The sequence below is a fragment of the Hordeum vulgare genome, chromosome 1H (assembly GCF_904849725.1).
Source record: "Hordeum vulgare subsp. vulgare chromosome 1H, MorexV3_pseudomolecules_assembly, whole genome shotgun sequence".
Taxonomy (NCBI): Eukaryota; Viridiplantae; Streptophyta; class Magnoliopsida; order Poales; family Poaceae; genus Hordeum; species Hordeum vulgare.
Genome location: NC_058518.1, coordinates 12,323,359 through 12,467,537, shown reverse-complemented (window position 1 = coordinate 12,467,537; position 144,179 = coordinate 12,323,359). Strand labels below are relative to the sequence as shown.

General features: G+C 42.1%; 11 protein-coding genes across 11 annotated transcripts in view; 4 read left to right on the top strand and 7 right to left on the bottom strand.

Annotated features, from left to right (window-relative positions):
• The window catches only part of LOC123395422 (protein FAR1-RELATED SEQUENCE 4-like), a 1,420-nt gene extending 842 nt beyond the window's left edge, over positions 1-578 (bottom strand). Inside the window, exon 1 of the mRNA XM_045090423.1 lies at positions 1-578. This exon is cut by the window's left edge and continues 304 nt beyond it. Within this exon, the coding sequence (XP_044946358.1) occupies positions 1-578 (578 nt within the window).
• Positions 579-2,629: 2,051 nt separating this feature from the next.
• LOC123395416 (protein FAR1-RELATED SEQUENCE 4-like) lies at positions 2,630-5,362 on the bottom strand. Its single transcript, XM_045090410.1, has 4 exons — positions 4,571-5,362; positions 3,479-3,838; positions 3,048-3,140; positions 2,630-2,848 (listed from the first exon to the last, which is right to left on the bottom strand). The coding sequence occupies exons 1-4, from the start codon at positions 5,360-5,362 to the stop codon at positions 2,630-2,632; spliced, it is 1,464 nt and encodes a 487-aa protein (XP_044946345.1).
• Positions 5,363-27,970: 22,608 nt separating this feature from the next.
• LOC123404697 lies at positions 27,971-28,417 on the top strand. Its single transcript, XM_045098648.1, has one exon. The coding sequence runs from the start codon at positions 27,984-27,986 to the stop codon at positions 28,287-28,289; it is 306 nt and encodes a 101-aa protein (XP_044954583.1). The 5' UTR covers positions 27,971-27,983; the 3' UTR covers positions 28,290-28,417.
• Positions 28,418-31,912: 3,495 nt separating this feature from the next.
• On the bottom strand, positions 31,913-34,645 carry LOC123395408 (protein FAR1-RELATED SEQUENCE 4-like). The gene is made up of 4 exons (XM_045090399.1): positions 33,854-34,645; positions 32,762-33,121; positions 32,331-32,423; positions 31,913-32,131 (listed from the first exon to the last, which is right to left on the bottom strand). The coding sequence occupies exons 1-4, from the start codon at positions 34,643-34,645 to the stop codon at positions 31,913-31,915; spliced, it is 1,464 nt and encodes a 487-aa protein (XP_044946334.1).
• Positions 34,646-57,278: 22,633 nt separating this feature from the next.
• LOC123404694 lies at positions 57,279-57,725 on the top strand. Its single transcript, XM_045098637.1, has one exon. The coding sequence runs from the start codon at positions 57,292-57,294 to the stop codon at positions 57,595-57,597; it is 306 nt and encodes a 101-aa protein (XP_044954572.1). The 5' UTR covers positions 57,279-57,291; the 3' UTR covers positions 57,598-57,725.
• A 3,495-nt stretch (positions 57,726-61,220) lies between these two features.
• Positions 61,221-63,953, bottom strand: LOC123395397 (protein FAR1-RELATED SEQUENCE 4-like). The gene is made up of 4 exons (XM_045090389.1): positions 63,162-63,953; positions 62,070-62,429; positions 61,639-61,731; positions 61,221-61,439 (listed from the first exon to the last, which is right to left on the bottom strand). The coding sequence occupies exons 1-4, from the start codon at positions 63,951-63,953 to the stop codon at positions 61,221-61,223; spliced, it is 1,464 nt and encodes a 487-aa protein (XP_044946324.1).
• Positions 63,954-86,547: 22,594 nt separating this feature from the next.
• Positions 86,548-86,878, top strand: LOC123404684. Its single transcript, XM_045098624.1, has one exon. It carries the CDS (start codon positions 86,561-86,563, stop codon positions 86,864-86,866), a length of 306 nt encoding a protein of 101 aa, XP_044954559.1. The 5' UTR covers positions 86,548-86,560; the 3' UTR covers positions 86,867-86,878.
• Positions 86,879-87,023: 145 nt separating this feature from the next.
• On the bottom strand, positions 87,024-88,443 carry LOC123395387 (protein FAR1-RELATED SEQUENCE 4-like). Its single transcript, XM_045090381.1, has 2 exons — positions 87,562-88,443; positions 87,024-87,341 (listed from the first exon to the last, which is right to left on the bottom strand). The coding sequence occupies exons 1-2, from the start codon at positions 88,441-88,443 to the stop codon at positions 87,024-87,026; spliced, it is 1,200 nt and encodes a 399-aa protein (XP_044946316.1).
• A 2,051-nt stretch (positions 88,444-90,494) lies between these two features.
• LOC123395376 (protein FAR1-RELATED SEQUENCE 4-like) lies at positions 90,495-93,227 on the bottom strand. The gene is made up of 4 exons (XM_045090371.1): positions 92,436-93,227; positions 91,344-91,703; positions 90,913-91,005; positions 90,495-90,713 (listed from the first exon to the last, which is right to left on the bottom strand). Exons 1-4 carry the CDS (start codon positions 93,225-93,227, stop codon positions 90,495-90,497), a joined length of 1,464 nt encoding a protein of 487 aa, XP_044946306.1.
• A 22,616-nt stretch (positions 93,228-115,843) lies between these two features.
• Positions 115,844-116,290, top strand: LOC123404674. Its single transcript, XM_045098614.1, has one exon. It carries the CDS (start codon positions 115,857-115,859, stop codon positions 116,160-116,162), a length of 306 nt encoding a protein of 101 aa, XP_044954549.1. The 5' UTR covers positions 115,844-115,856; the 3' UTR covers positions 116,163-116,290.
• A 3,495-nt stretch (positions 116,291-119,785) lies between these two features.
• Positions 119,786-122,518, bottom strand: LOC123395368 (protein FAR1-RELATED SEQUENCE 4-like). Its single transcript, XM_045090361.1, has 4 exons — positions 121,727-122,518; positions 120,635-120,994; positions 120,204-120,296; positions 119,786-120,004 (listed from the first exon to the last, which is right to left on the bottom strand). The coding sequence occupies exons 1-4, from the start codon at positions 122,516-122,518 to the stop codon at positions 119,786-119,788; spliced, it is 1,464 nt and encodes a 487-aa protein (XP_044946296.1).
• Positions 122,519-144,179: the final 21,661 nt, after the last annotated feature.

The following is a 144,179-nucleotide window of genomic DNA, read 5'->3' as shown; positions in this document are numbered from 1 at the left end:
TCATCAACATCCATGACACTAAAAAAGTTTGGATTGTCGGATTGCATTTTGATAAAATAGTCACGAACCGCTTCAGCATCACCACTACCAAATTTTAACCTTCTTGTTTTCTCTAGAAAATTGCGACAAGTTTTCTCACCAAAAGTTAGGTTCTCATGACCATCTGCTGCCACAACAAAAGAATTGAAATTCTTGTTTACTCTTATTCCGGCGCGGTCATTCAGCTCAAGCCTGCGCTTGACATGGAAATTTAACTTCTTATTGCATCTAAATAACCGAGATTTATGTGGACTCAATGCATGATTGTGATCCAAAATCGCCTTTGAAAGATGAAGCTTCCCATCAGGACCACGTGTAACATAAATTTTAGCTTCACATCCTATCCCGGCTGTTGGGTTTGGCTTCAACATATTTCTTGAGTTCGATTGAGTCTTACCATACCGAGAGCAACAAAGTGTAAGGTACTTTACTTGTCCATTATCATCACTATGTGAGCTTCTTCTCGTCACACCAAAGCCTTTTGCTTTAGCATATTTGATATAGTACTCTCGCACCTCATTCTCAGTATCGAAGGTCATCCCCAATTCAGGGTCTCCAAGTAACGAATCTGGTTGATCTTCAATATGGTCATGTTCAATTTCCATGTTGCTTTGATTTTGTTGCTTAATGCCGTCGTCATCACTTGAAATAGACATGTCACTTGATTCTTGAACACCAACTATTCCATCATCCATTCCTATGATCATGAAAAAAAGTCACTCTTCTACGAAATCAAAACTAAATTTGTAACAGAGTGACCTAAATGTTGGCATGTTAACCATGAACTTGTGACCTTCATGCTGAACATAACAAGACGATTAAATCGATAACAGTACACATATTTGACGAAAGCAGTGTATCGTATTCGGATCAAGCGACCTCGCAGGGATTTTTAACTCCTGCACGAACTGCCCACCGACGTGCAACCGGAGTACTAGATTACCACCACGACCGTAGCATTACCAGCATCTGCATACACGAATGGTCAAACTAATCACAAAATTAGCAGATCTCCTCATCAATCCTGGGAGGAATCTCCATTAAAGATTGGATTCGAGAAGCAGAACCACCCATCACCAGCTCAGCAAGCATCAGGAATTCAGGATACGTACACATGAGCAGCTATGAAAATCAGCAAGGGTACTAGATTACCATCACGACCTTAGCATTACTAGTAGTGTCTATCTAACACCAATGGTCAAACAATAACAACACATATATTTAACCATGAACAATACTCCTGACTTAAACGCAGAATACAGAATATAGCGAACAACAGCAGTAGCAGCAGACTGAACCTTGTATCCTCCCCGTCGTCAGCTAGGCCAGGCACACCACGCAGGCCACCAACGATGCAAGCACTGTGATCGGCAACGCGTGGAAATTTCGTTCAACAGTACAGATGATCAAAAGTTGAAGGCGGCGATCTTAAAATGTGGAAACACGGATCTGTCTGTGCCTTTCTGTTTTCCCCTTGCGTAATTAGCGGCAGGTTACTCGCCGCGTCGCGCGACCGTCGGACCGATCTGTGCGTGACATCTATCGCCTGGGGGTTGCGTTTGTTTTTTCACCACAAATAATTTTTATGCCCGCAATTATTTCTGTTTCTCGCTCCAGACGGTATGCGCGGCCAGGTCAGCGTCGATCCTAATCAGCACGTAAACTCACGTAGCTCTACGTGAGTGTAGCATTATTGCGTTTGGAGCGAGAAACAGAAATAATTGCGGGCATAAAAATTACTTGCTGTGAAAAAACAAACGCAACCCCCAGACGATAGATGCCAGGCATAGATCGGCCCGACGGCCGCGCGACGCGGCGAGTTTCCCATCGATCGGCAGCGCAACGCGGCGAGTTCCTCTGTTACTGCCGGACGCGAAGATATCTTCCGCGGCGCGACAACGGGCTACTCTGAGGCGGAGAGGCAGTCTCGTACTAGTTGGATGCGCCATGCATGGCTCCTCCGATGTGGGGAGGTGATCTCCTAATCGTTGACAGCGTCACGGCCGGCTCTTGGCGACGAGGCGGCCTCCTCGTATGGACGCTGGCGGCGCCTTGGTGAAGTCCCATGTAGCCAAATTCGATGTACTGACTCGTCGTGTGGTGGCCGACGACGCTGGTCAACTTGCTGTCGAGCGTCCAGTCGGTCAACCTCTTCGGTCTCAGGCCATGGCTGGGCCAGATCGACGAGCTACATAAGTTTGTTGCTTAGAAATTGTACCGTGCTGCTTTGGTCTGAATTTTGTTCTGCTTTGCATCCTGTTGGTAGCTTGGCTGGGCCACATCAAAGCTCTGGACTTTGTTCAGCTTTACACAGAGATGATTAGAGACACAAAGTGCAGTTTCAGAGATCAAAATATTCAGAGATATGAAAAGAAGGGCTGACGTGAATCTCCAGTGTGCTTATACTTGATAAACTACCAGCAATGTGCGCACACAAATATCCATGAAAATTTACAATCCTATAAATAATTTTGTAGTACATTAGGGAAAACAAGATGACAAAACATATACTCCATCAAATATTACATTAAAGTTGCCAAGTGCATAGAAAAATACTGCATCAAACATCTTCAAATTACATAAATCATGTCTAAATCTGATCCGTCGTATTGTTGAGCCCTCCAATTCCATTGAAGCGTAATTCTGCAGGACTGGACAGTACAGTCGATGCTTGCTGAACCTGAAACATCATACTTGTATATTCTCCTAGAATTGGAGGCATAACCATTGATGATGAACCTTCATATGGTATTGCAGCTGCTGGGGTTGGATTTATGTTGCCAGTCGCTATGCCAAAGTCAAATGATCCCTGTGCCAAATAAAGTCATTATATTAATGGATTACCAAGTTTTTACTGCAAATCAAAATTTGACAAAATAAAATACCTGAACTGTGCTACTACAAGCTATGTCATCCAAATAAATTGCTTCCTGACTCTGTTTCAGATTGCAGATCTATTAGCTATAAAAAATAGTATTATTGTAGAACGGAGAACAAGAATCAAATACCGCATGTTCCATAAGATCTTGTTCTAGAATATTAGCGTCTGATTGTTTCCTTTTATTATTGGACCTTTTCTTGTTTAAATTCATGGAGTGAGCCTGAAATAAGTGCAACATTAGTGAGTTTTTACAAGAAGAAAAAAGTAGTTTGTGATCACACGTAATATAGGCTACAATACCTTTTGTTCAGCTTTCTTCTTCTCCTGTTCTTCTTTTTTCATTTTCTTTTGTTCAGCTTTCTTCTTCTCTTGTTCAGCTTTTTTCTTGTCTCTTTGTTCAGCTTTCTTCTTCTTTTCGTTTGCTTGACGAATAAGCTTATCAACCTTTGATTCTTTCCTCAATGAAGGAGGACGTCCAGCACATCTAACAGCTATTGGACTTAGTATAGTTTTACTTGTTGCCTTCGCACTAGAAGGTGCATCTTCCTGTGTACCAACCTGTTCCTTATCATTTTCAGAATTTGAGCTGCTAGAGTACTCAACTTTGAGGGTGTGAAGTTTTTCAATCAAAGAATTGCATGAATTATCTGACATGCTGCCTAGCTCAGCAACTGGGTAGAAAGAATTGCACAATCTATCAAAACGTTTTGCAACAGGCGTGTCTTCCATGCCACCATATGTGCATCTGATAAAATTATGCTTTCTTTTCACATTCTTTTTCCACCGATCAACAATGTATTGTGGAGGAACCTCCTTGATTTTCATGTGAGTGAGCACACATAATACATGCCTACAGAGTATACCCCTGAACTCGAAGCGACGACATGAACACTTAACTTCGAACTCTTCCTCGTTGAAATAAACATGGTACACAATATCTTTTCTCCATCCTTTTTCCTCATCAATTAACACATCCTCAGTTATTTCATATGTTTCTATTGCCCCTTCCTTTTCTATGAACTTCCGATCACAATACATAATGTCTGTTAGCTCTTCTTGAAATTCTTTGAACTTTGCATTTGTATAGGCTGATTGAAATTGCTTCTCGATGGCAAAGCGTGTGATGCAAGGTATGGTTGAATTGATGGAATTAAAATCAGCAATATTCTCCTTCTCAACTTTATCACGGAGACCATTCTCATATTGGCTAACAAAATGCTTCAATGTAGTTTTTGCGTTAACATATCCATCAAAGAAGGCATTCATACTCTCACTACGTTGTGTAGTAGACATACCTGCCCAGAAGGCATCTTTCACAAAAGCTGGAACCCAACGGTTCCGATGCTCATAAAGCCCTTTAAGCCATTCATTATCATCAAGACTATACTTCTCAACCATATGCATCCAAGCAACTTCAAACTCTGTAATTGTTAATGAATTGTAAACCGCCCTGCCAACAACAACCTTGATGTGATCATATTCATCATATCCACCTAACTTCTCGGGTATCTTTTTCATTATGTGCCACAAGCACCATCTATATTGAGATTCAGGGAAAACTTCTTCCACACCATTCTGAATTGCTTTTGCTTGATCAGTTATAATAGCTTTTGGATGGCGATTTGACATACAAGTAAGCCATGCTTCAAATAACCAGACAAATGTTGGAGTATCTTCATTTGATAATAAAGCACACCCTAGCAACACTGATTGGCCATGATGATTCACTCCGACAAAACAAGCAAAAGGCATATCATATTTGTTCACCAAGTATGTTGTGTCAAAAGTAATGACATCATGAAAAGATTCATACACTGCTCTGCTTCTTGCATCAGCCCAAAAAGCATTCCGAAGTCGGGATTCATCATCAACATCCATGACACTAAAAAAGTTTGGATTGTCGGATTGCATTTTGATAAAATAGTCACGAACCGCTTCAGCATCACCACTACCAAGTTTTAACCTTCTTGTTATCTCTAGAAAATTGCGACAAGTTTTCTCATCAAAAGTTAGGTTCTCATGACCATCTGCTGCCACAACAAAAGAATTGAAATTCTTGTTTACTCTTATTCCGGCGCGGTCATTCAGCTCAAGCCTGCGCTTGACATGGAAATTTAACTTCTTATTGCATCTAAATAACCGAGATTTATGTGGACTCAATGCATGATTGTGATCCAAAATCGCCTTTGAAAGATGAAGCTTCCCATCAGGACCACGTGTAACATAAATTTTAGCTTCACATCCTATCCCGGCTGTTGGGTTTGGCTTCAACATATTTCTTGAGTTCGATTGAGTCTTACCATACCGAGAGCAACAAAGTGTAAGGTACTTTACTTGTCCATTATCATCACTATGTGAGATTCTTCTCGTCACACCAAAGCCTTTTGCTTTAGCATATTTGATATAGTACTCTCGCACCTCATTCTCAGTATCGAAGGTCATCCCCAATTCAGGGTCTCCAAGTAACGAATCTGGTTGATCTTCAATATGGTCATGTTCAATTTCCATGTTGCTTTGATTTTGTTGCTTAATGCCGTCGTCATCACTTGAAATATACATGTCACTTGATTCTTGAACACCAACTATTCCATCATCCATTGCTATGATCATGAAAAAAAGTCACTCTTCTACGAAATCAAAACTAAATTTGTAACAGAGTGACCTAAATGTTGGCATGTTAACCATGAACTTGTGACCTTCATGCTGAACATAACAAGACGATTAAATCGATAACAGTACACATATTTGACGAAAGCAGTGTATCGTATTCGGATCAAGCGACCTCGCAGGGATTTTTAACTCCTGCACGAACTGCCCACCAGCGTGCAACCGGAATACTAGATTACCACCACGACCGTAGCATTACCAGCATCTGCATACACGAATGGTCAAACTAATCACAAAATTAGCAGATCTCGTCATCAATCCTGGGAGGAATCTCCATTAAAGATTGGATTCGAGAAGTAGAAGCACCCATCACCAGCTCAACAAGCATCAGGAATTCAGGATACGTACACATGAGCAGCTATGAAAATCAGCAAGGGTACTAGATTACCACCACGACCTTAGCATTACTAGTAGTGTCTATCTAACACCAATGGTCAAACAATAACAACACATATATTTAACCATGAACAATACTCCTGACTTAAACGCAGAATACAGAATACAGCGAACAACAGCAGTAGCAGCAGACTGAACCTTGTATCCTCCCCGTCGTCAGCTAGGCCAGGCACACCACGCAGGCCACCAACGATGCAAGCACTGTGATCGGCAACGCGTGGAAATTTCGTTTAGCAGTACCGATGATCAAAAGTTGAAGGCGGCGATCTTAAAATCTGGAAAAACGGATCTGTCTGTGCCTTTCTGTTTTCCCCTTGCGTAATTAGCGGCAGGTTACTCGCCGCGTCGCGCGGCCGTCGGGCCGATCTGTGCTTGACATCTATCGCCTGGGGGTCGCGTTTGTTTTTTCACCACAAATAATTTTTATGCCCGCAATTATTTCTGTTTCTCGCTCCAGACGGTATGCGCGGCCAGGTCAGCGTCGATCCTAATCAGCACATAAACTCACGTAGCTCTACGTGGGTGTAGCATTATTGTATATATAGGGCTGAATTAACTAATGATGAAAGCATTACAAAGCTGCGCACATGATGTGCGTACACAAGACAACCCTCTCAAAACCAAATAGCACGGATCTAAAATAAGTTACGACTCTACATCATAAAAACTCCACATCATTAAGCTATCCAAAACATCCATGAAGAAACTAGGTTGTATATAGCGCCAATTAGCTAATGAGTAATGAGAGAACCGGCGTCGATCACAATCAGCTCGACTTTCCCTCCTGCTCCGCCGTTTCACGGGCAGCGGCTGCCACGACGTCCATTATGCACTTCACCAGCGCCTCCCGCGCGCTGGCGCGGGCCTCGTCGGCGTCGGCGTCCGGTGGTGGTTCTTGCCCCACGCACGCGGCAGCCAACGCCTCGATCTTGTCTCGGCATGCGCCTTGGTTCAAACACTTGATAGCCATGTCGACGACGGCATAGGGTTGCGCCGACGGGTGAGGATCCGCTGACGAGGACGACGGGGATTCGCTCTCCATGAGGACGGTGACGATGATAGGCGGTCTAACTACGAGAAGATGTAGCTAGGGCGAAAAAACCGTGGACTCAGATGGTTTTCGTAGCTAGGTGTGTGCTCCTTTCTCTTGTATTTATGGATGGATGAACGCACGTACGTACTTTGATATCCAGATGATGATGAGTTCGACTCGAACTAGTATTCTTGTCCGTCACCAGTTTCGTTCTGAAGTCGTCCGTCGCTCGGAAGCCGAACGAACCAGGTTAATTTGGGCCATCGCCATATACTAAGCAAAGGAAAATAACTTGTCCCTCGGCTGTGCATTAGCCTGGAGCAAGCAGGAGCAACTAGTTGACCAGTGTTTGTTAGGAAGACCCCCAACTATCACTCGATCACTCCCTGAAACGGAAATAACGTTTTTTTCGTGTTTTTTTTTTTACAAGAGGTGTAATTTTGCTTTCCTGAGAGGCGCGGATTTGCTCTTGTGAGAGCCTCGGCCTGCCATTCAGAAAAGAAAAAAACTTCCTTTTTATGAGATGTACGGTTTTGTTTCGTGGATTTGTTTGTACGAGAGGCACGATCATGCTTCTCAGAAACGAAAAAAAATGTGTTTTCTATTTTTTTTTCTTTCCTGAAAGGTATAAGTTAGCTTTCACGAGAGGCACGGCGGATGATGTGTACACACTAGTAGTAAACATAGATTTGTTCTTTGTCAGATCAGAGCAACAGTCCTGATCGACTTACGAACCGGGACTAATGCGTGCATCAGTCCTGATCGACTTCGAACGACCAGGACGCCGGTCCGGACTCGGTGGGCACCAATCCTGGTTCGTGTGGGACCTTTAGTCTGGGTTCCATCCACCAACCGGGACTAAAGGGTCCGACGATTCGTGTCTGGAACCGGGACTAAAGGTCAGTCCTCAGTACCGGTTTTAGACATCAACCTGGACTAAAAAATACTTATATATATATATATATATATATATATATATGCTTGTACCTACCCATTCACTCTGATTTTTAGCAAATCATACTCATAGAGCATAATGGCAAAAAAAAAACGCCAGCAGACCCACATGTCACATCTACAAACTAGACAAGTCAACAACCATCTAGGGTTTTGATATCAAGTAATGCTTCTTTTTGATGTGTTTGATCCCATCGTAGCACTATGTCTCCAGTTACTACTACCCACTCGCGTCACCCCTTCTAACACCAACTTCTATATCTTCAACAATGCAACACGCTTACACCGATTGACTCAACAGCTAAACATCAGAAATTCAAACTCAAAGATAGAGAGTAGAAGATGTCAAACTATGGCCTGTCCTCGAGGATGCGGAGCTCTGGCAAGTGCCTTCTTGCGGCCACCTCGGCACAATGCATGCCACCAACCGATGGGTGGCCGCGCTGCGCGGTGGGTTGACCTCATGCACATGGGCCTCCACCGGCGCCGCTTCCATCGGTGGGTTGACCTCGTGCACATGGGCCTCCACCGGCGCTGCTTCCATCGGTGGGTTGACCTCGTGCACATGGGCCTCCACCGGCGCTGCTTCCACCGGTTGATTCCAGGGCGGCAATGTCGTCTCCTATATGGCTTGGCTTCTCTCCTCTTCTATTGGCTTGTTTGGTCACCTAGAGTCTCCGGTTTTCGGGGACAACGATAGACGATGATTTTGTTGTGCTAGACCATCAGGGTGGTGGTGCGGCCCTGTTAGGTGGTAGGCAAACTTTGGCAATATGATACGGGAGCGTCTAAGTCGGCAATTTTCTCGGAGCTTGCGACGGGAACAAATTTACTATATTTTGAGAATGTTCCGTTTTGAATTTTCCTTTTTCTGTATTTTTATTTTCTGGATTTTTGCTTCTACTTCTTTATAGATATGTTTGGTAATTTAAACTTTTGTTTTCAATTTTGAAAAAAATTATAAAATTACAAAGAATTTTGGAATTTTTACAGCATTTTTGTCACTGAAATAATACCATATTTTCAGATGTGCCAAATAGCTTGAAATTTCAATGACGAAGGCCAAATGCCAAATTACACTAGCATGTGCATTTTTCTCTAAAAGTCAAAAGATATTAGGACGTGGCTACCGAGCTCAGCGACGCCCGCTCGCGGTAGCGGACGCAATTGCGAACAACAACAAAAAAACCACGTGCATTTATTAGCATTTAAAAAAAAATAAAAGTCATAACTTTTGATTCGAATCGGAATTGAGATCCGTTTTCACGGCTGACTTTCTTGCGACGAGTTCTTTAAAGATAGATCCCATATGGATAGTTTTTGACAAACTTTTTTGGGCAACTTTTGATGATACTGATGCAACTTTAGTGTTATAAAAAAGCAACTCATTTTTTAGCCTAGTTGGACTACCTATTTGGTTGATTTTTGTAAAAATGGGAAAATCACACAAAACATAAGACGCATTTAGTGCGACGTACAAGTAATTGAATGCGGTTGATGCTTAATTTCCTACAAATACTATGAAATTGCTAAACATTGATGCCTAGTTTCCTATGAATGTTGATTAGTTGTGTATGGTTGATGCTTAGTTGCCTACAAATACCGTGAAATTGCTGAATTTTGATACTCAGTTGCCTACAACTGATGATCAATTGCCTACGGTTGATGTTCAGTTGCCTGCTAATTGTAAATAGTTGTCATAACTGCACTCGAGTATCACAAAAAAAGTTAGCAAGTTTTAGTGCGTTTTTGTGCAACTCCAGTACATTTAAAAAGCAACTCATGTGTATTTTTCATCATTATATTTAGCGATTTTGATGATTTTTGCGAGCAAATCGTGTAAAATTTGAACAACTTGTGTAAGCTTGTGGGCAACTATTTGAACCGCCCCCCATAAATTTTTTCATTACCCCTATGCATCTTGTGATATGTCCTTATTTTCGTAACTAGTTAACACCCGTGACCTGATTAGTCAAAACATGCGTGCTCGGTAGCATAGGCGGCAAACTATCCTAGAAAAAAAGGTTGTCGTACGATCCATCCCCACATAGTTTTAAAATTTGGAATCATGATAGATATTTGATTAAAAGTTTTCGACATTGTATGTAACTTATGTCCCTTAATGGACAACCACAACACGAGAGCTGCTTTCATATAGCACTAAAGTTGCCTCAAATATCATCCAAGGTTGCCGATCAAAATCTATACATATGGGATCTAGTTTTAGGGAGCTCGGCGTAAGAAACACAACCATGAAAAGTATCACCGTTTTGACGCTCGGTTCAAAAGTTATAGTATTTTAAGAAAAATGAAACGGAATAAAGTGAAATGACATTATCGCATTCATGTAGTAAATCCTTGCTGCACACTCCTGCGTTCGTTTCAGTCAAATAGTGCAGCTGGATTTTTTAGTATTTAGGAACATATTAATACCGTAAAACAAGCACATATTTGAAATCATGGGGGCCTGGCTCCTGTCAGCCCTCTATCTCCACAATTGGGTGCTAAAAGGCCCAGGGCGTGGAGGAGGTTTCCTGCTGTCTTGAGAAGAAGAAAACAATAGAGCATTGCATTCACCTCGTTTCGCCGCAGTCGTCAAATACCGGGCGAGCTCGAGTGAGGGCAGCGGCAGTGCAGTTCCCTAGGGAACCTTGCTCCTTTCTCTCGTCCGGACAAGCGCATAGCGATAGATCGGCTGCACCCATTGGGTCCGCATGGGTCGGCGGAGATCTTCTGCAGGTGTCTCTGCGCAGGTGCTGGTGATGCATTTGGGTGTTGGTGACATGACAACGGCGATGCATGGCGTCGCTATCTTCTTGGTGTCGTCGTCCATGAGTTTGGCTGCTTATCGGTCATGGTCGACGATGCTCTAAATAGTGTGTGTGTTTTTGCCTTGTGTTTCATTTTTTGTCTCGTTTTTGAGGATTTCCTATCCTTGTTAAGACGAGACAAGGGTCTGCTTGAAAAGGGTGGTTAGCCGGCGCGCCATACTAAAAACCTGCTTACTGGGGGCGCCGCATGAGATATTGCAGGCCAAAAGCGTTTACAAAGTGTATGTAACTTACAAGAAAAGTGCATACATAAAAATACGGTTTTGGGATTTATCGGGTACCTAATTTTTTCAGGCATCAGTCACCTCTTCCTTTGTTCCAACATCACCGTAGAAGAAGAAAGTCAGTGCCACATTACCTATTTTAGTGGTGGAGGCATAGAGGAACATCGAAGGAAGGGAGGAAGAAGATAAACAGTGCATTGTCTACAGCCGTTGGATGAAAATCCGATAGTGCCTAAAGAAAGTGACTGGTAAAAAAAAGAAAAAATCGACGCCTGCCTGACATATAGTCGGTCACTAAAAGATAACTCTCTCACACATAAAAGAAACAAATAACCTGACCCATGGTACATGAGGTTAGCAAAATCAAAAATTCATAAAGAATCAAATATCCTTCCAAGTGAAGACATAAAAAACGTGCTAAATGTAAACACACTAGTACTTAATAATTAATCGACCTAAGACATGCATAATAGAGCTTTTCTTTGTCGAATCTAAGAAGGCTCGGTAGATCACTTTTGCTGCTAATTAAGATGTAAATATAGGGGCTATGCTTGGCTCGATGTCTTTTTGTCGGCGTCGCGGATGTAGGACTCGTACGCGGCGGCGCTAGCAAGCATGCACTTTCGCAGCGCCTCCCCCGCCTCGAAGCACGCCGCTTGCTTCTCCGTAGATCCGTCGACCTCCTGGAACGCGTCCAGCACGGCTTCGAACTGATCCCTGCATCCGGGGAGGCACATGAAAGCCTTGACTGCCCCGTCGATCATCTGCTCAGGAGAAGAAGACGACGACCACGACGATTCGCTGCCCATGATGAGTTGGCGACGACGATCGATCGATGTCTGTCGCTGTGGCCGGGACTCGATGGTTTTCGTGCCTAAGCGCGTGCTCTTAGTATATTCCCTTGTGTATATAAATAGGCGTACTACGTACGTTAGTACAATATATATAGTAAGTACTCCTAGCTAGTACATACAGGAATTTGAATCCAACTGATATTGTTCTGCTTTCGGAATCTATTCTGACAGAAAACTGATATTGTTTTTTCAGTCTTGGATTCGCCCTTCTTTTTGCCCATCCCTAGCGCTCCAAGGAGGGGGCGAAATCTGGTGATTGAAAAACGTTCGTCGATTTGAAAAGAAGTTCACGAATTCGACAAAAATGTTCACAAAAGTGAAAAGGTTCAATAATTTGAATAAAAGTTCATGAATTTAACAAACAAACGTTCATGAATTAAATACTTCTTTCACGGGAGGCCTCCCGACTGGCCAGTCCATTGTCGCGTGCAGAAATACAAAAATAAAATGAAATAACAGTTTTATGTACATGCTTAAATTATGATTTATATAGTCTTTTTATTCAAACTTTGCATGGATGCCGATCAGGGGCATGCCCACCATGCTAGCAAAAGTTGAGATCATTTCATGAATCTCCAAAAAACACCATATTAAACGGAGGGTGTTCGGGCAGGTTCCGCCGGGAGCTCGTTTTTTTTTGACATCCCTAAAATGGCCCCAATTTCTCATACATGCTTTTGTACGGCCAATTCAAGGCACCATGCCAAATTGTTTTGGTTTTCGATAAATTTTGCATTCCGGAATCTTCTCGGTAAAAAAAAGATCGATAAATAGTCGAGCGTGTCGCACTTTTCATATGATTTCGGAAATCATTCAAACCTGGCATGGGTACCTACCATGGGCATTTTCACCTGCTTGAAAAAGTTGGTGTCATTTTCAAGAATGTCCAAAGCTAAACCATGTTCAATGGAGGATGGCTGGATAGACCAGAAGGCTTCGTCTGAGAGCACATTCTTACTCGACATACTTGAAATGAACGTAATTCTTTGTCATGGCCTTGATTGACCAATTCAAGGCAACATGCCAAGTTGTTTTATTTTTCTAGATGTTCCATGAAGTTTATGATGTGAAAGAGAGAGAGGGCATCATGGAAAATGTGAGGCTGACGTCATGTGGTTTTAAAGGAGAGGGCTCCAGCAAGAAATGTTCGGCTATCACATCAAGTAAAGGCCAATACATAACATAAGTAGTTTCTTGCAATTTTATCGTGTTGGAAACATAAAGAGATGGAGATGTAGTTCCTCTCTCATAATAATTGCAAGTAGGAGCAGCAGGCACATGCATATTATATCCATCAAAATCATCATGTGCAATGGTAAAACGCAACCCGTCAATATAATCCTTAATAAGAGCAAACTTCTCCGAAATAGTGTTGTTGGAAGAATTCAAAAATATAATAGGACTATCATGTGTGTGTACAATAGAACAACATCATTTTTAACATAAGGAACTATAGCAAGTTCATCTTCACAATCATAATTCATATTGGCATCTTGGCCACAAGCATAGCAAGCATCAATTTCATCAAAAAGGGATATTTCAAAAGAATCAACGGAATCATAGCAGTTATCATAGCATTCATCCTTTGGTAAGCATGAAGGGAAATTAAACAATGTATGACTTAAAGAGTTACTCTCATTAGAAGGTGGGCACGGGTGGCTAATCCGCTCTTCCTCCTTTTGTTCTTCACTCTCCTCGTCATCTTTTTCATCCAATGAGCTCACCATTTCATAAATTTCTTCTTTGACGGACTCCTACAAAATATTAATCTCTTCTTGGACAGAAAAGGATTCCTCAATATATAGTGTAACATAAGCATTAGAAGCATAATTTTCATAGCAATATTTAAGTATGGAAAAAAAATCAGATTTGTAAAGTGTAGCATCATACTTTTCAATCAAAGAAGCAATTCCACAAGCACCCTTAAAAGCAAAAAATTCTTTAATTTGTTCAACATCATAATAACTATAAACACCTTTAGCATAAGAACATAAGATTCCATTATCAGTAAACTCACAAAAGTAGGGAAGGTGTTTCTTAGGGTCTTCAGAACAACAAGTAAAATCATATATTTCACATAAATTCCAAGCATAGCAATGCAAAGTATTAATATGATGCCATGAAAGTTTTCCTTTTTGAGATAAGCGGTGTCGCACATAATAAGCATGCTCATCTAATGGCTTGCCCTCAACTAAACTAGTTGGGGTTTCAGCATGAGCACATAGGGATCGAAGATGATCCAAGAAAAATGCTTCAGTAGTATGTTAGATTTTGGGTGGTTCTTCAAACATTGTTTCGGTAGGTACAACTTTTTTTGGTATTTTGTGTTTTTTACCCGTAACTAAAGAAAGAAAACACGAACAAAATAAAAACTACTTAGTGATAAAGCAAACAAGCACACACGGAAATATTCACCCCACGCTATTGCTTCCCGGCAACGGCGCCAGAAAAAGATCTAGGTAACTCACAAGTATAGGGGATCGTTTGTAGCCCTTTTCGATAAATAAGAGTGGCAAAACCAACGAGGAGCTAAAGGTGGAACAAATATTCCCTCAAGTTCTATCGAGCACCGATACAACTCTACGCACACTTAACATTTGCTTTACCTAAAACAAGAATAAAACTAGAAGTAATTTGCGAGAATAAAACTAGAAATAAATTGCAAGATAATAAATATAGTAGTGTAGTAGCAAGCTTTTTGTAACACGAGAGAAGGATTTGTCCCTAGGAAATTGACTACATTACTAGACCGATAGCAAGTTTTAATGTAGGAGAGAACACTTCTAGCATGTCATCCCTTACATGAAATTCTATGCACTTTTGATTGGAACAATTAGCAATCATACGCAACTACTAATGTTCATTAAGGCAAAACCCAACCATAGCATTAAGATATATATTGGTCCCCCTTTAATCATCTATGCATCAATTTCTATGTTAGGAAGAAATATTTTGTCACTCTTGCCCTCCAATGCATAGTCCTATCAACATACAACTAACCCCATGATGTGATCCACACGCACGCTCATATGATGGGCACCAAAGAACAACAACATATCCACAAGCAAATTAAACCAATCATAGCAATTTTACCAATTAGTCCATAGGACAAAATGGATCTACTCAAACATTATAGAATAGCCATATCATTGGGAAATAGTATATAGTGTTGAGAACCATGTTTAAGTAGAGAGTTATAGCGGGAAAAGAGGTGTTACACCGCTGCATAGAGGGGGAGAGAGTTGGTGTTGCCGGTGGCAAGATTGTTGATGTAGATCGATGTCATGCTCCTTGCCCCGGCGGCACTCCGGCGCTGCCGGGAGAGAGGGAGAGAGAACTCCCTCCTTCTTATTCCTTGGTCTCCCCCCCCCCAAGATGGGAGGAGAGTTCACCCTCTGGTCCATGGCCTCCATAGCGGCGAAGGGGCAGGAGCCCCTCCGAGATTGAATCTCCCTCTCCTGTTCTCTTCTCTTTCGCGTTCTCTTTTCTGGCCCTTCACCGTTTCTTAAATTTTTGGAAATCCATAACTCCGATCGGTCTGAAATTTTTACAGGAATGTTTTCTAGAAATTATCTTTCTTGTGTCGTAAGTAGAGCTGCAACCAACTTACATGATGTCCACTAACCACCACCCTGCGCCAGGGGTATGGGCCGCGTCCTGGTATCTAGTGGAGGTTGTGGTCCTCTGTTTACGTTGATTCCAACTCCCAAAAATCACATATATTACAAAATAATTCTCCGTAAATTTTTATCGCGTTTGGACATTGTTTGATATGGATATTCTGCTAAACAAAAACATGCAACAAACAGGAACTCGCACTAGGCACTAGATAAGTAAGTTAGTCCCAATATTAATATAAAATGTTGCCAAAAGTATATGAAAGTTGTAGAACATTGGCATAAAACAATAAAAAAAATATAGATACGACGGAGACATATCACATCTAATGATGGATCTGCTTGCTCATGCCGCCTTTTGCTGGCTAATTGTGTCGAGTTGCTCCTGCTGCCGTCTTACTATGCGGTATAACTCCTTGTTATTTATTTCTACCTGGTGCATACGGTCTGCATCCTGCTTCTTTTTCCTCTGATGGTTTCTATAAGTGTCATTCCACTCCGGTTACCCCATGAACCCACGAAACAATGCCTTTGCCTCATGTTCGTCCTCCGTGCTCAGGATTCCCCAGGGTGCGTGTAAGCTCATCGTTCTTTCTCTCGGGATGGAACACCTCATTTCGAGCATCTTTTACTGGCTTAAATTAGTGTCTGAGGTTGTTTTAAGATTTTCCTTTGTAATAATATGCCATGTTGATGGGTCCAAATTTCCCCCATGTGCATAAAACCAATTCTTGGACCTGTCGGGCCAATTTTTTGTGTAGCTGGAGTGACCCCTTCTGCAACCATCTTGGCCTCAGGTGATTTCCACTTAGGCAGGGCTCTCTTGTAGCCATCTGTCCCCAAAACATGGTGATACTCCTTTTTCTCATCAATTTCCTTTTTTTTTTCTTCACCTTTCAGAGCTTCATCCGATTCCTTATACTCCACAAACTCGTGTGAGTGATCTTTTATCTTCTCTAGTGCTCGAGTGAATTGTGGAGTCTTCTTTTTATCCCTGATGCAGTTGTTGTATAATCTTTTCTTCCATGCCTGAAATTGTGTGGCCATCTTCTTAAGATCTCATTTCTTGACTTTCAACCATTGGCTATCTGTGAGACCCTGTGGTAGGTTGAAATGTGACATGACGGTATCCCAAAGCAAATCTTTCGATCTTTGGTCAATGTAACTAACTCCTCGATCTACCTTTTGCCGATTCCATTCTCGAATGATAATTGGTATTTGGTCCCTAACAATAACTATGCATTGATTTATAAATTTACGGGCATTCTCATAAGGATCAATCGGCTCGCCATCTTCGGCGACTTCATTGATGTTTAACTTTATGTCATCGCCCAACTTTCTGGCCCGGCCTCGTATCCTTCTAGAAGATTGGCTCGATTCGGAGGGCTAAAAGAAGAAAGATTTGTCGATATATATGCACAAATCAATTAATACAACTAATGATCACCAGGCTTAATATATATATACCTTGCCACACATTGTTAATTATCTAACATTTTCTTCGCCATCATTTTATACGTCTATTGGTTCTTGCTCAAGTCCATCAACGGATTCGTTTAGAAGTTCTGAGATGTCATGTCGTCATTCTCTTGGTATAGGGAGGAGCGTATGATGTCGAACAAGTCATCTCCATGGTATATACCGCTATCGTCCATGGCTTAACTAATCCAAAAGAAAGATAGAACGATTTAGCATTTTAAATTACAATGCACTAAATAATCAAAAACTGAATCATAGTATAGTTTGCCGCAGGCGAGGTTCACTCTGAGAGGCTAGGGACGATGGTGCGGAGGATTAAAATTTACTTATGCATCTCGAATAATTCATTTAATGCAACAATATACAGTATCACTAATATATCTCGAATAATCCAGTTAATGCAACAATAATATCACATAATATCACTAGTACATATCGCCCAATCAAACTGATCACCAAACAAAGAGTTGTTGTAGTACTATGCGGCAGTGAACACCTAAAGAGAAGGTACCATCACAGGATCATAGCTCGAGTGAGATTCCTGAAGAAACTGCGGGGTATTTGAGAACGTGACGTCCAACAAAACCATGTAGCAACGGACCTGCTCGTCCTCCTCCCTGACACGGCGACGTACCAGCTCCTCGGGGGACCGGCTCCCTCTGCACCGATAGTGGCCCACTCGACCGCCATCATAGAAGCTCTGGGTCAACGATGAGACCCCGGTTCCTCACCAAGTTGCATGCCCCGAAAGGTAGCACCTCCCAACGCCAGCCCGACGGAGCCCAGTCATGGACATGGCGCCTCTCAAACGGGTCGACGACCCCGAGTCCACGACGAGGATGCGGGCTGGCCATCGTCGTCGAGAACAAATTCCTATGAAAACAAATTCATATGCGATAATTTTCATTTTATTATGCTACTCATATTTAATAACCCATGCGAGAACAAATTCCTATGAAAACAAATTCCTAGGTCAGGCATCATCCCGGACATGGCGCTTTGCGGTGGTTGTCTGGGACTCCTCACTAGCGATCGTCGGGGAGTCCTCACCGGTGATCATCCGGGACTCCTTGTCGGCGATTGTCGGGGAATCCTCACCGGTGATCATCGGGGACTCCTTGCCGACGATTGTCGGGGACTCCTCCCCAGCGATCATCGGGGACTCCTCACCGGCGATCGTCGGGGACTCCTCACCGGCGATCGTCGGAGACTCCTCTGACGATCGTCGGAGACTCGATCCTCACCGGTGATTGTCGGGGATTCGATCCTCATCGGCGATCGTCGGGGACTCATCACCAGCGATCGTCGGGTACTCCTCACCGGCGATCGTCGGGGACACCATATTGCAAATTTATTTATCATCATACATATGCTTATCATACATATTGCAAATTAATTTATGGTCATGCATATTGCTAATTAATTTATCATCATACATATAAACAACATATTGCAAATTAATTAATTATTAGTATAAACAACATATTATCATACAACTTTTAACAACATCATAGAACATGCATATCATCATATATTCATCATACATATAAACATATTGCAAATTGAATCATCATATATTGCGAGAAAAAAGAAAAAATGCTCGAAGGGGCTGGCCAGTGGGTTCTCACCGGCAGGGCCTGGGCGGAGCGTAGTCTGGGCGGTGGGGCGAGGCAGCCGACGGATGGGCTCGGGTGGCGGAGGCGAGGCGGCCGATGAAGAGGCTCGGGTGGCGGAGGCGAGGCGACCGATGAAGAGGCTCGGTCGACGGAGGTGATCGGGCAGCGGAGGGTCTGGAGGCGGCGTGGGGGTAGACGCGGGCGAGGTGGTGCAGGCGCGGCGACAGTGCAGCAACAAGCAGGGAGCTGAGAGACGGCAATCACCGATGGCTACGAGTGGATCGGCGACGGCGTCGGAGAGGATTTCAGCAGCCTGGTGGCGTTGAAGTGCCATGTTCTCCCGGGTGGTAACGGGCACCGCAAGAACACGCGCTTATATAGGGGGAGACCTTTAGTCCCAGTTGGTGATACCAACCGGGACTAAATACTCTTTAGTCCCTGCTGGTATCACCACTCGGGACTAAAGGTCCTCCTTATCGACGATCCAAATTCCGTGTGGGGAGGTGGACCTTTGGTTTTATTTCTTTCTTTATTTGTTTTCTTCTTTTTTTAAACATAACAATTTTTGTTTTTAGATTTTGAATAACATTTAGAATGTTTAGTGTTTTTGAGTGAATCTTTTTGCCTTAGGTCATAAAAATTATAAACTTTCTGTTAGTGCCATTGGTTTTCAAATTTGAATAGTTTAAATTTGAATTGTTTGAAATTTGTGTGAATCACTCGTTTGTGAATAACTTTAGTTTGAAAATAGATTTTTGAATGATTATTTTTCTTATTGTTTAATACTAGTGTGTTCTATTAGTTTGTTCAATTTGAGAATTTCTAGGATATTTTAAATAGTTCTTTATCAGTATGTTACAAAATATTGTACAAATCCCTCCAAAACCATTTCTGTTCATTTGAAGTATTTAAAATATTTCTATAAGAAATATTCTTAAATAATTCCAAGAAAATTCTAGTAAGTCACACATGATATATATGATGACCTTGCCAAGTTTCGTCTCAATCCAAATTAATATGATTCACAAACATACTCCAAAACCATCTGTGTCCAGGTCGAAACTTGGACAAGTTTACATTGCCAAGTTTCTCCAATTATTCTCAAACATTGTGGACATGTTCTAATCACCTAATAATGTGTCCACACCAAGTGGTGCATCATGGAGAATGGATCCACTTGTCCAAATCCCCCCAAACCCATTTATGTTGATTTCTAGCTAGAATTAAGAAATTTTGCATTGTCAAGTTTCCTCAATTGGTTGCAAACATTTTGGACACACTCTATTCCTGAAGTAATGCCACCACACCAAATGGTGCATTAGGGGAATAGATTTGCATAACCAGATCTAGGAAAATCTATTCCTGCCCATTTCTAGGGTTTAGAAAGTTTACATTGGCAACTTTCATCATATAATCCCAAAATGGGCGATCAACCTCATTTCCATCTACCCTTTGATCCTGTTAAATCTCAAGACAAGAAGAACCCTTTTACTTTCCCAAAACAGCATCAAACACCTTCTCGTGATTTGGTAAAAACCCTCTTTTAATGCCTTTTACAATTCCCCTTGATATCAAAATTTTACTAGAGCTCATACTAGTTACCTTGCATCTCTAGTAAACTTGGCTTGGCCATAGATCAATTATTGCTGGGTGAAGCCCCACCCTTACCATCCCTTGAAACCAAGAACAGCTTTGTCCCACTCCTCAGTGGCCATTACTCCATTGTAAAATGAATAACCAATTGGAAAATAAACGAAATGCATAACAATATAGTATAATTTTGATAGGAAGTTGCATAATTAATTTTGCACTTTTTAATTAATTGTTTCAAAAGACAAAATGCCCTAGCTCTTACAAAGATTCTGGCGTCAGAAAGGGGCAGCAAAGTGAAACTTTTTGCTTGATTGTGTGAAGGTAACCCCTAGGAACACCCAAAACACATGTATACCCTAATTCTTAAAAATATTTCCTCCGATTTGTCCGAAACGAGACTTTCCAGCTATAACGTTATGACGGTGGAGTCGGTCACATCCTAGAGTAGGATCTTAGGGTATAAGGTTGTTTCTTAGCGGATGTCCCTTGCTTATGATTGCACCGTAACCATGGAGAATATTTCATCATTTAATAGGACTAGTAATCATGCACGTGCAACGCACGTCTTAAATAAAATGAGTTCGCATGGCATCATAGTAAAATATTTTTATCAAAAAATTCAGATGGCTACAAAATATTTTTTAAAAGTGTGACATATTTGGGATCCAACACACGTATCATAATCTATAGTAAAAACATCTATTTTGAATCTGATTTTTATTTAATGAGTTTTTTCACCGAGCCATTTAAACGTGTGTGATTCCCAACTAAATGAGAACGTGTGTAACACGCGGTCCATAAACATGTCTCCGCATAAAATTCATGTTCACACACAAATTGTATTATAATGGTCACAAAAGTATATTTTAAAAATCAGAAATAAGCATGTCTTGAAGGTCCATCTTTTGAAGCAATGAAGGTCCATCTATAGATGCGATCTATGATGCTTCGTTCAATGGATGGGATATTGTTTTTAGCTTCATTCTCTTCATACTTTAAAATATGCACCAAAAATTGCTTCCTCAGTCCAAAACCATCCTACACATGCATTATACAACATTGTTATAACAAGTTTGTATGTGCAATAATATGTATACAAATAAGCATTGTGTAGACACTCACATGGCCCACCAAAATAAGGAGTTCTCAGTTATCACAACGCTATATGGAATGAATATAATCAAATCGGTATCTCGCGACCTGCCCACGCCCACACTACAAGCTCGTACTTGCCTACGGGAAAGTTCAAGAGGCGGAGAGGAAAAAGTACCTAGTTATGTAATTTAGAGATGGTAGTTTCTGATACAGGGTGCCTCATTTTAACTCCCTTTTAGGTAGAACTTTATTTGTATTCTAAACACACTCCATTTTATTGATTAAAAAAGTTCATAGGGATACAATGTAGATCTGAAGGATTAAGGAGCCACACATGGCGTCCTGAAAAAAGGCATAGACTATGCGTAGCAAGGCTATGTGACTCCAGATTAGTTTCTCCTCTTTCAAAGATGATGGAACAGCGAGAGAACTGCTAAGACGTAAGATTAATCTCCTTAATAATGCTAGAGTGTAGCCCACCTGTATTTTCATGGATATCTTTGGTCACACCTTGACAGTCTGAAGCTATCTGTATATCTGCAAGTGATAAGTTAAGGACAAGTGAGAGCGCTTCTTGACAAGCCAAAGCCTCCGATAATATTGGGTCAGCCACACCATGGTTAAACATAGCATAAAAATAGCGGTTTCTCATGCCACCTTACAAATGGTGGGTTGCAGTGCGGGTGACAAGAATCTAAAGCACATGGTACTACATGGCCTAGTAAAAGAAGAATCTATAAGACCCGATCCCACAGCTGTTGAAATATGATTTCATATACGGGCGAGAGAATATCATGTGACTGTGGGATACATTGGATGGCTAGGTGGGCCTACTCAATTTGAAACCAGGCGTGATGGGAGGCCATGATTTGAATTGTGCATGGATACAGTTAAGGCCTTGTTTGTTTACAGAGACTAGAATAAAAAAATTTTCTTTTAGTTCCTATGTAATCAAACAGGAGGGACTTTTATTTAAGGAACTAAAAAAAGACTTTACTGAAGGAACTTTTTTCTTTAGTCCCTGGGACTAAAAAAAAAGTCTAGTCCCTTGAAACGAAACACCCCGTAAACAAAATCCATGTTGGAGAAGCACACTCGTTTAGCGGGAACTTGGGATGCCATGCAAGGAAGTCCGCTTCAAGTTTGTTGGACGTCTTAATCTGTAGAATACTCTCGATGTCTGGCTGATAAAAGTGCAGCTGGAGTAGGGCGTGCCATCGGGGGTTGAGAACATCAGCGACCCACTTGTTGGCACCGTCGCTTTGCAGTTATCGGCGTCATGAGTGGTCACGAAGGATCCAAGGATCATGCCATATTCGAACTTGGGAACCGTTTCCGATCCTTCAAATGATCTTACTTTAGCAGCTCAAGCCCATATACAATAGTTTGCCATGTCGAGGACGCATTGCCAACATCTATCAAGAATCTATTAAGGGTAGACTTGGCCATGAGAAACCTGGCCCGGCCATACCAACCCAAACTCAGTCCGAAATTTCCGGGCCAGGCCGGGCTTGCCCACAAAGTAAACGGTTTCATATCTTGGAGTCCAATTTTCCATATGATTTGGGCCTAAGCATGATGTCCCATGACACCAAGTGAGTTCGTCGTTTCCTGTGAATCACTCCTCTCCAGTACTTATGTATCATTTTTGTTAGGCACTCAAGCGTGAGAGGACTAATCTCACAACTCCCAGCCCCGCGCCCCCCTCCCACGGGCAACTCGGGCGGCGGCGGGGATCTCCTTCCCCTAGCCTCCTCACCACATTCCGCCAACCTCGTCGTCGGTCGGGGCGGCCGATGCAAGCCCCTTACGGTAGTCGGAGGCAGGATCCCGTTCTTTCCGCCTTGAAGGGCTGGTGCGGGGCGGTCTCGACAGGAGGCGGAGTCAAGCGGGCGCGGGGATCGACAGCTCAGCGGTGGCAGATCACGGTGGCGGCGGCCTCATCGGGACTATGCGGTGGAGTCGGCCCGTTGTACATTGGTTGCGTACCCGCAGCGGCGGTGGGTTAGATCAAATCTGATCCCGGTGGCGGGGGTGTGGTGGGCCTGGTCTCCTGTCAGATCCGATCCGACTGGTACGACCTTCATGCGTGGCGACGATGATTGGTAGCGGTTCCATGCACACGATGTTGGATGGAGGGTCCTCAAGAGGATCCGGGTGAAAACCCTACTCTTGGGACGTTGCCAAGGTCGGCGATGGCGGCGTCTTTCTACGTCATCCCCTTCTTGAAGGCATCATTGGAGACAAGCTTTAGACCCTCTATTCGCTACTCATGTGTCGTACCCCTCTTAAGGGTGTCATTCTTGGAGGTGTACATAGGCTCGAGGGACCAGTGGACGGCATCTACGATGCAGCGATGTTCCCTGTGACACATCAACGTCGTAGAGTCTCGGCGGCGAGGCGCATCAAAGTCTCAATGACGGATGGATGATGATGAATGCGCGTACGGTGGAGGCATTGTCTAGCGCCGCGAGGGCATCGATGGCAGGCTTGGCAAGGTCAATGTGTCAGTACGTGCTCTGAAGATGGATGATGAAAGACGACGACCACGACCTATGAGAGTGCATCAAACCGATTTGTGCCCTAGACCCGGTATGTGGCTTGATCGGGGCATCCAGCTTTAGATGTGAGACTTTGGTGTGATGTCTATTTAGTATTCAGTTCGGACATTCGGCACCCCTTCATCATTGGATAGGAGTAGCGATAGATGTTGCCAAGATGACGGCTTCAGATATATTGATGTATTGTTTTGTAAGGTCTTTATGAATAGTTAATAAAATAACTGCATGCATCTTCCAGATGCACAAGTCGGGGCTCATCCTCCTTTTCTAAAAAACACCTAAGCTCCTCTAGCTATTTTTAGTCTAAACACACTTCACTTTATTGATTAAAAAAGTTTATAGGGATACAACGCAGATCTGGAGGATTAAGGAGCCACACATGGCATCTAAAAAAAGGCATAGATTATGTCTAGCGAGGCTATGTGACTCAACGTTAGTTTCTCCTCCTTTGAAGATGATGGAATAGCGAGAGAACTGCTAAGATGTAAGATGAATCTCCTTGATAATGCTAGAGTGTAGCCCACCGGTATTTTCATGGATATCTTTGATCACACCTTGACAGTCTCAAGCAATATGTATAGCTGCAAGTGATAAGTCAAGGGAAAGTGAGAGCGCTTCTTGACAAGCCAAGGCCTGCCATAATATTGGGCCAGCCACACCTCTAAATTTTATCGCCTAAGCTCCTCTCATTTGTCGGTGGCATGGAACCCCTATAGTAATCTAAACGCTCTTATATTAGTTTACAGAGGGAGTATTTTTGTAAGTAAATCTTTGATTCTCACAAAAAAAGTAAATCTTTGATTATTTTGCTAGTTTTAAACAAATTATTTAACATATATCAAAAAAAATTAATCGTGTATTTCAAAAAAATTGGAACTGTTCGAGACACATACGAAAATGTATAATGTGTACGGAAAAAGTAGTCATCAAAGACAAACTATTTGAGAAAAAATTAATCATCTATTTAAATAATGATACACATGTAAAAAATATTCTGGTGTATATAAATAATGTAGAACATGGATTGAAAAATGGAACATCAAAACATAAAAAAAATGATGATCGCGTAACAAACGATCTTAATCATACACTTAAGAAATGTTCAAGCTGTAAAAATAATGTTCCTAACATATACAGAAAATATACAATGTGTATAAAAAAAGTCATTAAACATGCATTTTTTAAACATAAATCATGTATTGAAAATGGTTAAACATATAATTTTTTGCCAATGTATACAAAAAAAAGAGAAAGAAGCAAAATAAACGAAAGAAAATTGAAGAAAAATAAAAACAATAATAAAAACAAAGGAACATAGAAATTTAAAGGAAACACATTAAATTGAGATAGAAATGAAGAAAATCAAAAGAGGCGACTGGTATATATCCTTATGTATGACCTTTCAAATAGCCCACAACGACACTAAGGCAGAGTTCTTTTCAACTTTTGATTCTCCAGGATCAGCTTTTGGGAAACTTTACCACAATCATCTTCCTTCAAAATCAGCCTGAATCAGCCATCGAGTTCTTGTCGGAGATTGTGGTCTGATATTATGGGCAAGTTGTATGTTGAAATATCATTAACGCCTCTGAACAAAAATTGGATGCTGGATTGCTAACACTTAGATGTTTCAAACAATTTATCATAAAATATGAGCATGAATACGATTTATGAATATCTTAGATAGATAAATATTACAGTAACGAAGGTTTTCGCGTTTTCTTTGCTACAAAAGAAGTTCCAGTACAAATAGATTGACTAATCTCCTGGTACAAGACTGGTAGCAATAGCCTCACGTGTTGCGGCCATGGTACCATCATCTTCGGGTGGTAGAGCGTTGGTGCCTGTAAATGGCAATGGGGTTGCACATACGCATCATTATCAAAGTTATCAAAATGCTCATCATGCAGCTAGCTATCATGAATGAAGTTGTCGAGACACATGTATGAAGTGACAATCATCTTTTGGGCATCTGGTTTGTACCGTGGTATGCCTCCGAGAATTAGTCATTTCATCTTGAGAACACCAAACGGGGCGGAGCAGCGGCTCCCGGCCTGGAGGCGAGCGTGCGGAGCGGAGGAGTGGGGCGGAGGGTCGGCGTTGGGCTGGCGGAGGAGCTGCTAGGGCGGGCACTCGGGTGGCGGCGCCCCTGGAACCCCACCACGAGGATGAGCGGGGAGTGGGGGATGCAGGGCAAGAGGAAGGAGTCGCACGACTCGTTTTCGTTCGTGCGGCTAGCCTCTAGTGGCATTTCCCTTGTAATTTGCGTTTGAAATAGGTGTATTGTCTCAAACTGGATCGTTTTATTTTATGGAAGTGCCTAGAATCGCCAGAATCAAGGTTTGCACGCGATTTTCGATTGCACTACCGATTCTAGCGATTGTGTGATGATTTTAGACAATCAAATCGAGTTCTTTTAAGCTTTTGATTTTCCAAACCTAGAATCACCAGAATCGAGCGAAAAGTACTAGGCCTAAGGTCCTTGTGAATTCATCCTCAGCAAGTGATTCATGCATCAAGAACATGTTCCTTTCCTCTGCGCTTGAATATGAAGGAACTTCTATGTTCTCTAACTAGTTTTCTTCCCGGATTTTCGTTTTAACTAGCAAATTATAAACCGAGCTCATCGAAATTTTTCGTTTTGCCAGCACTTCTCCAATGTTAGCTTTTTTGTAACTTTTTCATACTCAACAACTTGAGTTTTAAACCCAAAAACTTGTTTCTTCATAAGTCTAAAAACTTGTTAACAGACTCAAGATTTCTTTATAATATTTGAAACCTGTTTTCAGATTCATAAAATATTAGAGGATTCTATTTTTCTCCATAATTTATAAAATGTACATGAATTTGATAAATATGGAAGAATTAATAAAATGTTCAGGAATTCACATTAAGTTCATAAATTTTAAATTTTTCAAGCATTCAAAAAACTACCACAATTCCAAATAGTTCATGTATTTAAAAAATGTTTAAACATTTATACAGTTTTCCAAATTAGTAAAACTGTTTAAAAATTTGAAAATATATTTATAAATTTGAATACAGTTCATTAAATTAAAAGATTCATAAATTAAATAGTGTTAACAAATATTTTTTTAAATTTGTAAAAAAAATCATGAATTCATGTAATTTTTGTGTTTTCATAAATTTTCAAAAAAATTGAAAATGTTGACGAAATCAAGTAATTTTCGAAATATAAGAAAAAAATCATAAGACAAGAAAAAACAGAAAAATTAATCAGGGGAAGAACATCCCGGAAGTTGCCAAAAATCGGATGAGAAGCTCCTATAATGTTCAGGAATTTCCAATTCAAAAATGAGAGAGGATGATATGACTTCATCAAATAATAATATTGGTGGAGTAATTGAGTATTCTCTCATTTCGATTTTGAATATTGACAACAATTCTCATTCAAAAAATAAAATATTATGAGAGAAGGAAATATGACTCCTTCAATATATTTTGTTTGCAGATTCTTTAACTGTTATTTGGTTTTATCTCTGAAGTTTTAACATGTTTTGTGGAACATTTACAAAGCCCCAAAATATAATTTACAGAAGTTTTGTGTGTATTTTATTTAGTTTTGGTCTCTAAAAATTGTTCATTATTTTTATGTAGCTATAGTGTTTTCCTGTGTGTTTATAGTATTTTAGGAATTTAACTGATATTTTATTTTAGCCAAGAGACTTTCCTATGCACGATTTAGTTTTCGTAGTGTTTACTCTTCACCTTGGGCTATAGAAGCACAGCAGACGAAGCCCATTTCTATACCTCGCACACGCGAATTATTGAAATAGCAGACCGGCCCATTTAGCCCAGCGAGCACCCACCCCTCCACTTCCTTTTTTTCTGTTTTTCTTTCTCAGCTCTCCGCCACTGACTATGGGTCCCACCCTGTCATCCTCTACCTTGCAGCGTGTTCATCTGGGACACCGGAGCCGATCCAGAATCGATTGATTCAAGAAAAAGCATCAAAATAAACTGGTTGATTATCACCACATGTAAACCACCCTCTGCGTTTGACACGTGCCTCTGCGACCATCCACCGCTTCCCCTCCATGACCTTATCTATTCCCGAACGTCTTGTTCCACACATTTTTCCCCTCCTCCACCCCTGTTCGTCACTCCCGAGAGAGGAGTCCCATGGCAACGCCGCCACCTCCGCGTCGACGGGCTGCCGACGCTACATTGGAGCACCGCGCATCGCTGCCGCGGCTGCAGTGGAGCTCCGCCGCGCTGGTGTTGCGGCTTCACCGGGGGATGCAATGGTGTCCGCCGGTGCTGCAAACGACGAAGCACGCGCATCGCCGTCGCATGTTCATCCGCCCGTCCCTGCCATGTGCTTCACCACAGCAACCCCATCGGCGTCTCACTGCGTTGGAGCACCGCCGTGCGCGGTGGCAGCACTGCATTGACGCTTCGTCGGACGCCATCGTGGTGCTGCCATGAAGCTCGTGGCACCGGCGTGGCGCAGTGAAGCTCCACCGGTGGCGCACATCGAGATGCTGCCATGAAGCCCGCCACGCCGGCGTGGCGCAGTGAAGCTCCGTCGGTGGCACACGTCGAGGTGTTGCCATGGAGCTCGCTGTGTTGGCATGGCACAGCTTCACTGGTGGCGCACGTCGAGGTGTTGCCATGGAGCTCGCGGCGCAGAGTTGCGTTGAAGGGCCGCCGGAGCTGCAGTGAACCGCCAACGGTCGTTCGAGCTCCGACAAGGTTGGAATGAAGCTCCGACGAGGTTGCAGTGAAGCGCCGGGTCGGTAGCTGAAGCTCCGGCGAGGTTGCAGTGGAGCGCCGCGGCGGTCGTCGGAAGCTCCGGCGAGGTTGCAATGATGGACCCATGCTGCCATGGGAGACTGCTATGTGGTGCTGCTATGGAAGCTGTGTGGTGGCCTCCCGATCCTGCGGCCTCCCGATGCTGCTGCTGAGAGTATTTGAATCAGAAATCATCCACCAGATCTGTAGTCCTTGATTCGATGCGTTTCTTCTCTAACTCCGGCAGCACCCCTGTTTCGTCTCCGGTGAGCAACATTTCATGCATCCGATTTCATAGCAACGGCCGAACCGGTACGCTCTAAGACTCGGCCATCCATGATGAAACTAGCACAAGCACCATCTATATCGAGATTCAGGGAAAACTTCTTCCACACCATTCTGAATTGCTTTTGCTTGATCAGTTATAATAGCTTTTGGATGCCGATTTGACATACAAGTAAGCCATGCTTCAAATAACCAGACAAATGTTGGAGTATCTTCATTTGATAATAAAGCACACCCTAGCAGCACTGATTGGCCATGATGATTCACTCCGACAAAACAAGCAAAAGGCATATCATATTTGTTCACCAAGTATGTTGTGTCAAAAGTAATGACATCATGAAAAGATTCATACACTGCTCTGCTTCTTGCATCATCCCAAAAAACATTCTGAAGTCGGGATTCATCATCAACATCCATGACACTAAAAAAGTTTGGATTGTCGGATTGCATTTTGATAAAATAGTCACGAACCGCTTCAGCATCACCACTACCAAATTTTAACCTTCTTGTTTTCTCTAGAAAATTGCGACAAGTTTTCTCACCAAAAGTTAGGTTCTCATGACCATCTGCTGCCACAACAAAAGAATTGAAATTCTTGTTTACTCTTATTCCGGCGCGGTCATTCAGCTCAAGCCTGCGCTTGACATGGAAATTTAACTTCTTATTGCATCTAAATAACCGAGATTTATGTGGACTCAATGCATGATTGTGATCCAAAATCGCCTTTGAAAGATGAAGCTTCCCATCAGGACCACGTGTAACATAAATTTTAGCTTCACATCCTATCCCGGCTGTTGGGTTTGGCTTCAACATATTTCTTGAGTTCGATTAAGTCTTACCATACCGAGAGCAACAAAGTGTAAGGTACTTTACTTGTCCATTATCATCACTATGTGAGCTTCTTCTCGTCACACCAAAGCCTTTTGCTTTAGCATATTTGATATAGTACTCTCGCACCTCATTCTCAGTATCGAAGGTCATCCCCAATTCAGGGTCTCCAAGTAACGAATCTGGTTGATCTTCAATATGGTCATGTTCAATTTCCATGTTGCTTTGATTTTGTTGCTTAATGCCGTCGTCATCACTTGAAATAGACATGTCACTTGATTCTTGAACACCAACTATTTCATCATCCATTGCTATGATCATGAAAAAAAGTCACTCTTCTACGAAATCAAAACTAAATTTGTAACAGAGTGACCTAAATGTTGGCATGTTAACCATGAACTTGTGACCTTCATGCTGAACATAACAAGACGATTAAATCGATAACAGTACACATATTTGACGAAAGCAGTGTATCGTATTCGGATCAAGCGACCTCGCAGGGATTTTTAACTCCTGCACGAACTGCCCACCGGCGTGCAACCGGAGTACTAGATTACCACCACGACCGTAGCATTACCAGCATCTGCATACACGAATGGTCAAACTAATCACAAAATTAGCAGATCTCCTCATCAATCCTGGGAGGAATCTCCATTAAAGATTGGATTCGAGAAGCAGAACCACCCATCACCAGCTCAGCAAGCATCAGGAATTCAGGATACGTACACATGAGCAGCTATGAAAATCAGCAAGGGTACTAGATTACCATCACGACCTTAGCATTACTAGTAGTGTCTATCTAACACCAATGGTCAAACAATAACAACACATATATTTAACCATGAACAATACTCCTGACTTAAACGCAGAATACAGAATATAGCGAACAACAGCAGTAGCAGCAGACTGAACCTTGTATCCTCCCCGTCGTCAGCTAGGCCAGGCACACCACGCAGGCCACCAACGATGCAAGCACTGTGATCGGCAACGCGTGGAAATTTCGTTCAACAGTACAGATGATCAAAAGTTGAAGGCGGCGATCTTAAAATGTGGAAACACGGATCTGTCTGTGCCTTTCTGTTTTCCCCTTGCGTAATTAGCGGCAGGTTACTCGCCGCGTCGCGCGACCGTCGGACCGATCTGTGCGTGACATCTATCGCCTGGGGGTTGCGTTTGTTTTTTCACCACAAATAATTTTTATGCCCGCAATTATTTCTGTTTCTCGCTCCAGACGGTATGCGCGGCCAGGTCAGCGTCGATCCTAATCAGCACGTAAACTCACGTAGCTCTACGTGAGTGTAGCATTATTGCGTTTGGAGCGAGAAACAGAAATAATTGCGGGCATAAAAATTACTTGCTGTGAAAAAACAAACGCAACCCCCAGACGATAGATGCCAGGCATAGATCGGCCCGACGGCCGCGCGACGCGGCGAGTTTCCCATCGATCGGCAGCGCAACGCGGCGAGTTCCTCTGTTACTGCCGGACGCGAAGATATCTTCCGCGGCGCGACAACGGGCTACTCTGAGGCGGAGAGGCAGTCTCGTACTAGTTGGATGCGCCATGCATGGCTCCTCCGATGTGGGGAGGTGATCTCCTAATCGTTGACAGCGTCACGGCCGGCTCTTGGCGACGAGGCGGCCTCCTCGTATGGACGCTGGCGGCGCCTTGGTGAAGTCCCATGTAGCCAAATTCGATGTACTGACTCGTCGTGTGGTGGCCGACGACGCTGGTCAACTTGCTGTCGAGCGTCCAGTCGGTCAACCTCTTCGGTCTCAGGCCATGGCTGGGCCAGATCGACGAGCTACATAAGTTTGTTGCTTAGAAATTGTACCGTGCTGCTTTGGTCTGAATTTTGTTCTGCTTTGCATCCTGTTGGTAGCTTGGCTGGGCCACATCAAAGCTCTGGACTTTGTTCAGCTTTACACAGAGATGATTAGAGACACAAAGTGCAGTTTCAGAGATCAAAATATTCAGAGATATGAAAAGAAGGGCTGACGTGAATCTCCAGTGTGCTTATACTTGATAAACTACCAGCAATGTGCGCACACAAATATCCATGAAAATTTACAATCCTATAAATAATTTTGTAGTACATTAGGGAAAACAAGATGACAAAACATATACTCCATCAAATATTACATTAAAGTTGCCAAGTGCATAGAAAAATACTGCATCAAACATCTTCAAATTACATAAATCATGTCTAAATCTGATCCGTCGTATTGTTGAGCCCTCCAATTCCATTGAAGCGTAATTCTGCAGGACTGGACAGTACAGTCGATGCTTGCTGAACCTGAAACATCATACTTGTATATTCTCCTAGAATTGGAGGCATAACCATTGATGATGAACCTTCATATGGTATTGCAGCTGCTGGGGTTGGATTTATGTTGCCAGTCGCTATGCCAAAGTCAAATGATCCCTGTGCCAAATAAAGTCATTATATTAATGGATTACCAAGTTTTTACTGCAAATCAAAATTTGACAAAATAAAATACCTGAACTGTGCTACTACAAGCTATGTCATCCAAATAAATTGCTTCCTGACTCTGTTTCAGATTGCAGATCTATTAGCTATAAAAAATAGTATTATTGTAGAACGGAGAACAAGAATCAAATACCGCATGTTCCATAAGATCTTGTTCTAGAATATTAGCGTCTGATTGTTTCCTTTTATTATTGGACCTTTTCTTGTTTAAATTCATGGAGTGAGCCTGAAATAAGTGCAACATTAGTGAGTTTTTACAAGAAGAAAAAAGTAGTTTGTGATCACACGTAATATAGGCTACAATACCTTTTGTTCAGCTTTCTTCTTCTCCTGTTCTTCTTTTTTCATTTTCTTTTGTTCAGCTTTCTTCTTCTCTTGTTCAGCTTTTTTCTTGTCTCTTTGTTCAGCTTTCTTCTTCTTTTCGTTTGCTTGACGAATAAGCTTATCAACCTTTGATTCTTTCCTCAATGAAGGAGGACGTCCAGCACATCTAACAGCTATTGGACTTAGTATAGTTTTACTTGTTGCCTTCGCACTAGAAGGTGCATCTTCCTGTGTACCAACCTGTTCCTTATCATTTTCAGAATTTGAGCTGCTAGAGTACTCAACTTTGAGGGTGTGAAGTTTTTCAATCAAAGAATTGCATGAATTATCTGACATGCCGCCTAGCTCAGCAACTGGGTAGAAAGAATTGCACAATCTATCAAAACGTTTTGCAACAGGCGTGTCTTCCATGCCACCATATGTGCATCTGATAAAATTATGCTTTCTTTTCACATTCTTTTTCCACCGATCAACAATGTATTGTGGAGGAACCTCCTTGATTTTCATGTGAGTGAGCACACATAATACATGCCTACAGAGTATACCCCTGAACTCGAAGCGACGACATGAACACTTAACTTCGAACTCTTCCTCGTTGAAATAAACATGGTACACAATATCTTTTCTCCATCCTTTTTCCTCATCAATTAACACATCCTCAGTTATTTCATATGTTTCTATTGCCCCTTCCTTTTCTATGAACTTCCGATCACAATACATAATGTCTGTTAGCTCTTCTTGAAATTCTTTGAACTTTGCATTTGTATAGGCTGATTGAAATTGCTTCTCGATGGCAAAGCGTGTGATGCAAGGTATGGTTGAATTGATGGAATTAAAATCAGCAATATTCTCCTTCTCAACTTTATCACGGAGACCATTCTCATATTGGCTAACAAAATGCTTCAATGTAGTTTTTGCGTTAACATATCCATCAAAGAAGGCATTCATACTCTCACTACGTTGTGTAGTAGACATACCTGCCCAGAAGGCATCTTTCACAAAAGCTGGAACCCAACGGTTCCGATGCTCATAAAGCCCTTTAAGCCATTCATTATCATCAAGACTATACTTCTCAACCATATGCATCCAAGCAACTTCAAACTCTGTAATTGTTAATGAATTGTAAACCGCCCTGCCAACAACAACCTTGATGTGATCATATTCATCATATCCACCTAACTTCTCGGGTATCTTTTTCATTATGTGCCACAAGCACCATCTATATTGAGATTCAGGGAAAACTTCTTCCACACCATTCTGAATTGCTTTTGCTTGATCAGTTATAATAGCTTTTGGATGGCGATTTGACATACAAGTAAGCCATGCTTCAAATAACCAGACAAATGTTGGAGTATCTTCATTTGATAATAAAGCACACCCTAGCAACACTGATTGGCCATGATGATTCACTCCGACAAAACAAGCAAAAGGCATATCATATTTGTTCACCAAGTATGTTGTGTCAAAAGTAATGACATCATGAAAAGATTCATACACTGCTCTGCTTCTTGCATCAGCCCAAAAAGCATTCCGAAGTCGGGATTCATCATCAACATCCATGACACTAAAAAAGTTTGGATTGTCGGATTGCATTTTGATAAAATAGTCACGAACCGCTTCAGCATCACCACTACCAAGTTTTAACCTTCTTGTTATCTCTAGAAAATTGCGACAAGTTTTCTCACCAAAAGTTAGGTTCTCATGACCATCTGCTGCCACAACAAAAGAATTGAAATTCTTGTTTACTCTTATTCCGGCGCGGTCATTCAGCTCAAGCCTGCGCTTGACATGGAAATTTAACTTCTTATTGCATCTAGATAACCGAGATTTATGTGGACTCAATGCATGATTGTGATCCAAAATCGCCTTTGAAAGATGAAGCTTCCCATCAGGACCACGTGTAACATAAATTTTAGCTTCACATCCTATCCCGGCTGTTGGGTTTGGCTTCAACATATTTCTTGAGTTCGATTGAGTCTTACCATACCGAGAGCAACAAAGTGTAAGGTACTTTACTTGTCCATTATCATCACTATGTGAGATTCTTCTCGTCACACCAAAGCCTTTTGCTTTAGCATATTTGATATAGTACTCTCGCACCTCATTCTCAGTATCGAAGGTCATCCCCAATTCAGGGTCTCCAAGTAACGAATCTGGTTGATCTTCAATATGGTCATGTTCAATTTCCATGTTGCTTTGATTTTGTTGCTTAATGCCGTCGTCATCACTTGAAATATACATGTCACTTGATTCTTGAACACCAACTATTCCATCATCCATTGCTATGATCATGAAAAAAAGTCACTCTTCTACGAAATCAAAACTAAATTTGTAACAGAGTGACCTAAATGTTGGCATGTTAACCATGAACTTGTGACCTTCATGCTGAACATAACAAGACGATTAAATCGATAACAGTACACATATTTGACGAAAGCAGTGTATCGTATTCGGATCAAGCGACCTCGCAGGGATTTTTAACTCCTGCACGAACTGCCCACCAGCGTGCAACCGGAATACTAGATTACCACCACGACCGTAGCATTACCAGCATCTGCATACACGAATGGTCAAACTAATCACAAAATTAGCAGATCTCGTCATCAATCCTGGGAGGAATCTCCATTAAAGATTGGATTCGAGAAGTAGAAGCACCCATCACCAGCTCAACAAGCATCAGGAATTCAGGATACGTACACATGAGCAGCTATGAAAATCAGCAAGGGTACTAGATTACCACCACGACCTTAGCATTACTAGTAGTGTCTATCTAACACCAATGGTCAAACAATAACAACACATATATTTAACCATGAACAATACTCCTGACTTAAACGCAGAATACAGAATACAGCGAACAACAGCAGTAGCAGCAGACTGAACCTTGTATCCTCCCCGTCGTCAGCTAGGCCAGGCACACCACGCAGGCCACCAACGATGCAAGCACTGTGATCGGCAACGCGTGGAAATTTCGTTTAGCAGTACCGATGATCAAAAGTTGAAGGCGGCGATCTTAAAATCTGGAAAAACGGATCTGTCTGTGCCTTTCTGTTTTCCCCTTGCGTAATTAGCGGCAGGTTACTCGCCGCGTCGCGCGGCCGTCGGGCCGATCTGTGCTTGACATCTATCGCCTGGGGGTCGCGTTTGTTTTTTCACCACAAATAATTTTTATGCCCGCAATTATTTCTGTTTCTCGCTCCAGACGGTATGCGCGGCCAGGTCAGCGTCGATCCTAATCAGCACATAAACTCACGTAGCTCTACGTGGGTGTAGCATTATTGTATATATAGGGCTGAATTAACTAATGATGAAAGCATTACAAAGCTGCGCACATGATGTGCGTACACAAGACAACCCTCTCAAAACCAAATAGCACGGATCTAAAATAAGTTACGACTCTACATCATAAAAACTCCACATCATTAAGCTATCCAAAACATCCATGAAGAAACTAGGTTGTATATAGCGCCAATTAGCTAATGAGTAATGAGAGAACCGGCGTCGATCACAATCAGCTCGACTTTCCCTCCTGCTCCGCCGTTTCACGGGCAGCGGCTGCCACGACGTCCATTATGCACTTCACCAGCGCCTCCCGCGCGCTGGCGCGGGCCTCGTCGGCGTCGGCGTCCGGTGGTGGTTCTTGCCCCACGCACGCGGCAGCCAACGCCTCGATCTTGTCTCGGCATGCGCCTTGGTTCAAACACTTGATAGCCATGTCGACGACGGCATAGGGTTGCGCCGACGGGTGAGGATCCGCTGACGAGGACGACGGGGATTCGCTCTCCATGAGGACGGTGACGATGATAGGCGGTCTAACTACGAGAAGATGTAGCTAGGGCGAAAAAACCGTGGACTCAGATGGTTTTCGTAGCTAGGTGTGTGCTCCTTTCTCTTGTATTTATGGATGGATGAACGCACGTACGTACTTTGATATCCAGATGATGATGAGTTCGACTCGAACTAGTATTCTTGTCCGTCACCAGTTTCGTTCTGAAGTCGTCCGTCGCTCGGAAGCCGAACGAACCAGGTTAATTTGGGCCATCGCCATATACTAAGCAAAGGAAAATAACTTGTCCCTCGGCTGTGCATTAGCCTGGAGCAAGCAGGAGCAACTAGTTGACCAGTGTTTGTTAGGAAGACCCCCAACTATCACTCGATCACTCCCTGAAACGGAAATAACGTTTTTTTCGTGTTTTTTTTTTACAAGAGGTGTAATTTTGCTTTCCTGAGAGGCGCGGATTTGCTCTTGTGAGAGCCTCGGCCTGCCATTCAGAAAAGAAAAAAACTTCCTTTTTATGAGATGTACGGTTTTGTTTCGTGGATTTGTTTGTACGAGAGGCACGATCATGCTTCTCAGAAACGAAAAAAAATGTGTTTTCTATTTTTTTTTCTTTCCTGAAAGGTATAAGTTAGCTTTCACGAGAGGCACGGCGGATGATGTGTACACACTAGTAGTAAACATAGATTTGTTCTTTGTCAGATCAGAGCAACAGTCCTGATCGACTTACGAACCGGGACTAATGCGTGCATCAGTCCTGATCGACTTCGAACGACCAGGACGCCGGTCCGGACTCGGTGGGCACCAATCCTGGTTCGTGTGGGACCTTTAGTCTGGGTTCCATCCACCAACCGGGACTAAAGGGTCCGACGATTCGTGTCTGGAACCGGGACTAAAGGTCAGTCCTCAGTACCGGTTTTAGACATCAACCTGGACTAAAAAATACTTATATATATATATATATATATATATATATATATATATATATATATATATATATATATATATATATATATATATATATATATATGCTTGTACCTACCCATTCACTCTGATTTTTAGCAAATCATACTCATAGAGCATAATGGCAAAAAAAAAACGCCAGCAGACCCACATGTCACATCTACAAACTAGACAAGTCAACAACCATCTAGGGTTTTGATATCAAGTAATGCTTCTTTTTGATGTGTTTGATCCCATCGTAGCACTATGTCTCCAGTTACTACTACCCACTCGCGTCACCCCTTCTAACACCAACTTCTATATCTTCAACAATGCAACACGCTTACACCGATTGACTCAACAGCTAAACATCAGAAATTCAAACTCAAAGATAGAGAGTAGAAGATGTCAAACTATGGCCTGTCCTCGAGGATGCGGAGCTCTGGCAAGTGCCTTCTTGCGGCCACCTCGGCACAATGCATGCCACCAACCGATGGGTGGCCGCGCTGCGCGGTGGGTTGACCTCATGCACATGGGCCTCCACCGGCGCCGCTTCCATCGGTGGGTTGACCTCGTGCACATGGGCCTCCACCGGCGCTGCTTCCATCGGTGGGTTGACCTCGTGCACATGGGCCTCCACCGGCGCTGCTTCCACCGGTTGATTCCAGGGCGGCAATGTCGTCTCCTATATGGCTTGGCTTCTCTCCTCTTCTATTGGCTTGTTTGGTCACCTAGAGTCTCCGGTTTTCGGGGACAACGATAGACGATGATTTTGTTGTGCTAGACCATCAGGGTGGTGGTGCGGCCCTGTTAGGTGGTAGGCAAACTTTGGCAATATGATACGGGAGCGTCTAAGTCGGCAATTTTCTCGGAGCTTGCGACGGGAACAAATTTACTATATTTTGAGAATGTTCCGTTTTGAATTTTCCTTTTTCTGTATTTTTATTTTCTGGATTTTTGCTTCTACTTCTTTATAGATATGTTTGGTAATTTAAACTTTTGTTTTCAATTTTGAAAAAAATTATAAAATTACAAAGAATTTTGGAATTTTTACAGCATTTTTGTCACTGAAATAATACCATATTTTCAGATGTGCCAAATAGCTTGAAATTTCAATGACGAAGGCCAAATGCCAAATTACACTAGCATGTGCATTTTTCTCTAAAAGTCAAAAGATATTAGGACGTGGCTACCGAGCTCAGCGACGCCCGCTCGCGGTAGCGGACGCAATTGCGAACAACAACAAAAAAACCACGTGCATTTATTAGCATTTAAAAAAAAATAAAAGTCATAACTTTTGATTCGAATCGGAATTGAGATCCGTTTTCACGGCTGACTTTCTTGCGACGAGTTCTTTAAAGATAGATCCCATATGGATAGTTTTTGACAAACTTTTTTGGGCAACTTTTGATGATATTGATGCAACTTTAGTGTTATAAAAAAGCAACTCATTTTTTAGCCTAGTTGGACTACCTATTTGGTTGATTTTTGTAAAAATGGGAAAATCACACAAAACATAAGACGCATTTAGTGCGACGTACAAGTAATTGAATGCGGTTGATGCTTAATTTCCTACAAATACTATGAAATTGCTAAACATTGATGCCTAGTTTCCTATGAATGTTGATTAGTTGTGTATGGTTGATGCTTAGTTGCCTACAAATACCGTGAAATTGCTGAATTTTGATACTCAGTTGCCTACAACTGATGATCAATTGCCTACGGTTGATGTTCAGTTGCCTGCTAATTGTAAATAGTTGTCATAACTGCACTCGAGTATCACAAAAAAAGTTAGCAAGTTTTAGTGCGTTTTTGTGCAACTTCAGTACATTTAAAAAGCAACTCATGTGTATTTTTCATCATTATATTTAGCGATTTTGATGATTTTTGCGAGCAAATCGTGTAAAATTTGAACAACTTGTGTAAGCTTGTGGGCAACTATTTGAACCGCCCCCCATAAATTTTTTCATTACCCCTATGCATCTTGTGATATGTCCTTATTTTCGTAACTAGTTAACACCCGTGACCTGATTAGTCAAAACATGCGTGCTCGGTAGCATAGGCGGCAAACTATCCTAGAAAAAAAGGTTGTCGTACGATCCATCCCCACATAGTTTTAAAATTTGGAATCATGATAGATATTTGATTAAAAGTTTTCGACATTGTATGTAACTTATGTCCCTTAATGGACAACCACAACACGAGAGCTGCTTTCATATAGCACTAAAGTTGCCTCAAATATCATCCAAGGTTGCCGATCAAAATCTATACATATGGGATCTAGTTTTAGGGAGCTCGGCGTAAGAAACACAACCATGAAAAGTATCACCGTTTTGACGCTCGGTTCAAAAGTTATAGTATTTTAAGAAAAATGAAACGGAATAAAGTGAAATGACATTATCGCATTCATGTAGTAAATCCTTGCTGCACACTCCTGCGTTCGTTTCAGTCAAATAGTGCAGCTGGATTTTTTAGTATTTAGGAACATATTAATACCGTAAAACAAGCACATATTTGAAATCATGGGGGCCTGGCTCCTGTCAGCCCTCTATCTCCACAATTGGGTGCTAAAAGGCCCAGGGCGTGGAGGAGGTTTCCTGCTGTCTTGAGAAGAAGAAAACAATAGAGCATTGCATTCACCTCGTTTCGCCGCAGTCGTCAAATACCGGGCGAGCTCGAGTGAGGGCAGCGGCAGTGCAGTTCCCTAGGGAACCTTGCTCCTTTCTCTCGTCCGGACAAGCGCATAGCGATAGATCGGCTGCACCCATTGGGTCCGCATGGGTCGGCGGAGATCTTCTGCAGGTGTCTCTGCGCAGGTGCTGGTGATGCATTTGGGTGTTGGTGACATGACAACGGCGATGCATGGCGTCGCTATCTTCTTGGTGTCGTCGTCCATGAGTTTGGCTGCTTATCGGTCATGGTCGACGATGCTCTAAATAGTGTGTGTGTTTTTGCCTTGTGTTTCATTTTTTGTCTCGTTTTTGAGGATTTCCTATCCTTGTTAAGACGAGACAAGGGTCTGCTTGAAAAGGGTGGTTAGCCGGCGCGCCATACTAAAAACCTGCTTACTGGGGGCGCCGCATGAGATATTGCAGGCCAAAAGCGTTTACAAAGTGTATGTAACTTACAAGAAAAGTGCATACATAAAAATACGGTTTTGGGATTTATCGGGTACCTAATTTTTTCAGGCATCAGTCACCTCTTCCTTTGTTCCAACATCACCGTAGAAGAAGAAAGTCAGTGCCACATTACCTATTTTAGTGGTGGAGGCATAGAGGAACATCGAAGGAAGGGAGGAAGAAGATAAACAGTGCATTGTCTACAGCCGTTGGATGAAAATCCGATAGTGCCTAAAGAAAGTGACTGGTAAAAAAAAGAAAAAATCGACGCCTGCCTGACATATAGTCGGTCACTAAAAGATAACTCTCTCACACATAAAAGAAACAAATAACCTGACCCATGGTACATGAGGTTAGCAAAATCAAAAATTCATAAAGAATCAAATATCCTTCCAAGTGAAGACATAAAAAACGTGCTAAATGTAAACACACTAGTACTTAATAATTAATCGACGTAAGACATGCATAATAGAGCTTTTCTTTGTCGAATCTAAGAAGGCTCGGTAGATCACTTTTGCTGCTAATTAAGATGTAAATATAGGGGCTATGCTTGGCTCGATGTCTTTTTGTCGGCGTCGCGGATGTAGGACTCGTACGCGGCGGCGCTAGCAAGCATGCACTTTCGCAGCGCCTCCCCCGCCTCGAAGCACGCCGCTTGCTTCTCCGTAGATCCGTCGACCTCCTGGAACGCGTCCAGCACGGCTTCGAACTGATCCCTGCATCCGGGGAGGCACATGAAAGCCTTGACTGCCCCGTCGATCATCTGCTCAGGAGAAGAAGACGACGACCACGACGATTCGCTGCCCATGATGAGTTGGCGACGACGATCGATCGATGTCTGTCGCTGTGGCCGGGACTCGATGGTTTTCGTGCCTAAGCGCGTGCTCTTAGTATATTCCCTTGTGTATATAAATAGGCGTACTACGTACGTTAGTACAATATATATAGTAAGTACTCCTAGCTAGTACATACAGGAATTTGAATCCAACTGATATTGTTCTGCTTTCGGAATCTATTCTGACAGAAAACTGATATTGTTTTTTCAGTCTTGGATTCGCCCTTCTTTTTGCCCATCCCTAGCGCTCCAAGGAGGGGGCGAAATCTGGTGATTGAAAAACGTTCGTCGATTTGAAAAGAAGTTCACGAATTCGACAAAAATGTTCACAAAAGTGAAAAGGTTCAATAATTTGAATAAAAGTTCATGAATTTAACAAACAAACGTTCATGAATTAAATACTTCTTTCACGGGAGGCCTCCCGACTGGCCAGTCCATTGTCGCGTGCAGAAATACAAAAATAAAATGAAATAACAGTTTTATGTACATGCTTAAATTATGATTTATATAGTCTTTTTATTCAAACTTTGCATGGATGCCGATCAGGGGCATGCCCACCATGCTAGCAAAAGTTGAGATCATTTCATGAATCTCCAAAAAACACCATATTAAACGGAGGGTGTTCGGGCAGGTTCCGCCGGGAGCTCGTTTTTTTTTGACATCCCTAAAATGGCCCCAATTTCTCATACATGCTTTTGTACGGCCAATTCAAGGCACCATGCCAAATTGTTTTGGTTTTCGATAAATTTTGCATTCCGGAATCTTCTCGGTAAAAAAAAGATCGATAAATAGTCGAGCGTGTCGCACTTTTCATATGATTTCGGAAATCATTCAAACCTGGCATGGGTACCTACCATGGGCATTTTCACCTGCTTGAAAAAGTTGGTGTCATTTTCAAGAATGTCCAAAGCTAAACCATGTTCAATGGAGGATGGCTGGATAGACCAGAAGGCTTCGTCTGAGAGCACATTCTTACTCGACATACTTGAAATGAACGTAATTCTTTGTCATGGCCTTGATTGACCAATTCAAGGCAACATGCCAAGTTGTTTTATTTTTCTAGATGTTCCATGAAGTTTATGATGTGAAAGAGAGAGAGGGCATCATGGAAAATGTGAGGCTGACGTCATGTGGTTTTAAAGGAGAGGGCTCCAGCAAGAAATGTTCGGCTATCACATCAAGTAAAGGCCAATACATAACATAAGTAGTTTCTTGCAATTTTATCGTGTTGGAAACATAAAGAGATGGAGATGTAGTTCCTCTCTCATAATAATTGCAAGTAGGAGCAGCAGGCACATGCATATTATATCCATCAAAATCATCATGTGCAATGGTAAAACGCAACCCGTCAATATAATCCTTAATAAGAGCAAACTTCTCCGAAATAGTGTTGTTGGAAGAATTCAAAAATATAATAGGACTATCATGTGTGTGTACAATAGAACAACATCATTTTTAACATAAGGAACTATAGCAAGTTCATCTTCACAATCATAATTCATATTGGCATCTTGGCCACAAGCATAGCAAGCATCAATTTCATCAAAAAGGGATATTTCAAAAGAATCAACGGAATCATAGCAGTTATCATAGCATTCATCCTTTGGTAAGCATGAAGGGAAATTAAACAATGTATGACTTAAAGAGTTACTCTCATTAGAAGGTGGGCACGGGTGGCTAATCCGCTCTTCCTCCTTTTGTTCTTCACTCTCCTCGTCATCTTTTTCATCCAATGAGCTCACCATTTCATAAATTTCTTCTTTGACGGACTCCTACAAAATATTAATCTCTTCTTGGACAGAAAAGGATTCCTCAATATATAGTGTAACATAAGCATTAGAAGCATAATTTTCATAGCAATATTTAAGTATGGAAAAAAAATCAGATTTGTAAAGTGTAGCATCATACTTTTCAATCAAAGAAGCAATTCCACAAGCACCCTTAAAAGCAAAAAATTCTTTAATTTGTTCAACATCATAATAACTATAAACACCTTTAGCATAAGAACATAAGATTCCATTATCAGTAAACTCACAAAAGTAGGGAAGGTGTTTCTTAGGGTCTTCAGAACAACAAGTAAAATCATATATTTCACATAAATTCCAAGCATAGCAATGCAAAGTATTAATATGATGCCATGAAAGTTTTCCTTTTTGAGATAAGCGGTGTCGCACATAATAAGCATGCTCATCTAATGGCTTGCCCTCAACTAAACTAGTTGGGGTTTCAGCATGAGCACATAGGGATCGAAGATGATCCAAGAAAAATGCTTCAGTAGTATGTTAGATTTTGGGTGGTTCTTCAAACATTGTTTCGGTAGGTACAACTTTTTTTGGTATTTTGTGTTTTTTACCCGTAACTAAAGAAAGAAAACACGAACAAAATAAAAACTACTTAGTGATAAAGCAAACAAGCACACACGGAAATATTCACCCCACGCTATTGCTTCCCGGCAACGGCGCCAGAAAAAGATCTAGATAACTCACAAGTATAGGGGATCGTTTGTAGCCCTTTTCGATAAATAAGAGTGGCAAAACCAACGAGGAGCTAAAGGTGGAACAAATATTCCCTCAAGTTCTATCGAGCACCGATACAACTCTACGCACACTTAACATTTGCTTTACCTAAAACAAGAATAAAACTAGAAGTAATTTGCGAGAATAAAACTAGAAATAAATTGCAAGATAATAAATATAGTAGTGTAGTAGCAAGCTTTTTGTAACACGAGAGAAGGATTTGTCCCTAGGAAATTGACTACATTACTAGACCGATAGCAAGTTTTAATGTAGGAGAGAACACTTCTAGCATGTCATCCCTTACATGAAATTCTATGCACTTTTGATTGGAACAATTAGCAATCATACGCAACTACTAATGTTCATTAAGGCAAAACCCAACCATAGCATTAAGATATATATTGGTCCCCCTTTAATCATCTATGCATCAATTTCTATGTTAGGAAGAAATATTTTGTCACTCTTGCCCTCCAATGCATAGTCCTATCAACATACAACTAACCCCATGATGTGATCCACACGCACGCTCATATGATGGGCACCAAAGAACAACAACATATCCACAAGCAAATTAAACCAATCATAGCAATTTTACCAATTAGTCCATAGGACAAAATGGATCTACTCAAACATTATAGAATAGCCATATCATTGGGAAATAGTATATAGTGTTGAGAACCATGTTTAAGTAGAGAGTTATAGCGGGAAAAGAGGTGTTACACCGCTGCATAGAGGGGGAGAGAGTTGGTGTTGCCGGTGGCAAGATTGTTGATGTAGATCGATGTCATGCTCCTTGCCCCGGCGGCACTCCGGCGCTGCCGGGAGAGAGGGAGAGAGAACTCCCTCCTTCTTATTCCTTGGTCTCCCCCCCCCAAGATGGGAGGAGAGTTCACCCTCTGGTCCATGGCCTCCATAGCGGCGAAGGGGCAGGAGCCCCTCCGAGATTGAATCTCCCTCTCCTGTTCTCTTCTCTTTCGCGTTCTCTTTTCTGGCCCTTCACCGTTTCTTAAATTTTTGGAAATCCATAACTCCGATCGGTCTGAAATTTTTACAGGAATGTTTTCTAGAAATTATCTTTCTTGTGTCGTAAGTAGAGCTGCAACCAACTTACATGATGTCCACTAACCACCACCCTGCGCCAGGGGTATGGGCCGCGTCCTGGTATCTAGTGGAGGTTGTGGTCCTCTGTTTACGTTGATTCCAACTCCCAAAAATCACATATATTACAAAATAATTCTCCGTAAATTTTTATCGCGTTTGGACATTGTTTGATATGGATATTCTGCTAAACAAAAACATGCAACAAACAGGAACTCGCACTAGGCACTAGATAAGTAAGTTAGTCCCAATATTAATATAAAATGTTGCCAAAAGTATATGAAAGTTGTAGAACATTGGCATAAAACAATAAAAAAAATATAGATACGACGGAGACATATCACATCTAATGATGGATCTGCTTGCTCATGCCGCCTTTTGCTGGCTAATTGTGTCGAGTTGCTCCTGCTGCCGTCTTACTATGCGGTATAACTCCTTGTTATTTATTTCTACCTGGTGCATACGGTCTGCATCCTGCTTCTTTTTCCTCTGATGGTTTCTATAAGTGTCATTCCACTCCGGTTACCCCATGAACCCACGAAACAATGCCTTTGCCTCATGTTCGTCCTCCGTGCTCAGGATTCCCCAGGGTGCGTGTAAGCTCATCGTTCTTTCTCTCGGGATGGAACACCTCATTTCGAGCATCTTTTACTGGCTTAAATTAGTGTCTGAGGTTGTTTTAAGATTTTCCTTTGTAATAATATGCCATGTTGATGGGTCCAAATTTCCCCCATGTGCATAAAACCAATTCTTGGACCTGTCGGGCCAATTTTTTGTGTAGCTGGAGTGACCCCTTCTGCAACCATCTTGGCCTCAGGTGATTTCCACTTAGGCAGGGCTCTCTTGTAGCCATCTGTCCCCAAAACATGGTGATACTCCTTTTTCTCATCAATTTCCTTTTTTTTTTCTTCACCTTTCAGAGCTTCATCCGATTCCTTATACTCCACAAACTCGTGTGAGTGATCTTTTATCTTCTCTAGTGCTCGAGTGAATTGTGGAGTCTTCTTTTTATCCCTGATGCAGTTGTTGTATAATCTTTTCTTCCATGCCTGAAATTGTGTGGCCATCTTCTTAAGATCTCATTTCTTGACTTTCAACCATTGGCTATCTGTGAGACCCTGTGGTAGGTTGAAATGTGACATGACGGTATCCCAAAGCAAATCTTTCGATCTTTGGTCAATGTAACTAACTCCTCGATCTACCTTTTGCCGATTCCATTCTCGAATGATAATTGGTATTTGGTCCCTAACAATAACTATGCATTGATTTATAAATTTACGGGCATTCTCATAAGGATCAATCGGCTCGCCATCTTCGGCGACTTCATTGATGTTTAACTTTATGTCATCGCCCAACTTTCTGGCCCGGCCTCGTATCCTTCTAGAAGATTGGCTCGATTCGGAGGGCTAAAAGAAGAAAGATTTGTCGATATATATGCACAAATCAATTAATACAACTAATGATCACCAGGCTTAATATATATATACCTTGCCACACATTGTTAATTATCTAACATTTTCTTCGCCATCATTTTATACGTCTATTGGTTCTTGCTCAAGTCCATCAACGGATTCGTTTAGAAGTTCTGAGATGTCATGTCGTCATTCTCTTGGTATAGGGAGGAGCGTATGATGTCGAACAAGTCATCTCCATGGTATATACCGCTATCGTCCATGGCTTAACTAATCCAAAAGAAAGATAGAACGATTTAGCATTTTAAATTACAATGCACTAAATAATCAAAAACTGAATCATAGTATAGTTTGCCGCAGGCGAGGTTCACTCTGAGAGGCTAGGGACGATGGTGCGGAGGATTAAAATTTACTTATGCATCTCGAATAATTCATTTAATGCAACAATATACAGTATCACTAATATATCTCGAATAATCCAGTTAATGCAACAATAATATCACATAATATCACTAGTACATATCGCCCAATCAAACTGATCACCAAACAAAGAGTTGTTGTAGTACTATGCGGCAGTGAACACCTAAAGAGAAGGTACCATCACAGGATCATAGCTCGAGTGAGATTCCTGAAGAAACTGCGGGGTATTTGAGAACGTGACGTCCAACAAAACCATGTAGCAACGGACCTGCTCGTCCTCCTCCCTGACACGGCGACGTACCAGCTCCTCGGGGGACCGGCTCCCTCTGCACCGATAGTGGCCCACTCGACCGCCATCATAGAAGCTCTGGGTCAACGATGAGACCCCGGTTCCTCACCAAGTTGCATGCCCCGAAAGGTAGCACCTCCCAATGCCAGCCCGACGGAGCCCAGTCATGGACATGGCGCCTCTCAAACGGGTCGACGACCCCGAGTCCACGACGAGGATGCGGGCTGGCCATCGTCGTCGAGAACAAATTCCTATGAAAACAAATTCATATGCGATAATTTTCATTTTATTATGCTACTCATATTTAATAACCCATGCGAGAACAAATTCCTATGAAAACAAATTCCTAGGTCAGGCATCATCCCGGACATGGCGCTTTGCGGTGGTTGTCTGGGACTCCTCACTAGCGATCGTCGGGGAGTCCTCACCGGTGATCATCCGGGACTCCTTGTCGGCGATTGTCGGGGAATCCTCACCGGTGATCATCGGGGACTCCTTGCCGACGATTGTCGGGGACTCCTCCCCAGCGATCATCGGGGACTCCTCACCGGCGATCGTCGGAGACTCCTCTGACGATCGTCGGAGACTCGATCCTCACCGGTGATTGTCGGGGATTCGATCCTCATCGGCGATCGTCGGGGACTCATCACCAGCGATCGTCGGGTACTCCTCACCGGCGATCGTCGGGGACACCATATTGCAAATTTATTTATCATCATACATATGCTTATCATACATATTGCAAATTAATTTATGGTCATGCATATTGCTAATTAATTTATCATCATACATATAAACAACATATTGCAAATTAATTAATTATTAGTATAAACAACATATTATCATACAACTTTTAACAACATCATAGAACATGCATATCATCATATATTCATCATACATATAAACATATTGCAAATTGAATCATCATATATTGCGAGAAAAAAGAAAAAATGCTCGAAGGGGCTGGCCAGTGGGTTCTCACCGGCAGGGCCTGGGCGGAGCGTAGTCTGGGCGGTGGGGCGAGGCAGCCGACGGATGGGCTCGGGTGGCGGATGCGAGGCGGCCGATGAAGAGGCTCGGGTGGCGGAGGCGAGGCGACCGATGAAGAGGCTCGGTCGACGGAGGTGATCGGGCAGCGGAGGGTCTGGAGGCGGCGTGGGGGTAGACGCGGGCGAGGTGGTGCAGGCGCGGCGACAGTGCAGCAACAAGCAGGGAGCTGAGAGACGGCAATCACCGATGGCTACGAGTGGATCGGCGACGGCGTCGGAGAGGATTTCAGCAGCCTGGTGGCGTTGAAGTGCCATGTTCTCCCGGGTGGTAACGGGCACCGCAAGAACACGCGCTTATATAGGGGGAGACCTTTAGTCCCAGTTGGTGATACCAACCGGGACTAAATACTCTTTAGTCCCTGCTGGTATCACCACTCGGGACTAAAGGTCCTCCTTATCGACGATCCAAATTCCGTGTGGGGAGGTGGACCTTTGGTTTTATTTCTTTCTTTATTTGTTTTCTTCTTTTTTTAAACATAACAATTTTTGTTTTTAGATTTTGAATAACATTTAGAATGTTTAGTGTTTTTGAGTGAATCTTTTTGCCTTAGGTCATAAAAATTATAAACTTTCTGTTAGTGCCATTGGTTTTCAAATTTGAATAGTTTAAATTTGAATTGTTTGAAATTTGTGTGAATCACTCGTTTGTGAATAACTTTAGTTTGAAAATAGATTTTTGAATGATTATTTTTCTTATTGTTTAATACTAGTGTGTTCTATTAGTTTGTTCAATTTGAGAATTTCTAGGATATTTTAAATAGTTCTTTATCAGTATGTTACAAAATATTGTACAAATCCCTCCAAAACCATTTCTGTTCATTTGAAGTATTTAAAATATTTCTATAAGAAATATTCTTAAATAATTCCAAGAAAATTCTAGTAAGTCACACATGATATATATGATGACCTTGCCAAGTTTCGTCTCAATCCAAATTAATATGATTCACAAACATACTCCAAAACCATCTGTGTCCAGGTCGAAACTTGGACAAGTTTACATTGCCAAGTTTCTCCAATTATTCTCAAACATTGTGGACATGTTCTAATCACCTAATAATGTGTCCACACCAAGTGGTGCATCATGGAGAATGGATCCACTTGTCCAAATCCCCCCAAACCCATTTATGTTGATTTCTAGCTAGAATTAAGAAATTTTGCATTGTCAAGTTTCCTCAATTGGTTGCAAACATTTTGGACACACTCTATTCCTGAAGTAATGCCACCACACCAAATGGTGCATTAGGGGAATAGATTTGCATAACCAGATCTAGGAAAATCTATTCCTGCCCATTTCTAGGGTTTAGAAAGTTTACATTGGCAACTTTCATCATATAATCCCAAAATGGGCGATCAACCTCATTTCCATCTACCCTTTGATCCTGTTAAATCTCAAGACAAGAAGAACCCTTTTACTTTCCCAAAACAGCATCAAACACCTTCTCGTGATTTGGTAAAAACCCTCTTTTAATGCCTTTTACAATTCCCCTTGATATCAAAATTTTACTAGAGCTCATACTAGTTACCTTGCATCTCTAGTAAACTTGGCTTGGCCATAGATCAATTATTGCTGGGTGAAGCCCCACCCTTACCATCCCTTGAAACCAAGAACAGCTTTGTCCCGCTCCTCAGTGGCCATTACTCCATTGTAAAATGAATAACCAATTGGAAAATAAACGAAATGCATAACAATATAGTATAATTTTGATAGGAAGTTGCATAATTAATTTTGCACTTTTTAATTAATTGTTTCAAAAGACAAAATGCCCTAGCTCTTACAAAGATTCTGGCGTCAGAAAGGGGCAGCAAAGTGAAACTTTTTGCTTGATTGTGTGAAGGTAACCCCTAGGAACACCCAAAACACATGTATACCCTAATTCTTAAAAATATTTCCTCCGATTTGTCCGAAACGAGACTTTCCAGCTATAACGTTATGACGGTGGAGTCGGTCACATCCTAGAGTAGGATCTTAGGGTATAAGGTTGTTTCTTAGCGGATGTCCCTTGCTTATGATTGCACCGTAACCATGGAGAATATTTCATCATTTAATAGGACTAGTAATCATGCACGTGCAACGCACGTCTTAAATAAAATGAGTTCGCATGGCATCATAGTAAAATATTTTTATCAAAAAATTCAGATGGCTACAAAATATTTTTTTAAAGTGTGACATATTTGGGATCCAACACACGTATCATAATCTATAGTAAAAACATCTATTTTGAATCTGATTTTTATTTAATGAGTTTTTTCACCGAGCCATTTAAACGTGTGTGATTCCCAACTAAATGAGAACGTGTGTAACACGCGGTCCATAAACATGTCTCCGCATAAAATTCATGTTCACACACAAATTGTATTATAATGGTCACAAAAGTATATTTTAAAAATCAGAAATAAGCATGTCTTGAAGGTCCATCTTTTGAAGCAATGAAGGTCCATCTATACATGCGATCTATGATGCTTCGTTCAATGGATGGGATATTGTTTTTAGCTTCATTCTCTTCATACTTTAAAATATGCACCAAAAATTGCTTCCTCAGTCCAAAACCATCCTACACATGCATTATACAACATTGTTATAACAAGTTTGTATGTGCAATAATATGTATACAAATAAGCATTGTGTAGACACTCACATGGCCCACCAAAATAAGGAGTTCTCAGTTATCACAACGCTATATGGAATGAATATAATCAAATCGGTATCTCGCGACCTGCCCACGCCCACACTACAAGCTCGTACTTGCCTACGGGAAAGTTCAAGAGGCGGAGAGGAAAAAGTACCTAGTTATGTAATTTAGAGATGGTAGTTTCTGATACAGGGTGCCTCATTTTAACTCCCTTTTAGGTAGAACTTTATTTGTATTCTAAACACACTCCATTTTATTGATTAAAAAAGTTCATAGGGATACAATGTAGATCTGAAGGATTAAGGAGCCACACATGGCGTCCTGAAAAAAGGCATAGACTATGCGTAGCAAGGCTATGTGACTCCAGATTAGTTTCTCCTCTTTCAAAGATGATGGAACAGCGAGAGAACTGCTAAGACGTAAGATTAATCTCCTTAATAATGCTAGAGTGTAGCCCACCTGTATTTTCATGGATATCTTTGGTCACACCTTGACAGTCTGAAGCTATCTGTATATCTGCAAGTGATAAGTTAAGGACAAGTGAGAGCGCTTCTTGACAAGCCAAAGCCTCCGATAATATTGGGTCAGCCACACCATGGTTAAACATAGCATAAAAATAGCGGTTTCTCATGCCACCTTACAAATGGTGGGTTGCAGTGCGGGTGACAAGAATCTAAAGCACATGGTACTACATGGCCTAGTAAAAGAAGAATCTATAAGACCCGATCCCACAGCTGTTGAAATATGATTTCATATACGGGCGAGAGAATATCATGTGACTGTGGGATACATTGGATGGCTAGGTGGGCCTACTCAATTTGAAACCAGGCGTGATGGGAGGCCATGATTTGAATTGTGCATGGATACAGTTAAGGCCTTGTTTGTTTACAGAGACTAGAATAAAAAAAAATTCTTTTAGTTCCTATGTAATCAAACAGGAGGGACTTTTATTTAAGGAACTAAAAAAAGACTTTACTGAAGGAACTTTTTTCTTTAGTCCCTGGGACTAAAAAAAAAGTCTAGTCCCTTGAAACGAAACACCCCGTAAACAAAATCCATGTTGGAGAAGCACACTCGTTTAGCGGGAACTTGGGATGCCATGCAAGGAAGTCCGCTTCAAGTTTGTTGGACGTCTTAATCTGTAGAATACTCTCGATGTCTGGCTGATAAAAGTGCAGCTGGAGTAGGGCGTGCCATCGGGGGTTGAGAACATCAGCGACCCACTTGTTGGCACCGTCGCTTTGCAGTTATCGGCGTCATGAGTGGTCACGAAGGATCCAAGGATCATGCCATATTCGAACTTGGGAACCGTTTCCGATCCTTCAAATGATCTTACTTTAGCAGCTCAAGCCCATATACAATAGTTTGCCATGTCGAGGACGCATTGCCAACATCTATCAAGAATCTATTAAGGGTAGACTTGGCCATGAGAAACCTGGCCCGGCCATACCAACCCAAACTCAGTCCGAAATTTCCGGGCCAGGCCGGGCTTGCCCACAAAGTAAACGGTTTCATATCTTGGAGTCCAATTTTCCATATGATTTGGGCCTAAGCATGATGTCCCATGACACCAAGTGAGTTCGTCGTTTCCTGTGAATCACTCCTCTCCAGTACTTATGTATCATTTTTGTTAGGCACTCAAGCGTGAGAGGACTAATCTCACAACTCCCAGCCCCGCGCCCCCCTCCCACGGGCAACTCGGGCGGCGGCGGGGATCTCCTTCCCCTAGCCTCCTCACCACATTCCGCCAACCTCGTCGTCGGTCGGGGCGGCCGATGCAAGCCCCTTACGGTAGTCGGAGGCAGGATCCCGTTCTTTCCGCCTTGAAGGGCTGGTGCGGGGCGGTCTCGACAGGAGGCGGAGTCAAGCGGGCGCGGGGATCGACAGCTCAGCGGTGGCAGATCACGGTGGCGGCGGCCTCATCGGGACTATGCGGTGGAGTCGGCCCGTTGTACATTGGTTGCGTACCCGCAGCGGCGGTGGGTTAGATCAAATCTGATCCCGGTGGCGGGGGTGTGGTGGGCCTGGTCTCCTGTCAGATCCGATCCGACTGGTACGACCTTCATGCGTGGCGACGATGATTGGTAGCGGTTCCATGCACACGATGTTGGATGGAGGGTCCTCAAGAGGATCCGGGTGAAAACCCTACTCTTGGGACGTTGCCAAGGTCGGCGATGGCGGCGTCTTTCTACGTCATCCCCTTCTTGAAGGCATCATTGGAGACAAGCTTTAGACCCTCTATTCGCTACTCATGTGTCGTACCCCTCTTAAGGGTGTCATTCTTGGAGGTGTACATAGGCTCGAGGGACCAGTGGACGGCATCTACGATGCAGCGATGTTCCCTGTGACACATCAACGTCGTAGAGTCTCGGCGGCGAGGCGCATCAAAGTCTCAATGACGGATGGATGATGATGAATGCGCGTACGGTGGAGGCATTGTCTAGCGCCGCGAGGGCATCGATGGCAGGCTTGGCAAGGTCAATGTGTCAGTACGTGCTCTGAAGATGGATGATGAAAGACGACGACCACGACCTATGAGAGTGCATCAAACCGATTTGTGCCCTAGACCCGGTATGTGGCTTGATCGGGGCATCCAGCTTTAGATGTGAGACTTTGGTGTGATGTCTATTTAGTATTCAGTTCGGACATTCGGCACCCCTTCATCATTGGATAGGAGTAGCGATAGATGTTGCCAAGATGACGGCTTCAGATATATTGATGTATTGTTTTGTAAGGTCTTTATGAATAGTTAATAAAATAACTGCATGCATCTTCCAGATGCACAAGTCGGGGCTCATCCTCCTTTTCTAAAAAACACCTAAGCTCCTCTAGCTATTTTTAGTCTAAACACACTTCACTTTATTGATTAAAAAAGTTTATAGGGATACAACGCAGATCTGGAGGATTAAGGAGCCACACATGGCATCTAAAAAAAGGCATAGATTATGTCTAGCGAGGCTATGTGACTCAACGTTAGTTTCTCCTCCTTTGAAGATGATGGAATAGCGAGAGAACTGCTAAGATGTAAGATGAATCTCCTTGATAATGCTAGAGTGTAGCCCACCGGTATTTTCATGGATATCTTTGATCACACCTTGACAGTCTCAAGCAATATGTATAGCTGCAAGTGATAAGTCAAGGGAAAGTGAGAGCGCTTCTTGACAAGCCAAGGCCTGCCATAATATTGGGCCAGCCACACCTCTAAATTTTATCGCCTAAGCTCCTCTCATTTGTCGGTGGCATGGAACCCCTATAGTAATCTAAACGCTCTTATATTAGTTTACAGAGGGAGTATTTTTGTAAGTAAATCTTTGATTCTCACAAAAAAAGTAAATCTTTGATTATTTTGCTAGTTTTAAACAAATTATTTAACATATATCAAAAAAATTAATCGTGTATTTCAAAAAAATTGGAACTGTTCGAGACACATACGAAAATGTATAATGTGTACGGAAAAAGTAGTCATCAAAGACAAACTATTTGAGAAAAAATTAATCATCTATTTAAATAATGATACACATGTAAAAAATATTCTGGTGTATATAAATAATGTAGAACATGGATTGAAAAATGGAACATCAAAACATAAAAAAAATGATGATCGCGTAACAAACGATCTTAATCATACACTTAAGAAATGTTCAAGCTGTAAAAATAATGTTCCTAACATATACAGAAAATATACAATGTGTATAAAAAAAGTCATTAAACATGCATTTTTTAAACATAAATCATGTATTGAAAATGGTTAAACATATAATTTTTTGCCAATGTATACAAAAAAAAGAGAAAGAAGCAAAATAAACGAAAGAAAATTGAAGAAAAATAAAAACAATAATAAAAACAAAGGAACATAGAAATTTAAAGGAAACACATTAAATTGAGATAGAAATGAAGAAAATCAAAAGAGGCGACTGGTATATATCCTTATGTATGACCTTTCAAATAGCCCACAACGACACTAAGGCAGAGTTCTTTTCAACTTTTGATTCTCCAGGATCAGCTTTTGGGAAACTTTACCACAATCATCTTCCTTCAAAATCAGCCTGAATCAGCCATCGAGTTCTTGTCGGAGATTGTGGTCTGATATTATGGGCAAGTTGTATGTTGAAATATCATTAACGCCTCTGAACAAAAATTGGATGCTGGATTGCTAACACTTAGATGTTTCAAACAATTTATCATAAAATATGAGCATGAATACGATTTATGAATATCTTAGATAGATAAATATTACAGTAACGAAGGTTTTCGCGTTTTCTTTGCTACAAAAGAAGTTCCAGTACAAATAGATTGACTAATCTCCTGGTACAAGACTGGTAGCAATAGCCTCACGTGTTGCGGCCATGGTACCATCATCTTCGGGTGGTAGAGCGTTGGTGCCTGTAAATGGCAATGGGGTTGCACATACGCATCATTATCAAAGTTATCAAAATGCTCATCATGCAGCTAGCTATCATGAATGAAGTTGTCGAGACACATGTATGAAGTGACAATCATCTTTTGGGCATCTGGTTTGTACCGTGGTATGCCTCCGAGAATTAGTCATTTCATCTTGAGAACACCAAACGGGGCGGAGCAGCGGCTCCCGGCCTGGAGGCGAGCGTGCGGAGCGGAGGAGTGGGGCGGAGGGTCGGCGTTGGGCTGGCGGAGGAGCTGCTAGGGCGGGCACTCGGGTGGCGGCGCCCCTGGAACCCCACCACGAGGATGAGCGGGGAGTGGGGGATGCAGGGCAAGAGGAAGGAGTCGCACGACTCGTTTTCGTTCGTGCGGCTAGCCTCTAGTGGCATTTCCCTTGTAATTTGCGTTTGAAATAGGTGTATTGTCTCAAACTGGATCGTTTTATTTTATGGAAGTGCCTAGAATCGCCAGAATCAAGGTTTGCACGCGATTTTCGATTGCACTACCGATTCTAGCGATTGTGTGATGATTTTAGACAATCAAATCGAGTTCTTTTAAGCTTTTGATTTTCCAAACCTAGAATCACCAGAATCGAGCGAAAAGTACTAGGCCTAAGGTCCTTGTGAATTCATCCTCAGCAAGTGATTCATGCATCAAGAACATGTTCCTTTCCTCTGCGCTTGAATATGAAGGAACTTCTATGTTCTCTAACTAGTTTTCTTCCCGGATTTTCGTTTTAACTAGCAAATTATAAACCGAGCTCATCGAAATTTTTCGTTTTGCCAGCACTTCTCCAATGTTAGCTTTTTTGTAACTTTTTCATACTCAACAACTTGAGTTTTAAACCCAAAAACTTGTTTCTTCATAAGTCTAAAAACTTGTTAACAGACTCAAGATTTCTTTATAATATTTGAAACCTGTTTTCAGATTCATAAAATATTAGAGGATTCTATTTTTCTCCATAATTTATAAAATGTACATGAATTTGATAAATATGGAAGAATTAATAAAATGTTCAGGAATTCACATTAAGTTCATAAATTTTAAATTTTTCAAGCATTCAAAAAACTACCACAATTCCAAATAGTTCATGTATTTAAAAAATGTTTAAACATTTATACAGTTTTCCAAATTAGTAAAACTGTTTAAAAATTTGAAAATATATTTATAAATTTGAATACAGTTCATTAAATTAAAAGATTCATAAATTAAATAGTGTTAACAAATATTTTTTTAAATTTGTAAAAAAAATCATGAATTCATGTAATTTTTGTGTTTTCATAAATTTTCAAAAAAATTGAAAATGTTGACGAAATCAAGTAATTTTCGAAATATAAGAAAAAAATCATAAGACAAGAAAAAACAGAAAAATTAATCAGGGGAAGAACATCCCGGAAGTTGCCAAAAATCGGATGAGAAGCTCCTATAATGTTCAGGAATTTCCAATTCAAAAATGAGAGAGGATGATATGACTTCATCAAATAATAATATTGGTGGAGTAATTGAGTATTCTCTCATTTCGATTTTGAATATTGACAACAATTCTCATTCAAAAAATAAAATATTATGAGAGAAGGAAATATGACTCCTTCAATATATTTTGTTTGCAGATTCTTTAACTGTTATTTGGTTTTATCTCTGAAGTTTTAACATGTTTTGTGGAACATTTACAAAGCCCCAAAATATAATTTACAGAAGTTTTGTGTGTATTTTATTTAGTTTTGGTCTCTAAAAATTGTTCATTATTTTTATGTAGCTATAGTGTTTTCCTGTGTGTTTATAGTATTTTAGGAATTTAACTGATATTTTATTTTAGCCAAGAGACTTTCCTATGCACGATTTAGTTTTCGTAGTGTTTACTCTTCACCTTGGGCTATAGAAGCACAGCAGACGAAGCCCATTTCTATACCTCGCACACGCGAATTATTGAAATAGCAGACCGGCCCATTTAGCCCAGCGAGCACCCACCCCTCCACTTCCTTTTTTTCTGTTTTTCTTTCTCAGCTCTCCGCCACTGACTATGGGTCCCACCCTGTCATCCTCTACCTTGCAGCGTGTTCATCTGGGACACCGGAGCCGATCCAGAATCGATTGATTCAAGAAAAAGCATCAAAATAAACTGGTTGATTATCACCACATGTAAACCACCCTCTGCGTTTGACACGTGCCTCTGCGACCATCCACCGCTTCCCCTCCATGACCTTATCTATTCCCGAACGTCTTGTTCCACACATTTTTCCCCTCCTCCACCCCTGTTCGTCACTCCCGAGAGAGGAGTCCCATGGCAACGCCGCCACCTCCGCGTCGACGGGCTGCCGACGCTACATTGGAGCACCGCGCATCGCTGCCGCGGCTGCAGTGGAGCTCCGCCGCGCTGGTGTTGCGGCTTCACCGGGGGATGCAATGGTGTCCGCCGGTGCTGCAAACGACGAAGCACGCGCATCGCCGTCGCATGTTCATCCGCCCGTCCCTGCCATGTGCTTCACCACAGCAACCCCATCGGCGTCTCACTGCGTTGGAGCACCGCCGTGCGCGGTGGCAGCACTGCATTGACGCTTCGTCGGACGCCATCGTGGTGCTGCCATGAAGCTCGTGGCACCGGCGTGGCGCAGTGAAGCTCCACCGGTGGCGCACATCGAGATGCTGCCATGAAGCCCGCCACGCCGGCGTGGCGCAGTGAAGCTCCGTCGGTGGCACACGTCGAGGTGTTGCCATGGAGCTCGCTGTGTTGGCATGGCACAGCTTCACTGGTGGCGCACGTCGAGGTGTTGCCATGGAGCTCGCGGCGCAGAGTTGCGTTGAAGGGCCGCCGGAGCTGCAGTGAACCGCCAACGGTCGTTCGAGCTCCGACAAGGTTGGAATGAAGCTCCGACGAGGTTGCAGTGAAGCGCCGGGTCGGTAGCTGAAGCTCCGGCGAGGTTGCAGTGGAGCGCCGCGGCGGTCGTCGGAAGCTCCGGCGAGGTTGCAATGATGGACCCATGCTGCCATGGGAGACTGCTATGTGGTGCTGCTATGGAAGCTGTGTGGTGGCCTCCCGATCCTGCGGCCTCCCGATGCTGCTGCTGAGAGTATTTGAATCAGAAATCATCCACCAGATCTGTAGTCCTTGATTCGATGCGTTTCTTCTCTAACTCCGGCAGCACCCCTGTTTCGTCTCCGGTGAGCAACATTTCATGCATCCGATTTCATAGCAACGGCCGAACCGGTACGCTCTAAGACTCGGCCATCCATGATGAAACTAGCACAAGCACCATCTATATCGAGATTCAGGGAAAACTTCTTCCACACCATTCTGAATTGCTTTTGCTTGATCAGTTATAATAGCTTTTGGATGCCGATTTGACATACAAGTAAGCCATGCTTCAAATAACCAGACAAATGTTGGAGTATCTTCATTTGATAATAAAGCACACCCTAGCAGCACTGATTGGCCATGATGATTCACTCCGACAAAACAAGCAAAAGGCATATCATATTTGTTCACCAAGTATGTTGTGTCAAAAGTAATGACATCATGAAAAGATTCATACACTGCTCTGCTTCTTGCATCATCCCAAAAAACATTCTGAAGTCGGGATTCATCATCAACATCCATGACACTAAAAAAGTTTGGATTGTCGGATTGCATTTTGATAAAATAGTCACGAACCGCTTCAGCATCACCACTACCAAATTTTAACCTTCTTGTTTTCTCTAGAAAATTGCGACAAGTTTTCTCACCAAAAGTTAGGTTCTCATGACCATCTGCTGCCACAACAAAAGAATTGAAATTCTTGTTTACTCTTATTCCGGCGCGGTCATTCAGCTCAAGCCTGCGCTTGACATGGAAATTTAACTTCTTATTGCATCTAAATAACCGAGATTTATGTGGACTCAATGCATGATTGTGATCCAAAATCGCCTTTGAAAGATGAAGCTTCCCATCAGGACCACGTGTAACATAAATTTTAGCTTCACATCCTATCCCGGCTGTTGGGTTTGGCTTCAACATATTTCTTGAGTTCGATTAAGTCTTACCATACCGAGAGCAACAAAGTGTAAGGTACTTTACTTGTCCATTATCATCACTATGTGAGCTTCTTCTCGTCACACCAAAGCCTTTTGCTTTAGCATATTTGATATAGTACTCTCGCACCTCATTCTCAGTATCGAAGGTCATCCCCAATTCAGGGTCTCCAAGTAACGAATCTGGTTGATCTTCAATATGGTCATGTTCAATTTCCATGTTGCTTTGATTTTGTTGCTTAATGCCTTCGTCATCACTTGAAATAGACATGTCACTTGATTCTTGAACACCAACTATTCCATCATCCATTCCTATGATCATGAAAAAAAGTCACTCTTCTACGAAATCAAAACTAAATTTGTAACAGAGTGACCTAAATGTTGGCATGTTAACCATGAACTTGTGACCTTCATGCTGAACATAACAAGACGATTAAATCGATAACAGTACACATATTTGACGAAAGCAGTGTATCGTATTCGGATCAAGCGACCTCGCAGGGATTTTTAACTCCTGCACGAACTGCCCACCGGCGTGCAACCGGAGTACTAGATTACCACCACGACCGTAGCATTACCAGCATCTGCATACACGAATGGTCAAACTAATCACAAAATTAGCAGATCTCCTCATCAATCCTGGGAGGAATCTCCATTAAAGATTGGATTCGAGAAGCAGAACCACCCATCACCAGCTCAGCAAGCATCAGGAATTCAGGATACGTACACATGAGCAGCTATGAAAATCAGCAAGGGTACTAGATTACCATCACGACCTTAGCATTACTAGTAGTGTCTATCTAACACCAATGGTCAAACAATAACAACACATATATTTAACCATGAACAATACTCCTGACTTAAACGCAGAATACAGAATATAGCGAACAACAGCAGTAGCAGCAGACTGAACCTTGTATCCTCCCCGTCGTCAGCTAGGCCAGGCACACCACGCAGGCCACCAACGATGCAAGCACTGTGATCGGCAACGCGTGGAAATTTCGTTCAACAGTACAGATGATCAAAAGTTGAAGGCGGCGATCTTAAAATGTGGAAACACGGATCTGTCTGTGCCTTTCTGTTTTCCCCTTGCGTAATTAGCGGCAGGTTACTCGCCGCGTCGCGCGACCGTCGGACCGATCTGTGCGTGACATCTATCGCCTGGGGGTTGCGTTTGTTTTTTCACCACAAATAATTTTTATGCCCGCAATTATTTCTGTTTCTCGCTCCAGACGGTATGCGCGGCCAGGTCAGCGTCGATCCTAATCAGCACGTAAACTCACGTAGCTCTACGTGAGTGTAGCATTATTGCGTTTGGAGCGAGAAACAGAAATAATTGCGGGCATAAAAATTACTTGCTGTGAAAAAACAAACGCAACCCCCAGACGATAGATGCCAGGCATAGATCGGCCCGACGGCCGCGCGACGCGGCGAGTTTCCCATCGATCGGCAGCGCAACGCGGCGAGTTCCTCTGTTACTGCCGGACGCGAAGATATCTTCCGCGGCGCGACAACGGGCTACTCTGAGGCGGAGAGGCAGTCTCGTACTAGTTGGATGCGCCATGCATGGCTCCTCCGATGTGGGGAGGTGATCTCCTAATCGTTGACAGCGTCACGGCCGGCTCTTGGCGACGAGGCGGCCTCCTCGTATGGACGCTGGCGGCGCCTTGGTGAAGTCCCATGTAGCCAAATTCGATGTACTGACTCGTCGTGTGGTGGCCGACGACGCTGGTCAACTTGCTGTCGAGCGTCCAGTCGGTCAACCTCTTCGGTCTCAGGCCATGGCTGGGCCAGATCGACGAGCTACATAAGTTTGTTGCTTAGAAATTGTACCGTGCTGCTTTGGTCTGAATTTTGTTCTGCTTTGCATCCTGTTGGTAGCTTGGCTGGGCCACATCAAAGCTCTGGACTTTGTTCAGCTTTACACAGAGATGATTAGAGACACAAAGTGCAGTTTCAGAGATCAAAATATTCAGAGATATGAAAAGAAGGGCTGACGTGAATCTCCAGTGTGCTTATACTTGATAAACTACCAGCAATGTGCGCACACAAATATCCATGAAAATTTACAATCCTATAAATAATTTTGTAGTACATTAGGGAAAACAAGATGACAAAACATATACTCCATCAAATATTACATTAAAGTTGCCAAGTGCATAGAAAAATACTGCATCAAACATCTTCAAATTACATAAATCATGTCTAAATCTGATCCGTCGTATTGTTGAGCCCTCCAATTCCATTGAAGCGTAATTCTGCAGGACTGGACAGTACAGTCGATGCTTGCTGAACCTGAAACATCATACTTGTATATTCTCCTAGAATTGGAGGCATAACCATTGATGATGAACCTTCATATGGTATTGCAGCTGCTGGGGTTGGATTTATGTTGCCAGTCGCTATGCCAAAGTCAAATGATCCCTGTGCCAAATAAAGTCATTATATTAATGGATTACCAAGTTTTTACTGCAAATCAAAATTTGACAAAATAAAATACCTGAACTGTGCTACTACAAGCTATGTCATCCAAATAAATTGCTTCCTGACTCTGTTTCAGATTGCAGATCTATTAGCTATAAAAAATAGTATTATTGTAGAACGGAGAACAAGAATCAAATACCGCATGTTCCATAAGATCTTGTTCTAGAATATTAGCGTCTGATTGTTTCCTTTTATTATTGGACCTTTTCTTGTTTAAATTCATGGAGTGAGCCTGAAATAAGTGCAACATTAGTGAGTTTTTACAAGAAGAAAAAAGTAGTTTGTGATCACACGTAATATAGGCTACAATACCTTTTGTTCAGCTTTCTTCTTCTCCTGTTCTTCTTTTTTCATTTTCTTTTGTTCAGCTTTCTTCTTCTCTTGTTCAGCTTTTTTCTTGTCTCTTTGTTCAGCTTTCTTCTTCTTTTCGTTTGCTTGACGAATAAGCTTATCAACCTTTGATTCTTTCCTCAATGAAGGAGGACGTCCAGCACATCTAACAGCTATTGGACTTAGTATAGTTTTACTTGTTGCCTTCGCACTAGAAGGTGCATCTTCCTGTGTACCAACCTGTTCCTTATCATTTTCAGAATTTGAGCTGCTAGAGTACTCAACTTTGAGGGTGTGAAGTTTTTCAATCAAAGAATTGCATGAATTATCTGACATGCCGCCTAGCTCAGCAACTGGGTAGAAAGAATTGCACAATCTATCAAAACGTTTTGCAACAGGCGTGTCTTCCATGCCACCATATGTGCATCTGATAAAATTATGCTTTCTTTTCACATTCTTTTTCCACCGATCAACAATGTATTGTGGAGGAACCTCCTTGATTTTCATGTGAGTGAGCACACATAATACATGCCTACAGAGTATACCCCTGAACTCGAAGCGACGACATGAACACTTAACTTCGAACTCTTCCTCGTTGAAATAAACATGGTACACAATATCTTTTCTCCATCCTTTTTCCTCATCAATTAACACATCCTCAGTTATTTCATATGTTTCTATTGCCCCTTCCTTTTCTATGAACTTCCGATCACAATACATAATGTCTGTTAGCTCTTCTTGAAATTCTTTGAACTTTGCATTTGTATAGGCTGATTGAAATTGCTTCTCGATGGCAAAGCGTGTGATGCAAGGTATGGTTGAATTGATGGAATTAAAATCAGCAATATTCTCCTTCTCAACTTTATCACGGAGACCATTCTCATATTGGCTAACAAAATGCTTCAATGTAGTTTTTGCGTTAACATATCCATCAAAGAAGGCATTCATACTCTCACTACGTTGTGTAGTAGACATACCTGCCCAGAAGGCATCTTTCACAAAAGCTGGAACCCAACGGTTCCGATGCTCATAAAGCCCTTTAAGCCATTCATTATCATCAAGACTATACTTCTCAACCATATGCATCCAAGCAACTTCAAACTCTGTAATTGTTAATGAATTGTAAACCGCCCTGCCAACAACAACCTTGATGTGATCATATTCATCATATCCACCTAACTTCTCGGGTATCTTTTTCATTATGTGCCACAAGCACCATCTATATTGAGATTCAGGGAAAACTTCTTCCACACCATTCTGAATTGCTTTTGCTTGATCAGTTATAATAGCTTTTGGATGGCGATTTGACATACAAGTAAGCCATGCTTCAAATAACCAGACAAATGTTGGAGTATCTTCATTTGATAATAAAGCACACCCTAGCAACACTGATTGGCCATGATGATTCACTCCGACAAAACAAGCAAAAGGCATATCATATTTGTTCACCAAGTATGTTGTGTCAAAAGTAATGACATCATGAAAAGATTCATACACTGCTCTGCTTCTTGCATCAGCCCAAAAAGCATTCCGAAGTCGGGATTCATCATCAACATCCATGACACTAAAAAAGTTTGGATTGTCGGATTGCATTTTGATAAAATAGTCACGAACCGCTTCAGCATCACCACTACCAAGTTTTAACCTTCTTGTTATCTCTAGAAAATTGCGACAAGTTTTCTCACCAAAAGTTAGGTTCTCATGACCATCTGCTGCCACAACAAAAGAATTAAAATTCTTGTTTACTCTTATTCCGGCGCGGTCATTCAGCTCAAGCCTGCGCTTGACATGGAAATTTAACTTCTTATTGCATCTAAATAACCGAGATTTATGTGGACTCAATGCATGATTGTGATCCAAAATCGCCTTTGAAAGATGAAGCTTCCCATCAGGACCACGTGTAACATAAATTTTAGCTTCACATCCTATCCCGGCTGTTGGGTTTGGCTTCAACATATTTCTTGAGTTCGATTGAGTCTTACCATACCGAGAGCAACAAAGTGTAAGGTACTTTACTTGTCCATTATCATCACTATGTGAGATTCTTCTCGTCACACCAAAGCCTTTTGCTTTAGCATATTTTATATAGTACTCTCGCACCTCATTCTCAGTATCGAAGGTCATCCCCAATTCAGGGTCTCCAAGTAACGAATCTGGTTGATCTTCAATATGGTCATGTTCAATTTCCATGTTGCTTTGATTTTGTTGCTTAATGCCGTCGTCATCACTTGAAATATACATGTCACTTGATTCTTGAACACCAACTATTCCATCATCCATTGCTATGATCATGAAAAAAAGTCACTCTTCTACGAAATCAAAACTAAATTTGTAACAGAGTGACCTAAATGTTGGCATGTTAACCATGAACTTGTGACCTTCATGCTGAACATAACAAGACGATTAAATCGATAACAGTACACATATTTGACGAAAGCAGTGTATCGTATTCGGATCAAGCGACCTCGCAGGGATTTTTAACTCCTGCACGAACTGCCCACCAGCGTGCAACCGGAATACTAGATTACCACCACGACCGTAGCATTACCAGCATCTGCATACACGAATGGTCAAACTAATCACAAAATTAGCAGATCTCGTCATCAATCCTGGGAGGAATCTCCATTAAAGATTGGATTCGAGAAGTAGAAGCACCCGTCACCAGCTCAACAAGCATCAGGAATTCAGGATACGTACACATGAGCAGCTATGAAAATCAGCAAGGGTACTAGATTACCACCACGACCTTAGCATTACTAGTAGTGTCTATCTAACACCAATGGTCAAACAATAACAACACATATATTTAACCATGAACAATACTCCTGACTTAAACGCAGAATACAGAATACAGCGAACAACAGCAGTAGCAGCAGACTGAACCTTGTATCCTCCCCGTCGTCAGCTAGGCCAGGCACACCACGCAGGCCACCAACGATGCAAGCACTGTGATCGGCAACGCGTGGAAATTTCGTTTAGCAGTACCGATGATCAAAAGTTGAAGGCGGCGATCTTAAAATCTGGAAAAACGGATCTGTCTGTGCCTTTCTGTTTTCCCCTTGCGTAATTAGCGGCAGGTTACTCGCCGCGTCGCGCGGCCGTCGGGCCGATCTGTGCTTGACATCTATCGCCTGGGGGTTGCGTTTGTTTTTTCACCACAAATAATTTTTATGCCCGCAATTATTTCTGTTTCTCGCTCCAGACGGTATGCGCGGCCAGGTCAGCGTCGATCCTAATCAGCACATAAACTCACGTAGCTCTACGTGGGTGTAGCATTATTGTATATATAGGGCTGAATTAACTAATGATGAAAGCATTACAAAGCTGCGCACATGATGTGCGTACACAAGACAACCCTCTCAAAACCAAATAGCAGGGATCTACAATAAGTTACGACTCTACATCATAAAAACTCCACATCATTAAGCTATCCAAAACATCCATGAAGAAACTAGGTTGTATATAGCGCCAATTAGCTAATGAGTAATGAGAGAACCGGCGTCGATCACAATCAGCTCGACTTTCCCTCCTGCTCCGCCGTTTCACGGGCAGCGGCTGCCACGACGTCCATTATGCACTTCACCAGCGCCTCCCGCGCGCTGGCGCGGGCCTCGTCGGCGTCGGCGTCCGGTGGTGGTTCTTGCCCCACGCACGCGGCAGCCAACGCCTCGATCTTGTCTCGGCATGCGCCTTGGTTCAAACACTTGATAGCCATGTCGACGACGGCATAGGGTTGCGCCGACGGGTGAGGATCCGCTGACGAGGACGACGGGGATTCGCTCTCCATGAGGACGGTGACGATGATAGGCGGTCTAACTACGAGAAGATGTAGCTAGGGCGAAAAAACCGTGGACTCAGATGGTTTTCGTAGCTAGGTGTGTGCTCCTTTCTCTTGTATTTATGGATGGATGAACGCACGTACGTACTTTGATATCGAGATGATGATGAGTTCGACTCGAACTAGTATTCTTGTCCGTCACCAGTTTCGTTCTGAAGTCGTCCGTCGCTCGGAAGCCGAACGAACCAGGTTAATTTGGGCCATCGCCATATACTAAGCAAAGGAAAATAACTTGTCCCTCGGCTGTGCATTAGCCTGGAGCAAGCAGGAGCAACTAGTTGACCAGTGTTTGTTAGGAAGACCCCCAACTATCACTCGATCACTCCCTGAAACGGAAATAACGTTTTTTTCGTGTTTTTTTTTTACAAGAGGTGTAATTTTGCTTTCCTGAGAGGCGCGGATTTGCTCTTGTGAGAGCCTCGGCCTGCCATTCAGAAAAGAAAAAAACTTCCTTTTTATGAGATGTACGGTTTTGTTTCGTGGATTTGTTTGTACGAGAGGCACGATCATGCTTCTCAGAAACGAAAAAAAATGTGTTTTCTATTTTTTTTCTTTCCTGAAAGGTATAAGTTAGCTTTCACGAGAGGCACGGCGGATGATGTGTACACACTAGTAGTAAACATAGATTTGTTCTTTGTCAGATCAGAGCAACAGTCCTGATCGACTTACGAACCGGGACTAATGCGTGCATCAGTCCTGATCGACTTCGAACGACCAGGACGCCGGTCCGGACTCGGCGGGCACCAATCCTGGTTCGTATGGGACCTTTAGTCTGGGTTCCATCCACCAACCGGGACTAAAGGGTCCGACGGTTCGTGTCTGGAACCGGGACTAAAGGTCAGTCTTCAGTACCGGTTTTAGACATCAACCTGGACTAAAAAAATACTTATATATATATATATATATATATATATATATATATATATATATATGCTTGTACCTACCCATTCACTCTGATTTTTGGCAAATCATACTCATAGAGCATAATGGCAAAAAAAAAACGCCAGCAGACCCACATGTCACATCTACAAACTAGACAAGTCAACAACCATCTAGGGTTTTGATATCAAGTAATGCTTCTTTTTGATGTGTTTGATCCCATCGTAGCACTATGTCTCCAGTTACTACTACCCACTCGCGTCACCCCTTCTAACACCAACTTCTATATCTTCAACAATGCAACACGCTTACACCGATTGACTCAACAGCTAAACATCAGAAATTCAAACTCAAAGATAGAGAGTAGAAGATGTCAAACTATGGCCTGTCCTCGAGGATGCGGAGCTCTGGCAAGTGCCTTCCTGCGGCCACCTCGGCACAATGCATGCCACCAACCGATGGGTGGCCGCGCTGCGCGGTGGGTTGACCTCATGCACATGGGCCTCCACCGGCGCTGCTTCCATCGGTGGGTTGACCTCATGCACATGGGCCTCCACCGGCGCTGCTTCCATCGGTGGGTTGACCTCGTGCACATGGGCCTCCACCGGCGCTGCTTCCACCGGTTGATTCCATGGCGGCAATGTCGTCTCCTATATGGCTTGGCTTCTCTCCTCTTCTATTGGCTTGTTTGGTCACCTAGAGTCTCCGGTTTTCGGGGACAACGATAGACGATGATTTTGTTGTGCTAGACCATCAGGGTGGTGGTGCGGCCCTGTTAGGTGGTAGGCAAACTTTGGCAATATGATACGGGAGCGTCTAAGTCGGCAATTTTCTCGAAGCTTGCGACGGGAACAAATTTACTATATTTTGAGAATGTTCCGTTTTGAATTTTCCTTTTTCTGTATTTTTATTTTCTGGATTTTTGCTTCTACTTCTTTATAAATATGTTTGGTAATTTAAACTTTTGTTTTCAATTTTGAAAAAAATTATAAAATTACAAAGAATTTTGGAATTTCTACAGCATTTTTGTCACTGAAATAATACCATATTTTCAGATGTGCCAAATAGCTTGAAATTTCAATGACGAAGGCCAAATGCCAAATTACACTAGCATGTGCATTTTTCTCTAAAAGTCAAAAGATATTAGGACGTGGCTACCGAGCTCAGCGACGCCCGCTCGCGGTAGCGGACGCAATTGCGAACAACAACAAAAAAAACCACGTGCATTTATTAGCATTTAAAAAAAAAGTCATAACTTTTGATTCGAATCGGAATTGAGATCCGTTTTCACGGCTGACTTTCTTGCGACGAGTTCTTTAAAGATAGATCCCATATGGATAGTTTTTGACAAACTTTTTTGGGCAACTTTTGATGATACTGATGCAACTTTAGTGTTATAAAAAAGCAACTCATTTTTTAGCCTAGTTGGACTACCTATTTGGTTGATTTTTGTAAAAATGGGAAAATCACACAAAACATAAGACGCATTTAGTGCGACGTACAAGTAATTGAATGCGGTTGATGCTTAATTTCCTACAAATACTATGAAATTGCTAAACATTGATGCCTAGTTTCCTATGAATGTTGATTAGTTGTGTATGGTTGATGCTTAGTTGCCTACAAATACCGTGAAATTGCTGAATTTTGATACTCAGTTGCCTACAACTGATGATCAATTGCCTACGGTTGATGTTCAGTTGCCTGCTAATTGTAAATAGTTGTCATAACTGCACTCGAGTATCACAAAAAAAGTTAGCAAGTTTTAGTGCGTTTTTGTGCAACTCCAGTACATTTAAAAAGCAACTCATGTGTATTTTTCATCATTATATTTAGCGATTTTGATGATTTTTGCGAGCAAATCGTGTAAAATTTGAACAACTTGTGTAAGCTTGTGGGCAACTATTTGAACCGCCCCCCATAAATTTTTTCATTACCCCTATGCATCTTGTGATATGTCCTTATTTTCGTAACTAGTTAACACCCGTGACCTGATTAGTCAAAACATGCGTGCTCGGTAGCATAGGCGGCAAACTATCCTAGAAAAAAAGGTTGTCGTACGATCCATCCCCACATAGTTTTAAAATTTGGAATCATGATAGATATTTGATTAAAAGTTTTCGACATTGTATGTAACTTATGTCCCTTAATGGACAACCACAACACGAGAGCTGCTTTCATATAGCACTAAAGTTGCCTCAAATATCATCCAAGGTTGCCGATCAAAATCTATACATATGGGATCTAGTTTTAGGGAGCTCGGCGTAAGAAACACAACCATGAAAAGTATCACCGTTTTGACGCTCGGTTCAAAAGTTATAGTATTTTAAGAAAAATGAAACGGAATAAAGTGAAATGACATTATCGCATTCATGTAGTAAATCCTTGCTGCACACTCCTGCGTTCGTTTCAGTCAAATAGTGCAGCTGGATTTTTTAGTATTTAGGAACATATTAATACCGTAAAACAAGCACATATTTGAAATCATGGGGGCCTGGCTCCTGTCAGCCCTCTATCTCCACAATTGGGTGCTAAAAGGCCCAGGGCGTGGAGGAGGTTTCCTGCTGTCTTGAGAAGAAGAAAACAATAGAGCATTGCATTCACCTCGTTTCGCCGCAGTCGTCAAATACCGGGCGAGCTCGAGTGAGGGCAGCGGCAGTGCAGTTCCCTAGGGAACCTTGCTCCTTTCTCTCGTCCGGACAAGCGCATAGCGATAGATCGGCTGCACCCATTGGGTCCGCATGGGTCGGCGGAGATCTTCTGCAGGTGTCTCTGCGCAGGTGCTGGTGATGCATTTGGGTGTTGGTGACATGACAACGGCGATGCATGGCGTCGCTATCTTCTTGGTGTCGTCGTCCATGAGTTTGGCTGCTTATCGGTCATGGTCGACGATGCTCTAAATAGTGTGTGTGTTTTTGCCTTGTGTTTCATTTTTTGTCTCGTTTTTGAGGATTTCCTATCCTTGTTAAGACGAGACAAGGGTCTGCTTGAAAAGGGTGGTTAGCCGGCGCGCCATACTAAAAACCTGCTTACTGGGGGCGCCGCATGAGATATTGCAGGCCAAAAGCGTTTACAAAGTGTATGTAACTTACAAGAAAAGTGCATACATAAAAATACGGTTTTGGGATTTATCGGGTACCTAATTTTTTCAGGCATCAGTCACCTCTTCCTTTGTTCCAACATCACCGTAGAAGAAGAAAGTCAGTGCCACATTACCTATTTTAGTGGTGGAGGCATAGAGGAACATCGAAGGAAGGGAGGAAGAAGATAAACAGTGCATTGTCTACAGCCGTTGGATGAAAATCCGATAGTGCCTAAAGAAAGTGACTGGTAAAAAAAAAGAAAAAATCGACGCCTGCCTGACATATAGTCGGTCACTAAAAGATAACTCTCTCACACATAAAAGAAACAAATAACCTGACCCATGGTACATGAGGTTAGCAAAATCAAAAATTCATAAATAATCAAATATCCTTCCAAGTGAAGACATCAAAAACGTGCTAAATGTAAACACACTAGTACTTAATAATTAATCAACGTAAGACATGCATAATAGAGCTTTTCTTTGTGGAATCTAAGAAGGCTCGGTAGATCACTTTTGCTGCTAATTAAGATGTAAATATAGGGGCTATGCTTGGCTCGATGTCTTTTTGTCGGCGTCGCGGATGTAGGACTCGTACGCGGCGGCGCTAGCAAGCATGCACTTTCGCAGCGCCTCCCCCGCCTCGAAGCACGCCGCTTGCTTCTCCGTAGATCCGTCGACCTCCTGGAACGCGTCCAGCACGGCTTCGAACTGATCCCTGCATCCGGGGAGGCACATGAAAGCCTTGACTGCCCCGTCGATCATCTGCTCAGGAGAAGAAGACGACGACCACGACGATTCGCTGCCCATGATGAGTTGGCGACGACGATCGATCGATGTCTGTCGCTGTGGCCGGGACTCGATGGTTTTCGTGCCTAAGCGCGTGCTCTTAGTATATTCCCTTGTGTATATAAATAGGCGTACTACGTACGTTAGTACAATATATATAGTAAGTACTCCTAGCTAGTACATACAGGAATTTGAATCCAACTGATATTGTTCTGCTTTCGGAATCTATTCTGACAGAAAACTGATATTGTTTTTTCAGTCTTGGATTCGCCCTTCTTTTTGCCCATCCCTAGCGCTCCAAGGAGGGGGCGAAATCTGGTGATTGAAAAACGTTCGTCGATTTGAAAAGAAGTTCACGAATTCGACAAAAATGTTCACAAAAGTGAAAAGGTTCAATAATTTGAATAAAAGTTCATGAATTTAACAAACAAACGTTCATGAATTAAATACTTCTTTCACGGGAGGCCTCCCGACTGGCCAGTCCATTGTCGCGTGCAGAAATACAAAAATAAAATGAAATAACAGTTTTATGTACATGCTTAAATTATGATTTATATAGTCTTTTTATTCAAACTTTGCATGGATGCCGATCAGGGGCATGCCCACCATGCTAGCAAAAGTTGAGATCATTTCATGAATCTCCAAAAAACACCATATTAAACGGAGGGTGTTCGGGCAGGTTCCGCCGGGAGCTCGTTTTTTTTTGACATCCCTAAAATGGCCCCAATTTCTCATACATGCTTTTGTACGGCCAATTCAAGGCACCATGCCAAATTGTTTTGGTTTTCGATAAATTTTGCATTCCGGAATCTTCTCGGTAAAAAAAAGATCGATAAATAGTCGAGCGTGTCGCACTTTTCATATGATTTCGGAAATCATTCAAACCTGGCATGGGTACCTACCATGGGCATTTTCACCTGCTTGAAAAAGTTGGTGTCATTTTCAAGAATGTCCAAAGCTAAACCATGTTCAATGGAGGATGGCTGGATAGACCAGAAGGCTTCGTCTGAGAGCACATTCTTACTCGACATACTTGAAATGAACGTAATTCTTTGTCATGGCCTTGATTGACCAATTCAAGGCAACATGCCAAGTTGTTTTATTTTTCTAGATGTTCCATGAAGTTTATGATGTGAAAGAGAGAGAGGGCATCATGGAAAATGTGAGGCTGACGTCATGTGGTTTTAAAGGAGAGGGCTCCAGCAAGAAATGTTCGGCTATCACATCAAGTAAAGGCCAATACATAACATAAGTAGTTTCTTGCAATTTTATCGTGTTGGAAACATAAAGAGATGGAGATGTAGTTCCTCTCTCATAATAATTGCAAGTAGGAGCAGCAGGCACATGCATATTATATCCATCAAAATCATCATGTGCAATGGTAAAACGCAACCCGTCAATATAATCCTTAATAAGAGCAAACTTCTCCGAAATAGTGTTGTTGGAAGAATTCAAAAATATAATAGGACTATCATGTGTGTGTACAATAGAACAACATCATTTTTAACATAAGGAACTATAGCAAGTTCATCTTCACAATCATAATTCATATTGGCATCTTGGCCACAAGCATAGCAAGCATCAATTTCATCAAAAAGGGATATTTCAAAAGAATCAACGGAATCATAGCAGTTATCATAGCATTCATCCTTTGGTAAGCATGAAGGGAAATTAAACAATGTATGACTTAAAGAGTTACTCTCATTAGAAGGTGGGCACGGGTGGCTAATCCGCTCTTCCTCCTTTTGTTCTTCACTCTCCTCGTCATCTTTTTCATCCAATGAGCTCACCATTTCATAAATTTCTTCTTTGACGGACTCCTACAAAATATTAATCTCTTCTTGGACAGAAAAGGATTCCTCAATATATAGTGTAACATAAGCATTAGAAGCATAATTTTCATAGCAATATTTAAGTATGGAAAAAAAATCAGATTTGTAAAGTGTAGCATCATACTTTTCAATCAAAGAAGCAATTCCACAAGCACCCTTAAAAGCAAAAAATTCTTTAATTTGTTCAACATCATAATAACTATAAACACCTTTAGCATAAGAACATAAGATTCCATTATCAGTAAACTCACAAAAGTAGGGAAGGTGTTTCTTAGGGTCTTCAGAACAACAAGTAAAATCATATATTTCACATAAATTCCAAGCATAGCAATGCAAAGTATTAATATGATGCCATGAAAGTTTTCCTTTTTGAGATAAGCGGTGTCGCACATAATAAGCATGCTCATCTAATGGCTTGCCCTCAACTAAACTAGTTGGGGTTTCAGCATGAGCACATAGGGATCGAAGATGATCCAAGAAAAATGCTTCAGTAGTATGTTAGATTTTGGGTGGTTCTTCAAACATTGTTTCGGTAGGTACAACTTTTTTTGGTATTTTGTGTTTTTTACCCGTAACTAAAGAAAGAAAACACGAACAAAATAAAAACTACTTAGTGATAAAGCAAACAAGCACACACGGAAATATTCACCCCACGCTATTGCTTCCCGGCAACGGCGCCAGAAAAAGATCTAGATAACTCACAAGTATAGGGGATCGTTTGTAGCCCTTTTCGATAAATAAGAGTGGCAAAACCAACGAGGAGCTAAAGGTGGAACAAATATTCCCTCAAGTTCTATCGAGCACCGATACAACTCTACGCACACTTAACATTTGCTTTACCTAAAACAAGAATAAAACTAGAAGTAATTTGCGAGAATAAAACTAGAAATAAATTGCAAGATAATAAATATAGTAGTGTAGTAGCAAGCTTTTTGTAACACGAGAGAAGGATTTGTCCCTAGGAAATTGACTACATTACTAGACCGATAGCAAGTTTTAATGTAGGAGAGAACACTTCTAGCATGTCATCCCTTACATGAAATTCTATGCACTTTTGATTGGAACAATTAGCAATCATACGCAACTACTAATGTTCATTAAGGCAAAACCCAACCATAGCATTAAGATATATATTGGTTCCCCTTTAATCATCTATGCATCAATTTCTATGTTAGGAAGAAATATTTTGTCACTCTTGCCCTCCAATGCATAGTCCTATCAACATACAACTAACCCCATGATGTGATCCACACGCACGCTCATATGATGGGCACCAAAGAACAACAACATATCCACAAGCAAATTAAACCAATCATAGCAATTTTACCAATTAGTCCATAGGACAAAATGGATCTACTCAAACATTATAGAATAGCCATATCATTGGGAAATAGTATATAGTGTTGAGAACCATGTTTAAGTAGAGAGTTATAGCGGGAAAAGAGGTGTTACACCGCTGCATAGAGGGGGAGAGAGTTGGTGTTGCCGGTGGCAAGATTGTTGATGTAGATCGATGTCATGCTCCTTGCCCCGGCGGCACTCCGGCGCCACCGGGAGAGAGGGAGAGAGAACTCCCTCCTTCTTATTCCTTGGTCTCCCCCCCCCCCAAGATGGGAGGAGAGTTCACCCTCTGGTCCATGGCCTCCATAGCGGCGAAGGGGCAGGAGCCCCTCCGAGATTGAATCTCCCTCTCCTGTTCTCTTCTCTTTCGCGTTCTCTTTTCTGGCCCTTCACCGTTTCTTAAATTTTTGGAAATCCATAACTCCGATCGGTCTGAAATTTTTACAGGAATGTTTTCTAGAAATTATCTTTCTTGTGTCGTAAGTAGAGCTGCAACCAACTTACATGATGTCCACTAACCACCACCCTGCGCCAGGGGTATGGGCCGCGTCCTGGTATCTAGTGGAGGTTGTGGTCCTCTGTTTACGTTGATTCCAACTCCCAAAAATCACATATATTACAAAATAATTCTCCGTAAATTTTTATCGCGTTTGGACTTTGTTTGATATGGATATTCTGCTAAACAAAAACATGCAACAAACAGGAACTCGCACTAGGCACTAGATAAGTAAGTTAGTCCCAATATTAATATAAAATGTTGCCAAAAGTATATGAAAGTTGTAGAACATTGGCATAAAACAATAAAAAAATATAGATACGACGGAGACATATCACATCTAATGATGGATCTGCTTGCTCATGCCGCCTTTTGCTGGCTAATTGTGTCGAGTTGCTCCTGCTGCCGTCTTACTATGCGGTATAACTCCTTGTTATTTATTTCTACCTGGTGCATACGGTCTGCATCCTGCTTCTTTTTCCTCTGATGGTTTCTATAAGTGTCATTCCACTCCGGTTACCCCATGAACCCACGAAACAATGCCTTTGCCTCATGTTCGTCCTCCGTGCTCAGGATTCCCCAGGGTGCGTGTAAGCTCATCATTCTCTCTCTCGGGATGGAACACCTGATTTCGAGCATCTTTTACTTGCTTAAATTAGTGTCTGAGGTTGTTTTAAGATTTTCCTTTGTAATAATATGCCATGTCGATGGGTCCAAATTTCCCCCATGTGCATAAAACCAATTCTTGGACCTGTCGGGCCAATTTTTTGTGTAGCTGGAGTGACCCCTTCTGCAACCATCTTGGCCTCAGGTGATTTCCACTTAGGCAGGGCTCTCTTGTAGCCATCTGTCCCCAAAACATGGTGATACTCCTTTTTCTCATCAATTTCCTTTTTTTTTCTTCACCTTTCAGAGCTTCATCCGATTCCTTATACTCCACAAACTCGTGTGAGTGATCTTTTATCTTCTCTAGTGCTCGAGTGAATTGTGGAGTCTTCTTTTTATCCCTGATGCAGTTGTTGTATAATCTTTTCTTCCATGCCTGGAATTGTGTGGCCATCTTCTTAAGATCTCATTTCTTGACTTTCAACCATTGGCTATCTGTGAGACCCTGTGGTAGGTTGAAATGTGACATGACGGTATCCCAAAGCAAATCTTTCGATCTTTGGTCAATGTAACTAACTCCTCGATCTACCTTTTGCCGATTCCATTCTCGAATGGTAATTGGTATTTGGTCCCTAATAATAACTATGCATTGATTTATAAATTTACGGGCATTCTCATAAGGATCAATCGGCTCGCCATCTTCGGCGACTTCATTGATGTTTAACTTTATGTCATCGCCCAACTTTCTGGCCCGGCCTCGTATCCTTCTAGAAGATTGGCTCGATTCGGAGGGCTAAAAGAAGAAAGATTTGTCGATATATATGCACAAATCAATTAATACAACTAATGATCACCAGGCTTTATATATATATACCTTGCCACACATTGTTAATTATCTAACATTTTCTTCGCCATCATTTTATACGTCTATTGGTTCTTGCTCAAGTCCATCAACGGATTCGTTTAGAAGTTCTGAGATGTCATGTCGTCATTCTCTTGGTATAGGGAGGAGCGTATGATGTCGAACAAGTCATCTCCATGGTATATACCGCTATCGTCCATGGCTTAACTAATCCAAAAGAAAGATAGAACGATTTAGCATTTTAAATTACAATGCACTAAATAATCAAAAACTGAATCATAGTATAGTTTGCCGCAGGCGAGGTTCACTCTGAGAGGCTAGGGACGATGGTGCGGAGGATTAAAATTTACTTATGCATCTCGAATAATTCATTTAATGCAACAATATACAGTATCACTAATATATCTCGAATAATCCAGTTAATGCAACAATAATATCACATAATATCACTAGTACATATCCCCCAATCAAACTGATCACCAAACAAAGAGTTGTTGTAGTACTACGCGGCAGTGAACACCTAAAGAGAAGGTACCATCACAGGATCATAGCTCGAGTGAGATTCCTGAAGAAACTGCGGGGTATTTGAGAACGTGACGTCCAACAAAACCATGTAGCAACGGACCTGCTCGTCCTCCTCCCTGACACGGCGACGTACCAGCTCCTCGGGGGACCGGCTCCCTCTGCACCGATAGTGGCCCACTCGACCGCCATCATAGAATCTCTGGGTCAACGATGAGACCCCGGTTCCTCACCAAGTTGCATGCCCCGAAAGGTAGCACCTCCCAATGCCAGCCCGACGGAGCCCAGTCATGGACATGGCGCCTCTCAAACGGGTCGACGACCCCGAGTCCACGACGAGGATGCGGGCTGGCCATCGTCGTCGAGAACAAATTCCTATGAAAACAAATTCATATGCGATAATTTTCATTTTATTATGCTACTCATATTTAATAACCTATGCGAGAACAAATTCCTATGAAAACAAATTCCTAGGTCAGGCATCATCCCGGACATGGCGCTTTGCGGTGGTTGTCTGGGACTCCTCACTAGCGATCGTCGGGGAGTCCTCACCGGTGATCATCCGGGACTCCTTGTCGGCGATTGTCGGGGAATCCTCACCGGTGATCATCGGGGACTCCTTGCCGACGATTGTCGGGGACTCCTCCCCAGCGATCATCGGGGACTCCTCACCGGCGATCGTCGGAGACTCCTCTGACGATCGTCGGAGACTCGATCCTCACCGGTGATTGTCGGGGATTCGATCCTCATCGGCGATCGTCGGGGACTCATCACCAGCGATCGTCGGGTACTCCTCACCGGCGATCGTCGGGGACACCATATTGCAAATTTATTTATCATCATACATATGCTTATCATACATATTGCAAATTAATTTATGGTCATGCATATTGCTAATTAATTTATCATCATACATATAAACAACATATTGCAAATTAATTAATTATTAGTATAAACAACATATTATCATACAACTTTTAACAACATCATAGAACATGCATATCATCATATATTCATCATACATATAAACATATTGCAAATTGAATCATCATATATTGCGAGAAAAAAGAAAAAATGCTCGAAGGGGCTGGCCAGTGGGTTCTCACCGGCAGGGCCTGGGCGGAGCGCAGTCTGGGCGGTGGGGCGAGGCAGCCGACGGATGGGCTCGGGTGGCGGAGGCGAGGCGGCCGATGAAGAGGCTCGGGTGGCGGAGGCGAGGCGACCGATGAAGAGGCTCGGTCGACGGAGGTGATCGGGCAGCGGAGGGTCTGGAGGCGGCGTGGGGGTAGACGCGGGCGAGGTGGTGCAGGCGCGGCGACAGTGCAGCAACAAGCAGGGAGCTGAGAGACGGCAATCACCGATGGCTACGAGTGGATCGGCGACGGCGTCGGAGAGGATTTCAGCAGCCTGGTGGCGTTGAAGTGCCATGTTCTCCCGGGTGGTAACGGGCACCGCAAGAACACGCGCTTATATAGGGGGAGACCTTTAGTCCCAGTTGGTGATACCAACCGGGACTAAATACTCTTTAGTCCCTGCTGGTATCACCACTCGGGACTAAAGGTCCTCCTTATCGATGATCCAAATTCCGTGTGGGGAGGTGGACCTTTGGTTTTATTTCTTTCTTTATTTGTTTTCTTCTTTTTTTAAACATAACAATTTTTGTTTTTAGATTTTGAATAACATTTAGAATGTTTAGTGTTTTTGAGTGAATCTTTTTGCCTTAGGTCATAAAAATTATAAACTTTCTGTTAGTGCCATTGGTTTTCAAATTTGAATAGTTTAAATTTGAATTGTTTGAAATTTGTGTGAATCACTCGTTTGTGAATAACTTTAATTTGAAAATAGATTTTTGAATGATTATTTTTCTTATTGTTTAATACTAGTGTGTTCTATTAGTTTGTTCAATTTGAGAATTTCTAGGATATTTTAAATAGTTCTTTATCAGTATGTTACAAAATATTGTACAAATCCCTCCAAAACCATTTCTGTTCATTTGAAGTATTTAAAATATTTCTATAAGAAATATTCTTAAATAATTCCAAGAAAATTCTAGTAAGTCACACATGATATATATGATGACCTTGCCAAGTTTCGTCTCAATCCAAATTAATATGATTCACAAACATACTCCAAAACCATCTGTGTCCAGGTCGAAACTTGGACAAGTTTACATTGCCAAGTTTCTCCAATTATTCTCAAACATTGTGGACATGTTCTAATCACCTAATAATGTGTCCACACCAAGTGGTGCATCATGGAGAATAGATCCACTTGTCCAAATCCTCCCAAACCCATTTATGTTGATTTCTAGCTAGAATTAAGAAATTTTGCATTGTCAAGTTTCCTCAATTGGTTGCAAACATTTTGGACACACTCTATTCCTGAAGTAATGCCACCACACCAAATGGTGCATTAGGGGAATAGATTTGCATAACCAGATCTAGGAAAATCTATTCCTGCCCATTTCTAGGGTTTAGAAAGTTTACATTGGCAACTTTCATCATATAATCCCAAAATGGGCGATCAACCTCATTTCCATCTACCCTTTGATCCTGTTAAATCTCAAGACAAGAAGAACCCTTTTACTTTCCCAAAACAGCATCAAACACCTTCTCGTGATTTGGTAAAAACCCTCTTTTAATGCCTTTTACAATTCCCCTTGATATCAAAATTTTACTAGAGCTCATACTAGTTACCTTGCATCTCTAGTAAACTTGGCTTGGCCATAGATCAATTATTGCTGGGTGAAGCCCCACCCTTACCATCCCTTGAAACCAAGAACAGCTTTGTCCCGCTCCTCAGTGGCCATTACTCCATTGTAAAATGAATAACCAATTGGAAAATAAACGAAATGCATAACAATATAGTATAATTTTGATAGGAAGTTGCATAATTAATTTTGCACTTTTTAATTAATTGTTTCAAAAGACAAAATGCCCTAGCTCTTACAAAGATTCTGGCGTCAGAAAGGGGCAGCAAAGTGAAACTTTTTGCTTGATTGTGTGAAGGTAACCCCTAGGAACACCCAAAACACATGTATACCCTAATTCTTAAAAATATTTCCTCCGATTTGTCCGAAACGAGACTTTCCAGCTATAACGTTATGACGGTGGAGTCGGTCACATCCTAGAGTAGGATCTTAGGGTATAAGGTTGTTTCTTAGCGGATGTCCCTTGCTTATGATTGCACCGTAACCATGGAGAATATTTCATCATTTAATAGGACTAGTAATCATGCACGTGCAACGCACGTCTTAAATAAAATGAGTTCGCATGGCATCATAGTAAAATATTTTTATCAAAAAATTCAGATGGCTACAAAATATTTTTTTAAAGTGTGACATATTTGGGATCCAACACACGTATCATAATCTATAGTAAAAACATCTATTTTGAATCTGATTTTTATTTAATGAGTTTTTTCACCGAGCCATTTAAACGTGTGTGATTCCCAACTAAATGAGAACGTGTGTAACACGCGGTCCATAAACATGTCTCCGCATAAAATTCATGTTCACACACAAATTGTATTATAATGGTCACAAAAGTATATTTTAAAAATCAGAAATAAGCATGTCTTGAAGGTCCATCTTTTGAAGCAATGAAGGTCCATCTATACATGCGATCTATGATGCTTCGTTCAATGGATGGGATATTGTTTTTAGCTTCATTCTCTTCATACTTTAAAATATGCACCAAAAATTGCTTCCTCAGTCCAAAACCATCCTACACATGCATTATACAACATTGTTATAACAAGTTTGTATGTGCAATAATATGTATACAAATAAGCATTGTGTAGACACTCACATGGCCCACCAAAATAAGGAGTTCTCAGTTATCACAACGCTATATGGAATGAATATAATCAAATCGGTATCTCGCGACCTGCCCACGCCCACACTACAAGCTCGTACTTGCCTACGGGAAAGTTCAAGAGGCGGAGAGGAAAAAGTACCTAGTTATGTAATTTAGAGATGGTAGTTTCTGATACAGGGTGCCTCATTTTAACTCCCTTTTAGGTAGAACTTTATTTGTATTCTAAACACACTCCATTTTATTGATTAAAAAAGTTCATAGGGATACAATGTAGATCTGAAGGATTAAGGAGCCACACATGGCGTCCTGAAAAAAGGCATAGACTATGCGTAGCAAGGCTATGTGACTCCAGATTAGTTTCTCCTCTTTCAAAGATGATGGAACAGCGAGAGAACTGCTAAGACGTAAGATTAATCTCCTTAATAATGCTAGAGTGTAGCCCACCTGTATTTTCATGGATATCTTTGGTCACACCTTGACAGTCTGAAGCTATCTGTATATCTGCAAGTGATAAGTTAAGGACAAGTGAGAGCGCTTCTTGACAAGCCAAAGCCTCCGATAATATTGGGTCAGCCACACCATGGTTAAACATAGCATAAAAATAGCGGTTTCTCATGCCACCTTACAAATGGTGGGTTGCAGTGCGGGTGACAAGAATCTAAAGCACATGGTACTACATGGCCTAGTAAAAGAAGAATCTATAAGACCCGATCCCACAGCTGTTGAAATATGATTTCATATACGGGCGAGAGAATATCATGTGACTGTGGGATACATTGGATGGCTAGGTGGGCCTACTCAATTTGAAACCAGGCGTGATGGGAGGCCATGATTTGAATTGTGCATGGATACAGTTAAGGCCTTGTTTGTTTACAGAGACTAGAATAAAAAAAAATTCTTTTAGTTCCTATGTAATCAAACAGGAGGGACTTTTATTTAAGGAACTAAAAAAAGACTTTACTGAAGGAACTTTTTTCTTTAGTCCCTGGGACTAAAAAAAAAAGTCTAGTCCCTTGAAACGAAACACCCCGTAAACAAAATCCATGTTGGAGAAGCACACTCGTTTAGCGGGAACTTGGGATGCCATGCAAGGAAGTCCGCTTCAAGTTTGTTGGACGTCTTAATCTGTAGAATACTCTCGATGTCTGGCTGATAAAAGTGCAGCTGGAGTAGGGCGTGCCATCGGGGGTTGAGAACATCAGCGACCCACTTGTTGGCACCGTCGCTTTGCAGTTATCGGCGTCATGAGTGGTCACGAAGGATCCAAGGATCATGCCATATTCGAACTTGGGAACCGTTTCCGATCCTTCAAATGATCTTACTTTAGCAGCTCAAGCCCATATACAATAGTTTGCCATGTCGAGGACGCATTGCCAACGTCTATCAAGAATCTATTAAGGATAGACTTGGCCATGAGAAACCTGGCCCGGCCATACCAACCCAAACTCAGTCCGAAATTTCCGGGCCAGACCGGGCTTGCCCACAAAGTAAACGGTTTCATATCTTGGAGTCCAATTTTCCATATGATTTGGGCCTAAGCATGATGTCCCATGACACCAAGTGAGTTCGTCGTTTCCTGTGAATCACTCCTCTCCAGTACTTATGTATCATTTTTGTTAGGCACTCAAGCGTGAGAGGACTAATCTCACAACTCCCAGCCCCGCGCCCCCCTCCCACGGGCAACTCGGGCGGCGGCGGGGATCTCCTTCCCCTAGCCTCCTCACCACATTCCGCCAACCTCGTCGTCGGTCGGGGCGGCCGATGCAAGCCCCTTACGGTAGTCGGAGGCAGGATCCCGTTCTTTCCGCCTTGAAGGGCTGGTGCGGGGCGGTCTCGACAGGAGGCGGAGTCAAGCGGGCGCGGGGATCGACAGCTCAGCGGTGGCAGATCACGGTGGCGGCGGCCTCATCGGGACTATGCGGTGGAGTCAGCCCGTTGTACATTGGTTGCGTACCCGCAGCGGCGGTGGGTTAGATCAAATCTGATCCCGGTGGCGGGGGTGTGGTGGGCCTGGTCTCCTGTCAGATCCGATCCGACTGGTACGACCTTCATGCGTGGCGACGATGATTGGTAGCGGTTCCATGCACACGATGTTGGATGGAGGGTCCTCAAGAGGATCCGGGTGAAAACCCTACTCTTGGGACGTTGCCAAGGTCGGCGATGGCGGCGTCTTTCTACGTCATCCCCTTCTTGAAGGCATCATTGGAGACAAGCTTTAGACCCTCTATTCGCTACTCATGTGTCGTACCCCTCTTAAGGGTGTCATTCTTGGAGGTGTACATAGGCTCGAGGGACCAGTGGACGGCATCTACGATGCAGCGATGTTCCCTGTGACACATCAACGTCGTAGAGTCTCGGCGGCGAGGCGCATCAAAGTCTCAATGACGGATGGATGATGATGAATGCGCGTACGGTGGAGGCATTGTCTAGCGCCGCGAGGGCATCGATGGCAGGCTTGGCAAGGTCAATGTGTCAGTACGTGCTCTGAAGATGGATGATGAAAGACGACGACCACGACCTATGAGAGTGCATCAAACCGATTTGTGCCCTAGACCCGGTATGTGGCTTGATCGGGGCATCCAGCTTTAGATGTGAGACTTTGGTGTGATGTCTATTTAGTATTCAGTTCGGACATTCGGCACCCCTTCATCATTGGATAGGAGTAGCGATAGATGTTGCCAAGATGACGGCTTCAGATATATTGATGTATTGTTTTGTAAGGTCTTTATGAATAGTTAATAAAATAACTGCATGCATCTTCCAGATGCACAAGTCGGGGCTCATCCTCCTTTTCTAAAAAACACCTAAGCTCCTCTAGCTATTTTTAGTCTAAACACACTTCACTTTATTGATTAAAAAAGTTTATAGGGATACAACGCAGATCTGGAGGATTAAGGAGCCACACATGGCATCTAAAAAAAGGCATAGATTATGTCTAGCGAGGCTATGTGACTCAACGTTAGTTTCTCCTCCTTTGAAGATGATGGAATAGCGAGAGAACTGCTAAGATGTAAGATGAATCTCCTTGATAATGCTAGAGTGTAGCCCACCGGTATTTTCATGGATATCTTTGATCACACCTTGACAGTCTCAAGCAATATGTATAGCTGCAAGTGATAAGTCAAGGGAAAGTGAGAGCGCTTCTTGACAAGCCAAGGCCTGCCATAATATTGGGCCAGCCACACCTCTAAATTTTATCGCCTAAGCTCCTCTCATTTGTCGGTGGCATGGAACCCCTATAGTAATCTAAACGCTCTTATATTAGTTTATAGAGGGAGTATTTTTGTAAGTAAATCTTTGATTCTCACAAAAAAAGTAAATCTTTGATTATTTTGCTAGTTTTAAACAAATTATTTAACATATATCAAAAAAATTTAATCGTGTATTTCAAAAAAATTGGAACTGTTCGAGACACATACGAAAATGTATAATGTGTACGGAAAAAGTAGTCATCAAAGACAAACTATTTGAGAAAAAATTAATCATCTATTTAAATAATGATACACATGTAAAAAATATTCTGGTGTATATAAATAATGTAGAACATGGATTGAAAAATGGAACATCAAAACATAAAAAAAATGATGATCGCGTAACAAACGATCTTAATCATACACTTAAGAAATGTTCAAGCTGTAAAAATAATGTTCCTAACATATACAGAAAATATACAATGTGTATAAAAAAAGTCATTAAACATGCATTTTTTAAACATAAATCATGTATTGAAAATGGTTAAACATATAATTTTTTGCCAATGTATACAAAAAAAAGAGAAAGAAGCAAAATAAACGAAAGAAAATTGAAGAAAAATAAAAACAATAATAAAAACAAAGGAACATAGAAATTTAAAGGAAACACATTAAATTGAGATAGAAATGAAGAAAATCAAAAGAGGCGACTGGTATATATCCTTATGTATGACCTTTCAAATAGCCCACAACGACACTAAGGCAGAGTTCTTTTCAACTTTTGATTCTCCAGGATCAGCTTTTGGGAAACTTTACCACAATCATCTTCCTTCAAAATCAGCCTGAATCAGCCATCGAGTTCTTGTCGGAGATTGTGGTCTGATATTATGGGCAAGTTGTATGTTGAAATATCATTAACGCCTCTGAACAAAAATTGGATGCTGGATTGCTAACACTTAGATGTTTCAAACAATTTATCATAAAATATGAGCATGAATACGATTTATGAATATCTTAGATAGATAAATATTACAGTAACGAAGGTTTTCGCGTTTTCTTTGCTACAAAAGAAGTTCCAGTACAAATAGATTGACTAATCTCCTGGTACAAGACTGGTAGCAATAGCCTCACGTGTTGCGGCCATGGTACCATCATCTTCGGGTGGTAGAGCGTTGGTGCCTGTAAATGGCAATGGGGTTGCACATACGCATCATTATCAAAGTTATCAAAATGCTCATCATGCAGCTAGCTATCACGAATGAAGTTGTGGAGACACATGTATGAAGTGACAATCATCTTTTGGGCATCTGGTTTGTACCGTGGTATGCCTCCGAGAATTAGTCATTTCATCTTGAGAACACCAAACGGGGCGGAGCAGCGGCTCCCGGCCTGGAGGCGAGCGTGCGGAGCGGAGGAGTGGGGCGGAGGGTCGGCGTTGGGCTGGCGGAGGAGCTGCTAGGGCGGGCACTCGGGTGGCGGCGCCCCTGGAACCCCACCACGAGGATGAGCGGGGAGTGGGGGATGCAGGGCAAGAGGAAGGAGTCGCACGACTCGTTTTCGTTCGTGCGGCTAGCCTCTGGTGGCATTTCCCTTGTAATTTGCGTTTGAAATAGGTGTATTGTCTCAAACTGGATCGTTTTATTTTATGGAAGTGCCCAGAATCGCCAGAATCAAGGTTTGCACGCGATTTTCGATTGCACTACCGATTCTAGCGATTGTGTGATGATTTTAGACAATCAAATCGAGTTCTTTTAAGCTTTTGATTTTCCAAACCTAGAATCACCAGAATCAAGCGAAAAGTACTAGGCCTAAGGTCCTTGTGAATTCATCCTCAGCAAGTGATTCATGCATCAAGAACATGTTCCTTTCCTCTGCGCTTGAATATGAAGGAACTTCTATGTTCTCTAACTAGTTTTCTTCCCGGATTTTCGTTTTAACTAGCAAATTATAAAACGAGCTCATCGAAATTTTTCGTTTTGCCAGCACTTCTCCAATGTTAGCTTTTTTGTAACTTTTTCATACTCAACAACTTGAGTTTTAAACCCAAAAACTTGTTTCTTCATAAGTCTAAAAACTTGTTAACAGACTCAAGATTTCTTTATAATATTTGAAACCTGTTTTCAGATTCATAAAATATTAGAGGATTCTATTTTTCTCCATAATTTATAAAATGTACATGAATTTGATAAATATGGAAGAATTAATAAAATGTTCAGGAATTCACATTAAGTTCATAAATTTTAAATTTTTCAAGCATTCAAAAAAGTACCACAATTCCAAATAGTTCATGTATTTAAAAAATGTTTAAACATTTATACAGTTTTCCAAATTAGTAAAACTGTTTAAAAATTTGAAAATATATTTATAAATTTGAATACAGTTCATTAAATTAAAAAATTCATAAATTAAATAGTGTTAACAAATATATTTTTAAATTTGTAAAAAAAATCATGAATTCATGTAATTTTTGTGTTTTCATAAATTTTCAAAAAAATTAAAAATGTTGACGAAATCAAGTAATTTTCGAAATATAAGAAAAAAATCATAAGACAAGAAAAAACAGAAAAATTAATCAGGGGAAGAACATCCCGGAAGTTGCCAAAAATCGGATGAGAAGCTCCTATAATGTTCAGGAATTTCCAATTCAAAAATGAGAGAGGATGATATGACTTCCTCAAATAATAATATTGGTGGAGTAATTGAGTATTCTCTCATTTCGATTTTGAATATTGACAACAATTCTCATTCAAAAAATAAAATATTATGAGAGAAGGAAATATGACTCCTTCAATATATTTTGTTTGCAGATTCTTTAACTGTTATTTGGTTTTATCTCTGAAGTTTTAACATGTTTTGTGGAACATTTACAAAGCCCCAAAATATAATTTACAAAAGTTTTGTGTGTATTTTATTTAGTTTTGGTCTCTAAAAATTGTTCATTATTTTTATGTAGCTATAGTGTTTTCCTGTGTGTTTATAGTATTTTAGGAATTTAACTGATATTTTATTTTAGCCAAGAGACTTTCCTATGCACGATTTAGTTTTCGTAGTGTTTACTCTTCACCTTGGGCTACAGAAGCACAACAGACGAAGCCCATTTCTATACCTCGCACATGCGAATTATTGAAATAGCAGACCGGCCCATTTAGCCCAGCGAGCACCCACCCCTCCACTTCCTTTTTTTCTGTTTTTCTTTCTCAGCTCTCCGCCACTGACTATGGGTCCCACCCTGTCATCCTCTACCTTGCAGCGTGTTCATCTGGGACACCGGAGCCGATCCAGAATCGATTGATTCAAGAAAAAGCATCAAAATAAACTGGTTGATTATCACCACATGTAAACCACCCTCTGCGTTTGACACGTGCCTCTGCGACCATCCACCGCTTCCCCTCCATGACCTTATCTATTCCCGAACGTCTTGTTCCACACATTTTTCCCCTCCTCCACCCCTGTTCGTCACTCCCGAGAGAGGAGTCCCATGGCAACGCCGCCACCTCCGCGTCGACGGGCTGCCGACGCTACATTGGAGCACCGCGCATCGCTGCCGCGGCTGCAGTGGAGCTCCGCCGCGCTGGTGTTGCGGCTTCACCGGGGGATGCAATGGTGTCCGCCGGTGCTGCAAACGACGAAGCACGCGCATCGCCGTCGCATGTTCATCCGCCCGTCCCTGCCATGTGCTTCACCACAGCAACCCCATCGGCGTCTCACTGCGTTGGAGCACCGCCGTGCGCGGTGGCAGCACTGCATTGACGCTTCGTCGGACGCCATCGTGGTGCTGCCATGAAGCTCGTGGCACCGGCGTGGCGCAGTGAAGCTCCACCGGTGGCGCACATCGAGATGCTGCCATGAAGCCCGCCACGCCGGCGTGGCGCAGTGAAGCTCCGTCGGTGGCACACGTCGAGGTGTTGCCATGGAGCTCGCTGCGTTGGCATGGCACAGCTTCACTGGTGGCGCACGTCGAGGTGTTGCCATGGAGCTCGCGGCGCAGAGTTGCGTTGAAGGGCCGCCGGAGCTGCAGTGAACCGCCAACGGTCGTTCGAGCTCCGACAAGGTTGGAATGAAGCTCCGACGAGGTTGCAGTGAAGCGCCGGGTCGGTAGCTGAAGCTCCGGCGAGGTTGCAGTGGAGCGCCGCGGCGGTCGTCGGAAGCTCCGGCGAGGTTGCAATGATGGACCCATGCTGCCATGGGAGACTGCTATGTGGTGCTGCTATGGAAGCTGTGTGGTGGCCTCCCGATCCTGCGGCCTCCCGATCCTGCTGCTGAGAGTATTTGAATCAGAAATCATCCACCAGATCTGTAGCAGCGTCCTTGATTCGATGCGTTTCTTCTCTAACTCCGGCAGCACCCCTGTTTCGTCTCCGGTGAGCAACATTTCATGCATCCGATTTCATAGCAACGGCCGAACCGGTACGCTCTAAGACTCGGCCATCCATGATGAAACTAGCACAAGCACCATCTATATCGAGATTCAGGGAAAACTTCTTCCACACCATTCTGAATTGCTTTTGCTTGATCAGTTATAATAGCTTTTGGATGGCGATTTGACATACAAGTAAGCCATGCTTCAAATAACCAGACAAATGTTGGAGTATCTTCATTTGATAATAAAGCACACCCTAGCAGCACTGATTGGCCATGATGATTCACTCCGACAAAACAAGCAAAAGGCATATCATATTTGTTCACCAAGTATGTTGTGTCAAAAGTAATGACATCATGAAAAGATTCATACACTGCTCTGCTTCTTGCATCATCCCAAAAAACATTCCGAAGTCGGGATTCATCATCAACATCCATGACACTAAAAAAGTTTGGATTGTCGGATTGCATTTTGATAAAATAGTCACGAACCGCTTCAGCATCACCACTACCAAATTTTAACCTTCTTGTTTTCTCTAGAAAATTGCGACAAGTTTTCTCACCAAAAGTTAGGTTCTCATGACCATCTGCTGCCACAACAAAAGAATTGAAATTCTTGTTTACTCTTATTCCGGCGCGGTCATTCAGCTCAAGCCTGCGCTTGACATGGAAATTTAACTTCTTATTGCATCTAAATAACCGAGATTTATGTGGACTCAATGCATGATTGTGATCCAAAATCGCCTTTGAAAGATGAAGCTTCCCATCAGGACCACGTGTAACATAAATTTTAGCTTCACATCCTATCCCGGCTGTTGGGTTTGGCTTCAACATATTTCTTGAGTTCGATTGAGTCTTACCATACCGAGAGCAACAAAGTGTAAGGTACTTTACTTGTCCATTATCATCACTATGTGAGCTTCTTCTCGTCACACCAAAGCCTTTTGCTTTAGCATATTTGATATAGTACTCTCGCACCTCATTCTCAGTATCGAAGGTCATCCCCAATTCAGGGTCTCCAAGTAACGAATCTGGTTGATCTTCAATATGGTCATGTTCAATTTCCATGTTGCTTTGATTTTGTTGCTTAATGCCGTCGTCATCACTTGAAATAGACATGTCACTTGATTCTTGAACACCAACTATTCCATCATCCATTCCTATGATCATGAAAAAAAGTCACTCTTCTACGAAATCAAAACTAAATTTGTAACAGAGTGACCTAAATGTTGGCATGTTAACCATGAACTTGTGACCTTCATGCTGAACATAACAAGACGATTAAATCGATAACAGTACACATATTTGACGAAAGCAGTGTATCGTATTCGGATCAAGCGACCTCGCAGGGATTTTTAACTCCTGCACGAACTGCCCACCGACGTGCAACCGGAGTACTAGATTACCACCACGACCGTAGCATTACCAGCATCTGCATACACGAATGGTCAAACTAATCACAAAATTAGCAGATCTCCTCATCAATCCTGGGAGGAATCTCCATTAAAGATTGGATTCGAGAAGCAGAACCACCCATCACCAGCTCAGCAAGCATCAGGAATTCAGGATACGTACACATGAGCAGCTATGAAAATCAGCAAGGGTACTAGATTACCATCACGACCTTAGCATTACTAGTAGTGTCTATCTAACACCAATGGTCAAACAATAACAACACATATATTTAACCATGAACAATACTCCTGACTTAAACGCAGAATACAGAATATAGCGAACAACAGCAGTAGCAGCAGACTGAACCTTGTATCCTCCCCGTCGTCAGCTAGGCCAGGCACACCACGCAGGCCACCAACGATGCAAGCACTGTGATCGGCAACGCGTGGAAATTTCGTTCAACAGTACAGATGATCAAAAGTTGAAGGCGGCGATCTTAAAATGTGGAAACACGGATCTGTCTGTGCCTTTCTGTTTTCCCCTTGCGTAATTAGCGGCAGGTTACTCGCCGCGTCGCGCGACCGTCGGACCGATCTGTGCGTGACATCTATCGCCTGGGGGTTGCGTTTGTTTTTTCACCACAAATAATTTTTATGCCCGCAATTATTTCTGTTTCTCGCTCCAGACGGTATGCGCGGCCAGGTCAGCGTCGATCCTAATCAGCACGTAAACTCACGTAGCTCTACGTGAGTGTAGCATTATTGCGTTTGGAGCGAGAAACAGAAATAATTGCGGGCATAAAAATTACTTGCTGTGAAAAAACAAACGCAACCCCCAGACGATAGATGCCAGGCATAGATCGGCCCGACGGCCGCGCGACGCGGCGAGTTTCCCATCGATCGGCAGCGCAACGCGGCGAGTTCCTCTGTTACTGCCGGACGCGAAGATATCTTCCGCGGCGCGACAACGGGCTACTCTGAGGCGGAGAGGCAGTCTCGTACTAGTTGGATGCGCCATGCATGGCTCCTCCGATGTGGGGAGGTGATCTCCTAATCGTTGACAGCGTCACGGCCGGCTCTTGGCGACGAGGCGGCCTCCTCGTATGGACGCTGGCGGCGCCTTGGTGAAGTCCCATGTAGCCAAATTCGATGTACTGACTCGTCGTGTGGTGGCCGACGACGCTGGTCAACTTGCTGTCGAGCGTCCAGTCGGTCAACCTCTTCGGTCTCAGGCCATGGCTGGGCCAGATCGACGAGCTACATAAGTTTGTTGCTTAGAAATTGTACCGTGCTGCTTTGGTCTGAATTTTGTTCTGCTTTGCATCCTGTTGGTAGCTTGGCTGGGCCACATCAAAGCTCTGGACTTTGTTCAGCTTTACACAGAGATGATTAGAGACACAAAGTGCAGTTTCAGAGATCAAAATATTCAGAGATATGAAAAGAAGGGCTGACGTGAATCTCCAGTGTGCTTATACTTGATAAACTACCAGCAATGTGCGCACACAAATATCCATGAAAATTTACAATCCTATAAATAATTTTGTAGTACATTAGGGAAAACAAGATGACAAAACATATACTCCATCAAATATTACATTAAAGTTGCCAAGTGCATAGAAAAATACTGCATCAAACATCTTCAAATTACATAAATCATGTCTAAATCTGATCCGTCGTATTGTTGAGCCCTCCAATTCCATTGAAGCGTAATTCTGCAGGACTGGACAGTACAGTCGATGCTTGCTGAACCTGAAACATCATACTTGTATATTCTCCTAGAATTGGAGGCATAACCATTGATGATGAACCTTCATATGGTATTGCAGCTGCTGGGGTTGGATTTATGTTGCCAGTCGCTATGCCAAAGTCAAATGATCCCTGTGCCAAATAAAGTCATTATATTAATGGATTACCAAGTTTTTACTGCAAATCAAAATTTGACAAAATAAAATACCTGAACTGTGCTACTACAAGCTATGTCATCCAAATAAATTGCTTCCTGACTCTGTTTCAGATTGCAGATCTATTAGCTATAAAAAATAGTATTATTGTAGAACGGAGAACAAGAATCAAATACCGCATGTTCCATAAGATCTTGTTCTAGAATATTAGCGTCTGATTGTTTCCTTTTATTATTGGACCTTTTCTTGTTTAAATTCATGGAGTGAGCCTGAAATAAGTGCAACATTAGTGAGTTTTTACAAGAAGAAAAAAGTAGTTTGTGATCACACGTAATATAGGCTACAATACCTTTTGTTCAGCTTTCTTCTTCTCCTGTTCTTCTTTTTTCATTTTCTTTTGTTCAGCTTTCTTCTTCTCTTGTTCAGCTTTTTTCTTGTCTCTTTGTTCAGCTTTCTTCTTCTTTTCGTTTGCTTGACGAATAAGCTTATCAACCTTTGATTCTTTCCTCAATGAAGGAGGACGTCCAGCACATCTAACAGCTATTGGACTTAGTATAGTTTTACTTGTTGCCTTCGCACTAGAAGGTGCATCTTCCTGTGTACCAACCTGTTCCTTATCATTTTCAGAATTTGAGCTGCTAGAGTACTCAACTTTGAGGGTGTGAAGTTTTTCAATCAAAGAATTGCATGAATTATCTGACATGCTGCCTAGCTCAGCAACTGGGTAGAAAGAATTGCACAATCTATCAAAACGTTTTGCAACAGGCGTGTCTTCCATGCCACCATATGTGCATCTGATAAAATTATGCTTTCTTTTCACATTCTTTTTCCACCGATCAACAATGTATTGTGGAGGAACCTCCTTGATTTTCATGTGAGTGAGCACACATAATACATGCCTACAGAGTATACCCCTGAACTCGAAGCGACGACATGAACACTTAACTTCGAACTCTTCCTCGTTGAAATAAACATGGTACACAATATCTTTTCTCCATCCTTTTTCCTCATCAATTAACACATCCTCAGTTATTTCATATGTTTCTATTGCCCCTTCCTTTTCTATGAACTTCCGATCACAATACATAATGTCTGTTAGCTCTTCTTGAAATTCTTTGAACTTTGCATTTGTATAGGCTGATTGAAATTGCTTCTCGATGGCAAAGCGTGTGATGCAAGGTATGGTTGAATTGATGGAATTAAAATCAGCAATATTCTCCTTCTCAACTTTATCACGGAGACCATTCTCATATTGGCTAACAAAATGCTTCAATGTAGTTTTTGCGTTAACATATCCATCAAAGAAGGCATTCATACTCTCACTACGTTGTGTAGTAGACATACCTGCCCAGAAGGCATCTTTCACAAAAGCTGGAACCCAACGGTTCCGATGCTCATAAAGCCCTTTAAGCCATTCATTATCATCAAGACTATACTTCTCAACCATATGCATCCAAGCAACTTCAAACTCTGTAATTGTTAATGAATTGTAAACCGCCCTGCCAACAACAACCTTGATGTGATCATATTCATCATATCCACCTAACTTCTCGGGTATCTTTTTCATTATGTGCCACAAGCACCATCTATATTGAGATTCAGGGAAAACTTCTTCCACACCATTCTGAATTGCTTTTGCTTGATCAGTTATAATAGCTTTTGGATGGCGATTTGACATACAAGTAAGCCATGCTTCAAATAACCAGACAAATGTTGGAGTATCTTCATTTGATAATAAAGCACACCCTAGCAACACTGATTGGCCATGATGATTCACTCCGACAAAACAAGCAAAAGGCATATCATATTTGTTCACCAAGTATGTTGTGTCAAAAGTAATGACATCATGAAAAGATTCATACACTGCTCTGCTTCTTGCATCAGCCCAAAAAGCATTCCGAAGTCGGGATTCATCATCAACATCCATGACACTAAAAAAGTTTGGATTGTCGGATTGCATTTTGATAAAATAGTCACGAACCGCTTCAGCATCACCACTACCAAGTTTTAACCTTCTTGTTATCTCTAGAAAATTGCGACAAGTTTTCTCATCAAAAGTTAGGTTCTCATGACCATCTGCTGCCACAACAAAAGAATTGAAATTCTTGTTTACTCTTATTCCGGCGCGGTCATTCAGCTCAAGCCTGCGCTTGACATGGAAATTTAACTTCTTATTGCATCTAAATAACCGAGATTTATGTGGACTCAATGCATGATTGTGATCCAAAATCGCCTTTGAAAGATGAAGCTTCCCATCAGGACCACGTGTAACATAAATTTTAGCTTCACATCCTATCCCGGCTGTTGGGTTTGGCTTCAACATATTTCTTGAGTTCGATTGAGTCTTACCATACCGAGAGCAACAAAGTGTAAGGTACTTTACTTGTCCATTATCATCACTATGTGAGATTCTTCTCGTCACACCAAAGCCTTTTGCTTTAGCATATTTGATATAGTACTCTCGCACCTCATTCTCAGTATCGAAGGTCATCCCCAATTCAGGGTCTCCAAGTAACGAATCTGGTTGATCTTCAATATGGTCATGTTCAATTTCCATGTTGCTTTGATTTTGTTGCTTAATGCCGTCGTCATCACTTGAAATATACATGTCACTTGATTCTTGAACACCAACTATTCCATCATCCATTGCTATGATCATGAAAAAAAGTCACTCTTCTACGAAATCAAAACTAAATTTGTAACAGAGTGACCTAAATGTTGGCATGTTAACCATGAACTTGTGACCTTCATGCTGAACATAACAAGACGATTAAATCGATAACAGTACACATATTTGACGAAAGCAGTGTATCGTATTCGGATCAAGCGACCTCGCAGGGATTTTTAACTCCTGCACGAACTGCCCACCAGCGTGCAACCGGAATACTAGATTACCACCACGACCGTAGCATTACCAGCATCTGCATACACGAATGGTCAAACTAATCACAAAATTAGCAGATCTCGTCATCAATCCTGGGAGGAATCTCCATTAAAGATTGGATTCGAGAAGTAGAAGCACCCATCACCAGCTCAACAAGCATCAGGAATTCAGGATACGTACACATGAGCAGCTATGAAAATCAGCAAGGGTACTAGATTACCACCACGACCTTAGCATTACTAGTAGTGTCTATCTAACACCAATGGTCAAACAATAACAACACATATATTTAACCATGAACAATACTCCTGACTTAAACGCAGAATACAGAATACAGCGAACAACAGCAGTAGCAGCAGACTGAACCTTGTATCCTCCCCGTCGTCAGCTAGGCCAGGCACACCACGCAGGCCACCAACGATGCAAGCACTGTGATCGGCAACGCGTGGAAATTTCGTTTAGCAGTACCGATGATCAAAAGTTGAAGGCGGCGATCTTAAAATCTGGAAAAACGGATCTGTCTGTGCCTTTCTGTTTTCCCCTTGCGTAATTAGCGGCAGGTTACTCGCCGCGTCGCGCGGCCGTCGGGCCGATCTGTGCTTGACATCTATCGCCTGGGGGTCGCGTTTGTTTTTTCACCACAAATAATTTTTATGCCCGCAATTATTTCTGTTTCTCGCTCCAGACGGTATGCGCGGCCAGGTCAGCGTCGATCCTAATCAGCACATAAACTCACGTAGCTCTACGTGGGTGTAGCATTATTGTATATATAGGGCTGAATTAACTAATGATGAAAGCATTACAAAGCTGCGCACATGATGTGCGTACACAAGACAACCCTCTCAAAACCAAATAGCACGGATCTAAAATAAGTTACGACTCTACATCATAAAAACTCCACATCATTAAGCTATCCAAAACATCCATGAAGAAACTAGGTTGTATATAGCGCCAATTAGCTAATGAGTAATGAGAGAACCGGCGTCGATCACAATCAGCTCGACTTTCCCTCCTGCTCCGCCGTTTCACGGGCAGCGGCTGCCACGACGTCCATTATGCACTTCACCAGCGCCTCCCGCGCGCTGGCGCGGGCCTCGTCGGCGTCGGCGTCCGGTGGTGGTTCTTGCCCCACGCACGCGGCAGCCAACGCCTCGATCTTGTCTCGGCATGCGCCTTGGTTCAAACACTTGATAGCCATGTCGACGACGGCATAGGGTTGCGCCGACGGGTGAGGATCCGCTGACGAGGACGACGGGGATTCGCTCTCCATGAGGACGGTGACGATGATAGGCGGTCTAACTACGAGAAGATGTAGCTAGGGCGAAAAAACCGTGGACTCAGATGGTTTTCGTAGCTAGGTGTGTGCTCCTTTCTCTTGTATTTATGGATGGATGAACGCACGTACGTACTTTGATATCCAGATGATGATGAGTTCGACTCGAACTAGTATTCTTGTCCGTCACCAGTTTCGTTCTGAAGTCGTCCGTCGCTCGGAAGCCGAACGAACCAGGTTAATTTGGGCCATCGCCATATACTAAGCAAAGGAAAATAACTTGTCCCTCGGCTGTGCATTAGCCTGGAGCAAGCAGGAGCAACTAGTTGACCAGTGTTTGTTAGGAAGACCCCCAACTATCACTCGATCACTCCCTGAAACGGAAATAACGTTTTTTTCGTGTTTTTTTTTTTACAAGAGGTGTAATTTTGCTTTCCTGAGAGGCGCGGATTTGCTCTTGTGAGAGCCTCGGCCTGCCATTCAGAAAAGAAAAAAACTTCCTTTTTATGAGATGTACGGTTTTGTTTCGTGGATTTGTTTGTACGAGAGGCACGATCATGCTTCTCAGAAACGAAAAAAAATGTGTTTTCTATTTTTTTTCTTTCCTGAAAGGTATAAGTTAGCTTTCACGAGAGGCACGGCGGATGATGTGTACACACTAGTAGTAAACATAGATTTGTTCTTTGTCAGATCAGAGCAACAGTCCTGATCGACTTACGAACCGGGACTAATGCGTGCATCAGTCCTGATCGACTTCGAACGACCAGGACGCCGGTCCGGACTCGGCGGGCACCAATCCTGGTTCGTGTGGGACCTTTAGTCTGGGTTCCATCCACCAACCGGGACTAAAGGGTCCGACGATTCGTGTCTGGAACCGGGACTAAAGGTCAGTCCTCAGTACCGGTTTTAGACATCAACCTGGACTAAAAAATACTTATATATATATATATATATATATATATATATATATATATATATATATATATATATATGCTTGTACCTACCCATTCACTCTGATTTTTAGCAAATCATACTCATAGAGCATAATGGCAAAAAAAAAAACGCCAGCAGACCCACATGTCACATCTACAAACTAGACAAGTCAACAACCATCTAGGGTTTTGATATCAAGTAATGCTTCTTTTTGATGTGTTTGATCCCATCGTAGCACTATGTCTCCAGTTACTACTACCCACTCGCGTCACCCCTTCTAACACCAACTTCTATATCTTCAACAATGCAACACGCTTACACCGATTGACTCAACAGCTAAACATCAGAAATTCAAACTCAAAGATAGAGAGTAGAAGATGTCAAACTATGGCCTGTCCTCGAGGATGCGGAGCTCTGGCAAGTGCCTTCTTGCGGCCACCTCGGCACAATGCATGCCACCAACCGATGGGTGGCCGCGCTGCGCGGTGGGTTGACCTCATGCACATGGGCCTTCACCGGCGCCGCTTCCATCGGTGGGTTGACCTCGTGCACATGGGCCTCCACCGGCGCTGCTTCCATCGGTGGGTTGACCTCGTGCACATGGGCCTCCACCGGCGCTGCTTCCACCGGTTGATTCCAGGGCGGCAATGTCGTCTCCTATATGGCTTGGCTTCTCTCCTCTTCTATTGGCTTGTTTGGTCACCTAGAGTCTCCGGTTTTCGGGGACAACGATAGACGATGATTTTGTTGTGCTAGACCATCAGGGTGGTGGTGCGGCCCTGTTAGGTGGTAGGCAAACTTTGGCAATATGATACGGGAGCGTCTAAGTCGGCAATTTTCTCGGAGCTTGCGACGGGAACAAATTTACTATATTTTGAGAATGTTCCGTTTTGAATTTTCCTTTTTCTGTATTTTTATTTTCTGGATTTTTGCTTCTACTTCTTTATAGATATGTTTGGTAATTTAAACTTTTGTTTTCAATTTTGAAAAAAATTATAAAATTACAAAGAATTTTGGAATTTTTACAGCATTTTTGTCACTGAAATAATACCATATTTTCAGATGTGCCAAATAGCTTGAAATTTCAATGACGAAGGCCAAATGCCAAATTACACTAGCATGTGCATTTTTCTCTAAAAGTCAAAAGATATTAGGACGTGGCTACCGAGCTCAGCGACGCCCGCTCGCGGTAGCGGACGCAATTGCGAACAACAACAAAAAAACCACGTGCATTTATTAGCATTTAAAAAAAAATAAAAGTCATAACTTTTGATTCGAATCGGAATTGAGATCCGTTTTCACGGCTGACTTTCTTGCGACGAGTTCTTTAAAGATAGATCCCATATGGATAGTTTTTGACAAACTTTTTTGGGCAACTTTTGATGATACTGATGCAACTTTAGTGTTATAAAAAAGCAACTCATTTTTTAGCCTAGTTGGACTACCTATTTGGTTGATTTTTGTAAAAATGGGAAAATCACACAAAACATAAGACGCATTTAGTGCGACGTACAAGTAATTGAATGCGGTTGATGCTTAATTTCCTACAAATACTATGAAATTGCTAAACATTGATGCCTAGTTTCCTATGAATGTTGATTAGTTGTGTATGGTTGATGCTTAGTTGCCTACAAATACCGTGAAATTGCTGAATTTTGATACTCAGTTGCCTACAACTGATGATCAATTGCCTACGGTTGATGTTCAGTTGCCTGCTAATTGTAAATAGTTGTCATAACTGCACTCGAGTATCACAAAAAAAGTTAGCAAGTTTTAGTGCGTTTTTGTGCAACTCCAGTACATTTAAAAAGCAACTCATGTGTATTTTTCATCATTATATTTAGCGATTTTGATGATTTTTGCGAGCAAATCGTGTAAAATTTGAACAACTTGTGTAAGCTTGTGGGCAACTATTTGAACCGCCCCCCATAAATTTTTTCATTACCCCTATGCATCTTGTGATATGTCCTTATTTTCGTAACTAGTTAACACCCGTGACCTGATTAGTCAAAACATGCGTGCTCGGTAGCATAGGCGGCAAACTATCCTAGAAAAAAAGGTTGTCGTACGATCCATCCCCACATAGTTTTAAAATTTGGAATCATGATAGATATTTGATTAAAAGTTTTCGACATTGTATGTAACTTATGTCCCTTAATGGACAACCACAACACGAGAGCTGCTTTCATATAGCACTAAAGTTGCCTCAAATATCATCCAAGGTTGCCGATCAAAATCTATACATATGGGATCTAGTTTTAGGGAGCTCGGCGTAAGAAACACAACCATGAAAAGTATCACCGTTTTGACGCTCGGTTCAAAAGTTATAGTATTTTAAGAAAAATGAAACGGAATAAAGTGAAATGACATTATCGCATTCATGTAGTAAATCCTTGCTGCACACTCCTGCGTTGCGTTCGTTTCAGTCAAATAGTGCAGCTGGATTTTTTAGTATTTAGGAACATATTAATACCGTAAAACAAGCACATATTTGAAATCATGGGGGCCTGGCTCCTGTCAGCCCTCTATCTCCACAATTGGGTGCTAAAAGGCCCAGGGCGTGGAGGAGGTTTCCTGCTGTCTTGAGAAGAAGAAAACAATAGAGCATTGCATTCACCTCGTTTCGCCGCAGTCGTCAAATACCGGGCGAGCTCGAGTGAGGGCAGCGGCAGTGCAGTTCCCTAGGGAACCTTGCTCCTTTCTCTCGTCCGGACAAGCGCATAGCGATAGATCGGCTGCACCCATTGGGTCCGCATGGGTCGGCGGAGATCTTCTGCAGGTGTCTCTGCGCAGGTGCTGGTGATGCATTTGGGTGTTGGTGACATGACAACGGCGATGCATGGCGTCGCTATCTTCTTGGTGTCGTCGTCCATGAGTTTGGCTGCTTATCGGTCATGGTCGACGATGCTCTAAATAGTGTGTGTGTTTTTGCCTTGTGTTTCATTTTTTGTCTCGTTTTTGAGGATTTCCTATCCTTGTTAAGACGAGACAAGGGTCTGCTTGAAAAGGGTGGTTAGCCGGCGCGCCATACTAAAAACCTGCTTACTGGGGGCGCCGCATGAGATATTGCAGGCCAAAAGCGTTTACAAAGTGTATGTAACTTACAAGAAAAGTGCATACATAAAAATACGGTTTTGGGATTTATCGGGTACCTAATTTTTTCAGGCATCAGTCACCTCTTCCTTTGTTCCAACATCACCGTAGAAGAAGAAAGTCAGTGCCACATTACCTATTTTAGTGGTGGAGGCATAGAGGAACATCGAAGGAAGGGAGGAAGAAGATAAACAGTGCATTGTCTACAGCCGTTGGATGAAAATCCGATAGTGCCTAAAGAAAGTGACTGGTAAAAAAAAGAAAAAATCGACGCCTGCCTGACATATAGTCGGTCACTAAAAGATAACTCTCTCACACATAAAAGAAACAAATAACCTGACCCATGGTACATGAGGTTAGCAAAATCAAAAATTCATAAAGAATCAAATATCCTTCCAAGTGAAGACATAAAAAACGTGCTAAATGTAAACACACTAGTACTTAATAATTAATCGACGTAAGACATGCATAATAGAGCTTTTCTTTGTCGAATCTAAGAAGGCTCGGTAGATCACTTTTGCTGCTAATTAAGATGTAAATATAGGGGCTATGCTTGGCTCGATGTCTTTTTGTCGGCGTCGCGGATGTAGGACTCGTACGCGGCGGCGCTAGCAAGCATGCACTTTCGCAGCGCCTCCCCCGCCTCGAAGCACGCCGCTTGCTTCTCCGTAGATCCGTCGACCTCCTGGAACGCGTCCAGCACGGCTTCGAACTGATCCCTGCATCCGGGGAGGCACATGAAAGCCTTGACTGCCCCGTCGATCATCTGCTCAGGAGAAGAAGACGACGACCACGACGATTCGCTGCCCATGATGAGTTGGCGACGACGATCGATCGATGTCTGTCGCTGTGGCCGGGACTCGATGGTTTTCGTGCCTAAGCGCGTGCTCTTAGTATATTCCCTTGTGTATATAAATAGGCGTACTACGTACGTTAGTACAATATATATAGTAAGTACTCCTAGCTAGTACATACAGGAATTTGAATCCAACTGATATTGTTCTGCTTTCGGAATCTATTCTGACAGAAAACTGATATTGTTTTTTCAGTCTTGGATTCGCCCTTCTTTTTGCCCATCCCTAGCGCTCCAAGGAGGGGGCGAAATCTGGTGATTGAAAAACGTTCGTCGATTTGAAAAGAAGTTCACGAATTCGACAAAAATGTTCACAAAAGTGAAAAGGTTCAATAATTTGAATAAAAGTTCATGAATTTAACAAACAAACGTTCATGAATTAAATACTTCTTTCACGGGAGGCCTCCCGACTGGCCAGTCCATTGTCGCGTGCAGAAATACAAAAATAAAATGAAATAACAGTTTTATGTACATGCTTAAATTATGATTTATATAGTCTTTTTATTCAAACTTTGCATGGATGCCGATCAGGGGCATGCCCACCATGCTAGCAAAAGTTGAGATCATTTCATGAATCTCCAAAAAACACCATATTAAACGGAGGGTGTTCGGGCAGGTTCCGCCGGGAGCTCGTTTTTTTTTGACATCCCTAAAATGGCCCCAATTTCTCATACATGCTTTTGTACGGCCAATTCAAGGCACCATGCCAAATTGTTTTGGTTTTCGATAAATTTTGCATTCCGGAATCTTCTCGGTAAAAAAAAGATCGATAAATAGTCGAGCGTGTCGCACTTTTCATATGATTTCGGAAATCATTCAAACCTGGCATGGGTACCTACCATGGGCATTTTCACCTGCTTGAAAAAGTTGGTGTCATTTTCAAGAATGTCCAAAGCTAAACCATGTTCAATGGAGGATGGCTGGATAGACCAGAAGGCTTCGTCTGAGAGCACATTCTTACTCGACATACTTGAAATGAACGTAATTCTTTGTCATGGCCTTGATTGACCAATTCAAGGCAACATGCCAAGTTGTTTTATTTTTCTAGATGTTCCATGAAGTTTATGATGTGAAAGAGAGAGAGGGCATCATGGAAAATGTGAGGCTGACGTCATGTGGTTTTAAAGGAGAGGGCTCCAGCAAGAAATGTTCGGCTATCACATCAAGTAAAGGCCAATACATAACATAAGTAGTTTCTTGCAATTTTATCGTGTTGGAAACATAAAGAGATGGAGATGTAGTTCCTCTCTCATAATAATTGCAAGTAGGAGCAGCAGGCACATGCATATTATATCCATCAAAATCATCATGTGCAATGGTAAAACGCAACCCGTCAATATAATCCTTAATAAGAGCAAACTTCTCCGAAATAGTGTTGTTGGAAGAATTCAAAAATATAATAGGACTATCATGTGTGTGTACAATAGAACAACATCATTTTTAACATAAGGAACTATAGCAAGTTCATCTTCACAATCATAATTCATATTGGCATCTTGGCCACAAGCATAGCAAGCATCAATTTCATCAAAAAGGGATATTTCAAAAGAATCAACGGAATCATAGCAGTTATCATAGCATTCATCCTTTGGTAAGCATGAAGGGAAATTAAACAATGTATGACTTAAAGAGTTACTCTCATTAGAAGGTGGGCACGGGTGGCTAATCCGCTCTTCCTCCTTTTGTTCTTCACTCTCCTCGTCATCTTTTTCATCCAATGAGCTCACCATTTCATAAATTTCTTCTTTGACGGACTCCTACAAAATATTAATCTCTTCTTGGACAGAAAAGGATTCATCAATATATAGTGTAACATAAGCATTAGAAGCATAATTTTCATAGCAATATTTAAGTATGGAAAAAAAATCAGATTTGTAAAGTGTAGCATCATACTTTTCAATCAAAGAAGCAATTCCACAAGCACCCTTAAAAGCAAAAAATTCTTTAATTTGTTCAACATCATAATAACTATAAACACCTTTAGCATAAGAACATAAGATTCCATTATCAGTAAACTCACAAAAGTAGGGAAGGTGTTTCTTAGGGTCTTCAGAACAACAAGTAAAATCATATATTTCACATAAATTCCAAGCATAGCAATGCAAAGTATTAATATGATGCCATGAAAGTTTTCCTTTTTGAGATAAGCGGTGTCGCACATAATAAGCATGCTCATCTAATGGCTTGCCCTCAACTAAACTAGTTGGGGTTTCAGCATGAGCACATAGGGATCGAAGATGATCCAAGAAAAATGCTTCAGTAGTATGTTAGATTTTGGGTGGTTCTTCAAACATTGTTTCGGTAGGTACAACTTTTTTTGGTATTTTGTGTTTTTTACCCGTAACTAAAGAAAGAAAACACGAACAAAATAAAAACTACTTAGTGATAAAGCAAACAAGCACACACGGAAATATTCACCCCACGCTATTGCTTCCCGGCAACGGCGCCAGAAAAAGATCTAGATAACTCACAAGTATAGGGGATCGTTTGTAGCCCTTTTCGATAAATAAGAGTGGCAAAACCAACGAGGAGCTAAAGGTGGAACAAATATTCCCTCAAGTTCTATCGAGCACCGATACAACTCTACGCACACTTAACATTTGCTTTACCTAAAACAAGAATAAAACTAGAAGTAATTTGCGAGAATAAAACTAGAAATAAATTGCAAGATAATAAATATAGTAGTGTAGTAGCAAGCTTTTTGTAACACGAGAGAAGGATTTGTCCCTAGGAAATTGACTACATTACTAGACCGATAGCAAGTTTTAATGTAGGAGAGAACACTTCTAGCATGTCATCCCTTACATGAAATTCTATGCACTTTTGATTGGAACAATTAGCAATCATACGCAACTACTAATGTTCATTAAGGCAAAACCCAACCATAGCATTAAGATATATATTGGTCCCCCTTTAATCATCTATGCATCAATTTCTATGTTAGGAAGAAATATTTTGTCACTCTTGCCCTCCAATGCATAGTCCTATCAACATACAACTAACCCCATGATGTGATCCACACGCACGCTCATATGATGGGCACCAAAGAACAACAACATATCCACAAGCAAATTAAACCAATCATAGCAATTTTACCAATTAGTCCATAGGACAAAATGGATCTACTCAAACATTATAGAATAGCCATATCATTGGGAAATAGTATATAGTGTTGAGAACCATGTTTAAGTAGAGAGTTATAGCGGGAAAAGAGGTGTTACACCGCTGCATAGAGGGGGAGAGAGTTGGTGTTGCCGGTGGCAAGATTGTTGATGTAGATCGATGTCATGCTCCTTGCCCCGGCGGCACTCCGGCGCTGCCGGGAGAGAGGGAGAGAGAACTCCCTCCTTCTTATTCCTTGGTCTCCCCCCCCCCCAAGATGGGAGGAGAGTTCACCCTCTGGTCCATGGCCTCCATAGCGGCGAAGGGGCAGGAGCCCCTCCGAGATTGAATCTCCCTCTCCTGTTCTCTTCTCTTTCGCGTTCTCTTTTCTGGCCCTTCACCGTTTCTTAAATTTTTGGAAATCCATAACTCCGATCGGTCTGAAATTTTTACAGGAATGTTTTCTAGAAATTATCTTTCTTGTGTCGTAAGTAGAGCTGCAACCAACTTACATGATGTCCACTAACCACCACCCTGCGCCAGGGGTATGGGCCGCGTCCTGGTATCTAGTGGAGGTTGTGGTCCTCTGTTTACGTTGATTCCAACTCCCAAAAATCACATATATTACAAAATAATTCTCCGTAAATTTTTATCGCGTTTGGACATTGTTTGATATGGATATTCTGCTAAACAAAAACATGCAACAAACAGGAACTCGCACTAGGCACTAGATAAGTAAGTTAGTCCCAATATTAATATAAAATGTTGCCAAAAGTATATGAAAGTTGTAGAACATTGGCATAAAACAATAAAAAAAATATAGATACGACGGAGACATATCACATCTAATGATGGATCTGCTTGCTCATGCCGCCTTTTGCTGGCTAATTGTGTCGAGTTGCTCCTGCTGCCGTCTTACTATGCGGTATAACTCCTTGTTATTTATTTCTACCTGGTGCATACGGTCTGCATCCTGCTTCTTTTTCCTCTGATGGTTTCTATAAGTGTCATTCCACTCCGGTTACCCCATGAACCCACGAAACAATGCCTTTGCCTCATGTTCGTCCTCCGTGCTCAGGATTCCCCAGGGTGCGTGTAAGCTCATCGTTCTTTCTCTCGGGATGGAACACCTCATTTCGAGCATCTTTTACTGGCTTAAATTAGTGTCTGAGGTTGTTTTAAGATTTTCCTTTGTAATAATATGCCATGTTGATGGGTCCAAATTTCCCCCATGTGCATAAAACCAATTCTTGGACCTGTCGGGCCAATTTTTTGTGTAGCTGGAGTGACCCCTTCTGCAACCATCTTGGCCTCAGGTGATTTCCACTTAGGCAGGGCTCTCTTGTAGCCATCTGTCCCCAAAACATGGTGATACTCCTTTTTCTCATCAATTTCCTTTTTTTTTTCTTCACCTTTCAGAGCTTCATCCGATTCCTTATACTCCACAAACTCGTGTGAGTGATCTTTTATCTTCTCTAGTGCTCGAGTGAATTGTGGAGTCTTCTTTTTATCCCTGATGCAGTTGTTGTATAATCTTTTCTTCCATGCCTGAAATTGTGTGGCCATCTTCTTAAGATCTCATTTCTTGACTTTCAACCATTGGCTATCTGTGAGACCCTGTGGTAGGTTGAAATGTGACATGACGGTATCCCAAAGCAAATCTTTCGATCTTTGGTCAATGTAACTAACTCCTCGATCTACCTTTTGCCGATTCCATTCTCGAATGATAATTGGTATTTGGTCCCTAACAATAACTATGCATTGATTTATAAATTTACGGGCATTCTCATAAGGATCAATCGGCTCGCCATCTTCGGCGACTTCATTGATGTTTAACTTTATGTCATCGCCCAACTTTCTGGCCCGGCCTCGTATCCTTCTAGAAGATTGGCTCGATTCGGAGGGCTAAAAGAAGAAAGATTTGTCGATATATATGCACAAATCAATTAATACAACTAATGATCACCAGGCTTAATATATATATACCTTGCCACACATTGTTAATTATCTAACATTTTCTTCGCCATCATTTTATACGTCTATTGGTTCTTGCTCAAGTCCATCAACGGATTCGTTTAGAAGTTCTGAGATGTCATGTCGTCATTCTCTTGGTATAGGGAGGAGCGTATGATGTCGAACAAGTCATCTCCATGGTATATACCGCTATCGTCCATGGCTTAACTAATCCAAAAGAAAGATAGAACGATTTAGCATTTTAAATTACAATGCACTAAATAATCAAAAACTGAATCATAGTATAGTTTGCCGCAGGCGAGGTTCACTCTGAGAGGCTAGGGACGATGGTGCGGAGGATTAAAATTTACTTATGCATCTCGAATAATTCATTTAATGCAACAATATACAGTATCACTAATATATCTCGAATAATCCAGTTAATGCAACAATAATATCACATAATATCACTAGTACATATCGCCCAATCAAACTGATCACCAAACAAAGAGTTGTTGTAGTACTATGCGGCAGTGAACACCTAAAGAGAAGGTACCATCACAGGATCATAGCTCGAGTGAGATTCCTGAAGAAACTGCGGGGTATTTGAGAACGTGACGTCCAACAAAACCATGTAGCAACGGACCTGCTCGTCCTCCTCCCTGACACGGCGACGTACCAGCTCCTCGGGGGACCGGCTCCCTCTGCACCGATAGTGGCCCACTCGACCGCCATCATAGAAGCTCTGGGTCAACGATGAGACCCCGGTTCCTCACCAAGTTGCATGCCCCGAAAGGTAGCACCTCCCAATGCCAGCCCGACGGAGCCCAGTCATGGACATGGCGCCTCTCAAACGGGTCGACGACCCCGAGTCCACGACGAGGATGCGGGCTGGCCATCGTCGTCGAGAACAAATTCCTATGAAAACAAATTCATATGCGATAATTTTCATTTTATTATGCTACTCATATTTAATAACCCATGCGAGAACAAATTCCTATGAAAACAAATTCCTAGGTCAGGCATCATCCCGGACATGGCGCTTTGCGGTGGTTGTCTGGGACTCCTCACTAGCGATCGTCGGGGAGTCCTCACCGGTGATCATCCGGGACTCCTTGTCGGCGATTGTCGGGGAATCCTCACCGGTGATCATCGGGGACTCCTTGCCGACGATTGTCGGGGACTCCTCCCCAGCGATCATCGGGGACTCCTCACCGGCGATCGTCGGAGACTCCTCTGACGATCGTCGGAGACTCGATCCTCACCGGTGATTGTCGGGGATTCGATCCTCATCGGCGATCGTCGGGGACTCATCACCAGCGATCGTCGGGTACTCCTCACCGGCGATCGTCGGGGACACCATATTGCAAATTTATTTATCATCATACATATGCTTATCATACATATTGCAAATTAATTTATGGTCATGCATATTGCTAATTAATTTATCATCATACATATAAACAACATATTGCAAATTAATTAATTATTAGTATAAACAACATATTATCATACAACTTTTAACAACATCATAGAACATGCATATCATCATATATTCATCATACATATAAACATATTGCAAATTGAATCATCATATATTGCGAGAAAAAAGAAAAAATGCTCGAAGGGGCTGGCCAGTGGGTTCTCACCGGCAGGGCCTGGGCGGAGCGTAGTCTGGGCGGTGGGGCGAGGCAGCCGACGGATGGGCTCGGGTGGCGGAGGCGAGGCGGCCGATGAAGAGGCTCGGGTGGCGGAGGCGAGGCGACCGATGAAGAGGCTCGGTCGACGGAGGTGATCGGGCAGCGGAGGGTCTGGAGGCGGCGTGGGGGTAGACGCGGGCGAGGTGGTGCAGGCGCGGCGACAGTGCAGCAACAAGCAGGGAGCTGAGAGACGGCAATCACCGATGGCTACGAGTGGATCGGCGACGGCGTCGGAGAGGATTTCAGCAGCCTGGTGGCGTTGAAGTGCCATGTTCTCCCGGGTGGTAACGGGCACCGCAAGAACACGCGCTTATATAGGGGGAGACCTTTAGTCCCAGTTGGTGATACCAACCGGGACTAAATACTCTTTAGTCCCTGCTGGTATCACCACTCGGGACTAAAGGTCCTCCTTATCGACGATCCAAATTCCGTGTGGGGAGGTGGACCTTTGGTTTTATTTCTTTCTTTATTTGTTTTCTTCTTTTTTTAAACATAACAATTTTTGTTTTTAGATTTTGAATAACATTTAGAATGTTTAGTGTTTTTGAGTGAATCTTTTTGCCTTAGGTCATAAAAATTATAAACTTTCTGTTAGTGCCATTGGTTTTCAAATTTGAATAGTTTAAATTTGAATTGTTTGAAATTTGTGTGAATCACTCGTTTGTGAATAACTTTAGTTTGAAAATAGATTTTTGAATGATTATTTTTCTTATTGTTTAATACTAGTGTGTTCTATTAGTTTGTTCAATTTGAGAATTTCTAGGATATTTTAAATAGTTCTTTATCAGTATGTTACAAAATATTGTACAAATCCCTCCAAAACCATTTCTGTTCATTTGAAGTATTTAAAATATTTCTATAAGAAATATTCTTAAATAATTCCAAGAAAATTCTAGTAAGTCACACATGATATATATGATGACCTTGCCAAGTTTCGTCTCAATCCAAATTAATATGATTCACAAACATACTCCAAAACCATCTGTGTCCAGGTCGAAACTTGGACAAGTTTACATTGCCAAGTTTCTCCAATTATTCTCAAACATTGTGGACATGTTCTAATCACCTAATAATGTGTCCACACCAAGTGGTGCATCATGGAGAATGGATCCACTTGTCCAAATCCCCCCAAACCCATTTATGTTGATTTCTAGCTAGAATTAAGAAATTTTGCATTGTCAAGTTTCCTCAATTGGTTGCAAACATTTTGGACACACTCTATTCCTGAAGTAATGCCACCACACCAAATGGTGCATTAGGGGAATAGATTTGCATAACCAGATCTAGGAAAATCTATTCCTGCCCATTTCTAGGGTTTAGAAAGTTTACATTGGCAACTTTCATCATATAATCCCAAAATGGGCGATCAACCTCATTTCCATCTACCCTTTGATCCTGTTAAATCTCAAGACAAGAAGAACCCTTTTACTTTCCCAAAACAGCATCAAACACCTTCTCGTGATTTGGTAAAAACCCTCTTTTAATGCCTTTTACAATTCCCCTTGATATCAAAATTTTACTAGAGCTCATACTAGTTACCTTGCATCTCTAGTAAACTTGGCTTGGCCATAGATCAATTATTGCTGGGTGAAGCCCCACCCTTACCATCCCTTGAAACCAAGAACAGCTTTGTCCCACTCCTCAGTGGCCATTACTCCATTGTAAAATGAATAACCAATTGGAAAATAAACGAAATGCATAACAATATAGTATAATTTTGATAGGAAGTTGCATAATTAATTTTGCACTTTTTAATTAATTGTTTCAAAAGACAAAATGCCCTAGCTCTTACAAAGATTCTGGCGTCAGAAAGGGGCAGCAAAGTGAAACTTTTTGCTTGATTGTGTGAAGGTAACCCCTAGGAACACCCAAAACACATGTATACCCTAATTCTTAAAAATATTTCCTCCGATTTGTCCGAAACGAGACTTTCCAGCTATAACGTTATGACGGTGGAGTCGGTCACATCCTAGAGTAGGATCTTAGGGTATAAGGTTGTTTCTTAGCGGATGTCCCTTGCTTATGATTGCACCGTAACCATGGAGAATATTTCATCATTTAATAGGACTAGTAATCATGCACGTGCAACGCACGTCTTAAATAAAATGAGTTCGCATGGCATCATAGTAAAATATTTTTATCAAAAAATTCAGATGGCTACAAAATATTTTTTAAAAGTGTGACATATTTGGGATCCAACACACGTATCATAATCTATAGTAAAAACATCTATTTTGAATCTGATTTTTATTTAATGAGTTTTTTCACCGAGCCATTTAAACGTGTGTGATTCCCAACTAAATGAGAACGTGTGTAACACGCGGTCCATAAACATGTCTCCGCATAAAATTCATGTTCACACACAAATTGTATTATAATGGTCACAAAAGTATATTTTAAAAATCAGAAATAAGCATGTCTTGAAGGTCCATCTTTTGAAGCAATGAAGGTCCATCTATAGATGCGATCTATGATGCTTCGTTCAATGGATGGGATATTGTTTTTAGCTTCATTCTCTTCATACTTTAAAATATGCACCAAAAATTGCTTCCTCAGTCCAAAACCATCCTACACATGCATTATACAACATTGTTATAACAAGTTTGTATGTGCAATAATATGTATACAAATAAGCATTGTGTAGACACTCACATGGCCCACCAAAATAAGGAGTTCTCAGTTATCACAACGCTATATGGAATGAATATAATCAAATCGGTATCTCGCGACCTGCCCACGCCCACACTACAAGCTCGTACTTGCCTACGGGAAAGTTCAAGAGGCGGAGAGGAAAAAGTACCTAGTTATGTAATTTAGAGATGGTAGTTTCTGATACAGGGTGCCTCATTTTAACTCCCTTTTAGGTAGAACTTTATTTGTATTCTAAACACACTCCATTTTATTGATTAAAAAAGTTCATAGGGATACAATGTAGATCTGAAGGATTAAGGAGCCACACATGGCGTCCTGAAAAAAGGCATAGACTATGCGTAGCAAGGCTATGTGACTCCAGATTAGTTTCTCCTCTTTCAAAGATGATGGAACAGCGAGAGAACTGCTAAGACGTAAGATTAATCTCCTTAATAATGCTAGAGTGTAGCCCACCTGTATTTTCATGGATATCTTTGGTCACACCTTGACAGTCTGAAGCTATCTGTATATCTGCAAGTGATAAGTTAAGGACAAGTGAGAGCGCTTCTTGACAAGCCAAAGCCTCCGATAATATTGGGTCAGCCACACCATGGTTAAACATAGCATAAAAATAGCGGTTTCTCATGCCACCTTACAAATGGTGGGTTGCAGTGCGGGTGACAAGAATCTAAAGCACATGGTACTACATGGCCTAGTAAAAGAAGAATCTATAAGACCCGATCCCACAGCTGTTGAAATATGATTTCATATACGGGCGAGAGAATATCATGTGACTGTGGGATACATTGGATGGCTAGGTGGGCCTACTCAATTTGAAACCAGGCGTGATGGGAGGCCATGATTTGAATTGTGCATGGATACAGTTAAGGCCTTGTTTGTTTACAGAGACTAGAATAAAAAAAATTTCTTTTAGTTCCTATGTAATCAAACAGGAGGGACTTTTATTTAAGGAACTAAAAAAAGACTTTACTGAAGGAACTTTTTTCTTTAGTCCCTGGGACTAAAAAAAAAGTCTAGTCCCTTGAAACGAAACACCCCGTAAACAAAATCCATGTTGGAGAAGCACACTCGTTTAGCGGGAACTTGGGATGCCATGCAAGGAAGTCCGCTTCAAGTTTGTTGGACGTCTTAATCTGTAGAATACTCTCGATGTCTGGCTGATAAAAGTGCAGCTGGAGTAGGGCGTGCCATCGGGGGTTGAGAACATCAGCGACCCACTTGTTGGCACCGTCGCTTTGCAGTTATCGGCGTCATGAGTGGTCACGAAGGATCCAAGGATCATGCCATATTCGAACTTGGGAACCGTTTCCGATCCTTCAAATGATCTTACTTTAGCAGCTCAAGCCCATATACAATAGTTTGCCATGTCGAGGACGCATTGCCAACATCTATCAAGAATCTATTAAGGGTAGACTTGGCCATGAGAAACCTGGCCCGGCCATACCAACCCAAACTCAGTCCGAAATTTCCGGGCCAGGCCGGGCTTGCCCACAAAGTAAACGGTTTCATATCTTGGAGTCCAATTTTCCATATGATTTGGGCCTAAGCATGATGTCCCATGACACCAAGTGAGTTCGTCGTTTCCTGTGAATCACTCCTCTCCAGTACTTATGTATCATTTTTGTTAGGCACTCAAGCGTGAGAGGACTAATCTCACAACTCCCAGCCCCGCGCCCCCCTCCCACGGGCAACTCGGGCGGCGGCGGGGATCTCCTTCCCCTAGCCTCCTCACCACATTCCGCCAACCTCGTCGTCGGTCGGGGCGGCCGATGCAAGCCCCTTACGGTAGTCGGAGGCAGGATCCCGTTCTTTCCGCCTTGAAGGGCTGGTGCGGGGCGGTCTCGACAGGAGGCGGAGTCAAGCGGGCGCGGGGATCGACAGCTCAGCGGTGGCAGATCACGGTGGCGGCGGCCTCATCGGGACTATGCGGTGGAGTCGGCCCGTTGTACATTGGTTGCGTACCCGCAGCGGCGGTGGGTTAGATCAAATCTGATCCCGGTGGCGGGGGTGTGGTGGGCCTGGTCTCCTGTCAGATCCGATCCGACTGGTACGACCTTCATGCGTGGCGACGATGATTGGTAGCGGTTCCATGCACACGATGTTGGATGGAGGGTCCTCAAGAGGATCCGGGTGAAAACCCTACTCTTGGGACGTTGCCAAGGTCGGCGATGGCGGCGTCTTTCTACGTCATCCCCTTCTTGAAGGCATCATTGGAGACAAGCTTTAGACCCTCTATTCGCTACTCATGTGTCGTACCCCTCTTAAGGGTGTCATTCTTGGAGGTGTACATAGGCTCGAGGGACCAGTGGACGGCATCTACGATGCAGCGATGTTCCCTGTGACACATCAACGTCGTAGAGTCTCGGCGGCGAGGCGCATCAAAGTCTCAATGACGGATGGATGATGATGAATGCGCGTACGGTGGAGGCATTGTCTAGCGCCGCGAGGGCATCGATGGCAGGCTTGGCAAGGTCAATGTGTCAGTACGTGCTCTGAAGATGGATGATGAAAGACGACGACCACGACCTATGAGAGTGCATCAAACCGATTTGTGCCCTAGACCCGGTATGTGGCTTGATCGGGGCATCCAGCTTTAGATGTGAGACTTTGGTGTGATGTCTATTTAGTATTCAGTTCGGACATTCGGCACCCCTTCATCATTGGATAGGAGTAGCGATAGATGTTGCCAAGATGACGGCTTCAGATATATTGATGTATTGTTTTGTAAGGTCTTTATGAATAGTTAATAAAATAACTGCATGCATCTTCCAGATGCACAAGTCGGGGCTCATCCTCCTTTTCTAAAAAACACCTAAGCTCCTCTAGCTATTTTTAGTCTAAACACACTTCACTTTATTGATTAAAAAAGTTTATAGGGATACAACGCAGATCTGGAGGATTAAGGAGCCACACATGGCATCTAAAAAAAGGCATAGATTATGTCTAGCGAGGCTATGTGACTCAACGTTAGTTTCTCCTCCTTTGAAGATGATGGAATAGCGAGAGAACTGCTAAGATGTAAGATGAATCTCCTTGATAATGCTAGAGTGTAGCCCACCGGTATTTTCATGGATATCTTTGATCACACCTTGACAGTCTGAAGCAATATGTATAGCTGCAAGTGATAAGTCAAGGGAAAGTGAGAGCGCTTCTTGACAAGCCAAGGCCTGCCATAATATTGGGCCAGCCACACCTCTAAATTTTATCGCCTAAGCTCCTCTCATTTGTCGGTGGCATGGAACCCCTATAGTAATCTAAACGCTCTTATATTAGTTTACAGAGGGAGTATTTTTGTAAGTAAATCTTTGATTCTCACAAAAAAAGTAAATCTTTGATTATTTTGCTAGTTTTAAACAAATTATTTAACATATATCAAAAAAAATTAATCGTGTATTTCAAAAAAATTGGAACTGTTCGAGACACATACGAAAATGTATAATGTGTACGGAAAAAGTAGTCATCAAAGACAAACTATTTGAGAAAAAATTAATCATCTATTTAAATAATGATACACATGTAAAAAATATTCTGGTGTATATAAATAATGTAGAACATGGATTGAAAAATGGAACATCAAAACATAAAAAAAATGATGATCGCGTAACAAACGATCTTAATCATACACTTAAGAAATGTTCAAGCTGTAAAAATAATGTTCCTAACATATACAGAAAATATACAATGTGTATAAAAAAAGTCATTAAACATGCATTTTTTAAACATAAATCATGTATTGAAAATGGTTAAACATATAATTTTTTGCCAATGTATACAAAAAAAAGAGAAAGAAGCAAAATAAACGAAAGAAAATTGAAGAAAAATAAAAACAATAATAAAAACAAAGGAACATAGAAATTTAAAGGAAACACATTAAATTGAGATAGAAATGAAGAAAATCAAAAGAGGCGACTGGTATATATCCTTATGTATGACCTTTCAAATAGCCCACAACGACACTAAGGCAGAGTTCTTTTCAACTTTTGATTCTCCAGGATCAGCTTTTGGGAAACTTTACCACAATCATCTTCCTTCAAAATCAGCCTGAATCAGCCATCGAGTTCTTGTCGGAGATTGTGGTCTGATATTATGGGCAAGTTGTATGTTGAAATATCATTAACGCCTCTGAACAAAAATTGGATGCTGGATTGCTAACACTTAGATGTTTCAAACAATTTATCATAAAATATGAGCATGAATACGATTTATGAATATCTTAGATAGATAAATATTACAGTAACGAAGGTTTTCGCGTTTTCTTTGCTACAAAAGAAGTTCCAGTACAAATAGATTGACTAATCTCCTGGTACAAGACTGGTAGCAATAGCCTCACGTGTTGCGGCCATGGTACCATCATCTTCGGGTGGTAGAGCGTTGGTGCCTGTAAATGGCAATGGGGTTGCACATACGCATCATTATCAAAGTTATCAAAATGCTCATCATGCAGCTAGCTATCATGAATGAAGTTGTCGAGACACATGTATGAAGTGACAATCATCTTTTGGGCATCTGGTTTGTACCGTGGTATGCCTCCGAGAATTAGTCATTTCATCTTGAGAACACCAAACGGGGCGGAGCAGCGGCTCCCGGCCTGGAGGCGAGCGTGCGGAGCGGAGGAGTGGGGCGGAGGGTCGGCGTTGGGCTGGCGGAGGAGCTGCTAGGGCGGGCACTCGGGTGGCGGCGCCCCTGGAACCCCACCACGAGGATGAGCGGGGAGTGGGGGATGCAGGGCAAGAGGAAGGAGTCGCACGACTCGTTTTCGTTCGTGCGGCTAGCCTCTAGTGGCATTTCCCTTGTAATTTGCGTTTGAAATAGGTGTATTGTCTCAAACTGGATCGTTTTATTTTATGGAAGTGCCTAGAATCGCCAGAATCAAGGTTTGCACGCGATTTTCGATTGCACTACCGATTCTAGCGATTGTGTGATGATTTTAGACAATCAAATCGAGTTCTTTTAAGCTTTTGATTTTCCAAACCTAGAATCACCAGAATCGAGCGAAAAGTACTAGGCCTAAGGTCCTTGTGAATTCATCCTCAGCAAGTGATTCATGCATCAAGAACATGTTCCTTTCCTCTGCGCTTGAATATGAAGGAACTTCTATGTTCTCTAACTAGTTTTCTTCCCGGATTTTCGTTTTAACTAGCAAATTATAAACCGAGCTCATCGAAATTTTTCGTTTTGCCAGCACTTCTCCAATGTTAGCTTTTTTGTAACTTTTTCATACTCAACAACTTGAGTTTTAAACCCAAAAACTTGTTTCTTCATAAGTCTAAAAACTTGTTAACAGACTCAAGATTTCTTTATAATATTTGAAACCTGTTTTCAGATTCATAAAATATTAGAGGATTCTATTTTTCTCCATAATTTATAAAATGTACATGAATTTGATAAATATGGAAGAATTAATAAAATGTTCAGGAATTCACATTAAGTTCATAAATTTTAAATTTTTCAAGCATTCAAAAAACTACCACAATTCCAAATAGTTCATGTATTTAAAAAATGTTTAAACATTTATACAGTTTTCCAAATTAGTAAAACTGTTTAAAAATTTGAAAATATATTTATAAATTTGAATACAGTTCATTAAATTAAAAGATTCATAAATTAAATAGTGTTAACAAATATTTTTTTAAATTTGTAAAAAAAATCATGAATTCATGTAATTTTTGTGTTTTCATAAATTTTCAAAAAAATTGAAAATGTTGACGAAATCAAGTAATTTTCGAAATATAAGAAAAAAATCATAAGACAAGAAAAAACAGAAAAATTAATCAGGGGAAGAACATCCCGGAAGTTGCCAAAAATCGGATGAGAAGCTCCTATAATGTTCAGGAATTTCCAATTCAAAAATGAGAGAGGATGATATGACTTCATCAAATAATAATATTGGTGGAGTAATTGAGTATTCTCTCATTTCGATTTTGAATATTGACAACAATTCTCATTCAAAAAATAAAATATTATGAGAGAAGGAAATATGACTCCTTCAATATATTTTGTTTGCAGATTCTTTAACTGTTATTTGGTTTTATCTCTGAAGTTTTAACATGTTTTGTGGAACATTTACAAAGCCCCAAAATATAATTTACAGAAGTTTTGTGTGTATTTTATTTAGTTTTGGTCTCTAAAAATTGTTCATTATTTTTATGTAGCTATAGTGTTTTCCTGTGTGTTTATAGTATTTTAGGAATTTAACTGATATTTTATTTTAGCCAAGAGACTTTCCTATGCACGATTTAGTTTTCGTAGTGTTTACTCTTCACCTTGGGCTATAGAAGCACAGCAGACGAAGCCCATTTCTATACCTCGCACACGCGAATTATTGAAATAGCAGACCGGCCCATTTAGCCCAGCGAGCACCCACCCCTCCACTTCCTTTTTTTCTGTTTTTCTTTCTCAGCTCTCCGCCACTGACTATGGGTCCCACCCTGTCATCCTCTACCTTGCAGCGTGTTCATCTGGGACACCGGAGCCGATCCAGAATCGATTGATTCAAGAAAAAGCATCAAAATAAACTGGTTGATTATCACCACATGTAAACCACCCTCTGCGTTTGACACGTGCCTCTGCGACCATCCACCGCTTCCCCTCCATGACCTTATCTATTCCCGAACGTCTTGTTCCACACATTTTTCCCCTCCTCCACCCCTGTTCGTCACTCCCGAGAGAGGAGTCCCATGGCAACGCCGCCACCTCCGCGTCGACGGGCTGCCGACGCTACATTGGAGCACCGCGCATCGCTGCCGCGGCTGCAGTGGAGCTCCGCCGCGCTGGTGTTGCGGCTTCACCGGGGGATGCAATGGTGTCCGCCGGTGCTGCAAACGACGAAGCACGCGCATCGCCGTCGCATGTTCATCCGCCCGTCCCTGCCATGTGCTTCACCACAGCAACCCCATCGGCGTCTCACTGCGTTGGAGCACCGCCGTGCGCGGTGGCAGCACTGCATTGACGCTTCGTCGGACGCCATCGTGGTGCTGCCATGAAGCTCGTGGCACCGGCGTGGCGCAGTGAAGCTCCACCGGTGGCGCACATCGAGATGCTGCCATGAAGCCCGCCACGCCGGCGTGGCGCAGTGAAGCTCCGTCGGTGGCACACGTCGAGGTGTTGCCATGGAGCTCGCTGTGTTGGCATGGCACAGCTTCACTGGTGGCGCACGTCGAGGTGTTGCCATGGAGCTCGCGGCGCAGAGTTGCGTTGAAGGGCCGCCGGAGCTGCAGTGAACCGCCAACGGTCGTTCGAGCTCCGACAAGGTTGGAATGAAGCTCCGACGAGGTTGCAGTGAAGCGCCGGGTCGGTAGCTGAAGCTCCGGCGAGGTTGCAGTGGAGCGCCGCGGCGGTCGTCGGAAGCTCCGGCGAGGTTGCAATGATGGACCCATGCTGCCATGGGAGACTGCTATGTGGTGCTGCTATGGAAGCTGTGTGGTGGCCTCCCGATCCTGCGGCCTCCCGATGCTGCTGCTGAGAGTATTTGAATCAGAAATCATCCACCAGATCTGTAGTCCTTGATTCGATGCGTTTCTTCTCTAACTCCGGCAGCACCCCTGTTTCGTCTCCGGTGAGCAACATTTCATGCATCCGATTTCATAGCAACGGCCGAACCGGTACGCTCTAAGACTCGGCCATCCATGATGAAACTAGCACAAGCACCATCTATATCGAGATTCAGGGAAAACTTCTTCCACACCATTCTGAATTGCTTTTGCTTGATCAGTTATAATAGCTTTTGGATGCCGATTTGACATACAAGTAAGCCATGCTTCAAATAACCAGACAAATGTTGGAGTATCTTCATTTGATAATAAAGCACACCCTAGCAGCACTGATTGGCCATGATGATTCACTCCGACAAAACAAGCAAAAGGCATATCATATTTGTTCACCAAGTATGTTGTGTCAAAAGTAATGACATCATGAAAAGATTCATACACTGCTCTGCTTCTTGCATCATCCCAAAAAACATTCTGAAGTCGGGATTCATCATCAACATCCATGACACTAAAAAAGTTTGGATTGTCGGATTGCATTTTGATAAAATAGTCACGAACCGCTTCAGCATCACCACTACCAAATTTTAACCTTCTTGTTTTCTCTAGAAAATTGCGACACGTTTTCTCACCAAAAGTTAGGTTCTCATGACCATCTGCTGCCACAACAAAAGAATTGAAATTCTTGTTTACTCTTATTCCGGCGCGGTCATTCAGCTCAAGCCTGCGCTTGACATGGAAATTTAACTTCTTATTGCATCTAAATAACCGAGATTTATGTGGACTCAATGCATGATTGTGATCCAAAATCGCCTTTGAAAGATGAAGCTTCCCATCAGGACCACGTGTAACATAAATTTTAGCTTCACATCCTATCCCGGCTGTTGGGTTTGGCTTCAACATATTTCTTGAGTTCGATTAAGTCTTACCATACCGAGAGCAACAAAGTGTAAGGTACTTTACTTGTCCATTATCATCACTATGTGAGCTTCTTCTCGTCACACCAAAGCCTTTTGCTTTAGCATATTTGATATAGTACTCTCGCACCTCATTCTCAGTATCGAAGGTCATCCCCAATTCAGGGTCTCCAAGTAACGAATCTGGTTGATCTTCAATATGGTCATGTTCAATTTCCATGTTGCTTTGATTTTGTTGCTTAATGCCGTCGTCATCACTTGAAATAGACATGTCACTTGATTCTTGAACACCAACTATTCCATCATCCATTCCTATGATCATGAAAAAAAGTCACTCTTCTACGAAATCAAAACTAAATTTGTAACAGAGTGACCTAAATGTTGGCATGTTAACCATGAACTTGTGACCTTCATGCTGAACATAACAAGACGATTAAATCGATAACAGTACACATATTTGACGAAAGCAGTGTATCGTATTCGGATCAAGCGACCTCGCAGGGATTTTTAACTCCTGCACGAACTGCCCACCGGCGTGCAACCGGAGTACTAGATTACCACCACGACCGTAGCATTACCAGCATCTGCATACACGAATGGTCAAACTAATCACAAAATTAGCAGATCTCCTCATCAATCCTGGGAGGAATCTCCATTAAAGATTGGATTCGAGAAGCAGAACCACCCATCACCAGCTCAGCAAGCATCAGGAATTCAGGATACGTACACATGAGCAGCTATGAAAATCAGCAAGGGTACTAGATTACCATCACGACCTTAGCATTACTAGTAGTGTCTATCTAACACCAATGGTCAAACAATAACAACACATATATTTAACCATGAACAATACTCCTGACTTAAACGCAGAATACAGAATATAGCGAACAACAGCAGTAGCAGCAGACTGAACCTTGTATCCTCCCCGTCGTCAGCTAGGCCAGGCACACCACGCAGGCCACCAACGATGCAAGCACTGTGATCGGCAACGCGTGGAAATTTCGTTCAACAGTACAGATGATCAAAAGTTGAAGGCGGCGATCTTAAAATGTGGAAACACGGATCTGTCTGTGCCTTTCTGTTTTCCCCTTGCGTAATTAGCGGCAGGTTACTCGCCGCGTCGCGCGACCGTCGGACCGATCTGTGCGTGACATCTATCGCCTGGGGGTTGCGTTTGTTTTTTCACCACAAATAATTTTTATGCCCGCAATTATTTCTGTTTCTCGCTCCAGACGGTATGCGCGGCCAGGTCAGCGTCGATCCTAATCAGCACGTAAACTCACGTAGCTCTACGTGAGTGTAGCATTATTGCGTTTGGAGCGAGAAACAGAAATAATTGCGGGCATAAAAATTACTTGCTGTGAAAAAACAAACGCAACCCACAGACGATAGATGCCAGGCATAGATCGGCCCGACGGCCGCGCGACGCGGCGAGTTTCCCATCGATCGGCAGCGCAACGCGGCGAGTTCCTCTGTTACTGCCGGACGCGAAGATATCTTCCGCGGCGCGACAACGGGCTACTCTGAGGCGGAGAGGCAGTCTCGTACTAGTTGGATGCGCCATGCATGGCTCCTCCGATGTGGGGAGGTGATCTCCTAATCGTTGACAGCGTCACGGCCGGCTCTTGGCGACGAGGCGGCCTCCTCGTATGGACGCTGGCGGCGCCTTGGTGAAGTCCCATGTAGCCAAATTCGATGTACTGACTCGTCGTGTGGTGGCCGACGACGCTGGTCAACTTGCTGTCGAGCGTCCAGTCGGTCAACCTCTTCGGTCTCAGGCCATGGCTGGGCCAGATCGACGAGCTACATAAGTTTGTTGCTTAGAAATTGTACCGTGCTGCTTTGGTCTGAATTTTGTTCTGCTTTGCATCCTGTTGGTAGCTTGGCTGGGCCACATCAAAGCTCTGGACTTTGTTCAGCTTTACACAGAGATGATTAGAGACACAAAGTGCAGTTTCAGAGATCAAAATATTCAGAGATATGAAAAGAAGGGTTGACGTGAATCTCCAGTGTGCTTATACTTGATAAACTACCAGCAATGTGCGCACACAAATATCCATGAAAATTTACAATCCTATAAATAATTTTGTAGTACATTAGGGAAAACAAGATGACAAAACATATACTCCATCAAATATTACATTAAAGTTGCCAAGTGCATAGAAAAATACTGCATCAAACATCTTCAAATTACATAAATCATGTCTAAATCTGATCCGTCGTATTGTTGAGCCCTCCAATTCCATTGAAGCGTAATTCTGCAGGACTGGACAGTACAGTCGATGCTTGCTGAACCTGAAACATCATACTTGTATATTCTCCTAGAATTGGAGGCATAACCATTGATGATGAACCTTCATATGGTATTGCAGCTGCTGGGGTTGGATTTATGTTGCCAGTCGCTATGCCAAAGTCAAATGATCCCTGTGCCAAATAAAGTCATTATATTAATGGATTACCAAGTTTTTACTGCAAATCAAAATTTGACAAAATAAAATACCTGAACTGTGCTACTACAAGCTATGTCATCCAAATAAATTGCTTCCTGACTCTGTTTCAGATTGCAGATCTATTAGCTATAAAAAATAGTATTATTGTAGAACGGAGAACAAGAATCAAATACCGCATGTTCCATAAGATCTTGTTCTAGAATATTAGCGTCTGATTGTTTCCTTTTATTATTGGACCTTTTCTTGTTTAAATTCATGGAGTGAGCCTGAAATAAGTGCAACATTAGTGAGTTTTTACAAGAAGAAAAAAGTAGTTTGTGATCACACGTAATATAGGCTACAATACCTTTTGTTCAGCTTTCTTCTTCTCCTGTTCTTCTTTTTTCATTTTCTTTTGTTCAGCTTTCTTCTTCTCTTGTTCAGCTTTTTTCTTGTCTCTTTGTTCAGCTTTCTTCTTCTTTTCGTTTGCTTGACGAATAAGCTTATCAACCTTTGATTCATTCCTCAATGAAGGAGGACGTCCAGCACATCTAACAGCTATTGGACTTAGTATAGTTTTACTTGTTGCCTTCGCACTAGAAGGTGCATCTTCCTGTGTACCAACCTGTTCCTTATCATTTTCAGAATTTGAGCTGCTAGAGTACTCAACTTTGAGGGTGTGAAGTTTTTCAATCAAAGAATTGCATGAATTATCTGACATGCCGCCTAGCTCAGCAACTGGGTAGAAAGAATTGCACAATCTATCAAAACGTTTTGCAACAGGCGTGTCTTCCATGCCACCATATGTGCATCTGATAAAATTATGCTTTCTTTTCACATTCTTTTTCCACCGATCAACAATGTATTGTGGAGGAACCTCCTTGATTTTCATGTGAGTGAGCACACATAATACATGCCTACAGAGTATACCCCTGAACTCGAAGCGACGACATGAACACTTAACTTCGAACTCTTCCTCGTTGAAATAAACATGGTACACAATATCTTTTCTCCATCCTTTTTCCTCATCAATTAACACATCCTCAGTTATTTCATATGTTTCTATTGCCCCTTCCTTTTCTATGAACTTCCGATCACAATACATAATGTCTGTTAGCTCTTCTTGAAATTCTTTGAACTTTGCATTTGTATAGGCTGATTGAAATTGCTTCTCGATGGCAAAGCGTGTGATGCAAGGTATGGTTGAATTGATGGAATTAAAATCAGCAATATTCTCCTTCTCAACTTTATCACGGAGACCATTCTCATATTGGCTAACAAAATGCTTCAATGTAGTTTTTGCGTTAACATATCCATCAAAGAAGGCATTCATACTCTCACTACGTTGTGTAGTAGACATACCTGCCCAGAAGGCATCTTTCACAAAAGCTGGAACCCAACGGTTCCGATGCTCATAAAGCCCTTTAAGCCATTCATTATCATCAAGACTATACTTCTCAACCATATGCATCCAAGCAACTTCAAACTCTGTAATTGTTAATGAATTGTAAACCGCCCTGCCAACAACAACCTTGATGTGATCATATTCATCATATCCACCTAACTTCTCGGGTATCTTTTTCATTATGTGCCACAAGCACCATCTATATTGAGATTCAGGGAAAACTTCTTCCACACCATTCTGAATTGCTTTTGCTTGATCAGTTATAATAGCTTTTGGATGGCGATTTGACATACAAGTAAGCCATGCTTCAAATAACCAGACAAATGTTGGAGTATCTTCATTTGATAATAAAGCACACCCTAGCAACACTGATTGGCCATGATGATTCACTCCGACAAAACAAGCAAAAGGCATATCATATTTGTTCACCAAGTATGTTGTGTCAAAAGTAATGACATCATGAAAAGATTCATACACTGCTCTGCTTCTTGCATCAGCCCAAAAAGCATTCCGAAGTCGGGATTCATCATCAACATCCATGACACTAAAAAAGTTTGGATTGTCGGATTGCATTTTGATAAAATAGTCACGAACCGCTTCAGCATCACCACTACCAAGTTTTAACCTTCTTGTTATCTCTAGAAAATTGCGACAAGTTTTCTCACCAAAAGTTAGGTTCTCATGACCATCTGCTGCCACAACAAAAGAATTAAAATTCTTGTTTACTCTTATTCCGGCGCGGTCATTCAGCTCAAGCCTGCGCTTGACATGGAAATTTAACTTCTTATTGCATCTAAATAACCGAGATTTATGTGGACTCAATGCATGATTGTGATCCAAAATCGCCTTTGAAAGATGAAGCTTCCCATCAGGACCACGTGTAACATAAATTTTAGCTTCACATCCTATCCCGGCTGTTGGGTTTGGCTTCAACATATTTCTTGAGTTCGATTGAGTCTTACCATACCGAGAGCAACAAAGTGTAAGGTACTTTACTTGTCCATTATCATCACTATGTGAGATTCTTCTCGTCACACCAAAGCCTTTTGCTTTAGCATATTTTATATAGTACTCTCGCACCTCATTCTCAGTATCGAAGGTCATCCCCAATTCAGGGTCTCCAAGTAACGAATCTGGTTGATCTTCAATATGGTCATGTTCAATTTCCATGTTGCTTTGATTTTGTTGCTTAATGCCGTCGTCATCACTTGAAATATACATGTCACTTGATTCTTGAACACCAACTATTCCATCATCCATTGCTATGATCATGAAAAAAAGTCACTCTTCTACGAAATCAAAACTAAATTTGTAACAGAGTGACCTAAATGTTGGCATGTTAACCATGAACTTGTGACCTTCATGCTGAACATAACAAGACGATTAAATCGATAACAGTACACATATTTGACGAAAGCAGTGTATCGTATTCGGATCAAGCGACCTCGCAGGGATTTTTAACTCCTGCACGAACTGCCCACCAGCGTGCAACCGGAATACTAGATTACCACCACGACCGTAGCATTACCAGCATCTGCATACACGAATGGTCAAACTAATCACAAAATTAGCAGATCTCGTCATCAATCCTGGGAGGAATCTCCATTAAAGATTGGATTCGAGAAGTAGAAGCACCCGTCACCAGCTCAACAAGCATCAGGAATTCAGGATACGTACACATGAGCAGCTATGAAAATCAGCAAGGGTACTAGATTACCACCACGACCTTAGCATTACTAGTAGTGTCTATCTAACACCAATGGTCAAACAATAACAACACATATATTTAACCATGAACAATACTCCTGACTTAAACGCAGAATACAGAATACAGCGAACAACAGCAGTAGCAGCAGACTGAACCTTGTATCCTCCCCGTCGTCAGCTAGGCCAGGCACACCACGCAGGCCACCAACGATGCAAGCACTGTGATCGGCAACGCGTGGAAATTTCGTTTAGCAGTACCGATGATCAAAAGTTGAAGGCGGCGATCTTAAAATCTGGAAAAACGGATCTGTCTGTGCCTTTCTGTTTTCCCCTTGCGTAATTAGCGGCAGGTTACTCGCCGCGTCGCGCGGCCGTCGGGCCGATCTGTGCTTGACATCTATCGCCTGGGGGTTGCGTTTGTTTTTTCACCACAAATAATTTTTATGCCCGCAATTATTTCTGTTTCTCGCTCCAGACGGTATGCGCGGCCAGGTCAGCGTCGATCCTAATCAGCACATAAACTCACGTAGCTCTACGTGGGTGTAGCATTATTGTATATATAGGGCTGAATTAACTAATGATGAAAGCATTACAAAGCTGCGCACATGATGTGCGTACACAAGACAACCCTCTCAAAACCAAATAGCAGGGATCTAAAATAAGTTACGACTCTACATCATAAAAACTCCACATCATTAAGCTATCCAAAACATCCATGAAGAAACTAGGTTGTATATAGCGCCAATTAGCTAATGAGTAATGAGAGAACCGGCGTCGATCACAATCAGCTCGACTTTCCCTCCTGCTCCGCCGTTTCACGGGCAGCGGCTGCCACGACGTCCATTATGCACTTCACCAGCGCCTCCCGCGCGCTGGCGCGGGCCTCGTCGGCGTCGGCGTCCGGTGGTGGTTCTTGCCCCACGCACGCGGCAGCCAACGCCTCGATCTTGTCTCGGCATGCGCCTTGGTTCAAACACTTGATAGCCATGTCGACGACGGCATAGGGTTGCGCCGACGGGTGAGGATCCGCTGACGAGGACGACGGGGATTCGCTCTCCATGAGGACGGTGACGATGATAGGCGGTCTAACTACGAGAAGATGTAGCTAGGGCGAAAAAACCGTGGACTCAGATGGTTTTCGTAGCTAGGTGTGTGCTCCTTTCTCTTGTATTTATGGATGGATGAACGCACGTACGTACTTTGATATCGAGATGATGATGAGTTCGACTCGAACTAGTATTCTTGTCCGTCACCAGTTTCGTTCTGAAGTCGTCCGTCGCTCGGAAGCCGAACGAACCAGGTTAATTTGGGCCATCGCCATATACTAAGCAAAGGAAAATAACTTGTCCCTCGGCTGTGCATTAGCCTGGAGCAAGCAGGAGCAACTAGTTGACCAGTGTTTGTTAGGAAGACCCCCAACTATCACTCGATCACTCCCTGAAACGGAAATAACGTTTTTTTCGTGTTTTTTTTTTTACAAGAGGTGTAATTTTGCTTTCCTGAGAGGCGCGGATTTGCTCTTGTGAGAGCCTCGGCCTGCCATTCAGAAAAGAAAAAAACTTCCTTTTTATGAGATGTACGGTTTTGTTTCGTGGATTTGTTTGTACGAGAGGCACGATCATGCTTCTCAGAAACGAAAAAAAATGTGTTTTCTATTTTTTTTTCTTTCCTGAAAGGTATAAGTTAGCTTTCACGAGAGGCACGGCGGATGATGTGTACACACTAGTAGTAAACATAGATTTGTTCTTTGTCAGATCAGAGCAACAGTCCTGATCGACTTACGAACCGGGACTAATGCGTGCATCAGTCCTGATCGACTTCGAACGACCAGGACGCCGGTCCGGACTCGGCGGGCACCAATCCTGGTTCGTATGGGACCTTTAGTCTGGGTTCCATCCACCAACCGGGACTAAAGGGTCCGACGGTTCGTGTCTGGAACCGGGACTAAAGGTCAGTCTTCAGTACCGGTTTTAGACATCAACCTGGACTAAAAAAATACTTATATATATATATATATATATATATATATATATATATATATATATATATATATATATATATATATATATATGCTTGTACCTACCCATTCACTCTGATTTTTGGCAAATCATACTCATAGAGCATAATGGCAAAAAAAAAACGCCAGCAGACCCACATGTCACATCTACAAACTAGACAAGTCAACAACCATCTAGGGTTTTGATATCAAGTAATGCTTCTTTTTGATGTGTTTGATCCCATCGTAGCACTATGTCTCCAGTTACTACTACCCACTCGCGTCACCCCTTCTAACACCAACTTCTATATCTTCAACAATGCAACACGCTTACACCGATTGACTCAACAGCTAAACATCAGAAATTCAAACTCAAAGATAGAGAGTAGAAGATGTCAAACTATGGCCTGTCCTCGAGGATGCGGAGCTCTGGCAAGTGCCTTCCTGCGGCCACCTCGGCACAATGCATGCCACCAACCGATGGGTGGCCGCGCTGCGCGGTGGGTTGACCTCATGCACATGGGCCTCCACCGGCGCCGCTTCCATCGGTGGGTTGACCTCGTGCACATGGGCCTCCACCGGCGCTGCTTCCATCGGTGGGTTGACCTCGTGCACATGGGCCTCCACCGGCGCTGCTTCCACCGGTTGATTCCAGGGCGGCAATGTCGTCTCCTATATGGCTTGGCTTCTCTCCTCTTCTATTGGCTTGTTTGGTCACCTAGAGTCTCCGGTTTTCGGGGACAACGATAGACGATGATTTTGTTGTGCTAGACCATCAGGGTGGTGGTGCGGCCCTGTTAGGTGGTAGGCAAACTTTGGCAATATGATACGGGAGCGTCTAAGTCGGCAATTTTCTCGGAGCTTGCGACGGGAACAAATTTACTATATTTTGAGAATGTTCCGTTTTGAATTTTCCTTTTTCTGTATTTTTATTTTCTGGATTTTTGCTTCTACTTCTTTATAGATATGTTTGGTAATTTAAACTTTTGTTTTCAATTTTGAAAAAAATTATAAAATTACAAAGAATTTTGGAATTTTTACAGCATTTTTGTCACTGAAATAATACCATATTTTCAGATGTGCCAAATAGCTTGAAATTTCAATGACGAAGGCCAAATGCCAAATTACACTAGCATGTGCATTTTTCTCTAAAAGTCAAAAGATATTAGGACGTGGCTACCGAGCTCAGCGACGCCCGCTCGCGGTAGCGGACGCAATTGCGAACAACAACAAAAAAACCACGTGCATTTATTAGCATTTAAAAAAAAATAAAAGTCATAACTTTTGATTCGAATCGGAATTGAGATCCGTTTTCACGGCTGACTTTCTTGCGACGAGTTCTTTAAAGATAGATCCCATATGGATAGTTTTTGACAAACTTTTTTGGGCAACTTTTGATGATACTGATGCAACTTTAGTGTTATAAAAAAGCAACTCATTTTTTAGCCTAGTTGGACTACCTATTTGGTTGATTTTTGTAAAAATGGGAAAATCACACAAAACATAAGACGCATTTAGTGCGACGTACAAGTAATTGAATGCGGTTGATGCTTAATTTCCTACAAATACTATGAAATTGCTAAACATTGATGCCTAGTTTCCTATGAATGTTGATTAGTTGTGTATGGTTGATGCTTAGTTGCCTACAAATACCGTGAAATTGCTGAATTTTGATACTCAGTTGCCTACAACTGATGATCAATTGCCTACGGTTGATGTTCAGTTGCCTGCTAATTGTAAATAGTTGTCATAACTGTACTCGAGTATCACAAAAAAAGTTAGCAAGTTTTAGTGCGTTTTTGTGCAACTCCAGTACATTTAAAAAGCAACTCATGTGTATTTTTCATCATTATATTTAGCGATTTTGATGATTTTTGCGAGCAAATCGTGTAAAATTTGAACAACTTGTGTAAGCTTGTGGGCAACTATTTGAACCGCCCCCCATAAATTTTTTCATTACCCCTATGCATCTTGTGATATGTCCTTATTTTCGTAACTAGTTAACACCCGTGACCTGATTAGTCAAAACATGCGTGCTCGGTAGCATAGGCGGCAAACTATCCTAGAAAAAAAGGTTGTCGTACGATCCATCCCCACATAGTTTTAAAATTTGGAATCATGATAGATATTTGATTAAAAGTTTTCGACATTGTATGTAACTTATGTCCCTTAATGGACAACCACAACACGAGAGCTGCTTTCATATAGCACTAAAGTTGCCTCAAATATCATCCAAGGTTGCCGATCAAAATCTATACATATGGGATCTAGTTTTAGGGAGCTCGGCGTAAGAAACACAACCATGAAAAGTATCACCGTTTTGACGCTCGGTTCAAAAGTTATAGTATTTTAAGAAAAATGAAACGGAATAAAGTGAAATGACATTATCGCATTCATGTAGTAAATCCTTGCTGCACACTCCTGCGTTCGTTTCAGTCAAATAGTGCAGCTGGATTTTTTAGTATTTAGGAACATATTAATACCGTAAAACAAGCACATATTTGAAATCATGGGGGCCTGGCTCCTGTCAGCCCTCTATCTCCACAATTGGGTGCTAAAAGGCCCAGGGCGTGGAGGAGGTTTCCTGCTGTCTTGAGAAGAAGAAAACAATAGAGCATTGCATTCACCTCGTTTCGCCGCAGTCGTCAAATACCGGGCGAGCTCGAGTGAGGGCAGCGGCAGTGCAGTTCCCTAGGGAACCTTGCTCCTTTCTCTCGTCCGGACAAGCGCATAGCGATAGATCGGCTGCACCCATTGGGTCCGCATGGGTCGGCGGAGATCTTCTGCAGGTGTCTCTGCGCAGGTGCTGGTGATGCATTTGGGTGTTGGTGACATGACAACGGCGATGCATGGCGTCGCTATCTTCTTGGTGTCGTCGTCCATGAGTTTGGCTGCTTATCGGTCATGGTCGACGATGCTCTAAATAGTGTGTGTGTTTTTGCCTTGTGTTTCATTTTTTGTCTCGTTTTTGAGGATTTCCTATCCTTGTTAAGACGAGACAAGGGTCTGCTTGAAAAGGGTGGTTAGCCGGCGCGCCATACTAAAAACCTGCTTACTGGGGGCGCCGCATGAGATATTGCAGGCCAAAAGCGTTTACAAAGTGTATGTAACTTACAAGAAAAGTGCATACATAAAAATACGGTTTTGGGATTTATCGGGTACCTAATTTTTTCAGGCATCAGTCACCTCTTCCTTTGTTCCAACATCACCGTAGAAGAAGAAAGTCAGTGCCACATTACCTATTTTAGTGGTGGAGGCATAGAGGAACATCGAAGGAAGGGAGGAAGAAGATAAACAGTGCATTGTCTACAGCCGTTGGATGAAAATCCGATAGTGCCTAAAGAAAGTGACTGGTAAAAAAAAGAAAAAATCGACGCCTGCCTGACATATAGTCGGTCACTAAAAGATAACTCTCTCACACATAAAAGAAACAAATAACCTGACCCATGGTACATGAGGTTAGCAAAATCAAAAATTCATAAAGAATCAAATATCCTTCCAAGTGAAGACATCAAAAACGTGCTAAATGTAAACACACTAGTACTTAATAATTAATCGACGTAAGACATGCATAATAGAGCTTTTCTTTGTCGAATCTAAGAAGGCTCGGTAGATCACTTTTGCTGCTAATTAAGATGTAAATATAGGGGCTATGCTTGGCTCGATGTCTTTTTGTCGGCGTCGCGGATGTAGGACTCGTACGCGGCGGCGCTAGCAAGCATGCACTTTCGCAGCGCCTCCCCCGCCTCGAAGCACGCCGCTTGCTTCTCCGTAGATCCGTCGACCTCCTGGAACGCGTCCAGCACGGCTTCGAACTGATCCCTGCATCCGGGGAGGCACATGAAAGCCTTGACTGCCCCGTCGATCATCTGCTCAGGAGAAGAAGACGACGACCACGACGATTCGCTGCCCATGATGAGTTGGCGACGACGATCGATCGATGTCTGTCGCTGTGGCCGGGACTCGATGGTTTTCGTGCCTAAGCGTGTGCTCTTAGTATATTCCCTTGTGTATATAAATAGGCGTACTACGTACGTTAGTACAATATATATAGTAAGTACTCCTAGCTAGTACATACAGGAATTTGAATCCAACTGATATTGTTCTGCTTTCGGAATCTATTCTGACAGAAAACTGATATTGTTTTTTCAGTCTTGGATTCGCCCTTCTTTTTGCCCATCCCTAGCGCTCCAAGGAGGGGGCGAAATCTGGTGATTGAAAAACGTTCGTCGATTTGAAAAGAAGTTCACGAATTCGACAAAAATGTTCACAAAAGTGAAAAGGTTCAATAATTTGAATAAAAGTTCATGAATTTAACAAACAAACGTTCATGAATTAAATACTTCTTTCACGGGAGGCCTCCCGACTGGCCAGTCCATTGTCGCGTGCAGAAATACAAAAATAAAATGAAATAACAGTTTTATGTACATGCTTAAATTATGATTTATATAGTCTTTTTATTCAAACTTTGCATGGATGCCGATCAGGGGCATGCCCACCATGCTAGCAAAAGTTGAGATCATTTCATGAATCTCCAAAAAACACCATATTAAACGGAGGGTGTTCGGGCAGGTTCCGCCGGGAGCTCGTTTTTTTTTGACATCCCTAAAATGGCCCCAATTTCTCATACATGCTTTTGCACGGCCAATTCAAGGCACCATGCCAAATTGTTTTGGTTTTCGATAAATTTTGCATTCCGGAATCTTCTCGGTAAAAAAAAGATCGATAAATAGTCGAGCGTGTCGCACTTTTCATATGATTTCGGAAATCATTCAAACCTGGCATGGGTACCTACCATGGGCATTTTCACCTGCTTGAAAAAGTTGGTGTCATTTTCCAGAATGTCCAAAGCTAAACCATGTTCAATGGAGGATGGCTGGATAGACCAGAAGGCTTCGTCTGAGAGCACATTCTTACTCGACATACTTGAAATGAACGTAATTCTTTGTCATGGCCTTGATTGACCAATTCAAGGCAACATGCCAAGTTGTTTTATTTTTCTAGATGTTCCATGAAGTTTATGATGTGAAAGAGAGAGAGGGCATCATGGAAAATGTGAGGCTGACGTCATGTGGTTTTAAAGGAGAGGGCTCCAGCAAGAAATGTTCGGCTATCACATCAAGTAAAGGCCAATACATAACATAAGTAGTTTCTTGCAATTTTATCGTGTTGGAAACATAAAGAGATGGAGATGTAGTTCCTCTCTCATAATAATTGCAAGTAGGAGCAGCAGGCACATGCATATTATATCCATCAAAATCATCATGTGCAATGGTAAAACGCAACCCGTCAATATAATCCTTAATAAGAGCAAACTTCTCCGAAATAGTGTTGTTGGAAGAATTCAAAAATATAATAGGACTATCATGTGTGTGTACAATAGAACAACATCATTTTTAACATAAGGAACTATAGCAAGTTCATCTTCACAATCATAATTCATATTGGCATCTTGGCCACAAGCATAGCAAGCATCAATTTCATCAAAAAGGGATATTTCAAAAGAATCAACGGAATCATAGCAGTTATCATAGCATTCATCCTTTGGTAAGCATGAAGGGAAATTAAACAATGTATGACTTAAAGAGTTACTCTCATTAGAAGGTGGGCACGGGTGGCTAATCCGCTCTTCCTCCTTTTGTTCTTCACTCTCCTCGTCATCTTTTTCATCCAATGAGCTCACCATTTCATAAATTTCTTCTTTGACGGACTCCTACAAAATATTAATCTCTTCTTGGACAGAAAAGGATTCCTCAATATATAGTGTAACATAAGCATTAGAAGCATAATTTTCATAGCAATATTTAAGTATGGAAAAAAAATCAGATTTGTAAAGTGTAGCATCATACTTTTCAATCAAAGAAGCAATTCCACAAGCACCCTTAAAAGCAAAAAATTCTTTAATTTGTTCAACATCATAATAACTATAAACACCTTTAGCATAAGAACATAAGATTCCATTATCAGTAAACTCACAAAAGTAGGGAAGGTGTTTCTTAGGGTCTTCAGAACAACAAGTAAAATCATATATTTCACATAAATTCCAAGCATAGCAATGCAAAGTATTAATATGATGCCATGAAAGTTTTCCTTTTTGAGATAAGCGGTGTCGCACATAATAAGCATGCTCATCTAATGGCTTGCCCTCAACTAAACTAGTTGGGGTTTCAGCATGAGCACATAGGGATCGAAGATGATCCAAGAAAAATGCTTCAGTAGTATGTTAGATTTTGGGTGGTTCTTCAAACATTGTTTCGGTAGGTACAACTTTTTTTGGTATTTTGTGTTTTTTACCCGTAACTAAAGAAAGAAAACACGAACAAAATAAAAACTACTTAGTGATAAAGCAAACAAGCACACACGGAAATATTCACCCCACGCTATTGCTTCCCGGCAACGGCGCCAGAAAAAGATCTAGATAACTCACAAGTATAGGGGATCGTTTGTAGCCCTTTTCGATAAATAAGAGTGGCAAAACCAACGAGGAGCTAAAGGTGGAACAAATATTCCCTCAAGTTCTATCGAGCACCGATACAACTCTACGCACACTTAACATTTGCTTTACCTAAAACAAGAATAAAACTAGAAGTAATTTGCGAGAATAAAACTAGAAATAAATTGCAAGATAATAAATATAGTAGTGTAGTAGCAAGCTTTTTGTAACACGAGAGAAGGATTTGTCCCTAGGAAATTGACTACATTACTAGACCGATAGCAAGTTTTAATGTAGGAGAGAACACTTCTAGCATGTCATCCCTTACATGAAATTCTATGCACTTTTGATTGGAACAATTAGCAATCATACGCAACTACTAATGTTCATTAAGGCAAAACCCAACCATAGCATTAAGATATATATTGGTCCCCCTTTAATCATCTATGCATCAATTTCTATGTTAGGAAGAAATATTTTGTCACTCTTGCCCTCCAATGCATAGTCCTATCAACATACAACTAACCCCATGATGTGATCCACACGCACGCTCATATGATGGGCACCAAAGAACAACAACATATCCACAAGCAAATTAAACCAATCATAGCAATTTTACCAATTAGTCCATAGGACAAAATGGATCTACTCAAACATTATAGAATAGCCATATCATTGGGAAATAGTATATAGTGTTGAGAACCATGTTTAAGTAGAGAGTTATAGCGGGAAAAGAGGTGTTACACCGCTGCATAGAGGGGGAGAGAGTTGGTGTTGCCGGTGGCAAGATTGTTGATGTAGATCGATGTCATGCTCCTTGCCCCGGCGGCACTCCGGCGCTGCCGGGAGAGAGGGAGAGAGAACTCCCTCCTTCTTATTCCTTGGTCTCCCCCCCCCCCCAAGATGGGAGGAGAGTTCACCCTCTGGTCCATGGCCTCCATAGCGGCGAAGGGGCAGGAGCCCCTCCGAGATTGAATCTCCCTCTCCTGTTCTCTTCTCTTTCGCGTTCTCTTTTCTGGCCCTTCACCGTTTCTTAAATTTTTGGAAATCCATAACTCCGATCGGTCTGAAATTTTTACAGGAATGTTTTCTAGAAATTATCTTTCTTGTGTCGTAAGTAGAGCTGCAACCAACTTACATGATGTCCACTAACCACCACCCTGCGCCAAGGGTATGGGCCGCGTCCTGGTATCTAGTGGAGGTTGTGGTCCTCTGTTTACGTTGATTCCAACTCCCAAAAATCACATATATTACAAAATAATTCTCCGTAAATTTTTATCGCGTTTGGACATTGTTTGATATGGATATTCTGCTAAACAAAAACATGCAACAAACAGGAACTCGCACTAGGCACTAGATAAGTAAGTTAGTCCCAATATTAATATAAAATGTTGCCAAAAGTATATGAAAGTTGTAGAACATTGGCATAAAACAATAAAAAAAATATAGATACGACGGAGACATATCACATCTAATGATGGATCTGCTTGCTCATGCCGCCTTTTGCTGGCTAATTGTGTCGAGTTGCTCCTGCTGCCGTCTTACTATGCGGTATAACTCCTTGTTATTTATTTCTACCTGGTGCATACGGTCTGCATCCTGCTTCTTTTTCCTCTGATGGTTTCTATAAGTGTCATTCCACTCCGGTTACCCCATGAACCCACGAAACAATGCCTTTGCCTCATGTTCGTCCTCCGTGCTCAGGATTCCCCAGGGTGCGTGTAAGCTCATCGTTCTTTCTCTCGGGATGGAACACCTCATTTCGAGCATCTTTTACTGGCTTAAATTAGTGTCTGAGGTTGTTTTAAGATTTTCCTTTGTAATAATATGCCATGTTGATGGGTCCAAATTTCCCCCATGTGCATAAAACCAATTCTTGGACCTGTCGGGCCAATTTTTTGTGTAGCTGGAGTGACCCCTTCTGCAACCATCTTGGCCTCAGGTGATTTCCACTTAGGCAGGGCTCTCTTGTAGCCATCTGTCCCCAAAACATGGTGATACTCCTTTTTCTCATCAATTTCCTTATTTTTTTCTTCACCTTTCAGAGCTTCATCCGATTCCTTATACTCCACAAACTCGTGTGAGTGATCTTTTATCTTCTCTAGTGCTCGAGTGAATTGTGGAGTCTTCTTTTTATCCCTGATGCAGTTGTTGTATAATCTTTTCTTCCATGCCTGAAATTGTGTGGCCATCTTCTTAAGATCTCATTTCTTGACTTTCAACCATTGGCTATCTGTGAGACCCTGTGGTAGGTTGAAATGTGACATGACGGTATCCCAAAGCAAATCTTTCGATCTTTGGTCAATGTAACTAACTCCTCGATCTACCTTTTGCCGATTCCATTCTCGAATGATAATTGGTATTTGGTCCCTAACAATAACTATGCATTGATTTATAAATTTACGGGCATTCTCATAAGGATCAATCGGCTCGCCATCTTCGGCGACTTCATTGATGTTTAACTTTATGTCATCGCCCAACTTTCTGGCCCGGCCTCGTATCCTTCTAGAAGATTGGCTCGATTCGGAGGGCTAAAAGAAGAAAGATTTGTCGATATATATGCACAAATCAATTAATACAACTAATGATCACCAGGCTTAATATATATATACCTTGCCACACATTGTTAATTATCTAACATTTTCTTCGCCATCATTTTATACGTCTATTGGTTCTTGCTCAAGTCCATCAACGGATTCGTTTAGAAGTTCTGAGATGTCATGTCGTCATTCTCTTGGTATAGGGAGGAGCGTATGATGTCGAACAAGTCATCTCCATGGTATATACCGCTATCGTCCATGGCTTAACTAATCCAAAAGAAAGATAGAACGATTTAGCATTTTAAATTACAATGCACTAAATAATCAAAAACTGAATCATAGTATAGTTTGCCGCAGGCGAGGTTCACTCTGAGAGGCTAGGGACGATGGTGCGGAGGATTAAAATTTACTTATGCATCTCGAATAATTCATTTAATGCAACAATATACAGTATCACTAATATATCTCGAATAATCCAGTTAATGCAACAATAATATCACATAATATCACTAGTACATATCGCCCAATCAAACTGATCACCAAACAAAGAGTTGTTGTAGTACTACGCGGCAGTGAACACCTAAAGAGAAGGTACCATCACAGGATCATAGCTCGAGTGAGATTCCTGAAGAAACTGCGGGGTATTTGAGAACGTGACGTCCAACAAAACCATGTAGCAACGGACCTGCTCGTCCTCCTCCCTGACACGGCGACGTACCAGCTCCTCGGGGGACCGGCTCCCTCTGCACCGATAGTGGCCCACTCGACCGCCATCATAGAAGCTCTGGGTCAACGATGAGACCCCGGTTCCTCACCAAGTTGCATGCCCCGAAAGGTAGCACCTCCCAATGCCAGCCCGACGGAGCCCAGTCATGGACATGGCGCCTCTCAAACGGGTCGACGACCCCGAGTCCACGACGAGGATGCGGGCTGGCCATCGTCGTCGAGAACAAATTCCTATGAAAACAAATTCATATGCGATAATTTTCATTTTATTATGCTACTCATATTTAATAACCTATGCGAGAACAAATTCCTATGAAAACAAATTCCTAGGTCAGGCATCATCCCGGACATGGCGCTTTGCGGTGGTTGTCTGGGACTCCTCACTAGCGATCGTCGGGGAGTCCTCACCGGTGATCATCCGGGACTCCTTGTCGGCGATTGTCGGGGAATCCTCACCGGTGATCATCGGGGACTCCTTGCCGACGATTGTCGGGGACTCCTCCCCAGCGATCATCGGGGACTCCTCACCGGCGATCGTCGGAGACTCCTCTGACGATCGTCGGAGACTCGATCCTCACCGGTGATTGTCGGGGATTCGATCCTCATCGGCGATCGTCGGGGACTCATCACCAGCGATCGTCGGGTACTCCTCACCGGCGATCGTCGGGGACACCATATTGCAAATTTATTTATCATCATACATATGCTTATCATACATATTGCAAATTAATTTATGGTCATGCATATTGCTAATTAATTTATCATCATACATATAAACAACATATTGCAAATTAATTAATTATTAGTATAAACAACATATTATCATACAACTTTTAACAACATCATAGAACATGCATATCATCATATATTCATCATACATATAAACATATTGCAAATTGAATCATCATATATTGCGAGAAAAAAGAAAAAATGCTCGAAGGGGCTGGCCAGTGGGTTCTCACCGGCAGGGCCTGGGCGGAGCGTAGTCTGGGCGGTGGGGCGAGGCAGCCGACGGATGGGCTCGGGTGGCGGAGGCGAGGCGGCCGATGAAGAGGCTCGGGTGGCGGAGGCGAGGCGACCGATGAAGAGGCTCGGTCGACGGAGGTGATCGGGCAGCGGAGGGTCTGGAGGCGGCGTGGGGGTAGACGCGGGCGAGGTGGTGCAGGCGCGGCGACAGTGCAGCAACAAGCAGGGAGCTGAGAGACGGCAATCACCGATGGCTACGAGTGGATCGGCGACGGCGTCGGAGAGGATTTCAGCAGCCTGGTGGCGTTGAAGTGCCATGTTCTCCCGGGTGGTAACGGGCACCGCAAGAACACGCGCTTATATAGGGGGAGACCTTTAGTCCCAGTTGGTGATACCAACCGGGACTAAATACTCTTTAGTCCCTGCTGGTATCACCACTCGGGACTAAAGGTCCTCCTTATCGACGATCCAAATTCCGTGTGGGGAGGTGGACCTTTGGTTTTATTTCTTTCTTTATTTGTTTTCTTCTTTTTTTAAACATAACAATTTTTGTTTTTAGATTTTGAATAACATTTAGAATGTTTAGTGTTTTTGAGTGAATCTTTTTGCCTTAGGTCATAAAAATTATAAACTTTCTGTTAGTGCCATTGGTTTTCAAATTTGAATAGTTTAAATTTGAATTGTTTGAAATTTGTGTGAATCACTCGTTTGTGAATAACTTTAGTTTGAAAATAGATTTTTGAATGATTATTTTTCTTATTGTTTAATACTAGTGTGTTCTATTAGTTTGTTCAATTCGAGAATTTCTAGGATATTTTAAATAGTTCTTTATCAGTATGTTACAAAATATTGTACAAATCCCTCCAAAACCATTTCTGTTCATTTGAAGTATTTAAAATATTTCTATAAGAAATGTTCTTAAATAATTCCAAGAAAATTCTAGTAAGTCACACATGATATATATGATGACCTTGCCAAGTTTCGTCTCAATCCAAATTAATATGATTCACAAACATACTCCAAAACCATCTGTGTCCAGGTCGAAACTTGGACAAGTTTACATTGCCAAGTTTCTCCAATTATTCTCAAACATTGTGGACATGTTCTAATCACCTAATAATGTGTCCACACCAAGTGGTGCATCATGGAGAATGGATCCACTTGTCCAAATCCCCCCAAACCCATTTATGTTGATTTCTAGCTAGAATTAAGAAATTTTGCATTGTCAAGTTTCCTCAATTGGTTGCAAACATTTTGGACACACTCTATTCCTGAAGTAATGCCACCACACCAAATGGTGCATTAGGGGAATAGATTTGCATAACCAGATCTAGGAAAATCTATTCCTGCCCATTTCTAGGGTTTAGAAAGTTTACATTGGCAACTTTCATCATATAATCCCAAAATGGGCGATCAACCTCATTTCCATCTACCCTTTGATCCTGTTAAATCTCAAGACAAGAAGAACCCTTTTACTTTCCCAAAACAGCATCAAACACCTTCTCGTGATTTGGTAAAAACCCTCTTTTAATGCCTTTTACAATTCCCCTTGATATCAAAATTTTACTAGAGCTCATACTAGTTACCTTGCATCTCTAGTAAACTTGGCTTGGCCATAGATCAATTATTGCTGGGTGAAGCCCCACCCTTACCATCCCTTGAAACCAAGAACAGCTTTGTCCCACTCCTCAGTGGCCATTACTCCATTGTAAAATGAATAACCAATTGGAAAATAAACGAAATGCATAACAATATAGTATAATTTTGATAGGAAGTTGCATAATTAATTTTGCACTTTTTAATTAATTGTTTCAAAAGACAAAATGCCCTAGCTCTTACAAAGATTCTGGCGTCAGAAAGGGGCAGCAAAGTGAAACTTTTTGCTTGATTGTGTGAAGGTAACCCCTAGGAACACCCAAAACACATGTATACCCTAATTCTTAAAAATATTTCCTCCGATTTGTCCGAAACGAGACTTTCCAGCTATAACGTTATGACGGTGGAGTCGGTCACATCCTAGAGTAGGATCTTAGGGTATAAGGTTGTTTCTTAGCGGATGTCCCTTGCTTATGATTGCACCGTAACCATGGAGAATATTTCATCATTTAATAGGACTAGTAATCATGCACGTGCAACGCACGTCTTAAATAAAATGAGTTCGCATGGCATCATAGTAAAATATTTTTATCAAAAAATTCAGATGGCTACAAAATATTTTTTTAAAGTGTGACATATTTGGGATCCAACACACGTATCATAATCTATAGTAAAAACATCTATTTTGAATCTGATTTTTATTTAATGAGTTTTTTCACCGAGCCATTTAAACGTGTGTGATTCCCAACTAAATGAGAACGTGTGTAACACGCGGTCCATAAACATGTCTCCGCATAAAATTCATGTTCACACACAAATTGTATTATAATGGTCACAAAAGTATATTTTAAAAATCAGAAATAAGCATGTCTTGAAGGTCCATCTTTTGAAGCAATGAAGGTCCATCTATAGATGCGATCTATGATGCTTCGTTCAATGGATGGGATATTGTTTTTAGCTTCATTCTCTTCATACTTTAAAATATGCACCAAAAATTGCTTCCTCAGTCCAAAACCATCCTACACATGCATTATACAACATTGTTATAACAAGTTTGTATGTGCAATAATATGTATACAAATAAGCATTGTGTAGACACTCACATGGCCCACCAAAATAAGGAGTTCTCAGTTATCACAACGCTATATGGAATGAATATAATCAAATCGGTATCTCGCGACCTGCCCACGCCCACACTACAAGCTCGTACTTGCCTACGGGAAAGTTCAAGAGGCGGAGAGGAAAAAGTACCTAGTTATGTAATTTAGAGATGGTAGTTTCTGATACAGGGTGCCTCATTTTAACTCCCTTTTAGGTAGAACTTTATTTGTATTCTAAACACACTCCATTTTATTGATTAAAAAAGTTCATAGGGATACAATGTAGATCTGAAGGATTAAGGAGCCACACATGGCGTCCTGAAAAAAGGCATAGACTATGCGTAGCAAGGCTATGTGACTCCAGATTAGTTTCTCCTCTTTCAAAGATGATGGAACAGCGAGAGAACTGCTAAGACGTAAGATTAATCTCCTTAATAATGCTAGAGTGTAGCCCACCTGTATTTTCATGGATATCTTTGGTCACACCTTGACAGTCTGAAGCTATCTGTATATCTGCAAGTGATAAGTTAAGGACAAGTGAGAGCGCTTCTTGACAAGCCAAAGCCTCCGATAATATTGGGTCAGCCACACCATGGTTAAACATAGCATAAAAATAGCGGTTTCTCATGCCACCTTACAAATGGTGGGTTGCAGTGCGGGTGACAAGAATCTAAAGCACATGGTACTACATGGCCTAGTAAAAGAAGAATCTATAAGACCCGATCCCACAGCTGTTGAAATATGATTTCATATACGGGCGAGAGAATATCATGTGACTGTGGGATACATTGGATGGCTAGGTGGGCCTACTCAATTTGAAACCAGGCGTGATGGGAGGCCATGATTTGAATTGTGCATGGATACAGTTAAGGCCTTGTTTGTTTACAGAGACTAGAATAAAAAAAATTTCTTTTAGTTCCTATGTAATCAAACAGGAGGGACTTTTATTTAAGGAACTAAAAAAAGACTTTACTGAAGGAACTTTTTTCTTTAGTCCCTGGGACTAAAAAAAAAGTCTAGTCCCTTGAAACGAAACACCCCGTAAACAAAATCCATGTTGGAGAAGCACACTCGTTTAGCGGGAACTTGGGATGCCATGCAAGGAAGTCCGCTTCAAGTTTGTTGGACGTCTTAATCTGTAGAATACTCTCGATGTCTGGCTGATAAAAGTGCAGCTGGAGTAGGGCGTGCCATCGGGGGTTGAGAACATCAGCGACCCACTTGTTGGCACCGTCGCTTTGCAGTTATCGGCGTCATGAGTGGTCACGAAGGATCCAAGGATCATGCCATATTCGAACTTGGGAACCGTTTCCGATCCTTCAAATGATCTTACTTTAGCAGCTCAAGCCCATATACAATAGTTTGCCATGTCGAGGACGCATTGCCAACATCTATCAAGAATCTATTAAGGGTAGACTTGGCCATGAGAAACCTGGCCCGGCCATACCAACCCAAACTCAGTCCGAAATTTCCGGGCCAGGCCGGGCTTGCCCACAAAGTAAACGGTTTCATATCTTGGAGTCCAATTTTCCATATGATTTGGGCCTAAGCATGATGTCCCATGACACCAAGTGAGTTCGTCGTTTCCTGTGAATCACTCCTCTCCAGTACTTATGTATCATTTTTGTTAGGCACTCAAGCGTGAGAGGACTAATCTCACAACTCCCAGCCCCGCGCCCCCCTCCCACGGGCAACTCGGGCGGCGGCGGGGATCTCCTTCCCCTAGCCTCCTCACCACATTCCGCCAACCTCGTCGTCGGTCGGGGCGGCCGATGCAAGCCCCTTACGGTAGTCGGAGGCAGGATCCCGTTCTTTCCGCCTTGAAGGGCTGGTGCGGGGCGGTCTCGACAGGAGGCGGAGTCAAGCGGGCGCGGGGATCGACAGCTCAGCGGTGGCAGATCACGGTGGCGGCGGCCTCATCGGGACTATGCGGTGGAGTCGGCCCGTTGTACATTGGTTGCGTACCCGCAGCGGCGGTGGGTTAGATCAAATCTGATCCCGGTGGCGGGGGTGTGGTGGGCCTGGTCTCCTGTCAGATCCGATCCGACTGGTACGACCTTCATGCGTGGCGACGATGATTGGTAGCGGTTCCATGCACACGATGTTGGATGGAGGGTCCTCAAGAGGATCCGGGTGAAAACCCTACTCTTGGGACGTTGCCAAGGTCGGCGATGGCGGCGTCTTTCTACGTCATCCCCTTCTTGAAGGCATCATTGGAGACAAGCTTTAGACCCTCTATTCGCTACTCATGTGTCGTACCCCTCTTAAGGGTGTCATTCTTGGAGGTGTACATAGGCTCGAGGGACCAGTGGACGGCATCTACGATGCAGCGATGTTCCCTGTGACACATCAACGTCGTAGAGTCTCGGCGGCGAGGCGCATCAAAGTCTCAATGACGGATGGATGATGATGAATGCGCGTACGGTGGAGGCATTGTCTAGCGCCGCGAGGGCATCGATGGCAGGCTTGGCAAGGTCAATGTGTCAGTACGTGCTCTGAAGATGGATGATGAAAGACGACGACCACGACCTATGAGAGTGCATCAAACCGATTTGTGCCCTAGACCCGGTATGTGGCTTGATCGGGGCATCCAGCTTTAGATGTGAGACTTTGGTGTGATGTCTATTTAGTATTCAGTTCGGACATTCGGCACCCCTTCATCATTGGATAGGAGTAGCGATAGATGTTGCCAAGATGACGGCTTCAGATATATTGATGTATTGTTTTGTAAGGTCTTTATGAATAGTTAATAAAATAACTGCATGCATCTTCCAGATGCACAAGTCGGGGCTCATCCTCCTTTTCTAAAAAACACCTAAGCTCCTCTAGCTATTTTTAGTCTAAACACACTTCACTTTATTGATTAAAAAAGTTTATAGGGATACAACGCAGATCTGGAGGATTAAGGAGCCACACATGGCATCTAAAAAAAGGCATAGATTATGTCTAGCGAGGCTATGTGACTCAACGTTAGTTTCTCCTCCTTTGAAGATGATGGAATAGCGAGAGAACTGCTAAGATGTAAGATGAATCTCCTTGATAATGCTAGAGTGTAGCCCACCGGTATTTTCATGGATATCTTTGATCACACCTTGACAGTCTCAAGCTATATGTATAGCTGCAAGTGATAAGTCAAGGGAAAGTGAGAGCGCTTCTTGACAAGCCAAGGCCTGCCATAATATTGGGCCAGCCACACCTCTAAATTTTATCGCCTAAGCTCCTCTCATTTGTCGGTGGCATGGAACCCCTATAGTAATCTAAACGCTCTTATATTAGTTTACAGAGGGAGTATTTTTGTAAGTAAATCTTTGATTCTCACAAAAAAAGTAAATCTTTGATTATTTTGCTAGTTTTAAACAAATTATTTAACATATATCAAAAAAAATTAATCGTGTATTTCAAAAAAATTGGAACTGTTCGAGACACATACGAAAATGTATAATGTGTACGGAAAAAGTAGTCATCAAAGACAAACTATTTGAGAAAAAATTAATCATCTATTTAAATAATGATACACATGTAAAAAATATTCTGGTGTATATAAATAATGTAGAACATGGATTGAAAAATGGAACATCAAAACATAAAAAAAATGATGATCGCGTAACAAACGATCTTAATCATACACTTAAGAAATGTTCAAGCTGTAAAAATAATGTTCCTAACATATACAGAAAATATACAATGTGTATAAAAAAAGTCATTAAACATGCATTTTTTAAACATAAATCATGTATTGAAAATGGTTAAACATATAATTTTTTGCCAATGTATACAAAAAAAAGAGAAAGAAGCAAAATAAACGAAAGAAAATTGAAGAAAAATAAAAACAATAATAAAAACAAAGGAACATAGAAATTTAAAGGAAACACATTAAATTGAGATAGAAATGAAGAAAATCAAAAGAGGCGACTGGTATATATCCTTATGTATGACCTTTCAAATAGCCCACAACGACACTAAGGCAGAGTTCTTTTCAACTTTTGATTCTCCAGGATCAGCTTTTGGGAAACTTTACCACAATCATCTTCCTTCAAAATCAGCCTGAATCAGCCATCGAGTTCTTGTCGGAGATTGTGGTCTGATATTATGGGCAAGTTGTATGTTGAAATATCATTAACGCCTCTGAACAAAAATTGGATGCTGGATTGCTAACACTTAGATGTTTCAAACAATTTATCATAAAATATGAGCATGAATACGATTTATGAATATCTTAGATAGATAAATATTACAGTAACGAAGGTTTTCGCGTTTTCTTTGCTACAAAAGAAGTTCCAGTACAAATAGATTGACTAATCTCCTGGTACAAGACTGGTAGCAATAGCCTCACGTGTTGCGGCCATGGTACCATCATCTTCGGGTGGTAGAGCGTTGGTGCCTGTAAATGGCAATGGGGTTGCACATACGCATCATTATCAAAGTTATCAAAATGCTCATCATGCAGCTAGCTATCATGAATGAAGTTGTCGGGACACATGTATGAAGTGACAATCATCTTTTGGGCATCTGGTTTGTACCGTGGTATGCCTCCGAGAATTAGTCATTTCATCTTGAGAACACCAAACGGGGCGGAGCAGCGGCTCCCGGCCTGGAGGCGAGCGTGCGGAGCGGAGGAGTGGGGCGGAGGGTCGGCGTTGGGCTGGCGGAGGAGCTGCTAGGGCGGGCACTCGGGTGGCGGCGCCCCTGGAACCCCACCACGAGGATGAGCGGGGAGTGGGGGATGCAGGGCAAGAGGAAGGAGTCGCACGACTCGTTTTCGTTCATGCGGCTAGCCTCTAGTGGCATTTCCCTTGTAATTTGCGTTTGAAATAGGTGTATTGTCTCAAACTGGATCGTTTTATTTTATGGAAGTGCCTAGAATCGCCAGAATCAAGGTTTGCACGCGATTTTCGATTGCACTACCGATTCTAGCGATTGTGTGATGATTTTAGACAATCAAATCGAGTTCTTTTAAGCTTTTGATTTTCCAAACCTAGAATCACCAGAATCGAGCGAAAAGTACTAGGCCTAAGGTCCTTGTGAATTCATCCTCAGCAAGTGATTCATGCATCAAGAACATGTTCCTTTCCTCTGCGCTTGAATATGAAGGAACTTCTATGTTCTCTAACTAGTTTTCTTCCCGGATTTTCGTTTTAACTAGCAAATTATAAACCGAGCTCATCGAAATTTTTCGTTTTGCCAGCACTTCTCCAATGTTACCTTTTTTGTAACTTTTTCATACTCAACAACTTGAGTTTTAAACCCAAAAACTTGTTTCTTCATAAGTCTAAAAACTTGTTAACAGACTCAAGATTTCTTTATAATATTTGAAACCTGTTTTCAGATTCATAAAATATTAGAGGATTCTATTTTTCTCCATAATTTATAAAATGTACATGAATTTGATAAATATGGAAGAATTAATAAAATGTTCAGGAATTCACATTAAGTTCATAAATTTTAAATTTTTCAAGCATTCAAAAAAGTACCACAATTCCAAATAGTTCATGTATTTAAAAAATGTTTAAACATTTATACAGTTTTCCAAATTAGTAAAACTGTTTAAAAATTTGAAAATATATTTATAAATTTGAATACAGTTCATTAAATTAAAAAATTCATAAATTAAATAGTGTTAACAAATATATTTTTAAATTTGTAAAAAAAATCATGAATTCATGTAATTTTTGTGTTTTCATAAATTTTCAAAAAAATTGAA

Bases quoted from the DNA above. Each gene is read 5' to 3' on its own strand.
- LOC123404684 (XM_045098624.1), top strand. From the start codon at position 86,561: ATGGCAACGCCGCCACCTCCGCGTCGACGGGCTGCCGACGCTACATTG.
- LOC123395408 (XM_045090399.1), bottom strand. From the start codon at position 34,645: ATGACCTTCGATACTGAGAATGAGGTGCGAGAGTACTATATCAAATAT. The intron at 33,122-33,853 runs TTTGAAGCATGG...TACCATGTTTAT, and splicing joins CTCCAACATTTGTCTGGTTA to TTCAACGAGGAAGAGTTCGA. The intron at 32,132-32,330 runs GTATTTGATTCT...TATTTGGCACAG, and splicing joins AAGATCTTATGGAACATGCG to GGATCATTTGACTTTGGCAT.
- LOC123395397 (XM_045090389.1), bottom strand. From the start codon at position 63,953: ATGACCTTCGATACTGAGAATGAGGTGCGAGAGTACTATATAAAATAT. The intron at 62,430-63,161 runs TTTGAAGCATGG...TACCATGTTTAT, and splicing joins CTCCAACATTTGTCTGGTTA to TTCAACGAGGAAGAGTTCGA. The intron at 61,732-62,069 runs GTTGGTACACAG...CACTTATTTCAG, and splicing joins CTGAAAATGATAAGGAACAG to GCTCACTCCATGAATTTAAA.
- LOC123404674 (XM_045098614.1), top strand. From the start codon at position 115,857: ATGGCAACGCCGCCACCTCCGCGTCGACGGGCTGCCGACGCTACATTG.
- LOC123404697 (XM_045098648.1), top strand. From the start codon at position 27,984: ATGGCAACGCCGCCACCTCCGCGTCGACGGGCTGCCGACGCTACATTG.
- LOC123395387 (XM_045090381.1), bottom strand. From the start codon at position 88,443: ATGACCTTCGATACTGAGAATGAGGTGCGAGAGTACTATATCAAATAT. The intron at 87,342-87,561 runs GTTTTCCCTGAA...AAATACTCTCAG, and splicing joins TTCAGAATGGTGTGGAAGAA to CAGCAGGATCGGGAGGCCGC.
- LOC123404694 (XM_045098637.1), top strand. From the start codon at position 57,292: ATGGCAACGCCGCCACCTCCGCGTCGACGGGCTGCCGACGCTACATTG.
- LOC123395376 (XM_045090371.1), bottom strand. From the start codon at position 93,227: ATGACCTTCGATACTGAGAATGAGGTGCGAGAGTACTATATCAAATAT. The intron at 91,704-92,435 runs TTTGAAGCATGG...TACCATGTTTAT, and splicing joins CTCCAACATTTGTCTGGTTA to TTCAACGAGGAAGAGTTCGA. The intron at 91,006-91,343 runs GTTGGTACACAG...CACTTATTTCAG, and splicing joins CTGAAAATGATAAGGAACAG to GCTCACTCCATGAATTTAAA.
- LOC123395416 (XM_045090410.1), bottom strand. From the start codon at position 5,362: ATGACCTTCGATACTGAGAATGAGGTGCGAGAGTACTATATCAAATAT. The intron at 3,839-4,570 runs TTTGAAGCATGG...TACCATGTTTAT, and splicing joins CTCCAACATTTGTCTGGTTA to TTCAACGAGGAAGAGTTCGA. The intron at 3,141-3,478 runs GTTGGTACACAG...CACTTATTTCAG, and splicing joins CTGAAAATGATAAGGAACAG to GCTCACTCCATGAATTTAAA.
- LOC123395368 (XM_045090361.1), bottom strand. From the start codon at position 122,518: ATGACCTTCGATACTGAGAATGAGGTGCGAGAGTACTATATAAAATAT. The intron at 120,995-121,726 runs TTTGAAGCATGG...TACCATGTTTAT, and splicing joins CTCCAACATTTGTCTGGTTA to TTCAACGAGGAAGAGTTCGA. The intron at 120,005-120,203 runs GTATTTGATTCT...TATTTGGCACAG, and splicing joins AAGATCTTATGGAACATGCG to GGATCATTTGACTTTGGCAT.